At 43.4% G+C, this 107,320-nt stretch overlaps 2 protein-coding genes across 2 annotated transcripts; both read right to left on the bottom strand.

Annotated features, from left to right (window-relative positions):
- Window positions 1-9,544: 9,544 nt before the first annotated feature.
- Window positions 9,545-31,061, bottom strand: LOC137544843 (keratin, type II cytoskeletal cochleal-like). The gene is made up of 11 exons (XM_068265935.1): window positions 30,615-31,061; window positions 29,546-29,754; window positions 28,244-28,304; window positions 28,053-28,148; window positions 25,137-25,301; window positions 24,903-25,028; window positions 17,645-17,865; window positions 16,894-16,922; window positions 15,043-15,222; window positions 13,680-13,765; window positions 9,545-9,580 (listed from the first exon to the last, which is right to left on the bottom strand). Exons 1-11 carry the CDS (start codon window positions 31,059-31,061, stop codon window positions 9,545-9,547), a joined length of 1,656 nt encoding a protein of 551 aa, XP_068122036.1.
- Window positions 31,062-58,109: 27,048 nt separating this feature from the next.
- Window positions 58,110-74,328, bottom strand: LOC137544842 (keratin, type II cytoskeletal cochleal-like). Its single transcript, XM_068265934.1, has 9 exons — window positions 73,897-74,328; window positions 71,762-71,970; window positions 68,850-68,910; window positions 67,418-67,513; window positions 67,132-67,296; window positions 65,678-65,803; window positions 64,226-64,446; window positions 60,475-60,503; window positions 58,110-58,300 (listed from the first exon to the last, which is right to left on the bottom strand). The coding sequence occupies exons 1-9, from the start codon at window positions 74,326-74,328 to the stop codon at window positions 58,110-58,112; spliced, it is 1,530 nt and encodes a 509-aa protein (XP_068122035.1).
- Window positions 74,329-107,320: the final 32,992 nt, after the last annotated feature.

Genomic DNA, 107,320 nt, shown 5'->3' with positions numbered 1-107,320 from the left:
ATCGAGTTTGGTATTTTACCGAGCTGGCGGTAATTGATTTATATAAGTTTTGATGACTCGAGGCCCTAGTTTCCCACTTATGGACCAGAGCAGTTTTGACAGTTTAGCTATGTCCTTATTTAATCAGAAATAACTTTATTCCTACTTATGACACAGAAATGAAATATATAGTTTTTTCAAGACAAACCTTTCATTGCCTTTCATTGTATGCCATTTGTTCCCTCGAACAATTTTGTTTTCTATGAATTTTAAAAAAAATAGAAAAAACACATTTCTCAGTTTTATTAATTCCAATTTAAAAATAAAAAGTGCTACTGTAGATAAAAGACACAAATTTAGTTTGGCTCTTCTTACCGCTTATCACAAAACTTAAATGATGTTCCTGCCACAATTTATGGTGAAAATATTTGATTCTCAAATAATGCTACAGAAATCAATCTCATTAGCTCAGGAAACATATATTGCCGTTCACCAATTAGTGCTGCATAAGCAATCCTGCGCAGCACTGCTTCTGAGGTATCTTGTGGCTTAGATGAAGTCACAGAGGACGTAGATATACTGTAGTGGTGAATAAAGTGGTTAAAAAATACCAGTGGCCTGGCAGTCCTCCTGCTCTTGTGTCTCTAATATTTTTAGCCATACAGCCTGAACAAGCATGCAGCAGATCGGGTACTCTGACTAAGCTCACTCAGGTTTTACTGCATTAGCTGTATGCTTGTTCCAGGGTTTTGACTCAGACACTACTTATTCCAGAATACATCAGGGCTGCCAGACAACTGGCTTGGTTTACAAGGAAATAAATATATCAGCCTCCATATCCTTCTCACCTTGGGTTCCCTTAAAGTTGCTTCTCAAGGCAAGTGTGTGAAGCAGCTAAAACCCTGTTACGAATTATTTAGGAACACTAAATAAGATGATATACAGTACTAGTAACCTTAGCCCATTTAAAAACGGGCTAGGTCTTTCTGAACTCCGCGCCTGCGGCTCGTGCATGTGCCCACACGCCGCTCACGCACACGCCCGCCGCTCGAGCATGCGCCCGCCGCTCGTGCACGCGCCCGTGTGCCCCGCCGCTAATGCATGTGAGTGCACACGCCCACCCCTTCTGGCCCCGCCCTCCCTCCGCACTACACAGTCTCTGCATCCCTGCCTGCACGGGACACACACATACAGGAAGTCAGGCACAGGGATGCAGAGACAGTTGCATATTATTATAGATGATGTACATTTGTTCATTTATATATGCTAAATGGAAGTAACATATTTCTGTGTATAAGGATATAAAGTAAAGTCTGAAATATCCTCAAAGAAAATTACATTAAACAGACAATAAAGACAAGATAATTGTGTGGGCCCTATGTATCTTTCTTAAGATGTATACTATCCACCTAACGATAAACAGTTTTATTTGTCCTCACAGATTGTTTGCATAGTACTGGGGCAGCATGGAGGTGTAGTGGATACAAGTCTCACCTTGCAGCGCTCAGTCCCCAGTTTGAATAACAGCTACAAGCTTTCACAGCCTGTGTCTGCGTGGGTTTCCTCCATGCACTCAGTTTTCCTCCCACATCCCCAAAAAACATACAGATAAGTTAATTGGCTTCCCCCTAAAAAATTGGTCTTAGACTACGATGGACAAAAGACTAAGGCAGGGACTAAATTGTGAGCCCCTCACAGTTAGGAAGAAGACTATGTACCCTGTAAAGTGCTGCAGAAGATGTTGGCACTTTATAAATACTAAATAACATTAATAATAGCAATAATCATAATGTAGTTATTAAAGTGGAATAAAACTCTGACATAACATTCGATAAAAATGTGTTTTCCTACTTTTTATTACCCATATAGTTACCATATTTGTTTTTGTGCACAAGTAATATTGCCTGTTTACAAATTACAAGGTTTCAAAGTGCAATTTATCTGCTCTGAAAGCTGCCATTGCATTTTATTCATAGGTTTTAATATATAAATACAGCAGCTATGTAGTGAAAATGTCTCATCTGTCTATGCTTGTCAGCTCAATACAGTTCAGTTTCAGTTCAGTTTTAGCAACGGAGGAATGTAAACAAAGTATAATGTTATCACCCTTTGGGATGCGGATCACAAGCTGAAGGAGCCTACCTAAGGTCCTTGGGGCGTGGTTTGCGGGCAATCAATTTCCCAGCCGCGATCGCCGCTGGGAGACTGTTAGACGGTGAAACCGTTTCACTGCCTTTTATTGCTGTACAGCGCTGCGATCTAAGGCAGCGCTGTACTGGGGACAGCCGTGTGACATGGCTGTCCCCTCCAGAAACAGGGAAGTGATCGGCTGTCATAGCCTGAATCCTATGACAGGCTGATCACGCTGTTTGGCTGGCGGTGGGGCTACAAAAATAAAAATATGCATATTTATTTAAAAAAGAATAAAACAAATATTTATATTAAAAAATAAACATCTGGGAAGAGATCAGACCCCACCAATAGAACGCTCTGTTGGTGGGGAGAAAAGGGGGGGGGGAATCACTTGTGTGCTGAGTTGGACGGCCCTGCAGCAAGGCCCTAAGGCTGCAGTGGCCTATTGAGTGAAAAATGGCCTGGTCTTTAGGGGGGTTTAACACTGTGGTCCTCAAGAGGTTAAGGCAGTAAATAATCTTTTACAGCAAAGAAGAAATGGCGGGTTTCAGACCATACAAATATTAACCCCTTGTATCTGCTGCAACAGAGCTGAGAGGATTTTTTTGTTTTGTATTTTTTTTTTTAACAAAATAAAAACAAAAGTGTTGCTTCATTGATTTGTATTTGCTGCATTGTGTGTAAGAGCAAGAGTCACTTTCATTTCTGCCTCTCTTTTCTACTCTTCCCCCACTGTTCTCCGTACCTCCTCCCTTTCTTCTTGGTTCCTCCTTTTTTCTCTCCCCTTTCCACTATCCTCTCCTTTCTTTATTCTCCTTATCCATCTCCATTTCTGCCCCTCCCCTTCCCATTTTCCTCCACACCCCTCCTCTTACCCACTCCCTCCTACCCTTACCCCATGATCTCCCCTTTTTTACATTTCTTCTCCCTTTTCTCTTTCATTTCTTACTTGTCCCTTTTCTTTTCTGTGGAATGAATAAGGAAGAATTTAGTGTTAGAAGATCCATAGAGTCTTCTGAGTAAGTTGGCCTTTGGACATAATGGACTTTATGTAATTCACTTTTTCTCCTAGGTTTTCTCCTAGGTGACATGTTTACACCTTATCAATAAAATGCCTTTTAAGCCACCAGCAAGCAAGACAATGCAGAACATAATTTGATAGAACTTTTTGGTACTTTTATTAATTGCATACAGCGGAAAAGTTATTTTAACCACTTCACCACTGAGGGGTTTTACCCCCTGAGCACCAGAGCAATTTTCACCTTTCAGCGCTCCTTCCATTCATTCGTCTATAACTTTATTATTACTTATCGCAATGAAATGAACTATATCTTGTTTTTTTCGCCACCAATTAGGCTTTCTTTAGGTGGGACATTATGCCAAGAATTATTTTTTTCTAAATGTGTTTTAATGGGAAAATAGGAAAAATGTGGGGAAAAAAATAATTATTTTTCAGTTTTCGGCCATTATAGTTTTTAAATAATGCATGCTACTGTAATTAAAACCCATGAAACGTATTTGCCCTTTTGTCCCGGTTATAAAACCATTTAAATTATGTCCCTATCACAATGTTTGGCGCCAATATTTTATTTGGAAATAAAGGTGCATTTTTTTCAGTTTTGCATCCATCCCTAATTACAAGCCCATAGTTTATAAAGTAACAGTGTTATACCCTCTTGACATAAATATTTAAAAAGTTCAGTCCCTAAGGTAACTATTTATGTATTTTTTTTAATTGTAAATTTTTAAATTTTTTTTAATTACAAAAAAAAATAAAAATGGGGAGTGTGGGAGGTAATGAGTTAATTTTATGTGTAAAAGTCATTTATTTGTATGTGAAAAATGTGTAGGGTATAGTTTACTATTTGGCCACAAGATGGCCACAGTAACTTTTTGTTTTAATGCGACCTCCAAGCTTCCTTCCGAAGCTTGGAGGAAGAATAAGGAGGCTGGACACGTGAGTTTTTTCTCACAATGATCGCGCTGCCCATAGGAGAGCAGCTGATCATTGCGGGGCTTAGATCAACGAACGGGAATGGATTTTCCCATTCATTGATCTCTGGGCGAGCGGGCGGCGGCGGTTTTACTAGCGGCGGGCGGCGTGTTTACGAGCGGGAGCGCGGGCAGCGTCGGGAACGCGGAAAGTACGTGTTTCTCCGTCCCTGGTTTTTAAAGGATGGAAAAAGGGGCGGAGAAATACGTACGCGCGGGGGTAAAGTGGTTAAACAGAAGATGAAAAAAAATATCTCCTAGGAGAAAAAGTATTGCATAAGGCCCAATATTCATCAGGATGTTTTCACCTGAACTGAACTTTATACCAGTGTAGTGACTTGGACAATCTGGTTTGCTATAAAGTATATTGTATATTTTGTATTGCTCATTGGTCTATTTATGGTATACTACCTTCTGAGACAGCCTAGTGCCCAGTGATTATACCTTGGAATTTGCCATTTATGTATCTTGAAGTGCTGTCTACCATGACTCATGTGTATGCTATATAGCTAAAGGTTGTACTACGCCTTGATCCCTATGTTCGGATGAATTCTACCACTGTTCTTATTTTTAACAAATTTGAATAACTGAATTGTACAGTTACTGAAATGTACATTGAAATTATATTGCTATATCTTCAAGAAGTATTGTATTCTCATCCACCATTGTATACTTTTCACATTGGATCAGTCCTAAACTGTACCTGAGATGAAACTAAAAAAATAATTCATACATATCTTCCTCCAGCCCCCTTCGGCCTGATCGCTCCCTCGGCGTAATTCTCAGCCTTATGAATCTTTCGTAAGGGCTACCGTGGCCAGGAGAGTTCTGTGCCTGCGCAGGTGCAGAACGCTCCCAGCGACGAAAGCACCGCGGGCTGTGCATGCGCAGTTAGCCATGACTCCTGAGTCCTGAAGTTACCAGGAGCCCTTATGGAAAATCCAGGAGGCGGAAGATGGCGCAGAGGGAGCGATCAGGCTGAAGGGGGCTGGGGGAAGCCCCAGGTATGTATGAAAACCTTTTTTTATTTAATCTCAAATCTCTTTAAGTGCCAGGTACTCCATCAGAATGCTGAAGAAAGTTACATCAAAGCTGACCTGATACTTAACCTCTTGCCGACTGCATCACGCCGATGGGCGTGGCCGCGGCGGCAGCCCCAGGATCGCCTAACACCAATTGGCGTAAAGTCCTGGGGCTCTGTTTTGCAGGAGATCGCGCGCAGGATGCTCGCGCATCTCCTGTTTAGGGGGCAGAGCTCCGCCCCGCCTTCAGTCTCCGAGCGGGAGACTGTTTGACAGCGTGGTCGCCGTCTATTTACACTGTGCAGCGCTATTTACACTGTGCAGCGCTGCGATCAGCAGCAGCGCTGCACTGGGGACAGCCGTGTGACACCGCTGTCCCCCTGGGGGACAAGAGAGCGATCGGCTCTCATAGGCAGAAGCCTATGACAGCCGATCGCCGTAATTGGCTGGCTGTGGGGAGGGAGGGAGGGAAGGGGTTTAAAGAAACAGGCTTTTTTTAAAAAACACAAACGAAAATATTTATTATAAAAAAAATAAACATGGGGGAGCGATCAGACCCCACCAACAGAGAGCTCTGTTGGTGGGGAGAAAAGGGGGGGTGGGTGGGGAATCACTTGTATGCTGTGTTGTGCGGCCCTGCAGCTTGGCCCTAAAGCTGCAGTGGACAATTTTACTAAAAATGGCCTGGTCACTAGGGGGGGTTTAGCCCTACAGTCCTCAAGAGGTTAAGAGAACATACCCAGACCTCTAACGCAATGTCTTCTGTCCTCAAGGTCCTCCAACAGTTCAGGTTGGAGGTAATTAAATAGTTCAGTAGAGACACTAATTCCCCCACCTGTGAATGTTTTTGGGTTTCGGCAAAACATGTATTTTGGTGGGCACTGAGGATGCCGCTGGGTAACACTGCTTCAAGGGACTGAGCCCAAACTAGACTGGCATTTCACTACTGAATATGGATTTTGGTAGTGTTCAGACTCAGAGCCAGCTGATCCACAGAGGGATCTAATCCATGAATATATAAATTATATTTTATTTTGTGGAGGAAATTTTAATGCCGGATTGTTTAATGGGGTCAAATGTGTATTAATTATACTGTGGGGTCTTTTATTTTCAACAATTCATTATTAAGGTAATGAGGGGGCGTGATCAGGGGCTTTCCTAGGGAGGATACAGTCTGTTGCAGTCTTAAAAGTGAACCCTTGAAAAGCAAAGCAGATCGAGAGCCCCAATGGAGCAATACGTATGTCAAACCAATTGGTCAAAAGAGTAAATATATGAGAATATACTCACAAAGGTGGGTTAACTCTGGTAACCACTCAGTACTAGGCAGGTGGGAAGATTAGACCTGACCCCACTCGGATTTAAATTGTTGCTCTCCGTAGAAGTAGAAAAACAGGGTGTACACCCCTCCACCAAGGATGGACACTCAGGATAAACAATTGTACAAAATAGAGGTGAAGACAAAATAGTTAAAAAACATTTAAAAAGGAAGGTGGTAGTGGTGGACTTACAGTGGGTTGCAAAAGTATTCGGCCCCCTTTAAGTTTTCCACATTTTGTCACATTACTGCCACAAATATGCATCAATTTTATTGGAATTCCATGTGAAAGACCAATACAAAGCGGTGTACATGTGAGAAGTGGATCGAAAATCACACATGATTCCAAACATTTTTTACAAATAAATAACTGCAAAGTGGGGTGTGCGTATTTATTCGGCCCCCTGAGTCAATACTTTGTAGAACCACCTTTTGCTGCAATTACAGCTGCCAGTCTTTTAGGGTATGTCTCTACCAGCTTTGCACATCTAGAGACTGAAATCCTTGCCCATTCTTCTTTGCAAAACAGCTCCAGCTCAGTCAGATTAGATGGACAACGTTTGTGAACTGCAGTTTTCAGATATTGCCACAGATTCTCGATTGGATTTAGATCTGGACTTTGACTGGGCCAGTCTAACACATAGATATGTTTTGTTTTAAACCCTTCCATTGTTGCCCTGGCTTTATGTTTAGGGTCATTGTCCTGCTGGAAGGTGAACCTCCTCCCCAGTTTCAAGTCTTTTGCAGTCTCCAAGAGGTTTTCTTCCAAGTTTGCCCTGTATTTGGCTCCATCCATCTTACCATCAACTCTGACCAGCTTCCCTGTCCCTGCTGAAGAAATGCACCCCCTGAGCATGATGCTGCCACCACCATATTTGACAGTGGGGATGGTGTGTTCAGAGTGATGTGCAGTGTTAGTTTTCTGCCACACATAACGTTTTGCATTTTGGCCAAAAAGTTCCATTTTGGTCTCATCTGACCAGAGCACCTTCTTCCACATGTTTGCTGTGTTCCCCACATGGCTTGTGGCAAACTGCAAACGGGACTTCTTATGCTTTCTGTTAACAATGCCTTTCTTCTTGCCACTCTTCCATACAGGCCAACTTTGTACAGTGCATGACTAATAGTTGTCCTATGGACAGAGTCTCCCACCTGAGCTGTAGATCTCTGCAGCTCATCCAGAGTCACCATGGGCCTCTTGACTACATTTCTGATCAGCGCTCTCCTTGTTCGGCCTGTGAGTTTAGGTGGATGGCCTTGTCTTGGTAGGTTTACAGTTGCGCCATACTCCTTCCATTTCTGAATGATCGCTTGAACAGTGCTCCATGGGATGTTCAAGGCTTTGGGAATCTTTTTGTAGCCTAAGTCTGCTTTAAATTTCTCAATAACTTGATCTCTGATCTGTCTTGTGTGTTCTTTGGACTTCACGGTGTTGTTGCTCCCAATATTCTCTTAGACAACCTCTGAGGCCCTCACAGAGCAGCTGTATTTGTACTGATGTTAAATCACACACAAGTGCACTTAGTCATTAGCACTCATCAGGCAATGTCTATAGGCAACTGACTGCACTCAGATCAAAGTGGGCCGAATAATTATGCACACACCACTTTGCAGTTATTTATTTGTAAAAAATGTTTGGAATCACGTATGATTTTTGTTCCACTTCTCATGTGTACACCACTTTGTGTTGGTCTTTCATGTGGAATTCCCATAAAATTGATTCATGTTTGTGGCAGTAATATGACAAAATGTGGAAAACTTCAAGGGGGCCGAATACTTTTTCAACCCACTGTACCTCCAACAAGCAGACACACGAACAGTTATTCACTGAAAAATATCTTTATACAAATAAACCACAAAGTAATAGCAACGCATTTCACGGGCAACATCCTGCTTCATCAGGCAGTATATGGAACTTGTAAAGATCCAGCCAGGTAGGAGGCGCTCATATATGGCTGGATCTTTAGAAGCTCCATATACTGCTTGAGGAAGCGGTATGTTGCCCGTGAAACACATTGCTATTACTTTGGAGCCTATTTGAAAATAGATATTTTTCAGTGAATAATTGTTTTGTTTGTTTACTTGTGGGAGGTAAGTTCACCACCCCTTTTTAAATGTTTTTTTTAGCAATTTTATCCTTATCTGGTGCCTCCATTTTGAACAATTGTTTATTAAAAGTGAACCCATTAAAATTAACATAAAATCATATGCTGTGGTCATGTCGGAAGCTAGTTTCTTTCTGGTCGCAAGTCGGGAATGTGCTGAGTAAAGTTATTGATGGTCCAGTTGTTACATCAAAGACTTGTCTTTTGGGGGTTGCTTAGTTATGATACCATCCTGGGACTCGTCGGGTTGCACTCTGGAACATTCTGTGCTTTTATGCTAGAAAGGCTTTGATTTTACATTGGATACAGGTGCAGCCCCCAATGGTCAAGGATTAAATTAGTCTGTGACTCACTTCATCTCTATAAACTTATGTATGTGAATAGGAGCTGTCCTCAAATGTTCAATAGGCTGTGGGGACCATGGCTTGCATCTCTGTACTCTGATAAAGAGTCCTTGCAACTATAAGATGTGATTAATCAAGTGTTGGAGTGGAGAGGCTATTGGGGGTGGGAACAGACCTCAGGGTGGGTGAGAAGAAAACATACAGAGATAGGGAGTTAGGTGTAGGGAACCTGTTTGTATTGTACTATATGTTTTCTTGTGGAAAAAAAAACAATAACTTTTTTATATAAATGATCTCATAAGTTAAATTTCACAACAGGTTCACTTTTAAAGACCAGTGCTTTTAAGAAGGAAAATTACATCTCAAAACGTAAACTTAAAGGATACCCGAGGTGACGTGACAGGATGAGATAGACATGTGTATGTACAGTGCCTAGCACACAAATAACTATGCTGTGTTCCTTTTTTTCTTTCTCTGCCTGAAAGAGTTAAACATCAGTTATGTAAGTGGCAGTTCCTGTCTGAGTCAGGACTGGGTCAGACTACAGTGTGACCCACACTGATAAGAAATTAAAACCATAAAACACTTTCCTAGCTGAAAATGGCTTCTGAGAGCAGGAAAGAGATAAAAAGGGTCGATAGGTCATAGATGTTAGCTCTGGCATACTTCAATGAATGTGTCATTGAGCTAAAACAGTAAAACAGTAAAAACTTAAGTATATTGAAATATAAAATAAAACTGTGGAATATCTTAAAAAGTCATTTTGTTTATTTTATTAGTTTACTTTCACCTCGGGTGTCCTTTAAGAAATGTCTACATTTTTGTATGAACTTTGAAGCTTACGATGGGCATAACTAACATCATTATGTCCAACAGCAAAACTTTGATGCTTTCCTGCGCAGGGCTTCTGTACATTCATATTCTGATTTTAATCCATGCTCTGAAACAAAGCTGAATTTAACCTCAACCCTTACATATAAATTTCCATGACACTAACTTCAACATTTTTCTCTAAACAGTTCTGATACTAACATTAGTCTTATCAGTTCAGTAGACCTAAAGCTTAGTTTGAGGAATATTGTAGTGTAATGGTTAAACTTAAAGCGGATCCGAGATGAAAAACTAACCATAACAAGTAACATGTCTATATATCTTATCTAAAGTTTAGATAGCTTACACAACAAATCTAGCTGCAAACAGCTTCAATAGAATATGATTATTTCTTCCTATGATACAATGACAGCAGCCATGTTGTTTGTAAACATTTCACAGAGGCAGACTTATCTGCATCTTGAGCAAAAAAACCTAATCCCCCCTCCTCCTCTCTCCTCCCCCTGCCTCTGAAATCTCTGGCTAGTAATACCTGCCCCTCCTCCTGCCCAGACTGTGCTCCCATGAGCCCTTGCTACTGTCTGAAAGTGCCTTGGCTCTCTGAAAACCTGTGGGCGTGGCTTGTTTAGTTCATAGGGAATTAGAGTATTAAAACAAAAACCAAAAAGTATTTGGCTTGAGGAATGCCCTGTAAACAATAGGAAAGGAACACAATTATGCAATGAGTCAAAGTTCATCTCGGATCCACTTTAAGGTGCTCATACATCTAGCGATTTTACAGTATAATTGACCATTTATACTTTTTGTGCCCCTAGGCCTAGTATGTTGTGATTCCCCTTTCTTGTGCTGCAGCGCCCCTCCGATTCTATGTGCAGCCACCTCTTTCATGTGTATATTCCATGTACAGCAGGGCCCTTCCCATTCTATGTGCAGCCCCCTCTTCCATGTGTAACATCCATGTACAGCAGCTCCCCTCCAATCCCATGTGCAGCAAACCTCTTCCATGATTATCATCCATGTACAGCAGCTCCCCTCCAATCCCATGTACAGCAGCCCCCTCCAATCCCATGTGCAGCAAACCTCTTCCATGATTATCATCCATGTACAGCAGCCTCCCTCCCATCCCATGTGCAGCCCCCTCTTCCATGTGTATCATCCATGTACAGCAGCTCCCCTCCAATCCCATGTACAGCAGCTCCCCTCCTATCCCATGTGCAGCCCCCTCTTCTTCCATGTGTATCATCCATGTACAGCAGCTCCCCTCCTATCCCATGTGAAGCCCCCTCTTCTTCCATGTGTATCATCCATGTACAGCAGCCCCCCTCCCACCCCATGTGCAGCCCCCTCTTCCATGTGTATCATCCATGTACAGCAGCCCTCCTTCCATCCCAGGTGCAGCCCCCTTGTCCATGTGTATCATCCATGCACAGCAGCACATTTCTTTCAAGAACAGTTCCCTTGAGCATCAGTTTCCCTTTTTCATGCATTGCTCCCCATTCTCACCCTCCTCTTTTATATTTAGTAACCCCTCCTTAATGTCCAGCTACTCCTTGGCCTGCAGCCGCCCAATGCCCAGGCCTTTGTGGCCTTTCCAGAAATCCAGCCCTGAGGATAATCTGGCCCTGACTGTGGTGCATCTGTATGTGACTCAGAGTACATGGGACTCCTGTGCATCTGCACAGCCTGCACTGGCCTATGTCTGCCCTGGCTATAGTTACACCAATGGCTGTTGCAACAGTACTACATATTGTACACAAAAATTGGCAACCCAGCACGGGTGTGAATGTAAAATGTAACTGTAAATAAAGCAAAGCTTTGATGAGGCCTCCAATGTTCACACCCTTTCCTTTGCCAATCACTTGTGACCCTCACAGCCTGGGTGTCATCTTGCTAGAGTCATAAAACAAGTGTGACCATCATAATATTCACACCCATAACAAATGTAGTCACAAAAACACCTGATTCGGAAGGATGGGCCTCTTTATCAGAGGGAATGAAGTAGTAGTTGGAGCCCCCTTACAGCTCTGGGACCCCCTGCAGTCGCAGAAACTATTTCATTGTAGTTACACCCCTGCAACCTACGCAGCCACTACAACCTAAGGAAGGGTCCTTACGATTTTCAAGGTTATTTGTGAACATCTACATTTCAATGTCACTATCTTAGGTTTGTAAATACATTTCACTTCATTGATTTATAAATACAGAGTCTAATATGAGCAAAAGAGAGACTTTTATTGATATGCACACATAGAAAAAAAAAACAACGATTTCTGTTGTTGCAATGCACAAGTAAACAAATGCAGTTCCCAATATCGACAAATTACAAGACGTCAGCTTGAATGGACTGTGATGTGGATTGATCTGGTACAGGGAATGATGGAACAATATTATGCAAAGATTAAGGATTTTCCTTGTATTCCAGTCTAATTTGCCTTATTAAAACAGAAGGAATTTGCAATAATTCAGCTTTAAGTGAGCAACTGTGGTTACCCACAATGCATCACTGCTGAATCTGGAAATTGAGAGACAATTTGCATATTCAGTAGTGGTGCATTGTGGGTAACCACAGCTGCTCACTTGATGCTGAATTATCGCAAATACCTTCTGTTTTAGGAAAGCAAATTTCACTGAGTGTTGCTTTTTAGTAGGAGAGCTTTTGGTCCCCCTATACTTTCCTAGTGGTTTTGGTCACTCTGAGCTGCTTGGGTGTTCCCTTGTATTCCAGTGTCTCGTCAGTGTGGCTTTAGCGATCACTTCAAGTGAAGCAGTACATAGCAATAAATAACCTGTTTATACATCTGGAACTAAACTAATTGTCCGACTTCATTACGACTAATCTGTCTTAAACTGAATACAAATATGGAATCTTTCTCTAGGCATGCTGTTTATAAGAATATAGAAAAGTACTAAAAAAAATTTCAAAATTTTGTGCACACGCCGCAGTGCAATCTGATCAGTATTCAGTAGACCATCATATGCCTATGTTATGCAGCTTCCACTGTGAGGCATTCTATTCTGCATAACCGTAATATATAATAATCACTTAGCTAATACGTTGCTCTCAATGCACTGCCACCTTATAGATTAGGTTACTACCTTATAAGGAGCACCTGTCACAGTCACGGAAGACGTGCTGCATGGAATCCGATGTCCTTATAAGGCGGTTAGAGTCTTTTTAGTGGACCCATCATGCTTAAAGTGAACCTCCAGACTAAAAATCTACTCTGCAGAACTGAAAAAGGCTTGGTGTTTCTTTAACAGTTTCACAGCATCAGAACTTTGTTTTTCTTACCAATGCATAATTTTTAGCTGCATTTTTAGCTAAGCTCCACCCATTAAAGAAAACTGCCTGGGCTTTTTTTCCCTGATGCTGTGCAGAGCATGATGGGATTTCCTATGTTGTTATTCACGTTGCCTAGCAACTAGGAGGGGTGATCAGCACACAGGACAGTTGGAACTGTGTCTCCTGCTCCCTGTCACCTTTAAACCAAAAAGATGGCTGCCCTCATGAAATCACAAACATTTGCCTGTTCTTTTAAAACAAGGTGGGTAAGAGATTATAATACCTATCTATTTTAATTAAAATAACTAATGTAACTTAATGACAGTATGTTTGTTTAGGCTGAAGTTCCTCTTTATTGTTTCTACAGATTGTTAGAGGGATTCCAATGTAAAACATCCTACAGCATGTCTTTATAAAGGCTAAGATTTTACACCGAAGTGTACTCTCTATCATTTATGTTTATGTTTCTCTTGGGTGACCACCACACAGCTTGGAATTGTGAAAAGCTATCCTATCAAATACAGAAAAATTCTTGAAGCAGTAGATGCACCATATAGTTATATCTGGCTGACTGGAAAACCTTTATCCCAGTTAAAGCTGCTACTGTATATGGACATTGGTAGTAACGGGATGCCTCAATCTTAAATCATTATGACAGTTTGGCATTCCTACTTGCCATATATGAGCACATTTCCTGCTTGTTGGGAAAGGACTTTCAGCACTAGTATTGTCAGATTTAGAGTAATCTTTTAAGCTGCCTAAGGACATTAATGAAAAAAAGTACTCATAAAAGTAAATTGCCAACTCATAGGTAGCATTTTCAGAAATAAGCTTTGTCATCTGACACAGTTACTAGCAAAGGGAAGATTCAGATATACTGGAGTCAGGCAGGAAAATGCCCTGTTTATGAAGTCCTTCCCAGAGCAGGATCATCTACCAGGCAACCAAAGTAAATGCCTGGGGCCTAGTGGGTGCAAAGGGGCGCAACTGAAATTTTCTCTAACCCCTCTCCCATCTCAGATTACCAAAAGGACCAGGGGGGCAAAGCTACTACCTTACCTAGGGCTCCATTTCATCTCAATCCATTTCTGTGGAAAGGCAGTTTATTTTTTTTTAATGATTCACTTTAAACATCCAAACATCAGAAAAGGCCAAACATTTTTAACCCCTGAAGATATACCTTCCATTTTTAATAAGAGGAGTTACGCAACTAATTTATTATTTCGTGGGCAAAGCATTCATATAACCTTGAGAGATGACTAAGCCAAGATGAATGAATGGAAGACAATGACATTGCTATTAAATTAGGCATATTGCAGAGGGTTTTTTTGTCAAGCTATTAGGAAATTGTTTTATATACAGAGCATTGCTTGATGCCCATAATATTTGGACAAGGGAATAGCAACAGTAAAGACAGTATCTTAAGTGAAAGGTGAAAAACTTGTAAACGAAATGGATAGATGACTAAAAGTCATCAGCAATTAAAAAATACCAATTAATTGTTGGGTTTCTATCCTAGAGAGGAGGGTTGGCTGGTACTAGACAGAGGCTGTCTTCCTTATCCATCTCCAAAGGATGTGCATTGCAGTGAGATTTAAATACAGAAGGTTACATAATTATGTGGAGAAGATAAAAGTTTCATTATATGTAATTTTTCTATGTATATATATGAATGTTGAGCATTAAAGGGCCACTAACCATAAAATGTTGGCTACTTCAAACTTGAAATATGTGTGCTGTTCATTATTTTTTGTTATTTAGTGAGAACAAAAGTTTTAGGTCACGGGTCATTTCAGATGAAGGGTTGATAACTGATGTGTCTTTCAGTGACTTTGGTGAGCAGGACATCAGTTGTGTGCAAGGAAAGGTCTCCCTCACCATCATAACGTTACCTGAGCTCTTGTTATTGCATAGATTTCTCTAACTATTCTAATATTATTTTGATATAAGCCAACTTCTGATTTTGGAAATATGGCCCTTTGAATGTGGTTACTGCACAGATGTGGTGTATTTTAACAGTGGTGCCCATGATGACCAGAGTGGTGTTTCATTTTAGAGACATGGCTGATAGAGGTGAACCCTGCTTTGTGATGTTGATGTTGATTATGCCCTCCTTGATGTCCTGATGAATGATGTCCTCCATGATGACTTCCATGTTGTCCTCCATGGTGACCTCCTGAATGGTGTTTTCCTCCAGAGCTGGAGTGCAGCACAGCTAGGACAAAAAGGGGAACATTCTCTTAAAATTCAACAGGAAGCAAACACTTTTCTAAAAAGAGCATTTCAAAATAGTATCTCCATGGGCTATCATGAAGTATTATATAGAAGCTTTGGCTTGAGTTGAATAGAGATTTGAACTTCTTTTAAGTCTTAATTACAGGCTAGGCTCCTGCTAATCAGATTTCTTTACCCTTTCTGTTCTAAAAATGGGAGTATGGTAAGTGAGCAAAAGTCTTTCTGTATACAGAGTCACTGAGAGCAGAAATCTTCAAGGCACCATCAGCAGTAATGATTTTTGCTTAGAAGCCATAACAGCATAGCTATACAGTATTTTCAGGTATTTGGCAAATTACATTTAATGTTGATAAATGTAAGACCATGCACCTTGGTCCTGCCAATGGCACAGCAAAATTTAAAATAAATGGGATACAGCTGGGAACATCAAACTTTGAGAAGGACTCGGGAATACTGGTTGATAATGATTTAAGCAACCGTTCTCAATACAAGTCAGCAGCAGCTAAAGCCAATAACATTTTTGGATGCATAAAACTGGAAATGAAAATAGGAGACACTACTATGCTACATCTTTGCGATGCCATGTCTGGAGTATGACTTACAGTTTAGGGTACCACATTATAGGATGGACATTGAAGTTTTAAAACAGGTACATAGGCAACTAAATCGAAGGAATTTAAGGGTCTCTCCCACCAAGAAAGGTTTAGACAGGCTGGGCTTATTTACCTTGGAAAAGTGATGATTTAGAAGTGATCTAATTAACATGTATAAATACATCCAAGGGCAATATAAAAACCTTGCAAGTGAGCATTTTATCCCTTTGTCTGTACAAAGGACAAGATGACATATTGTACACATGGAGGAAATGAGATTTAACTACCATCTGTTTAGAAAGAGGTTCTTCACAGTAAGAATGGTTAAAGATGACCAAAGGTTGTAGACCAAAAAACCTTTACTCTACAGACATTTTTCAGCTCTACTAGAATCAGTGGGCGGCAGGGCAGATTCTCACTTTCTTTTCCATAAACCATTTTTCGTTTAAAACTCTGCCCCCTTCCTCTGCAAAACTGCATTAGCAATGTTTTTCTAAAGTGTACCAAAGCTCTGTGACCATCCTCTTGGCTCGACCCCACCAGTTGGCTGCAGAACTGCAGCATTCTTGCTGAGAGAGGGGGGAGAGTTTCAAAAGATAAATGATTTACGGACGAACGGGTGAGTTTCTGCCCCTGTCACTCACCATTTGTCACTGACCATTAATGTTGCTCAACGATAACGAATGTTGCAACCTTGGTCGACTTTAAGATGTAGAATATCTTACCACAGGAAGCTGTTATTGCAAATTCATTGCTTGCATTCAAAAAGGGACTGAATGCTTTTTTATTATTCAAGGGCATCAACAGTTTGAATGCTAGGTGTGGAAAAATGAAGCCTTGATACAATCAAGGAGACAGTGTCTGCTAATTTTGGGTTTTCTTTTTTTTTACTGAATTGAGGTACAGTAAGAGAATAGGCTCTGACTGTCCACATTTAGTTAATTCAAATGAAAACATTTTTTAACTTTGTTGTGACCCTCCCAAGTTGTGAACTAGTTAAGGGACTTCAGGGTAATCAGCACCATTGAAACTGAATAGTAATGCTTCAATTTACTTACAGATATTAACATGACCATCAGAAGCCAATCTGGAAAATTGGAAGGAAAAACAGTAATCACAATCAACATTTAAAATAATAAGAAAATAGTTGAACAATGACAAATATTGAAATAAAAATACGTTGTGCTACAATTCTTCAATTAACCTAGAATAATTTCTGTGCTACAATTATTCAGCTTCTCTAGAATAACTTCACTGTGGCTATATTAGGCCCCTTCCTCACATTCACGTTTCAAAAATGCATTAAAAATATGTACACAATATTTTAAATATTGACATGCACTTTGATGTGTTTTTCAATGCATTTTTTGTAACGCTTTTTTTACGATGAGTTTTTATGATACAAAGGATGTAGAAATGTTTTCTGGGAAATTTCTAGATGCACGACTGTATTGTGAATAAAAACTCATAATCACATTGCAATACGATTTATTGCATTTTTTAAAATGCATCCATTGACATGCATAAACCTGTGATTCTATGCACTTTGCACTCTACCCATTTTTGTCTATTCCCCAGCGTTGTGACTCCATTACCAATTGAAATGCATGTGTGGCTGTAGCTCATCAAACAGTGCTTTCAATGCACTTCTGATGTTTTCCGTTTTCCATAAATTGGAGTTAAAATCACGTCTAAAAAATGCAAAAGTGGGTAATGGGCTTTACAATTATGGTCTTACTCTTTTTTACAGAAACATTGTGACACTACTATGATTTAGGAATGCTGAAATGTTATAGATGCTAATCTCACCTGTGTTCTTCTCCTTCGAGCATCTTCTTGTAGGTGGCAATCTCTATGTCCAGGGCAAGTTTGACATTCATCAGCTCCTGGTACTCTCTCAGTTGGCGAGCCATGTCCTGCTTAGCCTTCTGTAGAGCACCTTCCAGTTCACCCAGTTTATGCTTGGCATCTCTGACTGCTGCTTCTCCACGTTCCTCTGCCTCAGTGATGGCGGCTTCCAGTGCAGCGCGCTGTAGCATGTGTGAAAATGGCCAATATGGAAGGAAGAGCATGTGACAGGTGAGTTTAAAATGGGTCAAAAGAGAGGTCAGCTTATAAAACCATATTATTTAACTCAACACTAATTAAGATTAGTGTTAGTGCTCCAATTCAGCATAACAAATTCAGAACACTTGAATACTGCTGAACACCACACTTCAGTACCATTTCAGTGCAGAAAAAGTGGACAGGGTCAGGGGGAGTTCACTACTTGCAGTTCATGGTGTGTTTCTCGTGACTCCGATGCTTCCTCCTTCCAAAGCTGGAAAGAGGAAGTATCGGAGTCACATGAAATACACCTTGAAATGCAAGTAGTGAACTCCCCCTGACTGTGTCTGCTTGTTCAGTACTGAAATGGTACTGAAGTGTGCTGTTTAGCATTATTCAGATGTTCTGAATTCATTATGCTGCATTTGAACACCAATACTAATAGAGACTAGATTGGAAGATTAGAGCTTTGATGCCCTTATAGCTGTATGGGCCTAGGAAGTAAATGGCTACCATTATTGTCATTTTTTAAAAATACATTTTTAGTAATAAAAAAAAATTACATTACCCTTGTATTGTATTTCCGTGTACAGTATCGCCAAATCTCAGCAATTCATCCGTTCTTTCCTTAAAGTGGATCTGAGATAAACACTAAGTTTCCGCAAGTGTCCGGGGGTCCGGGGGCCGCAAAGAGACCGTAGGGGTCTCTGGGCTGGCCACAAGTTGCGGATCCGGAATTTATCAGTTCCGGCTACAATAAAGTAGCCGGAACTAGATACATTGCAGTGCCGGAAAGGCACCGCAAGCATGAGGGATACCGGCGTGTAGTCCGGGCCCCCCAAGTGGGATAGGACTGGTGCTGGAAGCATCCGGTCTTATTGCCAGTGTGATGAGAAACATCCGTTTCTCATTGCACAGCATGGCCGCATGTTCGGGTCAGGATCCGGCCTGGGTCCGCAGCCGCACGGGGACGTACGGCAAAAATGCAGCAAGTTGGAAAAAAGCCGGAACGTCCCCGGGCTGCGTTCCCAGATCGGATCCAGATCCGGACGGTCACACGAGTGTGAATGGATACATTGATTAACAATGTATCCATTCACCATCCGCTGTGTACGGAGTGTTACGGGTCCGGGGAAGCCGGACCTGGAACGCTAATGTGAACCAGGCCTTACTCATTGCATAATTGTGTTCCTTTCATATAGTTTACAGGGCATGCCTCAAGCCAAATACTTTTTTTGTTTTGTTTTAAGGCTCTAATTCCCTATAAACTAAACAAGCCTCCCCACATTTTTCACAGTGCCTTGGCATTTTCAGACAGTAGCAAGGGCTTACTGGAGCTCAGTCTGGGCAGGAGGAGGGGGAGGTGTTACTAGCCATTGATTTCAGAGGCAGAGGGGAGGAGAAGGGACTGGATTTACTCAGAGGCAAGCTGATAGCATCTCCTGATAGCTGATAGCAGCCTGTGACAAACAGAACATGGCTGCCCTCATTGTATCACAGGAAGAAATAATCATATTCTGTTGAAGCTGTTTGCAGATAGATATGCTGTGTAAACTATCTAAACTTTAGGTAACATATATAGACAATCCGCTTTTACATTTATTTTGTATAACTTACAGTAGATGTCAATGGAAGTAATAGAGCAGTGACCATATGTTGTATATAGTAAGTGCATTATGACACCTACTGTAACTTTGTAGAAATGTATACAGTATGTGTAAAAAATGGATTAACTGTCCAGAATTGGCTATACTTGAGGATAGCTAAGACAGGCCACCCTCAAACATCCCTAGATTATCTAATGCCAAAATGGACATAGCAGACAAAAGACAGAAGCCACTATGGGGAATTTCAGCTCAGGGTTCCCAGCAACGTCTGGCTTTATGATTTTTAGTGCAGACCGTATGAATGATTAGGGTAGATAAAATCAATATTTCACAGAACTATGTTGGATTGCTATGAAATCAGTTATGATTATATACTATAGTAGTTCTTAGTCCGTTAGAAGGCCACAGGTCTCAGTGATGGATATGTCTTTCAGGTGAAAATGGTAGAGCCAGGGGAACTTGTAACAATTCAGTATAGTTCCCCTTTTGAATATAGCTATTCACCTATCTACAAATGCTTATGGGGCTGAATTTACAGTGGTGTGAAAAACTATTTGCCCCCTTCCTGATTTCTTATTCTTTTGCATGTTTGTCACACTTAAATGTTTCTGCTCATCAAAAACCGTTAACTATTAGTCAAAGATAACATAATTGAACACAAAATGCAGTTTGAAATGATGTTTTTTATTATTTAGTGAGAAAAAAACTCCAAATCTACATGGCCCTGTGTGAAAAAGTGATTGCCCCCCTTGTTAAAAAATAACTTAACTGTGGTTTATCACACCTGAATTCAATTTCTGTAGTCACCCCCAGGCCTGATTACTGCCACACCTGTTTCAATCAAGAAATCACTTAAATAGGAGCTATCTGACACAGAGAAGTAGACCAAAAGCACCTCAAAAGCTAGACATCATGCCAAGATCCAAAGAAATTCAGGTACAAATGAGAACAAAGTACTGTAATTGAGATCTATCAGTCTGGTAAAGGTTATAAAGCAATTTCTTAAGCTTTGGGACTCCAGCGAACCACAGTGAGAGCCATTATCCACAAATGGCAAAAACATGGAACAGTGATGAACCTTCCCAGGAGTGGCTGGCCGACCAAAATTACCCCAAGATCGCAGAGAAAACTCATCCGAGAGGCCTCAAAAGACCCCAGGACAACATCTAAAGAACTGCAGGCCTCACTTGTCTCAATTAAGGTCATTGTTCATGACTCCACCATAAGAAAGACACTGAGCAAAAATGGTCTGCATGGCAGATATCCAAGGCGCAAACCACTTTTAAACAAAAAGAACATTAAGGCTCGTCTCAATTTTGCTAAAAAAACATCTCAATGATTGGCAAGACTTTTGGGAAAATACCTTGTGGACCGACGAGACAAAAGTTGAACTTTTTGGAAGGTGCGTGTCCCGTTACATCTGGCGTAGAAGTAACACAGCATTTCAGCAAAAGAACATCATACCAACAGTAAAATATGGTGGTGGTAGTGTGATGGTCTGGGGTTGTTTTGCTGCTTCAGGACCTGGAAGGCTTGCTGTGATAGATGGAACCATGAATTCTACTGTCTACCAAAAAATCCTGAAGGAGAATGTCCGGCCATCTGTTTGTCAACTCAAGCTGAAGCGATCTTTGCTGCTGCAGCAGGACAATGACCCAAAACACACCAGCAAATCGACCTCTAAATGGCTGAAGAAAAACAAAATGAAGACTTTGGAGTGGCCTAGTCAAAGTCCTGACCTGAATCCTATTGAGATGTTGTGGCATGACCTTAAAAAGGCGGTTCATGCTAGAAAACCCTCAAATAAAGCTGAATTACAACAATTCTGCAAAGATGAGTGGGCCAAAATTCCTCCAGAGCGCTGTAAAAGACTCATTGCAAGTTATCGCAAACGCTTGATTGCAGTTATTACTGCTAAGGGTGGCCCAACCAGTTATTAGGTTCAGGGGGCAATTTCTTTTTCACACAGGGCCATGTAGGTTTTGAGTTATTTTTCTCACTAAATAATAAAAACCATCATTTAAAACTGCATTTTGTGTTCAATTATGTTCTTTGACTAATAGTTAACGGTTTTTGATGAGCAGAAACATTTAAGTGTGACAAACAGCGGCGGCTCCAGCTTCAGATTTTTGGGGGGGCTCAAAAGGGGCACAGTGGCTGGCAGGCGGGGCTCATAGGAGAAATTACGAGCCGCGGTGAAAAATGGACGTGGTCATGATGTCATGTGGGCGGGGCTAACTGTAATGTAGTTATACCAGCTAATGTAGTTACATAAAAAAATGAAGTAAATGCACATAATGACAGACAGCGTTTCCCCAGTAAATACATGTAATGAGAGACAGCGTTTCCCCAGTAAATGCACGTAATGAGAGACAGCCTTTCACCAGTAAATGCACATAATGAGAGACCGTGTTTCACCAGTAAATGCACATAATGAGAGTCAGCGTTTCACCAGTAAATGCACATAATGAGAGTCAGCGTTTCACCAGTAAATGCACATAAGAGACAGTGTTCCACCAGTAAATGAACGTAATGACAGATAGCCTTTCACCAGTAAATGCATGTAATGAGAGACAGCATTTCACCAGTAAATGCATGTAATGAGAGACAGCATTTCCCCAGTAAATGCACGTAACGAGAGACAGCATTTCCCCAGTAAATGCACGTAACGAGAGACAGCATTTCCCCAGTAAATGCATGTAATGAGAGACAGCCTTTCACCAGTAAATGCACGTAATGAGAGACAGCGTTTCACCAGTAAATGAACGTAATGACAGACAGCCTTTCACCAGTAAATGCATGCAATGAGAGACAGCGTTTCCCTAGTAAATGCACGTAATGAGACAGCCTTTCATCAGTAAATGCACATAATGACAGACAGCCTTTCACCAGTAAATGCACGTAATGACAGACAGCGTTTCACCAGTAAATGCATGTAATGACAGACAGCCTTTCACCAGTAAATGCACGTAATGACAGACAGCGTTTCACCAGTAAATGCACGTAATGACAGACAGCCTTTCACTAGTAAATGCACGTAATGACAGACAGCCTTTCACCAGTAAATGCACGTAATGACAGACAGCGTTTCCTCAGTAAATGCATGTAAGGAGAGACAGTGGTGTAAGTGGGCCTGCCGGGGAAGTTTAAACACCACCGTAGTTTCCCCCCAAAACACACGTAATCTGGCAGCACTCCAAAGGTAGCCATACATCAGGCGATGATGGGCAGATTCAATCAATCGACAAATCTCTCTCTAATTGAATCTAATTAGAAAGAGATCAGTTGGCAGCCCATGCACTGCAGGCCAATTCCTGATCGATTTTATGCTGATATCGATTGGGAATCAACCTTGTGACACCGCATCCACCACCTTGACGCTGCCCCCTCCTTCCTGTTGCACTATACTTTACCTGTCTGTGTTCGCTGCGGGCTTCGTCCGAAATCTGCATACACGTGCCCCAGGTGGTTGCCGCAGTAACGTAGGCAAATGTATGCAGATTGTGGATGGAGCCAGCTGCGGACACATTAATAATAGTACACATTTGACTTTAGAGGGGACAGTGCTGGGGGTTTCGTTGCTCGTCCTGATATTGCTCGCGGTTACAGCTGTACACCTGATCAACCACGACGGCCCGACATCTTTCATCATGTCCGATCAATACAAGCAGCCAATTTCGCCCCGAAATTGGTTGCATCATCGGTCACGCATTGATAATCAAATCGGATGGTTGATCAGCCAAAAAGTCGAGAAATGTATGGCCACCTTAAAGTGGACCTTAAGATTGAATAAAAACAAAGTGATTCACTTACCTGGGGCTTCTGTTAGCCCCCTGCAGCCATCCTGTGTTCACACCTACCTGAACCGATCCTCTGATCCCCCGCCAGGCTCAGTTTGTACTCGTTTGCAGACGCAGTACAGATTTTCTCATACTGCACCTGCGCAATACACTGCCGGCCACAGGAGCGCAAACAAGGATGCGTGTGGCCAGAGCTGCGCAGGCACAGTGGCCGTTGACTTGTAAGTCAGCAGTGAATAAACTGAGCTGCGGTGGGGGACCGGAGGATCTTTAACAGGAGGTCTGCAGGGGGCTGGGAGAAGCTCCAGGTAAAGTGAATCTCTTTATTTCCCAGTCTTCAGTTGTGTTTTAAGTGTGGAGAGGAGGTAAAACTAATGAGTTAAACTGACCCCAGTTCATGGCTGGTCAGCAGGAGGATAGTGCACATCATAAGGCGCCCTTCCCCCGATGATTACATTCTGTGTGCTTATAAGAGTCTCCAGGCAGACCTAATTGACAAGTGAATGTTGGCAATTTGGGGGCTGATGAGGAAGGAGAGGAGAGACACTCTCAGAAAGGGAAATACTGTCCCCCCTGCTCGCAGCAGCTGGGTCAGAGCTGCAGTCGGAGGCTGGGAGAAGGTACACAGGCAGTAACTACAGACAATGAATGTGAGACTGTCAGCCCAAACCTTTCTGTGGTGATTCATTGCTGGGCTTGACTGGCTGCTTTGGCTGCTGTCACTTGTATCTGTGGCAGACTAGCTACACTTTCCTGCAGGCTGCCTCGTTCCCTAGTCTGTGTCTCGTGTGCTGGAGAGAGGGGGTGGAGCTGGAGCCCGGCTGACAGGAAGATAGAGGCTGAGAGGAGAAAAGGCTGGGCTGCAGTTGGATACCTGAGCTGAGGGGCGGGACTGGAGTCTCTCCCTCTGTCAGCCAGCTCTGTCTCTATTAGCTGTGCGGCAATGATGCCCCGGCTGGAGGCCCCGCCCCCCGCTGTAACATTTTTATGAATGCTGCCCATTCTGTTATGGATTGTACAGGCAGGGGGGCTTTTGGGGGGGGCTGACAGCTTGTGAGCTGGGGCTTAAGCCTGGGTAAGCCCCAGTGTAGCGCCGCCACTGGTGACAAACATGCAAAATAATAAGAAATCAGGAAGGGGGCAAATAGTTTTTCACACCAGTGTATATGGAGATCTCAATGGTACTGTGGAGATAGTCATCAATAAGATGTAAATAATTACAGCTTTCATGAAAACGTAATTGTATGCAGGTTGAAACTGGACCAATCAAAATTGACAGGAAGTGCATGTGATTGGCTTGTTCCAGGCTGCATATAATTTGCATTAATTGTGAAAGCATTTGGAGTTATTAGTATATCACTGGCCATCACTAGAGCTGACAAACAGAAGACAGGATATATGATATACTTATTTTGTGCACAGCAAACCATTTACTGCTTGGAAAGTAAAAAAAAAATACAAATCTAAATATTTAGTTTCATCTTAGTGCAGTCTCAACATTTTTCAAAAGTAAAAAATATAAAAAGTGCATCATGGTAAAATAATTATGTACCGCTAAGTGCCGAACACTATAAGATGAAACCAGGAACGTAACACTGAAAAAACATTTTGTACCTGAGATTTTGCGCATTCAATTTCTCCTTTAAGTCTCTGAATTGTTCGATTGAGTTCAGCAATTTCATTTTTGCTGTTCTGCAGGTTATCACCATTTCTTCCAGCTGCATTGCGCAGGTCCTCAAACTAATGAAAAAGAAGGGAAATAAACAATTGAACATAAGTTGTCAATGTCTTAGGTTTTTAGAGTAATTGAACAAGGAGGTAAATAATAACATTAAGAACCACACTCACTCTAGATTGGTACATGGCCTCAGCCTCAGCTCTGCTCCTGTTGGCAATCTCTTCATATTGAGATCTGACCTCAGCGATGATGCCGTCCATGTCGAGGTCTCTGCTGTTGTCCATGGACACCACCACAGACGTATCTGAGATCTGAGCCTGGAGTTGGGCAATTTCCTGCATTATTTAAAAAATATATATTTTAGTATTAATGGCATAATTGAGATTATTTTTGTAAAGCAAAAATTATCTTCAATTAACTTTAACGTAACTACATTTAAAACAATGTTAGGTTATTGCATGTGATTTGTGATGGGTCACTGCATATGACACTTCTTTATAATATTTAAGAAGATCTTAGACCTACCTTTGCCAATCACTTACTCTGCATTATACCGCTATGAACACACACTTATAACGTTAAGACTCCACAAAGCATTATATAAATGTACCTATCACTGTTACACTTAATTTTATATACTCTTATAACTTACATGTAATTTGATTTGAATGATCCTTAAAACAGCCTCTATGCCTTTTGTAAAGTCTGTATGTCATAGTGAGAGTGAATAAAGCCAAGAGTGTATTTTTCTACCAATCAACCTGCAGCTCCCATGTTCCATGTGTTGCTTCCCATTTGCAACTTCCTCTTCCTTATGCAGCAACCCCTTATACATGTCTAGTCACCCCCTTAGGAAGCAACTGCCCTGGGCATGGGCCTATGTGGCCATTCCAGAAATCTGGCCCTGTCTGTATTTAACCACTTGCCGACCGCACGCTTATACCGTGCGTCGGCAAAGTGGCAGCTGCAGGACCAGCGACGCAGTATTGCGTCGCCAGCTGCAGCCTAATTAATCACGAGCGGCTGCTTCCTGTCAATTCACGGCGGGGGGCTCCGTGAATAGCCTGCGGGCCGCCGATGGCGGCTCGCAGGCTAAATGTAAACACAAGCGGAAATAATCCGCTTTGTTTACATTTGTACGGCGCTGCTGCGCAGCAGCGCCGTAAGGCAGATCGGCGATCCCCGGCCAATCAGCGGCCGGGGATCGCCGCCATGTGACAGGGGACGTCCTGTCACTGGCTGCACAGGACGGATAGCGTCCTGTGCAGCCCAGATCTCCCGGGGGTGGCAGGTAGGAGAGGGAGGGGGAGGATTTCGCCGCGGAGGGGGGCTTTGAGGTGCCCCCCCCCGCAAAATGCCAGCCAGGAGGAGCGATCAGACCCCCCCTGCACATCATCCCCCTAGTGGGGAAAAAAGGGGGGCGATCTGATCGCTCTGAGTGCCCTTTGATCTGTGCTGGGGGCTGCAGAGCCCACCCAGCACAGATCACCTAAAACAGCGCTGGTCCTTAAGGGGGGGTAAAGGGTGGGTCCTCAAGTGGTTAACATCTACTAGACAAGATGCAGAGGCACCATCGTTTTATTTGAAAAAAAACAAAACTATAGCCCATCTAAAGTAAAATATCAAAACATACTGTTAAGTGGTATTTATTGAATTACAGCTGGCCTGATAGGGATATGGAGGCTTCCATATTTATTTGCTTTTGCACATTACCTGACTGTCCTGCTGATCCGCTCTGCCTCTAATACTTTCAGTCATAGACCTTGAACAAGCATTTGGATCCCAAGGGAGGTGAATTGCAATGCAAATGCCCACTGCGCACAGGCTCTGCACATACCTCTGGCAACTACCACGAGTCAGGCTCGGGGTTACTGATCTGAGCCTGACTCGGGGTTACCGCTGAGGAGGTTAACTAAAGCTGTATATGCTATGTGGAGACTGTACAAGTTTCAATTAATCTTTTAGGTTTTTACATAGAAGTAAGTGATGCAACTGATAACCAGGACCCAGTTCATACTCTTAACCCTAACCTATAAAGCTCTCCACAATCTCTCTCCCCTGTACATCTCCTCACTAGTTTCCAGATATCAACCCAACCGCAATCTCAGATCTGCACATGAGCTTCTTTTATCTTCTTCTACAATTACCTCCTCACATTCACGGGTACAAGACTTCTCATGTGCCTCACCCCTCCTCTGGAATGCCCTTCCACAGCACATCCACCACTCTGCCACCTTTGAAATCTTTAAACGCTCCCTCAAAACCCACGTTTTCCGACAAGCATATTCTCTAGCTTAGGCCATGCACCCTTCACCTCGCATCTACATTTACTCCTCACTAAATAACCTAATCACGCACTGCCTGTACATTTACTGTATACTTCCCCCACCTCTTGTTTCCACCCGATTCCTTTAGATTGTAAGCTTGCAAGGGCAGGGCTCTCACCCTTTTGTGTCATGGAATGTTATTTTAATTGCTTGCACTCTGTTATACATTTTAGTCATCATGTTAAATTTGCTATTGTAATCACCAGTGTTCATATTTTTATTATTATTATTATTATTATTATTAAGTATTTATATAGCGCCGACATATTACGCAGCGCTGTACAGTGTATATATATATTGTCTTATCACTAACTGTCTCTCAAAGGAGCTCACAATCTAATCCCTACCATTGCCATATGTCTATATTATGTAGTGTAAGTACTGTAGTCTAGGGCCAATTTTTAGGGGGAGCCAATTAACTTATCTGTATGTTTTTGGAATGTGGGAGGAAACTGGAGTGCCCGTAGGAAACCCACGCAGACACGGAGAGAACATACAAACTCTTTGCAGATAGTTCCCTGGCTGGGATTCGAACCAGGGACCCAGCGCTGCAAGGCGAGAGAGTTAACCACTACGCCACCGTGCTGCTACAATGATGTATATCATTGTCTGTATCATTATGTATCCCTTGTTTGTTGTCTTACATTGTACAGCGCCACGGAATATGTTGGCACTTTATAAATAAATAATAATAACCTACCTATGATTGTAAAAGTAAAAATAAAATTAGAATGTGTGCAAATAAACGTGAAGAGTTACCGCATCATAAAGAGTCCTGAGGAAGTTGATCTCATCAGTGAGAGAGTCGGCCTTTGCCTGCAGCTCAGCTTTGTTCATGAAAGCACCATCCACATCCTGTAATAAAATGTCAGTCAGTGATCTTCAGAAGGAGAGGATTGTGCCTAGTTTATGTGTTTTCCAGCAAACGGCGGCTGATATAAATGACTTACTCTCTTTAGAGACACAAACTCGTTTTCTGCTGCTGTTCTTCTGTTCACCTCATCTTCGTACCTGCATGGAAATAATTGCTATTAATTACAGTGTGCTTGGTGACAATGTCAATGCTAGAAGCAAATGCTACTTTTCAAACTTGTAAAATAAAACACCTTTATGGTAATTTACTCCTCGCTGATGGAGTTTGAGGGGTTGGCATTTTAATTTTCAGCGTTCTCAGACATATTTCTCCCTCATACAATGCATCCTAAGTCACTGGGCCATATGTAATTCACTTATTCTCCTAAGTTTTCTCCCAGGTGATATTGTATCACTTTATTTATCAATAAAATTCCCTCTAAGCCACCAGCAAGAAGAAGACGCACTTTTGACAGTACCCTTTCACATATTTTGGTACCTTTTTTAAATTCTTAAAAGTGCTGAAAAGTTATTTTAAACAGAAGATGAAAAAATATCTCCTAAGAAAAAACTGGAATTGACTAAGGGCCACTGTGTTCTCTCATATAGTGCACACCCAACACCATACTTTATAATGTCCATGAGGACATTACATTTTGTCTACAAAAATCATCTACAAATCACTCAATGTATCCCATAAAATCCACTGGCAGCAGCTAATTTGTATGTGTCCATTGTCCTTCAACAGTCTCTATGAATATCAATATACACAAACCACAACATCCAGTCCATCTGTAACATTGATGTGTTGCTGAAAACTGGACAGAAGCATGTTATTGTGTTCAAGCCCTAACCATTCACTACTTACTGTCCTCAAAAAGTTGCGCTTCTCAAGACAACAACATCCGCGTCCCTTCCATAACCATAGTTTACCTTCCAGTCTGCTTCTTTCAAAATAAAAATATGCTTCAAGTGTAGCCCTTAAACACCTCTCTGTTGCCCTGTATTCCTAGACCCTCTGCTGACCTTAAGATATGAGGACAAGGTCGGGACTGCCTGCAAACACTGGAAAGTTTGTGGGATATGATATTCCATTGGATGTAAGTGGTTAAAATGAGATACAAAACACACAGTATTTGATACAAAAAAAGTTAAAGAACAGTGGACAACACTGGTTCACATAGGTGATCTGTTAAATCTGGAGTGGATTTATTTTAAATGTGTGCTCATCTCTATTAGTTGACACAACTCATTTAAAAAATATTTCCAATGATTCAATAATCAGAGATAATATGGTTTCTCTTTGCTTTTGGTAAACCAGGCCCAGATAGGTTTCTTTGCCTCGTACAGAGTAAACCTTCCACTTGCTATCTCTATTTTGGTATTTCTTTATGACTCACCTCCTCTTCAGTTCTTCCACAGTTCCCTCCATGCTGTTTCTCTCTGCCTCCAGTCGACTCCGCTCACCTTCCAGACTCTCCAGTTGTCTCCTGAGGTTGCTGATAAAAGCCTCAAATAGAGGTTCAATCTGGCACCTGGCTGTCTTCTGCTCCTGTAGGAAAGCCCACTTGGTCTCCAGCATCTTGTTCTGCTGCTCCAGGAATCTCACCTTAAGAAAACACACACATAGAAAACATTAAACTATTTGTTTCCTAAATCTTCTGCAAACCTTAGCATTGGACTCCACCACTTATACCTACTGTACATATTAGTTTGCTGGTACTTTTATCTTCTGATTCTAAAGTCCTTGATTGAGTCCTATCAAATACAATATCTGAATAAGGTTTAGGAGTCTTTACTATGTGTCATTGGGGTTTTCCTGAAAGTCTTGATTTCATCTCACAGTCTAATAATATACTTATGTGTTAATTGGCTTCCATTTAAAATTGGCCTTAAAGAGTAGTGGGAATATAAATTGTAAGATTGTATGATGGACAGAGACTGCAGTGAATTGATAAATGTTCTCTGCCAAGTGCTGAGGAAATAATTGAGATGTAAATATCTCAAAATATATCTAAAAATATCACCTCAAGAAACTCTTTCAGAACTCATAGTTACATAGTTATTTGGGTTAAAAAAGACATACGTCCATCGAGTTCAACCAGAGAACAAAGTACAACACCAGCCTGCTCCCTCACATATCCCTGTCGATCCAGAGGAAGTCGAAAAACCCTTACAAGGCATGGTCCAATTAGTCCCAAAAGGGAAACAATTCCTTCCCAACTCCAGATGGCAATCAGATAAAATCCCTAGATCAACATCATTGGGCATTACCTAGTAATTGTAGCCATGGATTTCTTTCAACGCAATTCATTTGACTTATTACTTATAATAGAGTCAATTAATTCTGCAATAGTAGTAATCAAGAAACCAGTAATCAAGCCATAGATAAGTATTCAATAGTAATCATTTTAAAAAATATTTATACACATCATATTACATATCGGAACAAAAATCACAAAGTCTTACCTTGTCAATGAAGGTTGCAAACTTATTGTTAAGACCTTTAATTTGGTTCTTTTCTTCGGTCCTTACTTTCTGGATACTTGGGTCAAGCTCCAAGTTTAGTGGAGCCAGAAGTCCTTGGTTAACTGTAACAGGAGTGATTCCTCCAGATGATCCTCCAAAGCCATGACCGAGCCCAACAATACCAAATCCATGTCCGTGCCCATGTCCATGACCATGTCCATGTCCACTTTTCCCAGAATGGAGACTTCCACCTGATATCTTATGTCCCTTTGATCCAATATTATGGGCGCTTGCACTGGAAAAGCTGTGATGGGTCTTATGACCATGTCCAGAGTGTTTAGAAGTGTGTGATAAGAAGCTATGGGATCCAGAGTGTTTAGGTGCAGCAACGGAACAGGAGCTGAAGTGCTTGTGTCCAGAATGGGCAAGGATGGAGTGATGAGACATGGTGGATCTTCTCACTGAGGTAAAGAGCAGTTTGTGTAAAGATCTCTAAAATCCCTTCTTTGTGTCTTTGAATGACTGTTTGGTCCTTTTTATACATAAAGCTGGTGTAGTCATAAAATCATAGCCTGTTATTACGTCTTGTGACTCCAGCTAGGTAGCATCAGATCCACCTTGTTTCATAGAAAATAAAACAGTCATTGTGTATGTTATAGCGTTCCTTTATTAGTAATATACATTCATCAGTAAAAGCAATAACTAGTGTGTAAACAAAAATCAAGCCAGTTTAAGAACATCTTTAGCAAGAGTAACACCAACAGAGTGGGGTGTTTCAAAAATATAAATGCTAGGTGTTTAAAGCTACTTAATAAGTAATTAAGGTAATGAAAGGAAACTAAAAAGTAATGTTTGCAGGAAATATACAAAGAAGAAAATAATGTGTTTATATGCTGCCCATGATGCCTCTATTCGGAGTGATCACTCATGTACATTTTATTGACAAGGCTTTATCCTGTTTTATAAACCTCCTAGTCTAAAATAGATTTTTCCTAATAGATCCCAATTGCATAAATTTTACCTATGGCGCTGATAGTTATTTAAACTACTGAAAATGAAAGAATACAGAACATTAGTAAATACAGGATGATGGGTAGAAACAACTTGTTTATAATAATAATATATTTTATCAGGGCAAGGCTGCCATTTTCTAACATGACAGTATAATAAAGACTGGTGAATTTGTTTGTTTTTTAGCTCAGACAAAATAGTAGCTTTATATTTACTGGAATTTTTTTTTATTTCAAAAGGTTTCTAGTCTACTAGTAAATGCATGGATAAACAAAAGTCAATGCATATAGATACACATGCAGGGGTTCGTTTGGTGAAGCTTAAACTGATAAACATTCACTAGAATTTTTCTAAAAACAGACTGTAACTGTATTTTGTCAGTATTTGTGTCATGTCGTTGTCAATGGAGTTTGAAATAGGAGCACTTGTGCTTGCAGCATTACCTTTTAGACCCTACACTTTGGAGGCACCATTTTGTGCTAATTGACACCTTTATATACCTAATGGGTATAAGTTACTCAATGCTCTTACTGGCCTCTCGAATGGGAAAAAAGCTGCTGTTTATACAGAAACTCTAGCCAACCACATTCAACAAAAATGTTAGAAAAAACTTTAGGATAAAAATAAGTATCGAAATATTATTGTTTAGAGACAACAGTACAAAACTATTTACAAAAAAATAATTATAAAATCTTGTAGGATGGCCATCTAGAAACCAACTGCGGCATCGCCACACCAAACACACCGTGACCACGTGCACCACCTATAGGGATTCCATCAAGTAGTCCACTAGTTGAGAAAAGGTATATATACAGGGGTTGGACAAAATAATGGAAACACCTAACATTTTTGCATCATAATCTTTGAACATGTTTTAAGCAATCAAAACTTGACATATGTTAAAAATGTTTTTAATTATTTTTGTTATTTGAAATGTTTAATTAAAATAATTGTTTGTTTTACAAATATTTAAACCAAAGTTGGTTATAATTTATAAAAATGGCAGATTTCTCAGACTTTCAAAGAGGCCAAATTGTTGGTGCTCGTATGGCAGGCGCTACTGTAACAGAAACTGCCCGAATGCTTGGCATTTCAAGAGGTACTGTCTCAAAAGTAATACTGCCTTTGAAAGAGAAGGAAAAATGTCCTCAGCAAGGCACAGTTGTGGCTGAAAGTCGAAGTTGTCTGAGAGAGACCGTCGGACTCTAAATCGAATTGTTAGAAAAGCTCACAAGACCACAGCTCCTAAAATCACTGCAGAGCTGAATGAACACCTACAGAACCCAGTTTCCACAAAAACTGTTCATTGGCAGCTGCACAAATCTGGATTCCACGGAAAAACTGCAATTAGAAAACTCTGCTCTCAAAGACAAATGTTTCAAAGCGTTTAGAGTGGTTTAGAAACCGCCAGAATTGGTCCCTCAAGCAGTGGAAAAATTTGATTTTCTCTGACGAATCATCGTTTACCTTATTTCTGACCTCCGGCAGAGTGTGCGTTTGGAGACAGCTGAAAGAAGCATTTCATCCAGACTGCCTTCTTCCAACCGTAAAACATGGTGGGGGTTCTGAAGAATGGGCTAAAATTCCTTTGAAAACAATTCACAATTTGTATGAATCAATACCTCGGAGAATTGAGGCTGTAATGGCCTACACCATATTAAAATATATTTTGTTGATTTTAAAGGTGTTTCCATTATTTTGTCCAACCCTTGTACATTATATTTATAAAGGTTTTTTTTTTTTAGAAGGACAATCATTTTGGATAGAAGTATCATGGCACAACACAATCTAGCGGCACTCCCTTTGGAGCTGCTGGACTACCTGTTGGTCGGCCTGTGGGATAGTGTAAGTGCATCTGGTTGGTGTGGATGCTTCTCTTAATTAATGTGCAGATCTGGCTTCTACTGCTGACTGGGTCCAATAGAATTTCATGCATTCAGAGGCCTGATGAAGGGCACAAATTGCCCAAAACGATTGTGTCAGTGCCACCAGACAATAATTATTGCTCATTACGTCAAGTCAGATTATTGAATTTGTCTCACGAAGGTCCTCTTTGACATGCTTGATTGCTATTCATGAAGATTGATTTTATGGTCGGATAAGAGTTCTATGAGAAATTCCTTTTTGTATTTTTTGTATGAATAAAATTGTATCAAGTTTTTGTACCGCAATAATGACATTGTGCTTTTTTGCCTCTTTGAAAGGAGTTATCCCAACTATATATCGACTGAACATATATAATTGGCTATACTATACACAGCGCAGCTATTCATTGATAGATTCCATGAATGATTGCCCTAAATACACGGGCTGATGTAACCAGTCCAATGGATTAAGTGGCATAATGATCAGAGCGAGGCAGGGGATAAGCCAGCATGTTGTAGCACAATTGTTAGCGTAGACATATGACAGTTCCACAAAGCACTGTTCACTGACCAGTTCCAAAGCTTGTTTCCAGCTAAGGACATAGACACAAGCAGTGAAGAAGGCAGGGTTAAACAACCACTCAGCATCATTGAAAGACATATGCTCAAGGGGCGCATTTGATATGTCATACAATACCTTCCAGACGTTAGTGCTGCAGAATTCCTGTTGTCCCTATCCTCAGCCAAAACGTGCATACTGGGAAATGTTATAGATCTGTTGAAGTGCCGCTCTCAGTCCAGCCATAGAGACAAGTGGTTACCGTTATCCTATATGTGCAAAGTCCCAGTCACACTGGAAGACTCAAAGCTGTGCTCATCAAGCACTAGGACGTCTTGTGGGAATGAGCGGTGATAGCTGAAAAGCAGCATGGCAGAGCACGGAAGACGCCAGCCTGCACTCGTTATCAAAATGCCACTGTAACGATTGTGGAACTTTCCCCGTGATCAGCGCACAACGCGTGCGCTGACACGGCGGAAATCCTCCACAAGCGTATAATTTGCAGGAACCCAGCAAAAGGTGCTACGCACCCGTAGAGGGAAAATTCCTGTCGGCAGATGGCGCTGGGGAGTGCAGAGGAACCAATCCTCTGTACCTCCACAAATGCCAGACAGGAATTGTACGAAGCGCAGAACGCAATCGCAAGAGAGGCGATTGCGAATGAGATGAGCAAAGGGACAGGTTGTATGTGTGTGCGCCAATCCAGTCACCACCCAGCGACCGCGCACACACACAACAGCAGATATGAAACAGGAACGCGATCGCGAGAGATGCGATCGCCAGACGTGACACAAGGCAGATCAGAATAGAATACGAGGGTAGCAAAGGCACAGCAAATAATACAATAAGGAGATACGGAAAATAACAAATGCTAGCTAACCGCGAACACCGCACTCATTCGCAACAGTGCACGCGGTTATGCGCGGTCTCCACGTGATAAGCACAATAGAGACAAGCACGCCTAACTAACCATTAACAGACAAACATGAAACAGAGGACGCGAGCGCTTGCTTAACGGTTACCTCACCGAGCCTCCAGCAAGCGTAGCAGACAGACACATGAAAACAGGGACAAGCGAGAGATAGGATCCACAGCACTAGCAAAAAGTGGCTAGCGCGATCCAAGTACAGAGTAGCAGAACAGAAGGATCCCCAGCGCTAGCAAAAAGTGGCCAGCGCGATCCCAGAAGACAGAACAGAAGGATCCCCAGCGCTAGCGAAAAGTAGCTAGCGCGATCCCAGGAGACAGAACAGAAGGATCCCCAGCGCTAGCAAAAAGTAGCTAGTGCGATCCCAGGAGACAGAACAGAAGAGATAGCTGGTAGCAACCGCTGCACCAGCTATACTCCAAGAACAGAGATCAGAACCATTTCCTGTCAACCACCATAGGGACAGGACAATGGCAAACAGGCAAGACAAGACAGAACAGGCAATACAGATAATACAATCCTAACAGCACTAGGGAAATCTGCCTAGCGCAGATTTAGGAATTACTCTAAGCTGATGTTCAAACAGAGAGCAAGGCTGACACCCCACCAGGAGTGTTACATAGGACGAAATCCTTATGAACAGCGAAGCATTGTGGGAAAGACATAGTACTTATAGTACACGCCTCCAATGAATGTGGCCAGGCAATTTGCATGACAACGTATGCAAATTCCTCTGCAAGCACAAGCTGCAAAACTGACAGAAGCTGTTCTTTCCAGAGTCCTGCAGCATGCAAATCAAAACAATGGTCAAAAAGCTGCCTGCCTGCACAGGCAGCTGAGCAAATCATCACAGCCACACAGAGATTACCCGACATGTTTCGCAGGAATATTTAAATAACGTCTACCCATAATGCTTTGCTCCTGATGAAGTGATCACGCTGGCAACGCCACGCGTGGAGCGTTTGGTGTGCCTCCCTCCACCCTCAATAATTGGCTGCTGCTAATCCACTGTAGAGGACCCTGTCCAGGGATATTGTATGTATACCCCTTTACTGGCATTGGTTGGTTACCGCTATTGACTGTTCATCATATGCAATTTGCCTTAATCACGTATACTTATGTCTTCTGCTTATGAGCATATTTTCATTCACTTTACTCTTTTTATACTTATCACCATTTGCATGTTATTTATTAGGGAATACACTTATCAGTGGCACTAATTGCACTTTATCTATACATGGATCCGGGACATTTTTCCATATTGGGCTCTAGTGTGAACCCAGATGTTTAAATTGAGCAGCATAAGGGCTGCCCAGATAGCACAACTTGCGCAGATCCACTCTAAATTTAACGCACCACTTTGGGCACAAATCGAAACTGACCTCTTAGAACCATTCACACTACCAGCACTACAATGGTCCCTGACGCCCCTACCTACCTCAATAAAGCACAATTCTCCCTTATCAGCTCACTCCCTGTCCATATGGCGATCTGCTAGATATAAAAAAGAACTACAAACAAAGATCCCCTTATCTCTCCCACTGTTTGGCAATCCTATGTTTTTACCAGGACTAGACCCTAAAGCCTTTGGGTGGTGGAAAGCGAAACAAATCACTCACCTAAAGCACCTTGTTGTAAATGATAGGATTCCCTCATGGGAACAATTCAAGTCCAAACTTGAACCGCCTCCGTCTGAGCACTTCGCTGCTATGCAGCTATACCACTTTCTACTATCCATAGGACTAAAGGGGTCCTCTGTTCCCCAACGCTCGCCATATGAGGCATGGTGTGACCTTAGACCCTTAGAAGGAGGCCTTATATCTCTACTATATTCCATTCTCTCACAGCCCCCCCAACCCCAGAAGCTTAAAACTATGATAGCTTGGGAATTAGACCTGGGAATCACCCTTACTCCAGAAAGATGGTCTAAATGCTGTACTACTTTGTCCAAGGGAAGCAATTATTATTCTCACATTGAAACAAACTATAAACTCCTCCACCGAGCATACATCACCCCTTCCAGATTGCATGGAATTGATCCCTCTAAAACAAATCTCTGCTACCGAAATTGCGGAAGAGTTGGAGACAGGGCGCACATATGGTGGTTCTGCCCAAAGGTCCAGAAATTCTGGGCCAAAATTACCTCAATAATTAGCACTGCGTTACAAACATCCTTAAGCCCTGACCCAGCCCTTCTACTGTTTGGGGACAAGCCCCCGAAATGGAAACACCCCTCACATAGACTGGCGCAGCATATTGCTAAAGCAGCCAGATCACATATTGCCCGCCAATGGCAGCAACCAATACTCTCAGTGCAAATGGTAGATAAAATCTTGCTGGACATTTTAATCTCCGAGCGTTTACTTGCTATTACCAATGACACCTTTGACACTTTTATGAAAACTTGGCAGCCATGGATGAACGCTTCCACTCTGTTGGGCCTCCGTTCCTGTGCATTCACAATTTAAACTCGCAAATCATTTACTATTTCCAGTTCTGCTCTGGTTACCTTATTTACTATGTACAAATGTACCGTAAGCCTACTGTATATGTAGTACCAACATCTCTGTTCACAATATGTTCTGTTTTCTCTAGCTGTAGCCCCCTTAGGGGCAACACTTCAAAGCTGTACAATATTTTACTGCTTCTATTTTAATAAAAATGTTTGAAACTAAATTGAGCAGCATATAGGGTTACTAATTGAATTTCGGAGGGGAGGCAATTGATATTGTATATTATCTACACATATTGTGTTGTGGAATGTTGTTATTTTAATTGATTTTAATTCTTTTTATTGATGGTGGTGCAGTGGGTTCATACCAGGATCTCTTTTTCGGAATGAGGTTTGGCTGCTTAAGCATACATCGACAACACACACAACATCACTTATAATGGGCTGTGCTAAGCCTGGAGTGTACCCCGACCACTCCCCCAATTCAATAAAAATGTGTTTTCTTACTTTTTCTTGAATCCCTGAAGGTCCACCCTTTAACAATATAAAAGTGTTGATCAGCAGAAAATATACAGTACATCTACGGCATGTTTATTACAGAGGGCCACTATTTGGCCACAACATAAAATCAATAAAGGTCTCTGAATTCCTCTAGTAATGCAAAAAAAACTCCCAGAAAGTGCATTTTATTTTTTGAATATTACACAGTTTGTTAGTTATACTAGGTTGTCCCAAAGCTGGATATTGGCATGGAAGAGAAATGGGAGGGGGGTGTCGTCTAGCGGCACTCTGGCTGGATGTACAATAAAGGGTTTCAATACTCAGTGATGACGAGAGGATGCTGACACAGCCTTAGAAGAAGCGCGATAGCCACAAAACAGCTGACACCAACTGTTTTAGCTTCTCTCCGGAGTCTCATTCCACTCAATAATTAAACCAAAATACCTGCAAAGGTGTTCTGAGCCTTCGAATGATCTCAGAATCTGGTTCAGTAGGCCACACAATCATAGACGGCTGCTTCCCTGACAGTTGTTCAAAACACAGTCATTGGCACCAGTGGTGCTCAGCAGAGCTCGAATATTCGAGTAGCTCGAATATTCGAGCTCTTTTTCAGCTATTCGAGCTCGGTATTCGAGCTCCGAATAGCTGGAGATATTCGAATGGGCTGTTCGAGTGAACTCGAATAGCACATTCACTATTCGCGCTATTCGAGCTAACAGCGCTATTCGAGCTCGAATACCAGATTGATGTCCTTAGAGCCAATCAGAGGGCTCCCAGGCCCTCTGACGGCAGCCAATCACTGAGGGGGACCCTGGCCAGCCCCTACCCTATAAATAGCGGCCGCCATGTTCGGTTTTTCCGTCCTTGCCTGACTTTGTACAGAGAGAGATCTGCTCCTTTGTGCTTTGGCTTAGCAAGAGCTTTATTGTGGTCATTCACCTAGCGTTTTTGCTCACATACACCTCCTATATACACCTATATTGTTGTTAGTTAGATAGACATTGTATTTTAGTTAGTAGCTTGTGTGTTACTAGAGAGCCAGCTGCTGCAGGCAAGCTTACACAACTTTAGGCCTCAGGGCCTGCCTGTGTGGGCAGCTCAGCTGTTCTCTCCTGTCCTCTGTTAGTTTATTTCTTCTCATCTATACCAGTATTTCTGCTGTCCTTTACTAGTACTACTGAGTGATTGTATTTTGTACTGTAGTTATATAACTGTACTAGGACTAACTAGGACACTCACTGTCACTGTTTGTTCATAGCTCCTGCGTGTGACCGTGTGTGTGTGCGTGCACTGTCTGTAGTGTACACACACTCTATTTCCTTCTGATTAATTATTGTAATTTCTAGTTGTACTTCCTGACTGTTACTACTTACTTACTGTACTAGGGACACTCACTCAGTCACTGTTCATAGGCTAGCTCCTGCGCGTGTGTGCGCATGTGTGCACTCACTGTCTGTAGTGTACACACACTCTATTTCCTTGTGATTACTATTGATTATTGTAATTTCTAGTTGTACTTCCTGACTGTTACTACTTACTTACTGTACTAGGGACACTCACTCAGTCACTGTTCATAGGCTAGCTCCTGCGTGTGTGTGCTCGTGCACTGTCTGTAGTGTACACACACTCTATTTCCTTGTGATTACTACTGATTACTGAATCTGATTAAGTTGTAATTTCTAGTTGTACTTCCTGACTGTTACTACTTACTTACTGTACTAGGGACACTCACTCAGTCACTGTTCATAGGCTAGCTCCTGCGCGTGTGTGCGCGTGCGTGCACTCACTGTCTGTAGTGTACACACACTCTATTTCCTTGTGATTACTATTGATTATTGTAATTTCTAGTTGTACTTCCTGACTGTTACTACTTACTTACTGTACTAGGGACACTCACTCAGTCACTGTTCATAGGCTAGCTCCTGCGTGTGTGTGCGCGTGCACTGTCTGTAGTGTACGCACACTCTATTTCCTTGTGATTACTACTGATTATTGTAATTTCTAGTTAGTGTACTAGGGGACACACTCACTGTTCACTGTTCACACTTACTGATTACCGATTATTGTATTTTGTATTTGTACTGTACTAATCAGTTAGCGATCTAATCACTTAGTGATTAGTGTCACCTCACCCACCAACCCACTCCATTAAAGTACCCCACTTTTCACCCGCCCTTTTAAAAAAACTTTTGTGTTTACGCCCAAAACATCTACGATGTCTGGAAGTGGCAGCCAGCGCGGTTTGGGCAAGGGTAAGGGCAGCAAGGGAATCAGGAGGAGAGGGAGCAGCATTGTGGCAAGCCGCGGCGTTAATGTGCCTTACCACCCTTTACCACCTCCTGGCTCCTGCTCACTAAGCCAGCCTGGTTCACTTTGACTATTACGTCGCCTGAAGCCACACATTTTACACCTACAGTGGGCTGCTGTGTACTGCCCTTCTGCTGTCTGTCTGTGTTTCCCACTGTCAGGGTACACAGATTTACCTTCTGCTGCCACTCTGCCACCAGCTATTACGTCAAACAATAGCTGCTCACATAATTACTCCTCCATTCCTCCTGCTGCTGCTGCTGTCTGTCTGTGTTTCCCAACGCCAGGGTACACAGATTTACCTTCTGCTGCCACTATGCCACCAGCTATTACGTCAAACAATAGCTATATATCTGTGTAATTTGTTTTACAAACAAAACCAAAAAACCATTAAAAAAAAAGGTTTAATTTTTCCGAGGTGCCCGGGTTGAAAACTGTGTTGTCCCAGTTGTGTATTGGACACAATGTGGGCTGCACGACCGCTGTCTGGGACCTCCTGTTGTGTTTATTTACGCCCTGGTATCACCGCTAGGTACCAGGGCTATTATGTCACGCTGCCTGCCTGCTGCCACACTCACAATACTCCTCCATTCCTCCTGCTGCTGCTGTCTGTGTTTCCCACTGCCAGGTGACACAGAATTACCTTCTGCTGCCACTCTGCCACCAGCTATTACGTCAAACAATAGCTGCTCACATAATTACTCCTCCATTCCTCCTGCTGCTGCTGCTGTCTGTCTGTGTTTCCCAATGCCAGGGTACACAGATTTACCTTCTGCTGCCACTATGCCACCAGCTATTACGTCAAACAATAGCTATATATCTGTGTAATTTGTTTTACAAACAAAACCAAAAAAACATAAAAAAAAGGTTTAATTTTTCTGAGGTGCCCGGGTTGAAAACTATGTTGTCCCAGTTGTGTATTGGACACAATGTGGGCTGCACGACCGCTGTCTGGGACCTCCTGTTGTGTTTATTTACGCCCTGGTATCACCGCTAGGTACCAGGGCTATTATGTCACGCTGCCTGCCTCATTGACTGCCTGCTGCCACACACTCATCCTCCTCCTCCTGCTGCTGAATTTACCTCCTGCTGTCTGTGTGTTTCCACTGCCAGGGAGCACATACAATGGCGCTTCCAACATGCGTGCGCCACCAGCTATTTGTTACGCTCAAAAATAGCTGCATTTCTTTAAAAAAACAAAAAAATTATATATACTTTTTATTAATGCTGTGTTATATTATTTTTAGAGGTGTCCGGGTTGAAAACTGTGTTGTCCCAGTTGTGTATTGGACATGATGTGGGCTTCACGACCGCTGTCTGGAACCTCATGCTGTGTATTTACGGCCCGGTACCACCGCTAGGTACCACACAGCCTATTATGTCTCGCTGCCTGCCTCATTGACTGCCTGCTGCCACACAATCATCCGCCTCCTCCTGCTGCTGCTGCTGAATTTACCTCCTGCTGTCTGTGTGTTTCCACTGCCAGGTAGCACATACAATGGCGCTTCCAACATGCGTGCGCCACCAGCTATTTATTACGCTCAAAAATAGCTGCATTTCTTAAAAAAAAAAATATAAAAGAGAAATAAGTGAAGAAGAAGAAGACGATATAGAAAAAGAAGGAGAAGAAGAAGAAGAAGAAGAAGAAGGAGGAGAAGAAGAAGAAGAAGAAGGAGAAGAAGAAGAAGAAGAAGATGAAGAAGAAGAAGATGAAGAAGATGATGAAGAAGAAGATGAAGAAGATGAAGAAGATGAAGAAGAAGAAGATGAAAAAGATGAAGAAGAAGATGAAGAAGATGAAGAAGATGAAGAAGAAGAAGATGAAGAAGATGAAGAAGATGTAGAAGAAGAAGATGAAGAAGATGAAGAAGAAGAAGATGAAGAAGAAGATGAAGAATATGAAGAAGATGAAGAAGAAGAAGATGAAGAAGATGAAGAAGAAGAAGATGAAGAAGAAGAAGAAGAAGAAGAAGAAGAAGATGAAGAAGAAGATGAAGAAGATGAAGAAGAAGAAGATGAAGAAGAAGAAGAAGAAGAAGAAGATGAAGAAGATGAAGAAGATGAAGAAGAAGATGAAGAAGAAGATGATGATGAAGAAGATGAAGAAGATGAAGAGAAAGAAGATGAAGAAGAAGAAGATGAAGAAGAAGAAGAAGAAGAAGAAGAAGAAGACAATATAGAAGAAGAAGATATAGAAGAAGATATAGAAGAAGAAGATATAGAAGAAGAAGAAGAAGATATAGAAGATAAAAAAGAAGAAGAAGAAGAAGAAGAAGAAGTATATACAGTACTGAACAAAATTCTGGACACAACTTCTCTTTCCACCTTTTTTTTTTTAAAGGAACATCCCCACATAATCACTTGCTGTTGTTACTTGGAAAAAAAGAAGTTTCTTGCATCATTCACCCTCAAAACAAGTGTTGGAAGCTATTTAAGGCCAATTCGAATAGTCAGCTCGAATAATGAGCTCGAATACCGACTCGAATAGTGAGCTCGAAGTCCGAGGTCGAATCGAATAGTAAAAAATATTCGACTCGAATATTCGACTGAATTCGAATAATTTACTATTCGAATTCGACCAAACTCGAATAATAAAAAGGGGTATCCGAGCATCACTAATTGGCACCCACCCCAAGGAGAGTACATTCACAAAAGGTTATTGCTAAAGAAGCTGACTCTTCACATAGTGCTGTATCCAAACATATTAATAGATAGTTGAGTAGAAGTAGAAAAATGTGGCAAAATAAGCAACAGGTGTTGCACAAGCAACAGGTATAACCTAACCACAGAGTGGATTGTGAAGCACAAATCATTCTAGAATTTGTGGAAAATTCACAAGGAATGGACTTTGGCTAGAATCAGTGCTTCAAGAGCCTCCACACACAGACGTATCTGGGACATCATGGGCTACAACTGTTGCATTCCTTGTGTCTAGCCATTGTGTCTAGCCATTCCTGAACCATAGACATCAGAAGCGCCTTACCTGGGTTGAGGAAAAAAATAGACTGGACTGTTCTTTTGGTAGTCCTGAATCCTCTTTTCAGATAAAAGTACTTTTTTTTTTTCATTTGGAAATCAAGGTCCCAGAGTCTGGAGGAAGAGTGGAGAGGAACAGAATCCAAGTTACTTGAGATCCAGTATGAAAGTGATGATTTGGAGAGGCATGTTCTCTGCTGGTGTTTGTCCACTGTGTTTTATCAAGTGCAAAAACTTCACAGCTGTCTACCAGGAACTTTTGGTACACTTTATACTTCTCCTTGCCAACTAGCTTTAGGGAGAGGCTAAAAACCACAAGTAGGCAGCACATTATATTTATATATATATATATATATATATATATATATATATATATGTATTGTATATAATTTTTTTTATTCTTGAGCAGTGTCTTACCTAATATTCTGCATGTATGTGCACAAATTTTTATCTTTTTTTGCTGACATTTGGGGGATATGAGGTAATACATTCTGGCGTGGTTTACATTTTAATTGTTGTTACCATGTGCAGTTCATGAACCATGTACTTTGTTACCATGTACAGTCTATGATAAAGGATTCGATTTATGTATTATTATGGTGAGTGCATGCACTGTTGTTTTTATTGTTTGTTGGGATAAATTCCCTTATAAATTGTGTACCTGTTTTTGCATTAATATATGGTTGGTAGTGTGACTAAATAGGGTAGCTTTTTTCACTTTTGTAGCTTTATTGAGATGCTCTTTTCATCTGTCTACACTGCCAAAAGTAACAATCAGTAGAAATACCTAGTTTAATGGTTATGGTATCTCTGTCCTTGACTTGGCCAGCAAACTCACCTGACCTAAAAATAGATAATCTATGGGGTATTGTGAAGAGGAAGGTAAGAGACACCAGATCCAAAAATGCAGACGAGCTGAAGGCTGCTGTCTAAATCATCCTGGGCTTCCAAAACACCTCAGCAGTGCCACAGGCACGGTTCGGGAACCGGTGAACTCGGCGAACTGCAATAGACTTCAATGGGCAGGCTAACTTGAAAAACTACAAACACTGTTTCTTGCCACAAAAGTAATGGAAAAGATGTTTCAAGGGGTCTAACACCTGGAGGGGGGCATGGTGGAGTGGGATACACACCAAAAGTACTGGGGAAAATTACAGTTTTGACCAGTGGCGTAGCTAAGGAGATATGGGCCCCGGTGCAAATTTTACATGGGGCCCCCCCCAAGCACTCTATACATAACAATTGATATGACGCACCAAAACCTGCCAAGGAAAACCACAGTGTCAGAGATGCAAGAAGAGGATGGGGAACAGCTTGTTAATGATTACCACTATTCAAAGCATCCTTAGAAGTGATTATTACAAGCACAGGACTAATAGAGAGCTAATACTGTGATAGAGGGTGGACCCTTCGGGGCCCCTCTGGCCCAAGGGCCCTGATGCGGTGGCTACCTCTGCACCCCTATTGCTACACCCCTGGTTTTGACACAGAGCAGGGTTATAATCCCTAAAAGGCAGAAATCCCATTGCATTGCTAAATTGGAGGCATAAAGTGCTTGAAAACATCTTTCGTGTGTATACATGGATCAGCAGCGTACTGCTTCACACTGACAGACCAAACCCACTGTGTAACGCACCACAACAGCTGTTTGTGTAGTGATGGCCGTGCTGGACTGGTGTGCACCATGGCGAGAGTGCGGGCGATTGCAGTTTTCAAGCCCATATGGTCGGGCTGAGGTAGCTCAATGACAGAACAACAGTGACTGTCCAGCTGTTGGAATTTGGTCTGTCCACAATGAAGCAACAACCTTATTATCTTGGGTGTGCCCCCCCCCCCCACACACACACACTCATATAGGTCATTGCTTCATTGTGATACGCAAGCCCCTTCACCGCGGCAAGGTAACGATCACGAAGGGGAATTGACACATGTACATGCCTTTTGTTTTGTTGTTGCAGCCGCAGTGCAGTCAGAAAACATAGGCATGTACACGCACTAGAAAAATTATTATTCTTTTTGTTAGCGGCCGCTGCTAGTCACCTTAAAAATTCAGGAATCCACCTGGCATCCTGGACCCTGTTGGTGGTGGCGGAGAAGATGCTGTGTGGGGACTTACTTAGTCTTGGCCCTGGGGGCAGGCAGCAGTGGCCGGCAGGCAGAGAGGCAGTGTGGGGACTGATTTAGTCTTGGGGCAGGCAGTCACACGGCGTGCAGGCAGAGATGCTGTGTGTGGTGGGACTGACTTAGTCTTCGGACAGGCAGTAACCCTCCGGGATCCATGCCTCATTCATTTTGATAAAGGTGAGGTACTGAACACTTTTTTGACCTAGGCGACTTCTCTTCTCACTGACAATGCCTCCAGCTGTGCTGAAGGTCCTTTCTGACAGGACGCTTGAGGCAGGGCAAGCCAGAAGTTGGATGGCAAATTGTGACAGCTCAGGCCACAGGCCACAGGCCACAGGCTGTATATGCAGTGTCAATAGCACAAATGTGCAGTCACACAGTGCAGCGAAAGGTATACACTGAATGTGCTGGGCCTGGCACAGTATAGCAAATAGCAAGGGCCAGCTGCAACACACAGGGCTGTATATGCAGTGTCAATGGCACACAGACAAAAAAAAACACTTCACAAGAACATTAGCCCTCAAAAGAGCTGTTTTGGGGTGCATTTCAGCAACAAATATCAGCAAGGAGCAAGCTAAAAAGAGCCTAACTAAGCTTTCCCTATCTACAGCAAGCACTGTTCCTTCCTCTCACTATAGCAAGATCAGCAGACTGAGAAGATGGCCAACGCTGCGGCAGTTTTATAGGGGGGGGGCAGGGGTCCAGGAGGGCTGCCATGTGTCTATACATGGAAGATGAAATTCAATGTTGAAAAATGTACAGTCATGCATTTTGGTCGTACCAATGGTCTAGCACCATACAAAATAAATGGAATACAGTTGGGGACATCAAACTTGGAGAAGGACTTAGGAGTACTCATCGACAACAAGTTAAATAATCGTACTCAATGCCAAGCCGCTGCAGCTAAAGCTAACAAAATTTTGGGATGCATTAAAAGGGAAATAAAAACTCGAGATGCTAGCATAATATTGCTCCTGTTTAACTCTCTAGTAAGGCCACATCTGGAATATGGAATTCAGTTCTGGGCACCACATTACAAAAAAGATATTGCAGTTTTAGAGCAGGTGCAAAGACGAGCAAAAAAATTGATACTTGGGATGGAAGGTCTCACTTACCAAGAAAGGTTAGATAAACTGGGTTTATTTAGTCTAGAGAAAAGACGCCTTAGAGGGGACCTAATTAACATGTATAAATACATCAGAGGGCAATATAATAGCTTGGCGGATGAGCCTTTTTGTCCCTACGCCTTCTCAAAGGACTTGAGGACATGATCTGCGCATGGAGGAAAAACGTTTTACCCATCTATTTAGGAAAGGGTTCTTTACAGTAAGAGTGATTAAGATGTGGAATGCATTGCCACAGGAAGTCGTTATGGCAAACTCTATACCTGCATTTAACCACTTCCGGGTTTCGGGTGGTTTGGATGATCTGTGCTGCGGGGGCTCTTCAGCGATCAGACTTCCCTGCTTTTTTCCCCACTAGGGGGATGTCCTGCTGGGGGGGTCTGATCGCCGCCGCTCTGCTGTGCCTTGCGGGGGGGCTCCTCAAAGCCCCCCTCCGCAGCGCTATTCCTCCCTCTGCCTCCTTCCCTCCCCTTTTCATTCTGGGCTGCGCAGGACGGAAATCCGTCCTGCCCCGCCTCAGATAGGCTTCAGTCTATCAGATGCCAGTGATCCCCGGCCAATCAGAGGCCAGAGATCGCCGATCTCCTCTACGGCGCTGCTGCGCAGCAGCACCGTATGTATGTAAACAGCGGGGAAGATTTTCCCCGCGTGTTTACATTTACCCTGCGAGCCGCGATCGGAGGCTCGCAGGGTGTTCACACCCTCCGTGAACTGACATGGAATGGCCGCTCGTATGAAAACCGCTTCAGGATTCAGGGGGGTACTTATGCGTACGCAGAATCCTGAAGTGGTTGAAGGGGGCTTAGATGCTTTCTTTGCTTTGAAAGACATCCATGGCTACAATTACTAGGTAATGCCTAATGATGTTGATCCAGGGATTTTATCTGATTGCCATCTGGAGTCAGAAAGGATTTTTTTCCCTTTTGGGGCTAATTGGACCATGCCTTGTAAGGGTTTTTTCGTCTTCCTTTGGATCAACAGGGATATGTGAGGGAGCAAGCTGGTGTTGTACTTTGTTTTCTGTTTGAACTCGATGGACATATGTCTTTTTTCAACCAAAATAACTATGTAACTATGTGTCTGCTGACTGTGATTTAGAGGGTCAAAGTTAAGCGCAATGATGTGGTATAGGGGGCGGGTCAAACTTGCTATGTGTTCGCGGTTCGCCGCGAGCACGAACCACCTAGATTCGGGCGAACAAGTTCGCCGGCGAACCGTTCGGACCATCTCTACATGCCAATCCACACTGATGCAGTAATTCGTGCAAAAGGACTCTGAACTATGTATTGAGTGTGTACATGGACACACTTTTCAGTAGGCCAACATTTCTTTATTAAAAATTATTTTTTATGTTTTTCATGTAATATTGTAATTTTCTGACACACTGAATTTTGGGGTTTCATGTCCTGTAGGCCATAATCAGAAAAATTAAAAGAAATAAACATTTGAAATATATCACTCTGTGTGTAATGAATATATGCATATATGAGGTCAACTTTTTGAATTGAATTACTGAAATAAATTAGGTTTTCAACGACATTGTAATTGCAGATGCACTTGTTTTCCCATTATAGTGCTGCCATAATAGCTCCCAACATTACGTTGCTTCCCATTATAGTGCCTCCATTACATTACTTAAAAGGGAACTATGGTGAAAAACTGAAAAATGTGATATTCAAACGTACACTTTGTCGCAAGGTAAATGCACTATATATATACAGTGGGATGAGAAAATTTGAGCAACCTTGTTAATCGTCATGATTTTCCTGTACAAATCGTTGGTTGTTACGATAAAAAATGTCAGTTAAATATATCATATAGGAGACACATGCAGTGATATTTGAGGAGTGAAAGGAAGCTTATTTACAGAAAGTGTGTAATAATTGTTTAAACAAAATTAGGCAGGTGCATAAATTTGGGCACCACAAAAAAGAAATGAAATCAATATTTAGTAGATCCTCCTTTTGCAATAATTACAGCCTGTAAACGCTTCCTGTTGGTTCCAAGTCTGGGTTCTGGTTGAAGGTGTTTTGGGCCACTCCTCTTTACAAAACATCTGTAGTTCATTCAGGCTTGATGGCTTCCGAGCATGGACAGCTCTCTTTAACTCACACCACAGATTTGCAATTATGTTCAGGTCTGGGGACTGAGATGGCCATTCCAGAACGGACTGAGATGGCCATTCCAGAATGTTGTACTTGTTCCTCTGCATGAATGCCTTAGTGGATTTTGAGCAGTGTTTAGGGTCATTGTCTTGTTGAAAGATCCAGCCCCGGCGCAGCTTCAGCTTTGTCACTGATTCCTGGACATTGGTCTCTAGAATCTGCTGATACTGAGTGGAATCCATGCATCCCTTAACTTTGACACGATTCCCAGTCCCTGCACTGGCCATACAGCCCCACAGCATGATGGAACCACCGCCATATTTTACTGTAGGTAGCAGGTGTTTTTCTTGGAATGCTGTGTGCTTTTTCCTCCATACATAACACCCCTTGTTATGCCAAAATAACTCAATTTTAGTGTCATCGGTCCACAGCACCTTATTCCAAAATGAAGCTGGCTTGTCCAAATGTGCTTTAGCATAACTCAAGCGGCTCTGTTTGTGCTGTGGGTGGAGAAAAGGCTTCTTCTCGCATACAGCATCTCCTTGTGTAAAGTGCGCCGAATGGTTGAATGATGCACAGTGACTCCATCTGTAGCAAGATGATGTTGTAGATCTTTGGTGCTGGTCTGTGGGTTGACTCTGACTGTTTTCACCATTTGTTGCTTCTGTTTATCCGAGATTTTTCTTGGTCTGCCACATAGAGCCTTAACTTCAACTGAGCCTGTGGTTTTCTATTTCCTCAATATGTTCCTAACTGTGGAAACAGACAGCTAAAATCTCTGAGACAGCTTTCTGGATCCTTCCCCTAAACCATGATGGTAAACAATCTTTGTCTTCAGGTCATTTGAGAGTTGTTTTGAGACCCCCATGTTGCTACTCTTCAGAGAAAATTAAAAGAGGAAGGAAATTTACAGTTAACCTACTTAAAGAGAAACTCAGACCAAGAATTTAACTTTATCCCAATCAGTAGCTGATGCTCCCTTTTACATGACAAATCTATTGCATTTCACAAACAGACCATCAGGGGGCGCTGTATGACTGATATTGTGGTGAAACCCTTCCCACAAGAAGCTCTGGGACCGTGGTACTCTGGGCAAACTGCCACAATGTAACAATGTTCACAGACAGGAAATAGCTGCTTACAGCTGTCTGTAACGGCCAGAACAGCTAGAAGCAGCTACATAACCTGCCCACAGTAAAAATGTCACCATGTAATACATGTCAGAACGTGAATCTGGGAGAGGAAAGATTTTACAATGAGCAAACACTGACTAAATCATTTATACATAATTATTGTAAAAATGAAGCACTTTTTTTATTACATTATTTTCCCTGGAGTTCCTCTTTAAATACTCTTTCTCATGATTGGATTCACCTGTGTATGTAGGTCAGGGGTCACTGAGTTTACCAAGCCAATTTGAGTTCCAATAATTAGTTCTAAAGGTTTTGGAATCAATAAAATCAGAGAAGTGCCCAAATTTATGCACCTACCTTATTTTACTTAAAGCGGTTTAAAACCCTGACATAATATTCAATAAAAACGTGTTTACCTACTTTTTATATGCCATACGGTTATCATATTTGCATTTGTGCATAAGTATTATTATTCATTTAGAAGTTATTGGTTTCTAAAAGTACAGTTTTTTGCTTAGTGAGCTGACTTTGCATTTTATTAATAACTGGTCTTATTCGTTGTGGTTTTGCAAGGAGACAAGCTTTTAGTGTGTCTGTCTCCAGCACTAGCTCCTGCACAGTCAGAGAATGTGTCACATTCCTCACTTGTTACCTTGTGTTTACTTAAATGTATCATTACCTGAAAGTTCGGCTGCGGCAGCATTTCTCTTCACGGAACTTTCAAGCTCTGTGTGTAACCCTTCGAATGCTTGTTTAGTAAAAAAAAAAAAAAATGCTGGTTGCATATAATATGCTGTAAATAATGTTTTAGAGCAAAATTGAAATGCAGGGTTATATTCCACTTTAAGCAATTATTGCGCACTTTCTGTAAGTCCAATGCACTTCATTTCACTTCTCAAATCTCACTGTATGTGTCTACTTGAATGGCAGTGGCACAGGCCAGCAGCTTGAATAGTGTTCCAAATAAAAACAACGAAAATCCTTGCGCTCCTATCTGGAGGTTGCAGTCACACATAAACAGTCTTCTTTACTTAGGGAGATAATGTACTGTGCCGCTCCAAGTGTTAGGGCAAGGAGAATTATCTATAAAAGAAATGGAGTGCACAATAGTGCATTACCTGTGTTGGTTTTTATTGCAAAATTTAATGTTATACTCACAAGAATACAAGTTTAAAAGCGCTTCTCAGCGGTAAAGCCAACCGCTTATTTTCCCAGGCAGGGCGGCAGCAGCGCATTTAGGGCACAGTTCAGCAGAAATCAAATGCAATTGGGGCACAGTTCAGCAGAAATCAAACGCAATTAGGGCACATTTTCTTACTTACTGTGCTCTCTCTCTCTCCACTAACCTGCTGCCTCCTCTGTGCTGCTCACTGATAAGATCAGCTGTGGGCTGCCAGACACACAGGTGCTGTATAATTCAATCCAGTGATCTGGTAAGTACCCTTACCAGATCACTGGATTGAATTATACAGCACCTGTGTGTCTGGCAGTACACAGCTGATCTTATCAGTGAGCTTGAATAGTGTGCATGTGAGGGCCCGTTTCCACTATCGCGAATCCGCATGCGTTGCCCGCATGCGGATTCGCACAGTCAGTACAAGTGGATGGGACTGTTTCCACTTGTGCGTTTCCCCGCACGTTTTTCTGTGCAGAAAAAATCTGCAGGGTAGGGCCCTCAGAATTCGCCTGCGTGTGGAATGCAGGCGAATCGCACGCAATGTATTTAATAGGGAAATCGCATGCGTTTTTCCCATGCGTTTTTTGCCGCGATTTCGCATGCGATTTCGCATAGGTACCCATGTTAATTCACACAGGCAGTGACATGGTTAAAATCGCATACAGCCTTACCTATGCGAAATCGCATGCGAAATCGCGGCAAAAAACGCATGCGGAATCGCACCCGCATGTGATTTGCCTTCGGTGATTCGCCGGCGATTTCGCAACGCTATAGTGGAAACGGGCCCTGGGTGTGCAACCTGGCTGGCAACTTTGTTTAAAACCTTTCCTTGGAATGACTTTGAAATAATTAAAGTAAACTTTAAGAATCCCCCATAAGGAGATAAACTAATCCAAAACCTTTTGATAAGATGTTAGAGCTGTGAGACTATATAATCCCTATTGTAAATGACAGCTACACAGGAAGTAAAAAAATACAGTTCATTTACCCTGGGGTGAGTGTGTGTATGTATGCGCACATACGTGTTTTAAATGTTACAGTTATTTGATATAGTACCCCTTTATTTATTTTTGTTCTTCTATTAGAGCTAGTTCACAGTGCATCAGTTGTGTTGCGGAATAATTCCTATGAATATAGGCTTTGAACAAAGTGTGAATTTTTTATAACAGTTTTGGAAAGCTTTTTTTTTCTGAAACTGCGTTATCTTTCTTTCTGTTAACTCAGTGTGGGAGCCACAAACCAGTGGCCAGACAGGGAAGATCAGCCAGTCAACAATTCTTCAGCTGTTCTTCGGTTGGACTGGGCAAGACACCTTACTCTTGCTGAACTTGCACATTACTATGTTCTTCTTGACTCCCCAAGAGTACCCCCTTCACTCACTCAAGTATTTGTGGCTGACGTAACCACATCTTTTGTATTTGATTCAGAATTAAATACCATCGTTTTTTTACTAACACTTCCTAACAACAAGAATAAATAATTATATATGCTCACAGAAGATCCAGATTTAAGCTCTACCCTCAGTATTAGCCAGCTATGAAGCATTCGGCACCCAAGTTTGCTGCTCTCTGACCAATTTCATCTCTTGTCACTCCAGACACTTATAAAATGTCTTTGTCAGCATCCTTTAATATACATGACAGTTCCAGAAAATTATTTTCAAGCTCGCGCCCAATGACAAGGCCTCAGCTCCTCCTTCTTCAGTCCTACTTGTCGTGGGACTTGAATAGGAGGGAAACAAAGCTTTAGATTCTGGTTTCCACAACTCTCTTCAGTATTTTGTAGGGTCCAGGGAGTATGTCCTGGCCTGGAAAGTTCATGTTGTTAGATTGTTTGGAGAATTCTTTGACAGACCCAGTCTGGAGGTTGCTGAAAGGGGTTGTTAAGTTGGAGACTCATTTGCCCAGATATGTCCAGCCAGGTAGCTGGCCATGGTATATTTGCATCCATAAGGCGCTGTCCATTAATAATTGGTTGGGTCTTCCATTACACATCTTTTTGTAGTTTGGTCTCCATGTTTGCATTCTGCACCCCTGGGTCCTCATTTTCTCATTCCTAATGTGTTTATATTGTCAGATTACCTGTACATGTGAGAGGGTGGGGACAAGCATAAGCTTACTCTCCATCAGATCATTTCCTGCTTTTTGTTTTTTCAGCTTTTCCTATAACGTTGGAGATGAAAATATTTGCACAGATGCTTTCTGGCTTCAACTGTATTTGTTAATTAGAATATTCTGTCAGCACATCAACAATAAAAAATGTACTTTTAGCACTTACTAACATCCCCCCTTGCTGAAGCCTGAATTCCATCATTTAATGCTATTTTGACATACAAATCCATTAACGTCACTATTTGAGATATAATTGTAACACATCACATCTGCAATTTATTTTTATTGGTCACTTGAGTCATTTGGTTATTATCCTCCCTCTTTCATCCTTCCTTTTCTTGAATTCAGCTTCAGCCACCTGTCATCACCCTATCAAAAATGTAATACAGTAGAATCTCCTTATAGTAAGCTCTGATATAGTAAACCTTTGGCTATAGTAAATTGAGTCCTGAGGTCCCGACCATGGGATCATACTGTATTACCCATAGACATAAGACCGTTCTCAACTGACTTGTGCTTTAAAGAGGAACTCCAGTGAAAATAATGTAATAAAAAACAGTTCTTCACTTTTACAATAATTATGTATAAATTATTTAGTCAGTGTTTGCCCATTGTAAAATCTTTTAAATCCCTGATTTATAAGGGTAACAAGCTCATTCTCAATGCGACAAAAACTGTTGAGCTCATTGTAGACTTTAGGAAGCACCCCTCCACGCTCCCCCCAGTCTTCATTGATGGAACTGAAGTCTCCAGGGTGTCCGACGTACGGTTCCTCAGTACAACCATAACTAACGACCTTAGGTGGGAGCAAAACACTTCCAGGATACAGAAGAAGGCCCAGCAGAGGCTATTCTTTTTGCGTCAACTGAAGAAATTCGGTATGCCACGCGAACTGCTGACCAGCTTCTACACCGCTACCACGGAATCAATACTCTGCTCCTCCGTCATTGTATGGTATGCAGGGGCATCCGCTAAGGACAAGTACAAACTCCAAAGGGTAATTAACACCGCAGAGAAGATCATAGGATCGCCCCTACCACCTCTGGACCTTCTCCACACAGCGAGACTGGGGTTGAGGGCTTCCAAGATTTCACGGGACCCCTCTCACCCGGGTAACTGCCACTTCAAATTTATGCAAACAGGCCGACGTTACGGGACCATCTACTCCAGAACTACCAGGCGCAGGAACACATTCTTCCCTCAAGCTGTCCTCCACCTGAACTCCACACCCTCCCTCCATAACTGTCCGCAGCGCCTAGTCCCTAGTCAATGCTCGGATCCCTGATCTCTCACCACTCTGGGCAGTACTGCCCCACACTCTAGCTACTAGTGCCCTCAAATGAACTGTTCCCCAGTTTCTAAAATGCATGCTGCTATACCCATCCCATTGTATAAACCTGTCTGTTCTTGTTCTGTGTGTCATGTAAAGAAATGCCTATGCCATGTGTACCACAACCAATTCCGGGCACGACAACTGTCGTACTTGGCGAATAAAGTCAATTCTGATTCTGATTCTGATTCTGATTATATTCTGACATTGATCACATGGTGACATTTTTACTGCTGGCAAGTGAGGTAGCTGCTGTATGCTGTTTTGGCAGTTGGAAACAGCTGTAAACAGCTATTTCCCACAAGGCAACAAAGTTCACAGACAGGAAACTGCCAGAAGTACCTCGGTACTCAGAGCTTCTTGTGGGAGGGGTTTCACCACAATATCAGTCATACAGCACCCCCTGATGGTCTGTTTGTGAAAATGAATAGATTTCTCATGCAAAAGGGGGTATCACTATCAGCTACTGATTAGGATTAAGTTGAATTCTTGGTTGGAGTTTCTCTTTAAACCACATTAAAAGCTTAATGTCTTCGTGTGTACAGGAAAGAAGTAAATGTCTCTAAGCAATCTGACACAATACCTCACACCTCACTGGGTCAGATTACCATAATTGTTATTATTATTATTATTGTGTACCTATATAGCACTGACATCTTCCAGCTCATAATGTATTTTTTCTGATAGTATGGATTCCAAGTTTACTATCTCCTCATGGTGGGACCTGGGCATGAGCAACTTCAAGTAAGAGATGGCCTGTTGAAGTGATGTAGTGAAGTCCATCTCCTAATAGGGGGTTTTCAGGGTTTCCTTTATACTTTACAAAAGCAATACCTGGAAAAGATCTACATACATTGCACACTATTTTGGCAGTTGTATTGATCAACTGCTGCTCAGTAAGTGTGTTTAAAAAGAAAGAAAACCCTAAATAAAGGTGGCCACACACCATACAATTAAAATATCCCATTGTTCGCCAATTCGATAATTTCGATCGGTTGTCCCAAAAAAATCGAGAGCTTTTCTTTGTTCTTAGTCAATGAATCCGATCAAATTTCCCTTTTTTTTTTTTTTTTTTTTTACATTTTTGGAGATTGTACATGTTGGAAATTTCAGACCAACTTTATCAAGAATTGCATGGTGTATGATGGATTGTCAATTACTTAATGTACAGTTCCAATAATTTTTTTTCTGAGCTTTCAACTATTTTATCCATGATTGGGGGAAAACTGAACAGGTGTGTGGTACATTGGTCAGTGAAATATGTTGAATGTTTTGATATTTTAATCAAGTGATCTAAATATTTGATGATTTGGGCTCTCTACATAGCTAGGGCCCTGCTGTGATGAGAAGGAGAATTATCTATATTGGATGTGACGCGATTGAGATATCAAAGCTATAGATCAATTATATATGTGATATTGATAAGCATGATTGAAAAGAAATCTTACAGTATCTAGGTTAGGGGAACAAGGCTTAGTGGGAATTATAACATAAGACTTTGTCCATGATGTTTGTAAATTACCCTCTCACTTGGAATGTATATGCCAGCCTTCCCCATAAGGTAATTAGAGCATGTGGTTCCCATCATTGGGGGCAGGGAATAAATTCCTCAGGCCATAATAGTACAATGAGGCTGTTAGAATACTAGTTTCAGCCAGAATGGAACATGTGCTCACTTTGGGATAAGTGAACAGTTAACTGAAGCAGCTAGGTTTAGTAGTCGACCAATAGAGACTACAGCATTATTTAATTAGACCAATCAGAGATAGTATCGTAAGGCATGTTGGGTCCATCCCATTTTATATGTTAAGAACTTAGGCGGGAAGGTGGGGACATTCAGTCATTCTTGCTCCCTTCAGCCTTTCACACATCCACACCAATGCAAACACACAAACCAGAACAATAGGCCTTTCCTTAATATACCTGCAGATTACTCAGCAATTCATTTCAATTTGTTGAAATATTTTGCAACTATATTTGTAATGTACGGTAATTAAGAATTGTACCTTATTGATTTATTGAATTTTGAATATTCATGGAAGATCAATAATGCCTAAATTAAACAACCACATCTTGTTAAATGATTTATTCTGGTCTCCAAAAGACTTTGTTTTTAAACAACAAATCCCACTTTTAACAGTCAGATTTTTTAATTGTTACAATCATTCAGAAAAATTGATTGCTATACTTGAATTGAACAGATATTTAAAAAATGGTATGGTGTGTGGCCACCTTAAGAATCCCCTATGAGAAGATCAGCTAGTCTAAAACCTGTTAGGTCTGTAGGATTTTACTGACCACTGTAAGTAGCAGCAACATAGGATAAAAGTCATATATAGTGCATTTTAATCTGGGACAAATGTACTTCTTACAATCGTGAAAATGTATAGTCAAATTTATAATTTGAGGCCTGGTTCCCAGTGGTAACTTGCATAACGCACACGATATAATGAGTGTGAACTGTAATGGAGACTGGACATAGACTTTAATACAAAGCCTGCATGCAGGGAGATAGAATAATGCAATCAGTTACAACACATTACTTTTAACAGACTGTACATAGAACTGTATGGGCAGTGAGTTGACATGCAGAATTATTCTGCAATGCAACTGACCACTGCGAACCAGCCCTAAAGGACAACTATAGCAATGTACTTTTCTCCCAGAATAGAAGGAACTATAAATTACCTTTCTCCTGACTTGTCTGGTTTTAGACCACTTCAACTGCTCATGTGTTTACTCCAAGTGCAAAAATAGTATGCAAGTGAATAGGTGGGCTGCCCAGCATCTTTATATAGATCCCTTCCAGGGAGTGCATTTGTAAAGAATAAAGGAAATGTCGAGAATCTCCCATATGGAGATGGACTACTCCAACATCTGTCAGATCTGTTAGCTTTTTACTAGTTACTGTAAGTGACAGCAACATATCAAAATAAAGTAATTTATAGTGCATTTTACTCAAGGGGAAATCTATATTTTATATATATGCATTTTTAAATTTTACACTTTTTTGATAGTGGTCCTTTAACTACTGGTGGACAGAATTAGTTTTATTTTCTGTGCCTTATCACCACCAAAATATTTTTTATTAAAGGGAACCTGAAGCGAGGAATTTTTTTTTAAATAAACACATGATGTACCTGCAAATTAATATCACACACTTACCTCACTGTCAGTTCCTCTCAGAAGCTCACCATTTTCTTCTTACAGTGATCCCTTCCAGTTCTGACATTTTGTCAGAACTGAAACATACCAGTTGCTGTCAGTTATATATCAGCACCTGTCAGTTACAACTAAATGTGCAAGGTAGTATCCATGTTTCCCTATGGCTCAAGTGGGTGACATTACAGTTTAACAGTGTGCTGGCCAGGAAGCTGTTATGGGGTTAATGGCCATTTTTAAAATGGAGGACAGAGAATTCTATTGATCATAGTGGACAAATGGGATGCAGGAGAGGAGAAAGAGATTGAGGAGTAGACTACACAGGAGGTAAGTATGACCTGTGTATGGTTATTTTGACTTTTTATTTTCAGTTCAGGTTCTCTTTAAATAATTAGGAACATAAAAAGTAATTACTACTACACAAAATATCAGCATATGCATTGATTGCAGTTTATTAAAATATACAGTACATTGCAATGTCTCAAGTATATACAGTATACACTATAATCACTTTATACCTATAAGCAAGCTAATGTGTGTTGTGCAAATACAGATATTGCATAGAAATGGATTCCCATCTATTTATCTTTTTGGTATATTAAAATGGAGACGATTCTGCTTGAATGTTTATCAGTGATGTCCATGTGTGGTCTGATGTTTGCTGATTGAGACATGGCATCTGGAGTTGAATCCTTCCTTATGGTGGTGCTGCTGCTGATGGTGGTGCTGCTGGTGCTGCTGGTGATTGTGGTGCTGGCCACTTGCTCCATGAGACTTCCCTGAGAAATGGCTTTGGCCCCCAGTGCTGGAGTGCAGGACAGCTGGCAAAAATGAAGTCAATACGTTGAGATTAAAAAACTATCAGTGTGCAAGGAAAACTTTCAAGAATGCAAGGAAATCTTCTTAACGTGCCTAAAATTAACCCAGTCATTAGGCAAAATCCACATTTGGCGAGCGCATTGATGAAAGTTGACATTAGCTGACCCTAAAAAAGTTTATATTTCTAGAGCAGCCACTTTTATCACAGAATTTGCATGTGTGACTTGGAGATGGGTTCTGCTAGCATTCTCTCAGAGCCATGACATGGTAATATCGAAACCTTCTTGACCGGCCACATCTACTGGCAGATGTGACTGTCAAAACTAATCCACATTGAGTATAGTAGTGAACCTGTTATATTTTTTAAAAAGGTTAGACACATACCAAGGTAGAGAAAAACCTTGAGGTAGATCAGAGGCTTCTCATGGCCTCCTCACTCTCACTGTTGCGCAAGGACCCACTGAACATATCCAATAAGACCTTGTTGGATATGCTCTTGTGGCTGTACAAGCATGGCCATGATGTGCCTGTGTGAGCATGGCCATGCCTGCACAATAAGCCCAAGCCACTTGTCCATGAGTGGCTCTATTGGACAGCCAAGGCCGTACAGGCTTTGTTGTGCACAAAGAGGAGCGTAGCCACAAACTTTCAGAGGGCCTGGGCAGTGGCAGTAATCCTCGAGGAGGACACAGGAAGCCTATCAACCATGCAGAGGCTTCCCTCTTGTTATGTAAGTATTCTATTTCTTATTTTAACAATGCCTTGGAATTACTTTAAGAATCTCTCACACTGGGAAAGGCGGGGGATTAGGGCCCTTTTCCACTAGCGCGTTTTGCGCTAGCGGAATAGCAAAATCGCAAACCGCTAGCGATTTTACAATCGCTAGGGTTTGCTAAATAACATAGGAATCGCGGTAGGGTATTTCCACTACCACGATTCGTTTTTGCCTGAAACGCGATCGCGGCACGGAGCGATATTTGCCGCGATTTTGCTATGCAGTGCATAGCATAGCAAAATCGCGGCCGCAAACGTCGGGAAATCGCCGGTCATTTTTTACCTTTTGCGATTCAGCAATCGCTAGCGTTCAGCGTGAGCGCTAGCGACTGCTAGTGGAAAAGGGCCCTTAATTTGTTTTTGATTTGGTGGAGGAAACCAGAGTGGCTGCGGGAAACCCAATCAAACATAGATAAGACATAAAGGAGTGTAGTGGTTGAGATTAGCAACTAGCAACGTAGTAGTGCCAATGATAGCATTAGACACTCAGCCAATTTACTTATCTCCTAGGAGAAAACTCAAGAGAAGACTCAAGAGAGAAAATTAATTGCATATGGGTTTAGGAGAGATCATTTGTGAGATTAAAAAAATGAGGAAAGATAATTTATAAGAAAAGCTTTGTGAAACAACAAGAATTTAGTTATGCAAGACATGTAATTTTCACAAGCAGAGGAAGCAAGATGTCTGCCCCACAAAGACCACATATTTTGCAGTTCTGTTTAACAAGGTGAGATTATGGGAATATGCATTAGGAAAAATAATGGAATGTGGTTATAAAGAGCATGGTAAAGAGGGGATCAAGTGAAATAACTCTTTATCCAGGTTTCCTTTAAATTACCAAAAGCTTACAAATCAATCAATATATGTATGTTATTAAGCTTGGCCATACACATATAGATTTTCACCCAATATTCCAAAACAAACATTGGGTGAAAGGAAAGGAATCTATTTCTACCACACTCAGCACATCAATTTTTAATAGATTCCAGCAATCTATCGAAAATTGATCTGCAGTTTAGCACTGTTCGTTGAAGTGCAACGCTATGGGCTGTCGATCTACCAACCCTCCTGCCCCACCTCTATTCAAAATAGATGTTCCATCTTCTCTGAACAGTACTTTTTAAAAGAAAAATTGAGACTCCATTGGCCTGACAATTTGGAGGAATTGATTCCCATTTGATTTGATCAGAATTTGCAGGGTATCAAACAAGAACATTGAAAATTAATGTGTGTATGGGCATCATCAATTGTGAACTATATTTAAGTCAAATTTATTTTTAACCAACACAATATGGAAAGTTAACTTGTAAATTCCATGCGTGAATTGTAAAATCCTCAAAAGTATTGTAGATTCATGTTTTATGCCTATAAGCTTTACAAATGTTACAACCATTTTACTTACAAATATTTACGTGGCCCTCTACAGCTAATCTGAAAAACACAAGAACAAACATTATCAGTTCAGAAAAACACAAGAAAAAAACATGGACGCCAGGAGCTTGATCTGGTGTATTATCGTAGATACCAGAAGCAATATGTAAAACAAAGGTGGTTATACTCACAAAGCTAGGTTGCACAAGAAACAAAAAGAAAAACCGAGAGCCCAATATAGTGCAGTAAGTCTAACAATTGTTGGCGAAATAATTAACAGATGTGGATATGCTCACAAACACGGGTTACCACATAGGCAACCACTTGAAATGCAGGTGGGGAGCATTAGAACCTGACCCCACTTAGGTTTAAGAAGTCGCTCTCTGTAGATAGAAAGAAGGGGACGTCCCCTCCACCCAAGGTGGACTATATACTGTGCAAATTTGGACAGAGGCGCCAGGCAGGTTAAAATGATCTAAAAACAACTAAAAAGGAGGAGTACAGGTGGACTTACCTCCTGAAATGAAGGACAATCGACATTGTTCAAATCGCAAATAACTATTTATTTTGGCACTCCGCAACGCGTTTCGCAGGTATAACCCGCTTCATCAGGCAAGGAGTGTCGCATTGCCACTATTGGACCTTTTTGAGCTTGCACTCCTTGCCTGATGAAGCGGGTTATACCTGCGAAACGTGTTGCGGAATGCCAAAATAAATTGTTATTTGCGATTTGAACAATCTCAATTGTCCATCATTTCAGGAGGTAAGTCCACCTGTATTCCTCCTTTTTAGTTGTTTTTAGATCATTTTAACCTGCCTGGTGCCTCTGTCCAAATTTGCATAGGTTGCACAAGAGGTAACCACTCAGAAGAGCATATGGGGAAGTATCGTCCCTACTCGGTCTTGTGGTGGTAAGATGGTGGTTGCTGCTCCTCAAGAAAAGTCCATAGGATAGGAGGTGCCCAGTTTGTGATACCTGTTTTTGATACTCCTGGGCGCCTCCTATCCTACCTCCAAAACATTATCAGTTATATTTTACATTTGTACTGTATATTTTTTTTCCTTAAAACATTAAATATCAACTACAATGATGTGTTGTACGTATCATAGAACTGCTGAGTTTATACAACCCAGTAGAGGGTACTATCTTAGTGGCTTGGCTTTGTCATCTGCTATTATTGGGGCCCCAAATATACCCTCACCTACCAAGCCCGTTTAATATCCCAATGAGGCAATTACCTTTGCTCTGCATTGGTCCAAGATGTGATGAGATACATGGGACTGAAAGGGTGCATGAGTGGCATTAGAAGGGGTTGGGGGAGGGTTGTGTTTCATGGCTGGCTGGGGTGCGGCAAGGGAGGAGGTGACATAACTGGAGTTCCAACCAAAAAACCCTACGTCTCAGGACTTGCAGTGGTTATGTACAGCACTGTGGGTGGCAGCAGTTAATGCTCAATGTGGCAAAGGTGATAAGCTGGTGTGATGGACACAGTTTTCTTCCCAGTCTGTGCCATGTTAGAACGGCTTTGCTTTGTGTCCGTAATCTGCACACCTCATCAGTTTATTACTTAGGATGGTGTATTTAGTTAGTGTGTTACGGAAGACTTTCTTATCATTATCATATGTAAGTATTTCTCAACATTATTGTGTTATGTACTACTTTATGAAAGCCTGTTCCTGCCAACAAATAGGAGACTATAGTATGCCACTAACTGAGAGGAGCATAAATGAACTGTAAATATGAAAATGTCCACACACTGCCTACCCATTGCATCTCAATCCCACCCCCTTAGACAACCCCTCCCCCCATCCCCCTATTATTGTCTTTGTTTTGCCATTGCCAAATACCTGTATATATTTTGGTCATGCCAATAAACCTAATTTGAATTGTATTGAATTAATCATCTTAAAGAGACCCTGTAACAAAATTTTCAACCTTATTACTTTTATCCCATAAGTCCCTATACCTGTTCTAATGTGGTCTGTCTTACTGCAGCCTTTGCTAGTTGCATAGTCGCTGTAATATCTCTGTTATCTAATCTAATCCTCTTTCCTTTGTCAGCTTTGTCGGCTCAGGCAAGAATGTGCTGCTCTGCTTGTGATATGGAGAAGCTATACACACCCTCTCCACACCCCCTGCAAGCTCTGTACTAGTCACAGATTTAGCTTCTCTAAACCTATCACAAGCTGGTTAGCAGCCATGTCTTTTGTTTGTAAACACTGCCTAAAACTGGCAATTACAAGCCAGGATTGCAGCAGGGAGTGGCAGAAACAGCACAGAGGGGCCCAGGAGAACATAATGAATAGAAGGGTATGCTTTTTATTGTAAGAATTTTAGAGTACAGATTCTCTCTAAGTACTTCTTGGTTAGAACATTTGAGATATATGAAGGTACAGGACAGTGTGGTACCAAATTTTTTTCTGGTTGAACTTGATGGACGAATGTCTTTCTTTCCAACCAAACTTTATAACATTTATAAGCAGTTTATTTTTAATAAAATAATAATTAAAAAAATATTTTTTTCCTGTTTCATCAATATTAAAACATATTTACAAAATAATGTGTGGCTTCTGTAAGTGGCATTGGTAAAAATGCAATTCTCAGTTCAGAAGCTTTCTTTGATTTTAAAGGACTTAAAGGAAACCTTAAGTCTGATTAAAAAAAATGACATTTACTCACCTGGGGCTTCCCTCAACCCCTTGCAGCCAATCAGTGCCCTCGCCGTGTCTCGGAGATCCTCCCTTACTCGCCGCCGACCACTTACGGTTTGGCCGTCATCGGCCGACAGGCATGGGAACGCGAAGAATCACTCGCGTTCCCATGCCTGTCGGCCGGTGACGGCCAAACCGGAAGTGGTCGCCGGCGAGGGAGGGAGGATCTCCGAGACACGGCGAGGGCACTGATTGGCTGCAGGGGGTTGAGGGAAGCCCCAGGTGAGTAAATGTAATTTTTTTTAAATCAGACTTAAGGTTTCCTTTAAGTAACATCGCCCCCTATGCTGCTATTGCGGCCTAGGGGGTGATATTGTGGCTGGGAACGCGAAGAATCACTCGTGTTCCCATGCCTGTCGGGTCCTGTCGGCGAAACCGGAAGTGGTCGCCGGCGAGGATGGGAGGATCTCCAAGACACGGCGAGGGCACCAATCGGCTGCAGGGGGAGGGAAGCCCCAGGTGAGTAAATGTCATTTTTTTTTATCAGGTAAAGGTTACCTTTAACCTGTTCCCATACTCAGGAATTCTTTTTCAAACAAAAGCTATGGGATGATCATGCTCACAAAAAGCCCACACATTCAGTAAATAATCACTTTTACCACTGCTGACTTCTGCCATGAAGAAGTGTGAATGTCAACAGCCAACAGTACTGAAGCACTGCTTGTCCATCACCATTTGATCTTTGGTGTAAACATTCTCCTCTCAGCTGAGCTTAGAGGTTGAGATAACACTTTGGTGGTTGAAACAGCATGGCAGAACTCACAAAAAGGGTCAATATACTCTGGAGCTTTGGACAGCAATGTGAGATGACATTGTGTACCAAAAATCAATGTACTGTATTTAGGTATTTAGAATATGGCAGAATTAATTATTACTGCCTGATCCAAAATATAGACGCCTATGTATATATAGGCTTTGTCAGCTTCTGAATATACCAAGGCTGATCATACTGTCATTGTCGACAGAGATGATTATGTTACTATGCTGATCACTATTGTTCCTATGAGATAAGTCTACAGCTGGAAGTAAGGGAAGTATTTATTGTATGGAGAGACTTTTAAACCACTGACCTGCCCTCTTCTCCCTCCAGCATCTTCCTGTAGGTGGCGATCTCGATGTCCAGAGCCAGTTTGACGTTCATCAGTTCTTGGTACTCTCTCAGTTGGAGAGCCATGTCCTGCTTGGCCTTCTGTAGAGCAGCCTCCAGCTCAGCCAGTTTATGCTTGGCATCTCTGACTGCAGCTTCACCACGTTCCTCAGCCTCACTAATGGCTGCTTCCAGCGCAGCACGCTAATAATGGTGCAAAAAAGAATAAATACAGTTATGTTTCTAGAAATAAGACTGTACATCCTTCAGCATGGCCAGACTTGTAACCAATAGCCTATTTACCTAGGGATTCATTCATATTAGTTTGCTGTCTTTAATCAGATCTAATACTGATTAGTGCTTATGCCCCATACACACTCTAGATAAAACTCGGCAGAGGCGGGAAATAATTACCACTGCTGCTGAGAATCTTGTGTGTGTGTAGAACAGCTCCCAACCCCCTACCTCGCTGTCCGCTCGGCAAGTGATTTGCTCGGCAGATCAGTTAGACCGAGAGCATTGTTCTCCCTACTTACCCCACCCACCATGTGACATCATACCTGCCCCACTCTGACCACCCTCTACACTCCCCTACATAGGAACAGAACACGTTGATAGCATCGACCTAGCAATCTTGCCCGAGAGACCTGTTTTCAGAATTATAAATGCTTCTTGCTACTTTACATTGCTTTACATTGGTATATCGCTCCACCCTCCCACTGATGTTTAGCTTAGGCTTGATGTCACACAGTTTTCTGCCCCAGAGCATTCTGGGATATCAACTGATGCTACTGCTCACTACAGAGATGGGAATAAAACCTTTCCATAATATTTTACCTTGCCAGCAGTAAAGATGGCGGCACCACTGATACATTTAAGAATGCAAATCATGGTGAGGAAAGATATTACAACGGGCAAACATTTACTAAATAATTTTGTAGATGAAAATTGTAAAAAAAATAGCAATTTTCTTCATTAAGTCCTTTCCTTCCCTACTGACCCCTTTATATGCCATGGGAGGTCCCTACATCACCTATGTTGGGGAGAAGTATGTGAACAACAATATGAAAGACACCACTGAGGAGTGAGCAGTGTAAGGCCGGGCACCCACTTCTGCTTGCAAATCACTCTCAAAACGCTGAGAGCGATTTTGCAACTTAAAAGTGGAGCGATTTCCAGAGCGGTTTAGAGGAAAGCGATTTGGGGCCCTGCATTCCCCTATTAAATCGATCTGGAAATGCTGCATGCAGGGTGATTGCAATTTTGGCAAATCACTCCTGTGGGCTCACCTCCATCAACTTTCATTAGCCTAGTGTTACAGAATTGCCGGCAATTCTGAAATGCAGCTAAAAGTGCTCTAGTGGGCCATAACCCTAAAGTATGTTTGTATAACATTTGCATATCTTCCCCATTTCTACTGTATCCATATTGGTACCTGGGACTTGGCACACTCAATTTCTCCTTTAAGCTTCTGAATCCTGTGATTGAGTTCGGCGATCTCATTTTTGCTGTTCTGCAGATTGTCTCCATTTCTTCCAGCAGCCAATCGTAGATCTTCAAACTGCAAATAATAATGAAAACATACAGAGCATTCTTTTACAGCTTTTTTTGTTAACTTGTGCTTTGTTTATTTCCCCAATTAGAGCAATTAGATTACAGTTTTGCTCCGTGTCCAGGCACAGGATATGTTCCGTTTTTAAGGCCCCTTTCACCCCGTGTTACGCTGCCCTGCTGCATCCCCCCCACAAGGTTCATGCAAGTCTATGGAGACTTGTACACTTCACACGATGCAACACGGTGCGCCTGAAGTAGCAAAGTGGCCGGATTCCCAACGGAAGGACTGCAGCACGTTACTGCATGATCCGTGCCTGACGCACAAATTAAGGAGCAATGCAAGTCAAAGGGGCTATGCAGCAAGTGTGCACGACGGGAGTGCGGTGAGATGTGGCGCGCATGCACAGACTGAAGTGAATCCCAGTGACGTACTTCCTGCCCACCATATTCATATTAGATTGGATGATTTTTTTTTCTCATTTGTTCTTCTTTCAGAAATGATGTTCAGCTCTTTGTAAATACATGTATTTATTTACTAAAAGTGTGACTCTATACTTAATCCTCATTGTTTATTTTCAAATGACAATGTGACAAAACAGTAATGATAATAGAAATGACCAGGGTGATTTGAATGATAAAACTACGCCTTGGCTCATGAATTCTTCTGTAGCAAGTGTGACCAAGAGTGTGGTGAGAGCATGGATGCAGTTGTGGCAGGGGTGGGTCTATGTGTCCCTCTTTCTTATCTCTATAAAAATTGAGAGTATTATTAAAGCAAACCTGTAACTTTAAAAAAAAGGTAGGTAAAGGGAAGCTTGGGGATGGTTCAAAGGATTCCAATGTCTACCTGGATCCTACACCCAGTACACCCTCTTCTTGTTTGCAGTCTTGCTCTCCTCTGTGTTCAAGCATGGCTATGCACAAACATGGTCACGCCCTTGCATAAGCACAAAGTCGTGCATGGATGAGCAGCTTTGGTTTCCTGCACAGACACAACCATATTTTCACAGTGCGGCCACGCTCATACACAGAGGACAGCATGGCTATGAGAACATATCCAATACGTTCTGGACGGATATGTTCAGAGCAGTGGTCGGCTCCTGGATGGACCGAGAAGCCCCTGGACTATTCAAAGGGCTTCCTTATACTTAGGTGAGTATCTCATGTTTTCCCATGTCTTTACAGGTTTCCGTTAAATCTGAGTAAAATGATGTTTGTGTCTGTGTGTATGTGTATTTCTGACACTAGCATTGCTTGATAATGACAAAGAGCAAGATTCCTATATGTCCCTAAATTACAGAGGGGTGTATCTTCTTCCCAATATGCGATACTCACCCTAGACTGGTACATGGCCTCAGCCTCAGCTCTGCTTCGGCTAGCAACCTCTTCATATTGAGCTCTGACCTCAGCGATAATACTGTTGATGTCCAAGTCTCTGCTGTTGTCCATGGACACAAGGACTGATGTGTCTGAAATCTGTGACTGGAGTTGACTAATTTCCTGAAGATTAAAATAATAACAGTAATAATAAAGGCACAATACATTTATCGCTAACCAATATACTGTATGCTATTGAGTTTACAGTGTTGATATGGGTCAATAGTAGCATTCGAATATTTACCGCTTCATACAAAGTCCTCAGGAAGTTGATTTCCTCACTTAGAGAGTTTGCCTTGGCCTGAAGTTCAGCTTTGTTCATGAAAGAACCATCAACATCCTAATAGTAGAAATACAATATATGAAGCCTTTTTTAAACTGGACACAAATTATTTTTATCCCCTTTTCCCTACCCCACCTCAAAACGTCATATAAAGCAAAGGTCTCATTATAGACGACTAGCAATAAAACCATTATTTGACCCAAACTGGTCTGATCATGCGTTTAAAGAGGTGGGATTTAATTATGTTAGTGGGGCACAGAGGCTGGTTGTGGACACTAACACCAGCCTCTGTTGCCCCATGGTGTGCCTCCATGTCCCCCCTGCGTGCCGCTATACCCCCCGCAGTGCTAGCGACACACAGCGTGTCGCCAGCACAATGTTTACCTATGCCTGTCTGTTAGCGCCGCTCCCCCGCCTCCTCTGTATCGGCGCTACCCGCCCGAGTCCCTTTCCTCTACCGCTGATTGGAGGGAAGTGACGCGGGTGGGTAGCGGCGATACGGAGGAGGCGGGGGAGCGGCGCTAACAGACAGGCATAGGTAAACATTGTGCTGGCGACACGCTGTGTGTCGCTAGCACTGCGGAGGGTATAGCGGCGCGCAGGGGGGTCCTGGGGGCACACCATGGGGCAACAGAGGCTGGTGTTAGTGTGCACAACCAGCCTCTGTGCCCCACTAACATAATTAAATCCCACCTCGGGTTCTCTTTAAGGCCTGAAACACTAGTGTGAAGGTATACTCTTTATGTTTAAGTTCCGATATATTAAGGAACAATTTGGAAGCTACCAGCCCAGGTTCATGTGATTGTGGGTTCAATGAGAAAAAATATCCATATTATTTTAAATACAAGGTCCTAACATTTATGAAATGGGGGTATTCGGAGAGGTAGAAGGAATGAAGTAAGTAATTTCTTCTGTTTGGGGTTTAGTGCATGGCATATTCAGAGCATCAGAATCTAGTATGGCAGGGACTTTTGAGCATGGACTCTTAGCTGTGTTGTAAGCCCTAAGAAACACAACAAATGACTTTTACAATAAAATGTGTCTTTGTCTAGTTTTTAAAACCCATGTCTGGACTTTCTATATTATTTTCATAATAATTATCTGAAATATAATTGTTGATTGTAAGCCCTTCATACAGGGGAGTTATAAGACACAAGTAACTGTGCATATCTTTGTAGTCCCTCCATTCATTCATTAATAAAGGGAGCATATCACCTCCATTGTATCTAACATATCACAGCAATTTATGGTGTTGCCATTTTTAAAAATCCTATTTTTTTGTAACACACCCAACAATGAATTATTGCTTTATTATTGAATTGGTATTATTGTTACTGTTGCTATTATTATTATTACAATTATATACATATATTATTGAATGATTGCTACCTACCCTCTTCAGAAGTACAAATTCATTCTCAGCGGCTGTTCGTCTGCTGACTTCACCTTCATAGCTGTGAAGAGACATGTTTCTCCTTCAGAACAGGTACTTAAAACATCACAATATGCTACAGAAAAAAATAAAGTGTATAACAAACTGATCTGCCCAAACAAGAGCTTGCATTAGGTCAAGCAGATCCCCAACAACAGACTGCTCAGATTCATCATCCAACAAACAGCTCTACACAATGAACTGCTCCATGCAGTAAACATACATCAGCAGCTAGAGGAAGAGCATAATTTCATTAATAATAATAATCATAATAATTAACTTAAAGGGCAGGTCCAAACCCCCCCCCCCCCCCCCCCAAAAAAAAAACAAGATATACTTACCTGGGGCTTCCTCTAGCCCCTGGCAGCCAATATGTTCCTTGCAACAGCTCCAGAATGCCGAAGTCGGCATCCTGTGCAAGTGCCCGGCCTCGCCACTCGCGATTGCTCTCATGTGGCCTGGAGCATTCTGCACAGGCGCAGAACTAATGCGCCTGTGCAGAATGCTACCAGCCACTGGAGCGAGATCGCAAGCTCCACGGCCGCGAGCTCACACAGGAACAGTAGATGCCAACCTAGCAAGGTTGGCATCTGCAAAGTAGGGGACCCCAGGATGGATCTGCCCTTTGAAGGAGATCTGAGGTGGCACAAGGGAATTATGCTTTAGTTTCCCACGGCTTCTTCCAGCCCCTAGATGTCTGTGTGTCCATTGCTGGTCTTCTGGTGTGCCACAGAGTCCCGCAGTCAGCCTCGTCACCTCTCGTGATCAGGCTCCTGCTGCTTGAGTGTTATGTGAATGTGCAGTGCTACTGCGCATGTGCAGAACATTCCCAGCAGTGACAGCACGATCATGACAGGCATGTGGCGGCAGGGGGACTCTGTCGCACAGCAGCAGCAATGGAGGCACACACTTCTAGGGGGTGGAAGAAGCCCCTCCCCAAGTAAGTAAAGCATAATACCCTTGTGTCACCCCGATATCCTTTACATTTTAACTGAGAATCACCACCAGATCAGGAATACCGACAAATCATAGAGATACACTAGATCTAGAGGAGAAGAATTTAGTTTTTTGCTTATTTCTTGTGTTGTTTGCAAAGTGTAGAAAGATTTGAGAAAAATTCAGCAAAAATAGCTTGTATGAAAAATGATTTAACTGTGAAAACGTGGAACGATATTTTTACCGCAAAAATGTTTTTACATTAAAAACTGAAAAACTCATTTTCGATGGCATTTTCTTCAAAAATCAAATTTAAAATTATTTTCGCAAAAATAAAAGTGGAAAGAATATTGACATTTGACTCATCACTGCTTGTTGCAATGAAACGTAAACTGCTCGTTCTTTCAACTTTTACTTTTTCAAGCGTAAGTAAATGCATCAAGTGAAATAGCTGCAAAGCTGCAAATTCAATTCTTAGCTCCTTTGAGACATGGTTAGTGAAGAAGATGTCAGTGCTATATCAGTGCTTAAAGGATACCAGAACCAGAAGGCTCTGGTAAAAATGGTAGATGCAGTGTGTAGGGGGTAAAAATACTGGCCACTCCTCCTGGTTCCCTCCGTCTGCCGCGGTTCCTGCTGTATACATGCTGATGTCCCGGCGACTTTGTTGACCTTTGCCCCAGACATACTGCACCCTGTATGCCCTCCCTCACACCCAAGCATGGTAGTAAGATGGGCTCCCCCCTCCCTCCCACCCCAGTATTGTAGCCTGTTGGACTTCCCTCTTCACTTCTGGCTGGCGCATAGTTAGAGGCTCAGAAGCACGGTGACACCTCCGTCTCCTCCGTGCTGCATGTGCGCTCCACTAAACCAAGCGTCACCTGCTAATCAAACCGCCAAGGCTACTGTACTTCCCCTCTCTCCTCCCGCTCTGTTGTGCACCATGGTATGGTCTCTCTGCCCCCCCCCCCCCCTCCACAGAAGCAGAATGCACTGCTAGGGCCTGATTCACAAAGCGGTGCTAACAGTTAGCACACTGGTGAAAAGCCCTTTATCACGCCTAAACTCAGTTTAGGCATGATAAGTTTAGGTGTGATAAGTTTAGGTGTGATAAGTTTAGGCATGATAAGTTTAGGTGTGATAAGTTTAGGCATGATAAGTTTAAGCACCAACTGCGTGAGCACTGTAGTGCACAGCTGATCAAAAGTTTTGCGCTAGCAAAGTTTGGTGCACTTCGCATTGAGTTTAATGGCGCTGCTTTGCGTGCGGGACTTTGCATGCTATCTACACTTATCTAAACTTAGCATGCCTAAACTTATCACACCTAAACTTATCACACCTAAACTTATCACGCCTAAACTGGCTTTTCACCAGCGTAGTGCAATGGTTATCACGCCTAAAGTCTCTAACTGGGTTAGCACCACTTTGTGAATCGAGCCCCTAGTGTGCAAGTTAGCATTGCATCTGTACAGCTCGTCCCCAAACTGTTTCCTGAGTCGAGCTGGTAATTTTTAAAAGATCAGTAAAATAAAAATAAATAACAAGTATCTAATTTCTTTTTGAACGTATTCTGTATTTGTTTTGTTATTCTTTTTTCATATACATCTACAGTAGCTTTTGGGAAGGATGTGTTTCCCATAAAACCGATGAAGACCACTATTTGTATGTGTGTTCAAAGTTATTTAGTTAAGTTGACCCTATCTCACTGAAGGCTCCTTTCCTACTACCGGTTCTTAGATTGTTACACAGTGTGCTAGAAATTCTCTCTGCATGGTGACTGAGAGCAAACAATTGTCACAATGCTAAATGCCAAAGTTGCTTCTTGTCACCTATGAGGGTTTCATTTTACGAAAGAGAAGAGATAAGGGCAGCAGTGTGTAACACAACAGCGGTCATACAGACAAATCAGTGTAATTAAAAATGACATATAGCAGCACCTTCTCCTTAGCTCATCCACAGTACCCTCCAGATTACTCCTCTGAGTAGCTAAACGAGAACTTTCATGTTCCACACTTTCCAGCTGCCTCTTGAGGTTTCCAATAAAAGCTTCAAACAGGGGTTCAATGTGGCACTTGGCTGTCTTCTGCTCCTGCAGAAAGGCCCACTTGGTCTCCAGCATCTTGTTCTGCTGTTCCAAGAATCTCACCTGTTATAGAAATAAAATTAAGTTAAAGCGAACAGTGAAAATAATGTAATGAAAAAAGTGCTTATTTCTTACAATAATTATGTATGAATAATTTAGTCAGTGTTTGTCCATTGTAAAATCTGTCCTCTCCCTGATTTACATTCTAAAATCTATCACAGGTGACATTGATGTCTGTGGAAGGAGATGCTGCTTTTTTGGTATTTGGAAACAGCTGTTATTTCCCACAATGCAACAAGGCTCCCACAGGGTGATGTCAGTACCTAGGTGCTGATATCACGCTGTGGGAGGGGTTTCACCACAATATCAGCAACACAGAAGCCCCTGATAAAAAGTTAAAGATTTCTCATGGGAAAGGGAGTATTAGCTACTGACTGGGATGAAGTTCAATCCTTGGTTGTACTTGAAACGGTATCTCCCATTGTAATGTACATTTTTGGGGTTCTGAGGCTAACGGTAACAGTATGTGGATCAATATAGGCTCTAGCAATTCTTGCTAGCTATCAATCACTCCTGAATTTAAAAGAAATTGGGTAGTAGTGATCAATGTACCACCTTGAACAACTTGATCTTGATCAAATATGAGCTAAAAAAAACGGATGGCAAACCAATTCTGCCACTAGCAGTGGCGCAGCTACAGACCTTGGGCCCCAATGTGGAATATGGATCACCCCCACCGCCTTTAATTCCTACATGAAATAATGTGCTCCCTCCCACCCCAGAATGGTAGCCAGCTGGGCTCCCCCCTCCCTCCGACACAGTATGGTAGTCATATGTGCTCCGCCTTTCTCCCACCCCAGCATGGTAGCCATATGGTCTCCCCCTCCCTCTCACCCCAGTATTGTAGCCAGATGGGCTCCCTCTCGCTCACACCCCAGCATGCTAGCCAGATGGGCTGCCCCTACCTTCCACCTAAATATGGTAGCCAGATGGGGTCCCTCCTCCCACCAACCCTAGTATGGTAACTAGATGTACTCCACTCCCTTATCCCCCTCCATCTACTCCTCCCACACTGGTATGGTAGCTAGATGTGAATTCACTTGCTCAATGGAAACTTACTGACATAACCAACCACCTTTTAAAAGATTTGTTCCAGAAATTATTGGCTTAGAGATCAAACATTCTAAAGTCAATTGATCTCTAGCAGATTTGTTTTTAGTGATTTAATCTGCTGGAAAAAATGACAGTATGTAGCTTAGACAGTATCTAGCCATGGCCATAAACAATAATCAGATCACTGGGAAGTTTAACACCACATTATAGTCATTTCCTTAATCTCCCTAAAATACCATGGCAACGTGGAATCTATTTAACTAGCTGATATCAAGCATTTCAAGTAAGTGTCTTTTTACACAACTAATGATGGTCATGTCTAGGAGAAATCATGGAGAAGCATGTGATTTGTTTGATCAGCTGATAGGTTTGCAAAGTTCTGTTTTGCTGTGATCACATCCTGCTTTAGCACATGATCATGGCTAGCATATCTATCACCCGACCAAACTGATCACACGCTTCTCTGTGAGTTATTCTGGACATGACCATCCCTATACACAACTACATATTATAATAAAACATTTTTATGTTATTTAAGTTTTTATGTGGTAACAATATACTGTAACATCCTGTGTCTTCTACATATTTAGAAGCAATTTAAAGAAAAGCGATAGTCTAACTGTACTTTTTGTTTTGGATAGTGTTATAATGTAGAATTGTATTGTTGTCTGTGTCTCTTCACTCCAAATCTTGGTAGGCTTGTCATTGATATTGGAACTGAGAAAAACCATCTTAAAGCTGACAAAGACAGCATTGAACATCTCACAGATACTCTAGTCCTTTTCATTTTTTGGCTATTTATTTATTTCAATGCTAGATTTACTATTATTGCATTTGCTATGTTATATGTTTAGCTTATCCATATGTTAACCTCACCTTGTCAATGAAGGAGGCAAATTTATTATTCAGGCCTTTAATTTGGTTCTTTTCTTCAGTTCTCACTTTTTGGATACTTGGGTCAAGCTCAAGGTTGAGAGGAGCCAGTAGACCCTGGTTCACAGTAATTGCAGTAATCCCTCCAGAGCTAGATGCTCCTCCAAATCCATGACCAAGTTTAATAACGCCAAATCCATGTCCATGTCCAAATTCATGTCCTGCTTTTCCTACATGGGTGCTTCCTGTTGATACCTTATGGTCCTTTGATCCAATATTATGGGTACTCCTGCAATGCTGGACCTTGTGACCATGTCCAGAGTGCTGGGAAGAGTGAGAGAAAAAGCGTTGGGAACTGGAATGTTTAGGTGAAGCCACAGAACTAGAACTGAGGTGCTTGTGTCCAGATGAGGCCAAGACAGAGTAGTGAGACATGATGGATCTTCTCTCAGTTGATGTGCCAAAGATGCTGTGTGCTGTGCTTAGCAGTGTTCAGTGTGCTAACAAATGCCGAGTCCCTTTTATATCAAACTGGGTGTAGTTAATAATGCTGACATTGTTATTGTCTCTTATGATTTCAGTTTGATGAAACTATATCCTTCTTTTATCACTGAAAATAAAACGGGAACCCACCTGTATTTTCAAAGCTGTGACACTTTTACTAGTGAATAACTCATTATAATAAAACAGTATCTAATTGGTACAAGCAATATAAACAGATGACACTATAACATGAAAATGGCGTGTGTTTAATCAAGTAATGTATTGTAACAGTTTTTGTACAGGCTTCATATTTGACTAATGATGACAACATACTTTCAGTTACTGTGTGACATGTTCTTGCTACATTTCAAACCTGCAAGATACCTAAAGGTCTTTGGGTCTGGAACACTTGCAATAATTTCCTTTACATATTAACATTATTATTATTTTATTATTACTGATAATAATATACTTATAATATAAGTATATATCTTCTGTAGAATACAGAACAGACAAGAGGGGGGCATAGATGTTAAACATTCTGTACAATCACAATGTTCAAAAACACGTACATACATAGTTCATGTGTGGTTTAAAAAACATCAATACTAATACATGTTAATTGGGTTCAACTGAAAAAGGAAGCACTAGGAAGGCCATGTATGCTCTTGCAAGCTTACAATCTAGAGGGTAGTGGTGTGGAGACACTAGGTAGGCTTGTTTAATCATGCTAAATGCTTTTTTGCTAGCATAAAACAGTTTGGCATTGGTTCCTGGTGTTTTGACACAATCCTATAACTACACAAAGCGCTCAGGTGTTCACTAAAAGTGTTATACCCTTTGTTCGAGGGAAGCCACGTTGTGGTTCAATTCAAACTATGCAATCCAATAATACCACAGCTGTCTGCTTCCAACACATACTTTGCTTTATTAGTAAATCACTGCCAACACAATACCCACTTCCCCACTAAAAGGTGGTCAACATTAAGGCTATAGGCCAAACCATACACAGCCGGTAGAGTGGGGCCGAACCTCCGATTTTAGGTTCGCGAACCGGGTTCGCGAACTTCCGCGTAAGGTTTGGTTCGCGTAAAAGTTCGCGAACCGCAATAGACTTCAATGGGGATGCGAACTTTGAAAAAAAAAAAAATTCTGCTGGCCACAAAAGTGATGGAAAAGATGTTTCAAGGGGTCTAACACCTGGACCCCCAGGTGGAGGAGTGGGATACATGCCAAAAGTCCCCGGGAAAAATCTGGATTTGACGCAAAGCAGCGTTTTAAGGGCAGAAATCACATTTAATGCTAAATGACAGGCCTAAAGTGCTTTAAAACATCTTGCATGTGTATACATCAATCAGGTAGTGTAATTAAGGTACTGCTTCACACTGACACACAGTGGCGGGTTCACTGCACAGAACAGGTATGCAGTGGCGGGTTCACTGAACAGAACAGGTATGCAGTGGTGGGTTCACAGAACAGGTATGCAGTGGCAGGTTCACTGAACAGGTATACAGTGGCAGGTTCACTGAACAGAACAGGTATACAGTGGCGGGTTCACAGAACAGGTATGCAGTGGCAGGTTCACTGAACAGGTATACAGTGGCAGGTTCACTGAACACAACAGGTATGCAGTGGCGGGTTCACTGAACAGGAATACAGTGGCGGGTTCACTGAACAGGTATGCAGTGGCAGGTTCACTGAACAGGTATACAGTGGCGGGTTCACTGAACACAACAGGTATGCAGTGGCGGGTTCACTGAACAGGAATACAGTGGCGGGTTCACTGAACAGAAAAGGTATGCAGTGGTGGGTTCACTGAACAGAACAGGTATGCAGTGGTGGGTTCACAGAACAGGTATGCAGTGGCAGGTTCACTGAACAGGTATACAGTGGCGGGTTCACTGAACAGAACAGGTATACAGTGGCGGGTTCACTGAACAGAACAGGTATACAGTGGCAGGTTCACTGAACAGTACAGGTATGCAGTGGCAGGTTCACTGAACAGGTATGCAGTGGTGGGTTCACTGAACAGGTATGCAGTGGTGGGTTTACTGAACAGGTATGCAGTGGTGGGTTCACAGTACAGGTATGCAGTGGTGGGTTCACAGAACAGGTATGCAGTGGCAGGTTCACTGAACAGGTATGCAGGTATCCAGTGGGCTCACTGAAAAGAACAGGTATGGTGGGCTCACTGAACAGAACAGGTATGCAGCCAGGAACAAGCTAAGCCTAACTAATCTTTCCCTATGAAAGACAGTCTGCAGCAGCTCGCCCTACTCTCACTAACGCAGGCACACGAGTGAGTGTAATGGCCGCAGCTGCCTGCCTTTTATTGGGGGGGAGTGGCTCCAGGGGCTAGTGTAGCCTAATTGGCTACACTGGGCCTGCTGACTGTGATGTAGAGGGTCAAAGTTGACCCTCATGGTGCATTATGGGGCGAACCGAACTTCCGCAAAAGTTCGCCTGCGGGACGCGAACGCGAACCACTGAAGTTCGCATGGAACCGTTCGCAGGCGAACCATTCGGCCCAACTCTAACAGCCGGCTGTGTCACTCACACCTTACATTCATTGTGTATTCAGCCTATGAGTCATTTATACTCCCAGGAGTCAAATTTACTTGCAAACAGCCAGTTTGACTAAGGCCCTTCCAGGTGTTTATTTAGGACTTGTATGCAAGCCGTATGCAAGCATCTTGCATACCATACCATATTGGCTGCCATGTGCCTGCTGACTGTGATGTAAGGGGTCCAAATTTTGCCCAATAATGATGTATTGGCGTGGGTCGAATAGTTCCATGTGCTCGCCACTTGGGGCAAGCTCAAGTAGCCGATCTTCACCGAATACTGATCCCTGGCAAAGAGTTTGGGCCATCTCTATTAGCCGGCCACAGATGAGACCAGTGCTCAGAGGAGCTGGTGAGACCAATATATACAAGAATGATTTATGGTATAAGCAAGGCGTAACATATAGCAAGGATATATGAACTGAGCATATAATCATCTATAATTAAGTATGGCTCCTGGATTCAACTGTATGCACCTAGTGAAGTCCTAAAGAAACACCTGGAAGGATCTTAGTCAAACTAGTTGTTTGCAAGTAAATTTGACTCCTGGGAGTATAAAGGACTCATAGGCTGAATGCAGAATGAATGTAAGGTGTGAGTGACACAGCCGGTTGTGTATGGTTTGGCTTATAACCTTAATGTTGACCACCTTTTAGTGTGGAAGTGGGTATTGTGTTGACAGTGATTCACTAATAAAACAAAGTACCATATATTCCGGCATATAAGACTACTGGGCGTATAAGACGACCCCCCAACTTGTCCAGTTAAAATATAGAGTTTGGGATATACTCATCGTATAAGACTACCCCTCTTCTAATGCACACCACATAAAAAAAAAAAACTTCATATACTGGTGCTATGTATGAACAGATACTGGTGCTGTACTGTATGTGTTACCCAGTATATAACAGTATATAGGCGACTGACAGGTTGGGTTGGTCAACTCTCCCTCTCCTTAAAGGGTACCTAAACTGAGAAGGATAGGGATTTTTCCTTTTAAAATAATACCAGTTGCCTGACTCTCCTGCTGATCCTGTGTCTCTAATGCTTTCAGCCACAGCCCCTGAACAAGCATGCAGATCAGGTAGTCGGACTGAAGTCAGACTGGATTAGCTGCATGCTTGTTTGAGGTGTGTGATTCAGCCACTACTGCACCCAAAGAGATCAGCAGCACAACCAGGCAACTGGTATCGTTTAAAAGGAAACCACCATATCCCTCTCAGTTTAAGTTTCCTTTAAGTGGATTGGTCAGCTCTCCTTGTCTACCTGTTTATCAGAGTGGTATGGAAGAATAGATCTTGCTGTGCCCATAAAACACGCCTCTTTCACCCTTCTGGCTCACACTTGTGTCCTCTTCACCTCCTTTTTTGCCTCTCAGATCTCGCTTCACTACAGTCCTCAGCAGCGAGATCTGAGAGTCAGTAACAGGAGAGGGGGTATCACTTGGCATATAAGACGACCCCTGACTTTTCAGAAAATTTTCAGGCGTTAAAAAGTAATCTTATACGCCAGAATATACTGTATGTGTTGGAAGCAGACAGCTGTGGTATTATTGGATTGCATTCCTGGTGTTTTGCCATTGCATCCCGTTTTGAGCTCCTTGGGGACATGGAACTGCATTGGTAGACACCACAACCAGTGTCTTGGAAAACTTGATCGACCATGGTAAACACATTGAGATGAGCCCTGTCATTCATCTCAAAGCAGAACGCTGTGGATCTTGTCGGTAAACCCTGTGCACATCCACCTGCAGTCATCAGTCTGAATCCACTCATAAGGAGATCAAGGAGATAGCGAATAAGACATCAAGCCTCAACATTTGGCTATGACAAAAAATATGCATGTCTAAAGAGGTGTGCTTTAAAGAGGAGCTGTTAGGTATAAGGTCTCAGAGAAAATAAACACATATATCAGTAGCTAAATATTGGCTGTACTTACATTACATATGCATTTCACTGTCCACGTTTGTACTTCACAGAATTTTTATATAGTATTTGCACTGCAGAGAATGATGCTCCTGACAGCTCATGGCAGGTTCCATGTTTGTCTGTCTCCTATGAAGCCAAATGTGATGTCATATCCTCCCTGCTTCCTGATGATTCCACTCACAGAAAAGCTCATAATGAATAACACTACTGTGCAGTGAATATTAATTAGCCATGTGGCTAGGAACAATAGCGGACTCCTGCAGTGTACTTTGCCCGGAGATTTATCAGTGCTGTGCGCTGGACTGAGTTACATGCTGTTGTAACTTGACCCTGTAACTTCTCACTAGCAGCCGAGGGGAGGGCCCCAGAATGCTTTGCTGTATGTTATGCGGCCTCTCGTCCTTTTAAGAGCTTGGGAATACAGAGCCTTGCTGTCAGCACACATCAAAAGTGAGAGATTTTTAACTTCAGTATTGCCTTTTTGGCTTGCTTCTAAACTGTTTAACACAGGAGAATAGAGGTTTAAATTAGCTTTTGCAGCCTGACAGTTACTCTTTAAGGGACCATTTTAGGGTTTCTAGGCTTGGAGGATGATGGACAAGGTGTGAAAGACAGTTGCAAAGGAGAGGTTGACTCTTAGAATGATTTTTCCTTTTCAGTTGTAAATGTCGTAAGCTCAGCATACTTTGGTCAGTTTGAACGATACGATTTTCTGCAATTGCAATGAACTATAATTGCTTTACTATCAAGGTTCAGCTCCCATTTTGCACCTCAGGAGACCAAACAAGTTTATTTTCCCTTAATTTTTAGCACAAACAAAATGAAAGGAGAAGGAAAGGGGAAGGCATATGCTTCAAGCGAACAAGACCACATAAGACCATATGTCTAATAAAATATCATAGCTTTATTAATAGAACAAAGTACAGGAAAAAAAAACAATAAAAATACTAATGATAACTTACCAGGCTATCAAAACGCAACCACCACACACTCACTCAACTCATTCCACAATCTCTAAGTGAGCACACCTAAAAGTCTATAGGATCTAGAGGATTATACATTCCGCAACCTAATATGCTTGCAGGGCCGGTGAAGTCAATGTCCTATTGTACGGACGATGTCACAGCAATGGTGCAATTAAATTTGGCATCCACAGTGCTGGTACACAGTTCCAGAAAGCGACAAGCACTGACCAGATTGATAGGTATAAATAAAATAAGGTGCCAATGCTTCATTTTTCAGACTAAAGTTTATAAAGCACCTGCCAAACCTTCAAATCAAGCTGTTCTGGATTTATTTAAAAAGGTAACTATAATCAGAGAAAAAGCATGTGTGCATCAACCAAGTGAACCTGACAAATCTGGCTTTGCAAATTTGGCCTATTGGCTAATCACGAGACATTGCTCATGCAAATAAGCATTTGCTTTCGCATGCCTAAATATGCAGGGTCAAAACCAAAAACCGCAAAACAATCGCCCTGCGGGAATTAGTTCATGCTATACAGCACTATCCAGGGGCGCCACGAGGAGGCTTCCCATTGCCCCCATACAACCGGGGGCCGCGGGGGTCCCAGGCACTCTCACCGCCTGGAACCCACACAGCGGCACCCCGGAGGTGGAGGCCAGGGGGTGCAGGCGATCTCCCCAGCGTGGCCAGCGCCGGGAAGAGCCGCCCGCACACACCTCCCAGGATTAAAAACAGGCACTTACCTCAACGTCCATTGCGTTCTGCTATATGCGCATAACCTGGGCGCGACACATAGGGGGCGGACAGGCGCAAATAGCCTGCTCCAGGGCTCTCACCTCCTAAAACAAGCCACTCACTACCTGCCCTCAGAAGAAAGAAATGCAATGCTAACTATAATCAGAGAAAAAGCATGTGTGCATCAACCAAGTGAACCTGACAAATCTGGCTTTGCAAATTTGGCCTATTGGCTAATCACGAGACATTGCTCATGCAAATAAGCATTTGCTTTCGCATGCCTAAATATGCAGGGTCAAAACCAAAAACCGCAAAACAATCGCCCTGCGGGAATTAGTTCATGCTATACAGCACTATCCAGGGGCGCCACGAGGAGGCTTCCCATTGCCCCCATACAACCGGGGGCCGCGGGGGTCCCAGGCACTCTCACCGCCTGGAACCCACACAGCGGCACCCCGGAGGTGGAGGCCAGGGGGTGCAGGCGATCTCCCCAGCGTGGCCAGCGCCGGGAAGAGCCGCCCGCACACACCTCCCAGGATTAAAAACAGGCACTTACCTCAACGTCCATTGCGTTCTGCTATATGCGCATAACCTGGGCGCGACACATAGGGGGCGGACAGGCGCAAATAGCCTGCTCCAGGGCTCTCACCTCCTAAAACAAGCCACTCACTACCTGCCCTCAGAAGAAAGAAATGCAATGCTAACTATAATCAGAGAAAAAGCATGTGTGCATCAACCAAGTGAACCTGACAAATCTGGCTTTGCAAATTTGGCCTATTGGCTAATCACGAGACATTGCTCATGCAAATAAGCATTTGCTTTCGCATGCCTAAATATGCAGGGTCAAAACCAAAAACCGCAAAACAATCGCCCTGCGGGAATTAGTTCATGCTATACAGCACTATCCAGGGGCGCCACGAGGAGGCTTCCCATTGCCCCCATACAACCGGGGGCCGCGGGGGTCCCAGGCACTCTCACCGCCTGGAACCCACACAGCGGCACCCCGGTTGTATGGGGGCAATGGGAAGCCTCCATACAACCGGGGTGCCGCTGTGTGGGTTCCAGGCGGTGAGAGCCTCCAACCTGCATATTTAGGCATGCGAAAGCAAATGCTTATTTGCATGAGCAATGTCTCGTGATTAGCCAATAGGCCAAATTTGCAAAGCCAGATTTGTCAGGTTCACTTGGTTGATGCACACATGTTCTTTCTCTGATTGTAGTTAGCATTGCATTTCTTTTTTCTGAGGGCAGGTAGTGAGTGGCTTGTTTTAGGAGGTGAGAGCCCTGGAGCAGGCTACTTGCGCCTGTCCGCCCCTTATGTGTCGCGCCCAGGTTATGCGCATACAGCAGAACGCAATGGACGTTGAGGTAAGTGCCTGTTTTTAATCTTGGGAGGTGTGTGCGGGCGGCTCTTCCCGGCGCTGGCCACGCTGGGGAGATCGCTTGCACCCCCCAGCCTCCGCCTCCGGGGTGCCGCTGTGTGGGTTCCAGGCGGTGAGAGTGCCTGGGACCCCCGCGGCCCCCCGGTTGTATGGGGGCAATGGGAAGCCTCCTCGTGGCGCCCCTGGATAGTGCTGTATAGCATGAACTAATTCCCGCAGGGCGATTGTTTTGCGGTTTTTGGTTTTGACCCTGCATATTTAGGCATGCGAAAGCAAATGCTTATTTGCATGAGCAATGTCTCGTGATTAGCCAATAGGCCAAATTTGCAAAGCCAGATTTGTCAGGTTCACTTGGTTGATGCACACATGTTCTTTCTCTGATTGTAGTTAGCATTGCATTTCTTTTTTCTGAGGGCAGGTAGTGAGTGGCTTGTTTTAGGAGGTGAGAGCCCTGGAGCAGGCTACTTGCGCCTGTCCGCCCCTTATGTGTCACGCCCAGGTTATGCGCATACAGCAGAACGCAATGGACGTTGAGGTAAGTGCCTGTTTTTAATCTTGGGAGGTGTGTGCGGGCGGCTCTTCCCGGCGCTGGCCACGCTGGGGAGATCGCTTGCACCCCCCAGCCTCCGCCTCCGGGGTGCCGCTGTGTGGGTTCCAGGCGGTGAGAGTGCCTGGGACCCCCGAGGCCCCCCGGTTGTATGGGGGCAATGGGAAGCCTCCTCGTGGCGCCCCTGGATAGTGCTGTATAGCATGAACTAATTCCCGCAGGGCGATTGTTTTGCGGTTTTTGGTTTTGACCCTGCATATTTAGGCATGCGAAAGCAAATGCTTATTTGCATGAGCAATGTCTCGTGATTAGCCAATAGGCCAAATTTGCAAAGCCAGATTTGTCAGGTTCACTTGGTTGATGCACACATGTTCTTTCTCTGATTGTAGTTAGCATTGCATTTCTTTTTTCTGAGGGCAGGTAGTGAGTGGCTTGTTTTAGGAGGTGAGAGCCCTGGAGCAGGCTACTTGCGCCTGTCCGCCCCTTATGTGTCGCGCCCAGGTTATGCGCATACAGCAGAACGCAATGGACGTTGAGGTAAGTGCCTGTTTTTAATCTTGGGAGGTGTGTGCGGGCGGCTCTTCCCGGCGCTGGCCACGCTGGGGAGATCGCTTGCACCCCCCAGCCTCCGCCTCCGGGGTGCCGCTGTGTGGGTTCCAGGCGGTGAGAGTGCCTTGGACCCCCGCGGCCCCCCGGTTGTATGGGGGCAATGGGAAGCCTCCTCGTGGCGCCCCTGGATAGTGCTGTATAGCATGAACTAATTCCCGCAGGGCGATTGTGTTGCGGTTTTTGGTTTTGACCCTGCATATTTAGGCATGCGAAAGCAAATGCTTATTTGCATGAGCAATGTCTCGTGATTAGCCAATAGGCCAAATTTGCAAAGCCAGATTTGTCAGGTTCACTTGGTTGATGCACACATGTTCTTTCTCTGATTGTAGTTAGCATTGCATTTCTTTTTTCTGAGGGCATGTAGTGAGTGGCTTGTTTTAGGAGGTGAGAGCCCTGGAGCAGGCTACTTGCGCCTGTCCGCCCCTTATGTGTCGCGCCCAGGTTATGCGCATACAGCAGAACGCAATGGACGTTGAGGTAAGTGCCTGTTTTTAATCTTGGGAGGTGTGTGCAGGCGGCTCTTCCCGGCGCTGGCCACGCTGGGGAGATCGCTTGCACCCCCCAGCCTCCGCCTCCGGGGTGCCGCTGTGTGGGTTCCAGGCGGTGAGAGTGCCTGGGACCCCCGCGGCCCCCCGGTTGTATGGGGGCAATGGGAAGCCTCCTCGTGGCGCCCCTGGATAGTGCTGTATAGCATGAACTAATTCCCGCAGGGCGATTGTTTTGCGGTTTTTGGTTTTGACCCTGCATATTTAGGCATGCGAAAGCAAATGCTTATTTGCATGAGCAATGTCTCGTGATTAGCCAATAGGCCAAATTTGCAAAGCCAGATTTGTCAGGTTCACTTGGTTGATGCACACATGTTCTTTCTCTGATTGTAGTTAGCATTGCATTTCTTTTTTCTGAGGGCAGGTAGTGAGTGGCTTGTTTTAGGAGGTGAGAGCCCTGGAGCAGGCTACTTGCGCCTGTCCGCCCCTTATGTGTCGCGCCCAGGTTATGCGCATACAGCAGAACGCAATGGACGTTGAGGTAAGTGCCTGTTTTTAATCTTGGGAGGTGTGTGCGGGCGGCTCTTCCCGGCGCTGGCCACGCTGGGGAGATCGCTTGCACCCCCCAGCCTCCGCCTCCGGGGTGCCGCTGTGTGGGTTCCAGGCGGTGAGAGTGCCTGGGACCCCCGCGGCCCCCCGGTTGTATGGGGGCAATGGGAAGCCTCCTCGTGGCGCCCCTGGATAGTGCTGTATAGCATGAACTAATTCCCGCAGGGCGATTGTTTTGCGGTTTTTGGTTTTGACCCTGCATATTTAGGCATGCGAAAGCAAATGCTTATTTGCATGAGCAATGTCTCGTGATTAGCCAATAGGCCAAATTTGCAAAGCCAGATTTGTCAGGTTCACTTGGTTGATGGACACATGTTCTTTCTCTGATTTTATTTAAAAAGGTCCTTGGTCCTGCTGTCTGTCTGGGACTACAATCACACAACCACTAATTTCAGCATTCTAATATGACCTAGGCCAAAGTTTCTAGTTTTTGATGCCTAAAGGTACACAACTTCTACAAAATCCATGTAATGTTTCCCAGCTAACATATGTTCTCCAGTGTTCTCTACCCGGCTACCTAACCACCCACCCGGCTACCTACCCACCCGGCTACCTAACCACCCACCCGGCTACCTACCCACCCCGCTACCTACACACCCACCCGGCTACCTACCCGGCTACCTAACCACCCACCCGGCTACCTACCCACCCACCAGACTACCTACTTACCCATCCACCCGGCTACCTACCCACCCGGCTACCTACCAACCCACAAGGCTACCTACCTAAAGACCCACCAGGCTACCTACCTAACCACCCACCCGGCTACCTACCCACCCACCAGGCTACTTACCCACCCACCCGGCTACCTACCTAACCACCCACCCGGCTACCTACCTACCTACCGGGCTAGTTACCAACCCACCCACCAGGCTACCTAACCACCCAGCTACCTACCCACCCACCTACCCACCCACCAGGCTACCTACCCACCCGGCTACCCAGCCACCCACCAGGCTACCTACCCACCCGGCTAAGGGCTACCTACCTACCCACCCACCAGGCTGCCTACCTACCCACCAGGCTACCTACCTACCCACCAGGCTACCTAACTACCCACTCACCCACCAGGCTACCTATCCACCCAACCACCCATGGGAGCTGCGCGCCGGATGGAGGCTGGGACAGGAGGTCTGCTGCTGCAGGTGAGTAAATGTTTTTTTTTTATTATTTATATTAGCAGGTGTATGTTCTGGGCAGGTCTGCCACATGATTGCGTGTATGTTCTGGGCAGGTCTGCCACATGATTGCATGTATGTTCTGGGCAAATTTGCTACATGATTGCATGTGTTTTCTGGGCAAATCTGCCGACATTATTGCACGTATTTTCTGGGCATATCTGCCAACATGATTTCACGTATTTTCTGGGCATATCTGCCGACATGATTGCACGTATTTTCTGGGCATATCTGCCGACATGATTGCACGTATTTTCTGGGCATATCTGCCGACATGATTGAATGCATTTTCTGGGCAAATCTGCCGACATGATTGAATGTATTTTCTGGGCAAATCTGCCGACATGATTGAATGTATTTTCTTGAGAAAACCTGCACAATTATGTGAATTTTCTGGGCAAAGGGTCACCAAAACTTGGGCCCACTGTCTTTGCGTTGCACTTTTCAAGGGAACCTGAGGTGAGAATAATATTGAGGCTGCCATATTTCTCTCCTTTTAAGCAATACCAGTTGCCTGGCTGCCGTGCTGGTCCTCTGCCTCTTATTCTTTCAACCATAGACCCTGAGCAAGCATGCAGCAGGTCAGGGGTTTCTGACAATATTGTCAGAACTGAGAAGATTAAGCTGCATGCTTGTTGCTGGTGTAATTCAGTTTATTACTGCAGCCAAACAGATCAGCAGGGCCGCCAGGCAACTAGTATTGTTTAAAAGGAAATAAATATGGCAGCCTCCATATCACTCTCACCCCGGGATCACTTTATATTACAGTTAGCTCCGCCCTTATCCGGTCAAGGTTCTATCCACACCCATTTTTAGGTCATAGCCATGCCCATTTTTTGCCGCAGGTCAGGGGTGCCCACAATTACTATTTTGCACAGGGGCCCACTGCTGGCTGTGTCCGCCACTGTCGAGGATACTTCTAAAGGGAACCTGAACCGAGTAAAATTATGTAAAATAAACACATGATGTACGTGCAAATAAATATTACATACTTACCTCACCATCAGAATCAGAATCATCTTTATTATCGCCAAGCACACCGAGAGGTGTGCCCGGACTTGCTTGTGGTTCACATGGCAAGAGTAGATTAAGAACATATAACAACACATGGCAAACATAGCAAAGGCAAGCAGGACATACATACATTTAGAGCATCTTAGTTTCAATTAGAGTCCCAGGGGGGCGGGGGGGGGGCAGTGATTGCTGCTGTGGGAGTCCATGTTTCAGTCAGAGTTCACAGCTGAGAGGATCTATGCCTGGGGCTAGAGTGTCCCCGGAATGTAGGCCGGGGGGGGGGCAGGGGGTTGAGTTCAGTGAGTTCAACAGGAGAACTGCTTGCTCTCAGAAGCTCACCATGTTCTTCTAGCAGTGATTCCTTCCAGTTAAAATTTGATCTAGTCAGAACTGGAAGCCTTTGGGCCCTTTCCACTATATCATATCAGTTGCTGTCAGTTATAACTGAAAGGAAAACTAATGTGCAAGGTAGTGTCCATGTTTCTTTATGGCTCAAGTGGGCATATTACAGAATAATGGAGTGCTGATCCAGTAGCTGTTACGGGGTCATCTCCATTGTTAAAATGGAGGACCAAGAATTCCACCAATCACAGTGGGAAAACAGGAAGTGGGATTGAGATTGAGAAGACTACGTGGAAGGCAGGGGCTTTTCTAGGGTCCTTGGAGATCGCGGGCACACGTGGGCACCAGGCGAGGAGGTATATGTCAAAAATGGGTGTGGCCATGAGGTGAGTGGGCGTGACCATGGGTGGGGCCAAATGTACATGAACTTAGCAGCGGTGTAAGCTACAGATAACAGGCCTGCCCATCGAAATATTGGATGGAGCCCTTTGTCCTTTATTTAGATAATTTACAATCAGTATAGGCATAGATCAAAGATGTATACGCACATACAATTTTGATTGGTCAATCACTGACCCCCAATTTTACCACCCCCGTGCAGTAAGTGGGCCAACAGACAATGAATTTTATGAACAGAGCTAAAATTGGCTAATCAAAATTGTATGTGTGTACCAGGCTTTACAGCTAATACTGTACATACTGAAAGTAGCAGGGATCAGCATACAATATAGCTGGTTTACAATCAGTAAAGGCACAGAGTAACACCTTCAGTAAATCAGCACACAGTGCAGGCACTAGAGAACAGTGTATACTGTACATACTGTAGGCAGTAGAATTCAGCACACTGTAGCTAGCGTGCCAAAAATATGAGGATCACGTTGTGCGGCGTGCTTATCGCGCCGCACCGAAAAATGGGTGGGCCATGGACCAGAATATAGGTGTGGTAACGGGTGGAGACAAATTTACATGAACCTAGCAATGGTGGGACATTAGATTATGACAGTGGTGACGAACCTTTTGGAGGCCGAGTGCCCAAACTGCAACCCAAAAGTCACTTATCTATCGCAAAGTGGCAACAGCAATTTAAACTAAATACTGTACAAACGTTTTAACTCATACATGAACATTATGGAAAATCCAAGTTGAAAATAAACTGTGAAGATAAACAATTTCATCCATCCTACTCCTGAAAAATGTATTCAATTTTTTAGAACCTCCCAGTTTTATTTTCTGTTTTAAAAAGCTAAAAAAGTGGGTTTAATGCTATTGTCTCATATGATAAGGATTCAGCTTTTCCCATAGTCTCGCAGTTAGCAATCATGTGACCCCCAACAAGACAAATTCAGCAATCATGAGGCCCCCAACAAATCATGAGGCCCCCAACAAGACAAATTCAGCAATCATGAGGCCTCCAACAAATCAAGAGGCCCCCAACAAGACAAATTCAGCAATCATGAGGCCCCCAACAAATCATGAGGCCCCCAACAAGACAAATTCAGCAATCTTGAGGCCCCCAACAAATCATAAGGCTCCCAACAAGACAAATTCAGCAGTCATGAGGCACATAAATAGACAGCATTTCACATAAATAGGCAGAATGCCCCCTTAATATGGTAGCCCCCCAAGTTAGGTAGTGAGTGACAGGGACCCCCAGGTTAGCTAGTGAGTGACAGGCGCCTCCAGTTAGGTAGTGAGTGACAGGGACTCCGATAGTGAGTGACAGGAATCCCCTTTAGGTAGTGAGTGAGTGTCAGGGAGCCCCTATAGGCAGTGAGTGAGTGCCAGGGAGCCCCTTTAGGCAGTGAGTGAGTGACAGGGTGCCCCTTTAGGCAGTGAGTGAGTGCCAGGGAGCCCCTTTAGGGAGTGAGTGAGTGCCAGGGAGCCCCTTTAGGGAGTGAGTGAGTGACAGGGAGCCCCTTTAGGCAGTGAGTGAGTGACAGGGAGCCCCTTTAGGGAGTGAGTGAGTGCCAGGGAGCCCCTTTAGGAAGTGAGTGAGTGACAGGGAGGCCCTTTAGGCAGTGAGTGAGTGACAGGGAGGCCCTTTAGGCAGTGAGTGAGTGCCAGGGAGCCCCTTTAGGGAGTGAGTGAGTGCCAGGGAGGCCCTTTAGGCAGTGAGTGAGTGCCAGGGAGCCCTTTTAGGCAGTGAGTGAGTGCCAGGGAGCCCCTTTAGGCAGTAAGTGAGTGCCAGGGAGCCCCTTTAGGCAGTGAGTGAGTACCAGGAAGCCCCTTTAGGGAGTGAGGGACAGGGAGCCCCTATAGGGAGTGAGTAAGTGTCAGGGAGCCCCTTTAGGGAGTGAGTGAGTGCCAGGGAGCCCCTTTAGGGAGTGAGTAAGTGACAGGGAGCCCCTTTAGGCAGTGAGTGAGTGACAGGGAGCCCCTTTAGGCAGTGAGTGAGTGACAGGGAGCCCCTTTAGGGAGTAAGTGAATGCCAGGGAGCCCTTTTAGGGAGTGAGTGAGTGCCAGGGAGCCCTTTTAGGGAGTGAGTGAGTGCCAGCGAGCCCCTTTAGGGAGTGAGTGAGTGACAGGGAGCCCCTTTAGGGAGTGAGTGTGTGCCAGGGAGCCCCTTTAGGGAGTGAGTGAGTGCCAGGGAGCCCCTTTAGGGAGTGAGTGACAGGGAGCCCCTTTAGGCAGTGAGTGAGTGACAGGAAACCCCTTTAGTGAGTGAGTGAGTGAGTGAGTGCCAGGGAGCCCCTTTAGGAAGTGAGTGAGTGACAGGGAGGCCCTTTAGGCAGTGAGTGAGTGACAGGGAGCCCCTTTAGGGAGTGAGTGAGTGCCAGGGAGCCCCTTTAGGAAGTGAGTGAGTGACAGGGAGGCCCTTTAGGCAGTGAGTGAGTGCCAGGGAGCCCCTTTAGGCAGTGAGTGAGTGCCAGGGAGCCCCTTTAGGGAGTGAGTGAGTGCCAGGGAGCCCCTTTAGGACGTGAGTGAGTGACAGGGAGGCCCTTTAGGCAGTGAGTGAGTGCCAGGGAGCCCCTTTAGGCAGTGAGTGAGTGCCAGGGAGCCCCTTTAGGCAGTGAGTGAGTGCCAGGAAGCCCCTTTAGGGAGTGAGGGACAGGGGGGCCCTATAGGGAGTGAGTAAGTGTCAGGGAGCCCCTTTAGGGAGTGAGTGAGTGCCAGGGAGCCCCTTTAGGGAGTGAGTAAGTGACAGGGAGCCCCTTTAGGCAGTGAGTGAGTGACAGGGAGCCCCTTTAGGCAGTGAGTGAGTGACAGGGAGCCCCTTTAGGGAGTGAGTGAGTGCCAGGGAGCCCTTTTAGGGAGTGAGTGAGTGCCAGGGAGCCATTTTAGGGAGTGAGTGAGTGCCAGGGAGCCCCTTTAGGGAGTGAGTGAGTGAAAGGGAGCCCCTTTAGGGAGTGAGTGAGTGCCAGGGAGCCCCTTTAGGGAGTGAGTGAGTGCCAGGGAGCCCCTTTAGGGAGTGAGTGAGTGCCAGGGAGCCCCTTTAGGGAGTGAGTGAGTGACAGGGAGCCCCTTTAGGCAGTGAGTGACAGGGAGCCCCTTTAGTGAGTGAGTGAGTGCCAGGGAGCCCCTTTAGGAAGTGAGTGAGTGACAGGGAGGCCCTTTAGGCAGTGAGTGAGTGACAGGGAGCCCCTTTAGGGAGTGAGTGAGTGCCAGGGAGCCCCTTTAGGAAGTGAGTGAGTGACAGGGAGGCCCTTTAGGCAGTGAGTGAGTGCCAGGGAGCCCCTTTAGGGAGTGAGTGAGTGAGTGACAGGGAGGCCCTTTAGGGAGTGAGTGAGTGCCAGGGAGCCCCTTTAGGGAGTGAGTAAGTGCCAGGGAGCCCCTTTAGGGAGTGAGTGAGTGACAGGGAGCCCCTTTAGGCAGTGAGTGAGTGACAGGGAGCCCCTTTAGGGAGTGAGTGAGTGCCAGGGAGCCCCTTTAGGAAGTGAGTGAGTGACAGGGAGGCCCTTTAGAGAGTGAGTGAGTGCCAGGGAGCCCCTTTAGGGAGTGAGTGAGTGCCAGGGAGCCCCTTTAGGAAGTGAGTGAGTGACAGGGAGGCCCTTTAGGCAGTAAGTGAGTGCCAGGGAGCCCCTTTAGGCAGTGAGTGAGTGCCAGGGAGCCCCTTTAGGCAGTGAGTGAGTGCCAGGGAGCCCCTTTAGGCAGTGAGTGAGTGCCAGGAAGCCCCTTTAGGGAGTGAGGGACAGGGAGCCCCTTTAGGGAGTGTGTAAGTGTCAGGGAGCCCCTTTAGGGAGTGAGTGAGTGCCAGGGAGCCCCTTTAGGGAGTGAGTAAGTGACAGGGAGCCCCTTTAGGGAGTGAGTGAGTGCCAGGGAGCCCTTTTAGGGAGTGAGTGAGTGCCAGGGAGCCCTTTTAGGGAGTGAGTGAGTGCCAGGGAGCCCCTTTAGGGAGTGAGTGAGTGAAAGGGAGTCCCTTTAGGGAGTGAGTGAGTGCCAGGGAGCCCCTTTAGGGAGTGAGTGAGTGCCAGGGAGCCCCTTTAGGGAGTGAGTGAGTGACAGGGAGCCCCTTTAGGCAGTGAGTGAGTGACAGGGAGCCCCTTTAGTGAGTGAGTGAGTGCCAGGGAGCCCCTTTAGGAAGTGAGTGAGTGACAGGGAGGCCCTTTAGGCAGTGAGTGAGTGACAGGGAGCCCCTTTAGGGAGTGAGTGAGTGCCAGGGAGCCCCTTTAGGAAGTGAGTGAGTGACAGGGAGGCCCTTTAGGCAGTGAGTGAGTGCCAGGGAGCCCCTTTAGGGATTGAGTGAGTGACAGGGAGGCCCTTTAGGGAGTGAGTGAGTGACAGGGAGACCCCCCCTCTAGCCGCCGCCGCCGCCGCTCCCCCCCACCCTTACCTCACAGCAGACCTCATGATCAGCGGCGACCCGACCAGTACCAGCGGGCACCGGACGCACCCGCTCGATATGCGGAAGTGATGGCACTTCCGCATATTAGTGCGGGCGCTAGGTCCTAGCGCCCGCACGATTGGTCGCCGGCTCGCCGCCTGATCCTGAGGTCTGAGTGACGCGACAGCGGCCGCTGGAGGGAGCCGCTGACAGAGGGGCGGCCGGGCGGAGATCCGTGGCACCCCAGGACAGATTGGGGACACGTGCCCCCCCAAAATAGGGCTAGCGACGCCCCTGGTGGAAGGTAAATATAATGTGTGTATGTTTATTTTGACTTTTATTTTTCAGTTCAGGTTTGCTTTAAAGATGAGTGAGTGTATTGCTGACAAATGACTGTCAGTTACTGTTTACTGACCAAGAGTCTAGATATTTATTACAATCATTGCTAAACATAACTGAATGGTTGTCTGTGAATGACTGACTTAGGTAGACCTCTTTAAAGGAGTTAGAAAGATGAATATTAAACAGTTCTTCGATCAAAGATCTTCAGAAGGGTTATCACCCTCGGAGATGGTGGGAACGAACTGGAAGCATTAAATTGGCCCAAATGGAGAAAGAAATGACAGTGAAAAAAGTCGATAAGGGCTGAGTGACTGTTGTCTTACAGATGAAACAATATGAACATGAAGCCCTGAGGCAGCTGAATGTCTTCACTACGTATAAACCACTTGCAGTGGATCCAGCTTTCAAATTCGAACGGGCCTCACAATCACTTTTGTGAAGAGGGGTAGAGAAGGGCTTTCTAACTCACTCTCTAGCAACCAATTGCCTTCTGGAATATCCCCGCAAGCCATTCTGTTATTGCCTTCCAATCCCCGGGCTGACTGAATGTGTTTGGCCTGGGGTCAGTGACTGAACAGTTGTCCAGATACCTGGGCCACCTTCTCATACCTGTCCTGCAGTTGATACCCTTACATCTGGCAGATACTGGGAATGTGGTATGAAGTGTATGGGAATTCAAATGGAAAAGAGATAACATCCTTGCAAGCATAGACGTTACAAGCCTCAATAGCAGGATACCACATCCTGCAGGATGTGAGGTGTTCAGAGTACACAGAGTAAGTTTGCTAATGCCTGGAGTTGACGCACAATGTATTCCTCTTCAGTGGTCAATGGTATTGGCAAACTGCTAGCATAGGGATTGGCACATTCCTGGCATGCACATATGCCAGTATCTTTTTCATAATTCTAAGAATCCTTTTCATGATAGACTTGAGACTTGGTCCAGGTATGTGGATGACATTTTGGCCTTTTGACTTGTGCTTTCTTTTATAAATTCTTAATGACAATCAAGTAAATATGCATTTCACATATGAGTGCAAATGAAGGGAAATCTTGCGCTTCTTGGCACCGGGGATATATAGGCAAGAGAGCTTGATTTCACACAGTTGGCAGCTCCTTCATGCCTGGCTGGAAGGCATTTTTGTATGAAAACAGAAAAAAGGGGAAAAGGAGGATCACTCCATAGTGTAAAAACAGATTTATTAGGTTAAAATGCGCATAAAACAATTGCACTTACTAGAAAGTAGATGCATACAGGCATATCAAATGAGGGCAAGGCCCTATTCCTGGAAGCCTAGGGCGCCGCCTTCTACATCCTCCGTGGCCTGCAGGGGTCGTTGTCCTGATGGAAAGGACAGGGGGTGGTCGGCCCAGGGAACGTGTGCGTGCTGGCAGCGTCACAACGCGTTTCGGCAAATCCTCGCCTTCATCAGGTGACGCCGTCGGCCAGCAAGCAGGTTTAAATAGAAGTGGAGTCTGGATTAGCATAATGAAGAACAGCAGGAAGAAGATGAAGATTGGTTAAACCTATTTACTCCGCCAGAAATAAAGAATAGTTTCTTCAAACCAAAATCCATTTTTAATCCCACTCACTCAAAAGGTCAACATATCACCAATTTTTATCAAACAGTTTGGGGGCAATTCAAATCTCTCAGTGGGCGTGTGGTTTGGCCTACATAGGGTTTAACCTGCAGCACAAAAATTCTCTTCTCAGTGCTGTAATCCCTCATGCTGAGAGCAGTGGTGTAGCTAAGGAGCTGTAGGCCTCGATGCAAATTTTACAATGGGGTCCCCCAAGTACTCTATACATAACAATTGATACGGGGCACCAAAACCTGCCAATGGCAACTACAGTGTCAGAGGTGCAAGAAAGGGATGGGAAACAGCTTGTTAATGATTACCACTGTTCAAAGTATCTATAGAAGTAATTATTATGAGCACAGGACCAATAGAGAGGTAATACTGTAGTTGAGGGAGGGCCCTTCAGGGACCCTTTGGCCCAAGGGCCGCGATGCGGTCACAACCTCTGCAACCTCTGCGGTCGCAACCTCTGCAAAGTAGGACATTACGTTATATTGAAGGAGTCTCTATGCAAAGTTTTGCTGGGCAGCAGGCCAAATTTCTCCAACCGCCCCCCCCCCCCCTTCGGAGTCTAAATAGAGCCTTCACATGTATATTACCACGGTATATGATGGACTGCATTACAGAACACAGACTGGCAATGTACCAGGCTGTGGTATTTATATTTGCCCCCACATCCCGCAATCATACACATCCCGCAATCATACTAAGTAAACTATGGCTATGGTAGGATTAGATTGTAAGCTCCTCTGACAACAGCCAGTGACATGACTATGTACTCTGTTAAAGTGAACCTCCGGACTAAAAATCGACTCAGCAGCACTGAAAAGGCCTGGTGTTTCTTTAACAGTTTCACAGCATCAGAACTTTGTTTCTCTTATACAAGCCTCATTTTTAGCTGCACAGAAAAAAACTGCCCGGGCTTTTTTCCCCTGATGCTGTGCAAAGCATGATGGGATTTCTGATTTTGTTGTTCTCGTTCTGCTGTTTTGGTGCATTTTATTTTTTTTTACATTTTGAATTTGACATTTGAAGCCTAGCGTGTGCAGCTGGGAGGGGTAATCAGGACACAGGACAGTTGGAACTGTGTCTCCTGCTCCTTGTCACCTCTTTTCAACCAAAAAGATGGTTGCCCCCATGACAAAGATGGCAGCCCCCATGAATCACAAACATTTGCCTGTTCTTTTAAAACAGGGTGCATAAGAGATTATATTACCTATCTATTCTAATTAACATAACTAATGTAACTTGATGACAGTATGTTTGTTTAGGCTGAAGTTCCCCTTTAAGTGCTGCAGAAGAGGTCAGTACTTTATAAATACATAATAATAGTATGGGAGGACATTATATTAGACTATGGAAGTGATAGGATTGTGAGCTCCTCTGAGGACAGTCAGTGACATGACTATGTACTCTGTACACTGCTTAAGAAAATAGTGCTACAGTATAAATACATACAGTAATTACAGTAATAATAGTACCCCTTTATCTTTCTCCCTTGTAGAGCCCCCATCCTTATAGTTCCCCAGAGGGAGCCCTCATAGTGTCACCAGCAACAATGTTTTCCTTGTAGTGCTCCTCCCTGCTAATATGCTCTACTATGTTGACCCTTTGAAAGATAGAAGTTCCACAGTAGGCAAGAGTTGTGTGAAAGCAAGATGGAGGAAGGGATTGAGAGCAGAAAGAGAAAGATGGCAAAAAAAGAGTGAGGCTGGGCAGAAAGAGAGTGAGAAAGAGTGAGCAGAAAGGGAATAGAAAGTACAGTGGGTAAAGATGGCACAGAACACTAACGATAGAGAAGGTAGACAGAAAGAGGGCAGGGGTGTAGAGAGAGTTAGAAAAAGGACATGGAGACAGAGCAAGAGACAGTTTTATATGCATATATACTGTTATACACAAGTGCAATTATACTGCTATGCTGGCCATTAGTATCATTTAGCCACACACTAACTACACAGTTGCTAGTGGGCAAGAAAAGCAGGGATCCCGCACTGTGTCTCCCTTCTCACCACTTGTATCCTGTGATGAAGGCATGGATGTAGTGTTGAGCCGAAATTTTTGAAATTTCGCGTTACTATAATTACGCATGCGAAATTTGCTATTACGATGCGAAATTATGGTAGCGTAACTGCCATGAAAATCGTAATTGAAAATACCGTAAGCGTAATTTTCAAAGCGTAATTTCGCGTTTCGATCATAACGTAATTTCGCGTTAAACCATAACGTAATTTCGCGTTAAACCATAACGTAATTTCGCATTTCTTTGTAATTTCGCGAATTTCGTAATGACTTGTTAGCAGAGTTACTCGCGAATTTTCACCAAAGGCATTTTCGCCTGTATGGCGAATTTTGATGCGAAATATCACCACATGGCGAATTTTATATGCGAAATAGCATTCCGTAACGCGAAAACGACGCGAAAATTAACGCTTACAGTAATATGAACTATCGCAAAATTACGTTATGTAACTACGCTTACAAACGGTTGCATGCAAGGCAAACGTAATTTCGCGATACCCACTGTAATGCGAAAATTATGCGAAAATTAGGCTTACGCGGAATTTCGCGAAATCCTTCTTCATTACGATTATGTACTTACGGCCATAATTGTAATTACACTAATTACGCGAAATTTCGCGAAATCGTAATTAAGTCATTACGCTCATCTCTACATGGATGTCAGCTCAGGCTGCAGACAGAGGCAGAGGGGGGAGGATCGTTCAGCAAGGCAGCCTGTGTCACCACGTTCCTGTAGAGCAGACGCTGGCTGATACGCCCATCCAGGCAACATGAAATCACACTCTACCTCTCCTGTGCAGGGCTGTTATCTGTCAGAGGAGACAGGATAGGTTCAGCGGGCTGTTTTTCTCCTCTTCCTCCTCGAGCAGCCCAAGCGTCAATGCCACTTATCAAGGAGAGGGGGCGGTGAGCACTTCTTGTAATGCGGGACCAGAGAGAGGGGAGAAAGCCAAACTTGTATGTTCAGGTAGCGGGCTGTGGTTTGTGCACAAGACACACTAGTTCCAGCAGCTGTAGGATAGCTCATCCAGCCTGCTTCAGCAGCCTGCTGCTAGCCATGCCTGTGCAAACTTTTACTGCAGAGCGGGCGGGCGGCCACGATGGAACGGACTCTGACTGCAGGGGGAGAGGCAAGCAGAGAGTACTCGCTCAGGGGAAGAGTGCAGGCTGCAACTGGCGGCCGCGGCGCCGGGCGGAATTAATGAATGAGAAGGATGGCCTCATTGTAATTGCTCTGTCCTACTGCGCACATTATTACCTCAGCCGCCCCCAAATAATGATGAATTTCTGGTGCCCTAGGCCATGGCCTAGGTGGGCTTGCCAGAAATCCGACCCTGCTGGGCAGCAGTGTCTCTGAATTACAATGCTGCTAAGATCATGTACATTTGGCCCTATCCATAATATATCATGACCACGCCCACCTTCCGATGCATGGTCACGCCCCTTTTTCACCGCAATCATGGGATGTGTGGGCCCCAGGTTAAAATTTCTTTGGTGGGCCCCCAGTGTCCCAGTCCGACCCCTTGAACCACAGCAAGTTTGCACCCCAAAGAAGACAAATTGGTTGTCAGAAGGAATGCCAAAAGGCAACTTCAGGTGTGGAAGCTGTCATATATGCAGCCACATGTGGACAGAAAGAACCCTGCAAATAGTACCCAAGACTGTGACAGTGCACATTTTGATAACATGCCATAACAAATATGTTGTGTACGCCCTGTGGTGTCCATGCCAGAGGTTCTATGTAGGAAAGACCACAAGGCCTCTTAAAAAGAGAATTCAAGAGCATATACTGTACAGTCCATTAAGGATGGAAAGGGATGTCCACGGGTGATTGAACATTTTAAGACTGAACACAGAGGAAATCCCCAAAAGCTAAAATTTGCAGGACCCCTCCATATGGCTGCCCTAAGAAGGGGAGGCTCTTGAGACGAAAAGTTGATACAGGAAAAAGCTACTCTAATCATAGTGAGCGATGTCCTGGGCTCACAGGGTATGAATCATAACAATTAATTTACTTGCTTCCCCGAGCCCTAAGCTCACAATATGAAGAGAGAGAGAGCCTCGAACTATGACCTCCCTCCTTCTCTCTCTCTCTCTCTCCCCCCCCCCCATTATATTCTCTGTGGTACCTGTTAATTTTTCTGCATGACTGTCCTTCCCCAAATTATCTTGCTCTCTTTTCTCTTTCAGCTTCTTCCCCTCCTACCCCCTTGTTTGTTTTGCCGAAGTAATTTAGTATAATTGGATAGATAATAATATTTAATTGTATAATTAAGATGTAAGGACCTTCTGCCTGTAAGCACTCTCCCTTCACTCATGTCTACTACAGTGAATGCCAGGTTGGTACAGCAATTTACCTCAAATATGAGTGGAGGGACAGTGAATACACCTCCCTCGCGGCTTTTGCATACCTGTCCAGTATTGGTCAACAATACTTCCAGCTACAGAGTCCACTTGGACTCTCCTTCTGATACTTGGAGATGTGGAACACGTCACCATAGTTACACCGAAGAGCCAATAGAGATGAAGCAGACATGCCTTATAGATGCCCCTTCGTCGAAGCAAGCAGGATCATCCACATGTCACAAAGCCTCAGAGCAAGCACTGAACAGCACAAAATGGCTATCAGGCTCCATCACCTGGAACCCACTGACCCACTAGCACCGATCATCCTTGGTAGAACAACCCGGTGAGAGACTTTGCCATGCACATTCAATATAAATGACGGAATAAAGTTATACAGTAAGTCAATATAACAAAATTTTGGGATGCATTAAAAGGGAAATAAAAACTCGAGATGCTAGCATAATATTGCCCCTGTTTAACTCTCTAGTAAGGCCACATCTGGAATATGGAATTCAGTTCTGGGCACCACATTACAAAAAAGATATTACAGTTTTAGAGCAGGTGCAGAGACGAGCAACAAAATTGATACGTGGGATGGAAGGTCTCACTTATCAAGAAAGGTTAGATAAACAGGGTTTATTTAGTCTAGAAAAAAGACGCCTTAGAGGGGATCTAATTAACATGTATAAATACATCAGAGGGCAATATAATAGCTTGGCGGATGAGCTTTTTGTCCTTAGGCCTTCTCTAAGGACTAGAGGACATGATCTGCGCATGGAGTAAAAACGTTTTAGCCATTTATTTAGGAAAGGGTTCTTTACAGTAAGAGTGATTAAGATGTGGAATGCATTGCCACAGGAAGTCGTTATGGCAAACTCTATACCTGCAATTAAAGGGGGCTTAGATGCTTTCCTTGCGTTGAAAGACATCCATGGCTACTACAATTACTAGGTAATGCCTAATGATGTTGATCCAGGAATTTTATCTGATTGCCATCTGGAGTCGGGAAGGAATTTTTCCCTTTAGGGGCTAATTGGACCATGCCTTGTAAGGGTTTTTTCGCCTTCCTCTGGATCAACAGGGATATGTGGGGGAGCAGGCTGGTGTTGTACTTTATACTGGTTGAACTCGATGGACGTATGTCTTTTTTCAACCAAAATAACTATGTAACTATGTAACTATGTAAATATTGGTAGTGCCAGACCACTCTCTTCTAATTTTAACAGTTCCTGTTTTATCTAGACTAGGCCCAGAGCACACCATCAGCATCACATTACCTCCATCAGTGTGTAGTGCTGGCTTCACCAACTCCCCCTTCTATTTTCAAAACATTTTTTAGCATTAGTGAGGATGGATAAGGATTAGCATGGTGTTATTATTGTGGTCGGGGTACCTTTCGTGAAGGTTTCCCCAAATTCTCCTGTTTGGTTACAGAATTTGCTGCTACTATATTATAAACCTGTGCCATCATGTAAGTGGGACTCTGTGGTGTGATGTAAATTGTGCAGTTTTTTTTTTAAGGAGAGAGTATCAAAGTCTTTGGGGGCTTTGATGGAGAGCCTTAGCCCCCCTTCCCCCACCCCATCCCTTTCAGTCCAGACAAACTGTGTGATCTTAAAGGGAATCTGAAGTGAAAATAAACTTATGAGACAATGATTTGTATGTGTAGTACAGCTAAGAAATAAAACATTAGCAGCAAAGATATGAGTCTATTATTGTTTCAAGTACAGGAAGAGTTAAGAAACTCCAGTTGTTATCTATGCAAAAGAGCTTCACTGATTACTCCGACTTTCAAAGTTGCAGAGAGCTCTGTCTTCTGAAACTTATTATCTCAAGTCTCTGTCACTGTATTTTGTTTTTTCTGCAGAGGAAAGTTCAAAAGGTCATTAGCCTACTCTGTGAAATCATTTAGAATGGTGAGTGTAATGTGTAAACTGCAAATATTAGAGAATGATGCAAAAAAAACTATATAACTGAAAATAAAAATATGAGACTATTTTCTTCGCTACTAATGCTCTATTAATTATCCGTACTAATTTTATTTATGTATTTTTTTTTTACTTCAGTGTCACTTTAAAGCAAAAGTCTAGCAGTCTAGCATAACATTTAATTAAACACCTGTCTCCCAACACTTCATTGACATAATTCGTCTAGCCCTTTAGACAATTCGGGAAAGGCTATTGTCATTACATTACATAGATGATTTGTTTTTCTGCTGGACGGAACCTGAAGAAATTTGAAAGGCGTTTTTTAACTGGGCTCAACCTCCGCCACGGTACTATCAAATTCATCCACAAAATCTCCATTTCCTAGATGTCAATATTGTACCTAAAGAGGGGATGTTGCAAACTGATTTCTTTCAGAAACACATTGACAGAAATAATGCTCTGTTCACAAACAGTTGCCACTCCAAATCATTAATCTTTGGGGCTACCGAAATGTCAATTTATGGGGGTTAGAAGAATTATGTCCAATGATGAGGCCCAGCCTCGGACTGACCCACCAAACTGCCGATGATTCTATCGGTGGGCCCCGCCTCCTGGGGGCCCCAGGGGGCCCCAGAGCCGGTACAGCGCAGGAAGGGGGGAAATTGGGCACACAGAGCGGTGGGGAGGGGGGAAGCTTCCCCCCCTCCCTCACCTAGGGGCCCCCCCTTCCGCGCTCCCCCTTCCGCAGTCCCCCTCCCTCCAAAATTTCAGCCAAATAGCTTTACCGGCATGAAGATATCAGTCATCAGAGGAGATCCATCGCTCTGCATGCTGCTGGCTGGTCTCCATCTCCTGCAATGCACTGACCAATCACGCTCTCACAGGAAGTACTGCAAGCAGCCTCGGACTGACCCACCGAACTGCCGATGATTCCATCGGTGGGCCCCGTCTCCTGGGGGCCCCAGAGCTGGCACAGCGCAGGAAGGGGGGAAATTGGGCACACAGAGCGGCAGGGAGGGGGGAAGCTTCCCCCTCCCCGCCGCTCTGTGTGCCCACTGCCCTCCTTCCTGCGCTGTGGGACACCTGTGACCTGCGCCTGCGGCCTGCCTACCTAAACGGGGGGGGGGGCCTCCAGGTGAGGGAGGGGGGGGAAGCTTCCCCGCCGCTCTGTGTGCCCACTGCCCCCCTACCAAGCTGGGGGGATATTAGACCTACCTTACTGGGGACACCTGTGACCTGCCTACCTAAACTGGGGGGGAGCTCCAGGTGAGGGAGGGGGGGAGCTCCAGGTGAGGGAGGGGGGGGAGCTTCCCCCCCTTCCTGCCGCTCTGTGCCCACTGCACCCCCTTCCAGCATTTTGTGGGGATATCTGCTGCCAATCTGTTTGCATTTTGTGAGGATATCTGCCGCCAATTTGATTGCATTTTGTGGGGATATCTGTCGCCAATCTATTTGCATTTTGTGGGGATATTTGCCACGAATTTGATTGCATTTTGTGGGGATATCTGCAGCCAATCTATTTGCATTTTGTGGGGATATCTGCCGCCAATTTGATTGCATTTTGTGGGGATATCTGCCGCCAATCTGTTTGCATTCTGTGGGGATATCTGCTGCCAATTTGATTGCATTTTGTGGGGATATCTGCCGCCAATTTGATTGCATTTTGTGGGGATATCTGCCGCCAATCTATTTGCATTTTGTGGGGATATCTGCTGCCAATTTGATTGCATTTTGTCACAAAAATCTGCTGCCATTTGACTACTTGATGAATTATCATGAGGCATGTAACTACTTGATGATTTTATCTAAAATGTATCTGGTCGGACCTAATCTCTGTGAATAAAACCGCTACTTATTTTGTGTGGTTTTTTTTTTTTTTTTAAAGTCTGCCCATGACCCATCATGACCACGCCCATGTTCCAGTTCATGGCGACACTCATTAATTTTTGCTGCGCCGCATGTGGACATATCCCTATTGGACACTGTCCTCAGAAGTGTTTATAATCTATTCCCTACCATAAAATCATGCAACATTTCTAGAGTACATGTATATGTGAGCCCAAAATGGGATGGGGGTGGGGGGGGGACCCAGGCTGAAACTTCCTCGGTGGGCCCTTAGTGTCCCAGTCCGACCCTGATGAGGCCTATTGGGTTTCAGGCAGAACAACTGATTGGAGATTTAGTTGCAAGAGGGTAAATGAAAGAGGAGGTGGTGGCAACAGCTGAGATGGTTGCAGTAATAGATAGAAAAGACTTGAGAGAACGTCTAGTCAGAAATGACCAAACTAGGGAGACACAATTATTTTCCACGTATGGCAATCATGCCCATTTAGGTAACAGAAGTGTACTTGATGCTTGGAAACTTGTGGAAGAGGATCCTCTCTTGTTTAAAATCTTTAAGTCCCCACCCCCTTTTGTATACAGAAAAGGAAAGAGCTTAAAAGATATTCTGGTTAAAGCTGTTAATAAGAGTGAGCCAGCTAGAGCTATGTTTTTCCCACAAAAAAATGGGAACATTTCCCTGTTTAAGTGACTAAAATTGTTTGAATATCCTTAGGGGGGACCATGTTGTCCATCTAAAGTATAGGTTTCATTTGTCTGCATTCAAAGACTTAAAGGACAACCGAGGTGACATGTGACAAGATGAGCTAGACATGTGTATGCACAGTGATCAGCACACAAATAACTATGCTGTGTTCCTTTTTTTCTTTACCTGCCTAAAAAAGATAAACATCAGGTAGGCAAGTGACAGTTTCTGCCCGGGTCGGGATCGGGTAGGACTGGGTCAGACTATAGCATAACCCTCACTGATCAGTAATTACAGTATAATATGCACACTAAAGTACCTTATAATTTTTTTTTGGGGGGGGGGGGGCGCAACCAAAACTTTGCTATGGGGTCCCATGGTTTTTGCGCCCCTGCAGGGTGACACTGAGTATTACAAACACTGACCAGTGCACGCTTCCATGGGACAGTGTGCCGCTTGAGCAAGAGGCTTCCAGCGGGTGTGATAAGTGACTCTACAACGCACTTTCTCATTGGTGTCATTTAGAGAAGCATGCTGAATGACTAAATGACAACAAGAGGCACCTGTACACATGCTAGATTCTTGTGCAAGACACATTCCTGCCTTGACCTTGACCAAGTTTCCTCTAGTTCATGTACAAGGCTTTAGAGCTTCATCACACTGGATCTTCCAGTGGTGGTGACAGGGCCGGATTTACCATACCATTCAGAGTCCTGATCAGAGCGTAAATAATACATTATTCACCCTGCCCACAGCATTCCACCGATGAGATCTCCCTTCAGTCAGGGGCACCTCTAGCTACCTAATACTAAGGTTCCTCTGGGTACTTATGACTGGCTGGGGAAGTAAGGGAGAAGTGACAGCTGGGCCAGCCAGCCCATTTGTGGTGCACTTTTGGCAGGTGTTTGCGGATTCATGGAGGGCGAAGTCTAAGGTGCCAGTTTATCTGTGGCTATAGGCTCCTGTGATGTAAATCCAGGCCTGGGTTGTGGGGCATCATGGTTTGGGGCTGCTTTGCTGCGCCAGGACCTGGACAGATTGATATCATTGAAGGAAAAATGAATGTCAAAGTTTATCAAGACATTTTGCAGGAGATTTTAAGGCCATCTGTCCACCAGCTGAAGCTCAGCAGAAGATGGGTGTCATAACAGGACAATGACCCAAAGCATAGAAGTAAATCAACAAAAGAATGGCTTAAACTGAAGAAAATACGCCTTCTGGAGTGGCCCAGTCAAAGTCCTGACTTAAATCCTATTGAGATGCCATGGCATAACCTCAAGAAAGCGATTTACACCAGACATCCCAAGTATATTGCTGAACTGAAACAGTTCTGTAAAGAAGAATGGTCAAGAATTACTCCTGACCGTTGTGCACGTCTGATCTGCAACTGCAGGAAACGTTTGGTTGAAGTTATTGCTGCCAAAGGAGGTTAAACCAGTTATTAATTTCAAGGGTTCCCATACTTTTTCCACCTGCACTGTGAATGTTTACATGGCGTGTCCAATAAAAACATGGAAACATTACATTATCTGTGTGGTATTAATTTAAGCAGACCGTGATTGTCTATTGTTGTGACTTAAGGTGACCACACACGATACAACAAAATAATCCGATTTTACGGCAATTCGATAAATATGATCGGATCTCCTGAAAAAATCAAAAGCTTTTTTTTCCCATTCAACTGAAAAATACAATCAGATTTCCTGTTTTTTTTCTGATTTTTATCAATCCGTAATGCTGGAAATTTTTCTTCAATTTTTCTAAAGATTGTGTGGTGTATGTAACAATGTCAATTTTATTATTATACAAGCCTAGCAATTTTCTCAGAGTTTCCAATCATTTTTATTATAATTGGGGAAAAATTAAACATGTGTGTAGTACATTGGTCATATTTTTGAAATAAAATGTTACAATCAGTCAAAAAAAATGTATTGCAATTCTTGAATTGAACAGATTTTTCAAAAATTGTATGGTGTGTGGCCACCTTAAGATAAAGATCAGATCAACTTGTCACCAATTTGTGCAGAAATCCATTTCATACCAAAGGATTCACACACTTTTTTTTGCTACCATATTAAATTGGGGAGTGTGCCCCAAAGGTGATAGAAATACCAGCAGTCTTTGCTCAGCAGCACCCTCCTCTGTATGTACGCAGCTCACTGTTTTTCATTGCAGTTTCTCTGGCAGTGTATCCAGTTTGTCTGCCGGTGTATCCAAACACCAAAGGAGATGTAAACCATTTGTTTTGTCTTGAATTTACTGCTTTGTGTTTTGACTGATGTTTTTCATCAATATGTTTTAGCTGCAGTTTTTAGTATCTTGCCTGTTATGTAAATTGATTCATTAAAATAATATAACTGCATCACATATAGCGTATGCCCTAAATACACGCACAAAAAGACAATGTATTTGTTCAAACAAGCTTTACTAATGCATTTATCTAGCAGAAACAATACAGCATAAGAAAGATATGAAATGCAAACTAAAAATACAAATCATGTTATCAAATACTATTTGTCGATTCTATTATTATAACTATTTATTTTAGTAAAAATTAGACTTACTCTATAAAAATAATCAAGTTTAAATGGCACTCCAGACTACACACTGTAAAATATCATGATCTGTGTGATTTGTTATATAAACATAACATTTTATGTGTTTTGCCTGATGTCTGTTATTCTGGAAGTAATCCTGATGAGTAGATTTAATATGTTATACGAAAGGTTTGCGCTCTGGTTAAATACAGTAAAATATGGTAATGGATCAAGGTAACACGTTTTAAAAACAAGTTGCTCATATAAATTTTCTTGCTAGCTTTCAGTGCTCATAGTATCTAAGCATGATCACATAATAGCAAACACAACATGCAATAGTAAATATTATTAGATAATACATGCATTTTAATGCATATGGTGCCCAATGCACAGCATTTTTCCTGGTAGCAAATGACTTCTGGCAGCAAAGTATCCATTAACCAAGTCTGCAGGGTTACAGAAGAGGAAGGGTTATTATAATATTCAATACAAGCAGACCTAAGCCCATTTAAAAACGGGCTGTAGGCCACACCACCCCTCCCCGCCTGCCCGTGACCACCGCTGCTGCCAGCGGTATTTGTCAGTGCGCCTGCGTGCGCCCCCGCTCTGCCCATGCACGCACCGCGCCCACACACACCCGCCCGGCCCCTGACCCGTCCCTCCGCCTGTGCCTGCTACACATGCACAGAACATTGTAGCATGGACACAGAGACAGAAGTATGCAGGAACACTTGCAGATTATTGTATAGGATCCCTCTACACCTCCTCTGCTTTAAAGGAGTTCTGCGTAGGTTAAAAAGGAAAACAAGCTGGCACTTACCTGGGGCTTCTATCAGCTCCCTGCAGCAATGATGTCCCGCTCCGTCCTCTCTCGATGCGCCGTTCCCCGCGTAATCACACTAGTGATTACACTGTGGCTGTGTGGCCGAGCTCTCGCTTCCGTAAGCATCATCAGAGCTTACTGCGCAGACACAGTACAAGAAAACTCTTTACTGCGCCTGCACAGTAAGCTCCCAGTGACACGAACGGGAGCGCGCATTATTCGTCTGTCGTCAGCCGAATAATGCCCTGTTGTGGCGGCGGGGAACGGTGCATCGAGAGAGGACGGCGCGGGACACTACAGCTGCAGGGGACTGATAGAAGCCCCAGGTAAGTGTCATCTTGTTTTCATTTTTAACCTACACAGAACCTCTTTAAGAACAAATTTCATACCTTTGGACTAGGGATGGTTGGAAATGCCCATTTCCGATTCCATGGAAATTCAGACTTCTGCCAAAGCCAATTTCCGTTTTTATGATTTCCGTTTTCTATTTTCCGATTTTCCTGATTTTCCGTTTTTTTTCCAATTCATGATGTTGAGGAGTATTTTATTAGTCATTTTTCTTCCAGTGAAGAATGCAAAAAAGGGAAAAAAAAAAAAGGAAAAACGGAAATTGGAAAAATAGAAAATCAGTCTTGCGATTGGTCTAAAATTACCGCAGTGATCCAATTTTTGCAGAAAAAAAATCTGCATTCTCTGATTGGTCCAATGCTTCTGTGATTGGGCTAACATTACCGAGTTGCGGTAAATCAGATTTCCATGGAATTCCAATCAAAAATGTCAATTTCCAATGGGAAATGCGGAAATTTCAATGCCTCGCAGAATCTAAATGAGCATCCCTACTTTGGAATAATGGGCTTCCTGATACTTTGTTACACCTTTAGTAGTAAGTAGATTTTGCTGTTAACCTCTTTTAGCACAGGCACAGTTATTTGATCAGGCTAGGTTCAGGAACGCAATGGAATAGGTACGTTGTGCTGCACATTATCTACATGTTGTGTTGTATACAGTAAAGCGTACAGTCCATTAAAAGCAGGGCGTTGGGATGCTGCATACCGTTAAAGTGTAACTGTTGGGTATAAAATAAAAAGTCAATTCTTTATTTTTATCTGGTAAACAAGTAATAAGGATGCTAACCAGGAAAGCCAAAAGTTAAAATCTCTATTACTTTTCTTGTTAATAAATGATCATTCCCCAGGTTACCTGATTCTTATTTGGTACACACAAAATTTGGTACACAAAAAAGGAAGTTGCAGGGCATGCTGGGTTGTCCTTTTTTGCTTCTTTACTTTCCCCTCAGACATAACTAATGCAGCCTGATTGGCTGAACCCTCTTTCCCTCCTGTTTTCCCCTCCCACACCTCTGTTCCTCTCTGATTGGACAAGATTTCTCATGCTGAGACAATGCACTTTCTATAGTGGAGGGCGAGCAATGCATACACAATCAGGCAGAGGAGAGTAAGGGAGGAAATTACATCAGGATTGGCTTCAAAGTAGCCACAGTTAAAATGAGAAATGCTAAGAAGGATTTTCTCTTTTTTTACGGTAGACAAATCACTAAATTCAAAACATGGACAGTGCAATACATATATTATGTAAGTAGAGCAATTATTTATCTACTTAGATATGTTTTTTTTCTGAGATAGTATGGCTGACAGCTCCTCTTTAAAGCACACTACATCAGACACAATGTGAACATTCCTTAGGTGGTACGGTCCATATT

Source organism: Hyperolius riggenbachi, chromosome 2 (assembly GCF_040937935.1).
Source record: "Hyperolius riggenbachi isolate aHypRig1 chromosome 2, aHypRig1.pri, whole genome shotgun sequence".
In the NCBI taxonomy this organism is placed as follows: Eukaryota; Metazoa; Chordata; class Amphibia; order Anura; family Hyperoliidae; genus Hyperolius; species Hyperolius riggenbachi.
The sequence above is the reverse complement of the archived record's forward strand: the minus strand, read 5'-3'. Positions and strand labels throughout refer to the sequence as shown.

What these genes read in the sequence shown, in the direction of transcription:
- LOC137544843 (XM_068265935.1), bottom strand. Translation starts at nt 31,061, where the DNA reads ATGTCTCATCACTCCATCCTTGCCCATTCTGGACACAAGCACTTCAGC. An exon ending in AGTTTGTGTCTCTAAAGAGA is followed by an intron (nt 28,149 to 28,243) that starts GTAAGTCATTTA and finishes ATTTTATTACAG; the next exon opens with GATGTGGATGGTGCTTTCAT. An exon ending in TAAAATGAAACACCACTCTG is followed by an intron (nt 13,766 to 15,042) that starts GTCATCATGGGC and finishes TAATGTCCTTAG; the next exon opens with GCAGCTTAAAAGATTACTCT.
- LOC137544842 (XM_068265934.1), bottom strand. Translation starts at nt 74,328, where the DNA reads ATGTCTCACTACTCTGTCTTGGCCTCATCTGGACACAAGCACCTCAGT. An exon ending in GTGGATGAGCTAAGGAGAAG is followed by an intron (nt 68,911 to 71,761) that starts GTGCTGCTATAT and finishes GTCTCTTCACAG; the next exon opens with CTATGAAGGTGAAGTCAGCA. An exon ending in CTGGAGGGAGAAGAGGGCAG is followed by an intron (nt 60,504 to 64,225) that starts GTCAGTGGTTTA and finishes TGTGTTTTTCAG; the next exon opens with ATTAGCTGTAGAGGGCCACG.